The sequence below is a fragment of the Jaculus jaculus genome, chromosome 10 (genome assembly GCF_020740685.1).
Source record: "Jaculus jaculus isolate mJacJac1 chromosome 10, mJacJac1.mat.Y.cur, whole genome shotgun sequence".
Lineage (NCBI taxonomy): Eukaryota > Metazoa > Chordata > Mammalia > Rodentia > Dipodidae > Jaculus > Jaculus jaculus.
In genome coordinates, this window is record NC_059111.1 from 30,519,262 (window position 1) to 30,663,440 (window position 144,179).

Consider the following 144,179-nt stretch of genomic DNA (forward strand, 5'->3'; position numbering starts at 1 on the left):
GCCTGCTTGTGAAGCCTAAGAACTCAGATCCAATTCCTCAGTACCCACTTAAGCCAAATTCTCAAGGTGGTACATGCATCCATAGTTCTTTTGCAGTGGCTGGAGGTTCTGGTGCACCCATTCTCTGTCTCTATCTGCCTCTCTTTCTCCTCTCTCTCCAATAAATAAATGAGTAAAAATTTTAAGTTTTGTTCCCTTATTCCCTTTCTCTTTCATCCCAACCTCCTACCATAGGATCCTTTCAAATTTCATGCTGCATGTTTCCTCCCTCATTCCCCTTCTCAACATCTCTTGTTCACCTTTCATTGCCCCTTATCCAGTTTCATATCCCATGCTGGATCTTGATCATTTTATTTACATACACATCAACATTGAAGGTTAGGCTCCAGGGCTTAAGATATGGCTTAGCAGTTAAGGCGCTTGCCTACAAAACCTAAGGGCCCAGGTTTGATTTCCCAGAACCCACATAAGCCAGATACAGCCAGGTGAATATGATGGTGCATGTGTATGGCGTTCATTTGGAGTGGTCAGAGGCCCTGGAGTACCCATCCTGTCTGTCTGTCTGTCTCTCTCTCTAGTAAATAAATAAATAAATAATATTTCTTAAAAAGCTATGACAGAACATGCAACTTTTGTCTCCCTGGGCCGGGGTTACCTCACTTAGTATATTTTTCCAGTTTCATCCATTTCCTCACAAATTTCATAACTTATTTTTCTGTACAGATGAGTAAACCTTCACTGTGTATATATACCACACTTTCACTACCCAGTCATCAGCTGGCAGACGTCAAGGCTGATGCCATTTCCTAGCTATGAACATGGATGTGCAAGGATCTCTGTGGTAGGACACTGAGTACTCTGCGTATATGCCCAGGACTAGTATAGCTGAGCTGTATCGTAGTTCTAGTTTTAGCTTTTTGAGAAACCACCACAGTTGTTAACACAGTGACTGCACCAGTTCACATTTCCAATAGCAGTGAATAAGGGGTTCCCTTCCATCACATCCTTGTCATCATTTTATATTTTTTTCTTGATGACTGCCATTCCGTCTAGAGTAATATGTAATTTAAAAATGATTTCAATTTGCACTTCCATATGCTGAAGTTCAAAAAATATGTGTTGGTCATTTGTAGTTCTTCTTTTAAGCATTATCTGTTCATTTCATTAGCCCACTAATTAACTGGCAGTTTGGGTTTTTGGTGTTTGATTTTTAAGTTTTTAACATTTTCTAAATATCTACCCCCTTTTAGAGGTAGAACCACCAGATTTTCTCCCATTTTATAGGTTTGCTCTTTGTTCTGCTAGTGGTTTGTTTTACTGTGCAGAAACTGTGATTTTATGTGATCATGCTTTTTGATTGTCAGACCATTTCCTGTGCTTATGAAGTCATATGCAGAAGTTCTTGACTATACCTGTAACTTCAAGTGTATTTATTATGTTTTTCTCTAGTAGTTTCAGCATTTGTGATTTTTACTAAGACCTCAGATCCATTTCAATTGATCTTTGTTCAGAGTAAGACATGTGGTTCTAATTTCTTTCTTCTGCAGTGAATATCCAGTTTGTCTAGCACCACGGTTTTTTAATCAACGGCTTTCTGTTTTTGCAGTGTATGTTTTTGATGCCTTTGTCAAAAATTGGGTGATTGAGCCAGCCGGATGTGGTGGTGCACACCTTTAATCCCAGCACTCGGGAGGCAGAGGTAGGAGGAATTATCGTGAGTTTGAGGCCACCCTGAGTCTGTATAGTTAATTCCAGGCCAGCCTGGACCAGAGTGAGACTCTACCTCAACCCCCCCCCCCAAAAATGGGTGATCATAGCTATGTGGATTTATTTCCTGCATGATCCGTTTTATTCTGTTGACCTGTATGTCTGTTTTTGTGCCACTCTGGCTGCGTGGTGTACCTGTAGGTCAGGGATTGTGATTCCTCTAGCAGGGTTCTTTCTGCTTAGGTTTGAGACAGCCATGCATTGTCTTATGTGCTATCATTTGAATTGTTGCATGGTCAAAACCAGGGCTGGAGAGATGGTTCCGTGGTTAAAGGTGCTTGCGTGCAAAGCTTGGCAGCTTGCGTTCAATTGCCCAGTACCCACACAGAGCCAGATGCACAAAGTGGCACATGTCCTTCTGCTAGAGGTAATAGAACAATTCCTGTGCCAGGCAAACCCAAAGCCACTTGACATATATGGCCTTGGGTCCTATCTGGTGGCTGCTAGCACATGGGCTGAGTCATATGAAACATAACTTTATCCTTCACTGGAAACTTACAAAAAACAGAGGTTCCGGTTGCTCTTCGGAAGTTGAAGCCCATCTCTGGCCTCAGGGACCCGCTCATGCTCTTACATGACATGCAGACTCTAACAGAACACCGCCACCCAAGAAGAAATCCATCTCAGCTTTTTTGCTCTACCAAACTAAACTCCCTAGTCAATCTTTTGTTTATTGCTTTTACAAGTCAGGTAATCTCTCTCCCCTACTCAAAACTCTTGAAAACCTCCCACATGGCTCAGGATAAAGGTCAAGTCCTTACAGTCAGTGCTAGGATGTTAGCATTCAGGGCCTAGTCTGTCTTTTTGGCCTTGTCTTCTAACTCTCAGAATGTTCACTTACTGTGGCCCTCTTGTCTCCTTTCTCTTTGCAAACACTTCTAGCATGTGTGCTTTTGGGAATGTTCTCCTCCTAGCAGACACAAAACTCACATCCCTAGCTTCTTCTCTATACAGATGTCACCTCCTCAGAGATCACATTGGCCATCTCATCTAAAATTGCCTCCAGCTGCCTGTGGTGATGCACCCCTATGGTCCCAGCACTGGAGAGACTGGAGAGCAATTTGTGAACTAGACGTCATACAAGCAAGTTCCAGGTTATCCTGAGTTAGCTAACCCTACCTAAATAGACAATTAAAAACAATAAATTAGGGCTGGAGAGATGGCTTACTGATCCAGGCGCTTGCCTGCATAGCCCAAAGACCTCGGTTCTATTCCCCAGGACCCACGTAAGCCAGATGGACAAGGTGGTACATGCATCTGGAGTTCGTTTTCAGTGGCAAGAGGCTCTGGTGTGCCCACTCTTTCTCTCTCCTCTGCCTCATTTTCTCTCTCAAATAAATAAATAAAGATAAAATATATTAAAAACCAATAAATTAATTGATAAAATATAATAAAATCCTGATCCCCCTTTGCATTGCTGGCATAAAACACCTGACCAAAAGCAGATGATGGGAGGAAAGAGTATGTTTCAGCTTTCAGTCTCAAAGGAAAGTTTCAGCAAGGCAGGAAAACAACGGTAGAGCAGAGGCTTGGCATCGCATCCTCCATAGAAGGTGACAGAAAGCAGGAAGAGTGAGCTATGCTTTGGCAAGGGGGGGCTGGCTATAGCACCCCAAAGCCCACCCCTAGCAATACATTTCTTCTAGCAAGCCTCCACCTCCCAAATTGACCAGTAGGGATTAAGCATTCAGAACCAGTGTGTGTATGGAGAACAGCTGATTCAAATTACCATACTCTCCTATTTCTCTCCTCCATTCCACTCCTGGCTGGTTTATTTTTAATTTAATTGTGATATTTTATTTCCTGTTATATCCACAACATTGAGAGAAGTGTCTTGAAAATAGTAAATGTTCAATAAGCAGGTGAATTATTAAATACAGTTTCATAGTTTTTAGGAAATTTTTTCTCCACGTTCCGAAATTTTATCACTTTACCATTGAGTCTTTATTTTAACTAAAATCCATAAACAGATTCTACCATACACATTATGAATAACACTCATAGGTACAGTTACATACCTTACTTCAAGTATAAAACACTATCCTTGATTAACTGTGTGGTTATTTTATATGCTACTAGGAAAAAAGGCTGTCATTTAAATTATGACATGGTATTCATCAGGAAACGTTTTTGTATCTAAGAATTAGTAAAATATGAAAAGAATGTGTGCCTCAGAATTAAGAAAATAGGGTAGTAAGCATCTTCCATATGACAGACATTACCTTGTCTGGTTCCAATGTCAAAAGACACAGAAGTTGGTAAGGAGAGATACAGGAGAGAGAGAGAGAGAGATTGAGAGAGAGAGAGAGAGAGAAAGAGAGAGAGAGAGAGAGAGAGAGGGAGGAAGGGAGGGAGAGGGAGAGGAAGGGAGGGAGAGGGAGAGGGATACAGGAGAGAGAGAGAGAGAGAGAGAGATAGAGAGAGAGAGGAACTGACTGACTCATGATAGCATGAGTCACGGGAGCAGAATTAAAGAAAAGAGGTAAGTGTATGTATGGGAGGCGGGGAGAGAGAAGAGCATGAGTCAGGGGAGCATAAGAATTAAAGAAAACAAGGAAATAGCCAACAAGATTATTTGAGTGCCTGTACGCTGGAGGGTAGAGTGAAAACTGATTTTACCTAATGAGTCATTCTCATTTTGTGCTTTTTCTTTTAAAAGCTCATTTTGTAAGTGTTGAAGGATGGTTACTTCTTAAGAGATAAACACAGGTGATAAAAATAGCACACATACACAAAAAAGACCAATTCAGATAACTTCCCAATTAACCCAACCAATTTCTTTTTAAACAAATAAACTTTGGTTTTGTCTTTTGCAAAAGAAGCAATTTAGTTTGCTTTCATATCAAACACATTTATAGCATTCCTAAAAGGGTATTTCTGGTGAATAAAATGGAAATCCAAGATGAGAACCTGCCAGGTCTGTTATCAGAGAGTTTGACTTACTGTGGAGGAGCAGTTGACGTAAACTCTGTATGTCTGCAAGTCCCCATACCAGCAGCCACTATTCTCCCCAAACGACTCTCCCCTAGACACTGCATCACTTTCCATGCTACTGGTTGTAAAGGGTTTGGAGTTTCAAAACACATGCAATATGAGATCAGCAATAGTGTTTCACAGGGACATTATCTAGGAAACAACAAAGACATCAAGGCCAAAAAAAAAAAAAAAAAAACCCCAAAAAATCCACCCCAAGCTAAACACTAGATTCTTGCTCAATAATTGTTTTTACTCTTTTTGGAGAAAATAAAATGTCATTCCTCATAAGGCCTATGTCATTTAAGCTTAGCTTTCGCCTCACACACTATTATCACCATTCCTGAAAGTCTTATATTACATATGCTGAAAACTTGTGAGGAAGCAAATAAGGAAGGTTAACTGCAACATCTGAACAACTGAAATATGGACAAACCTCTCCTGCCTCCCTGTTCCATCTGGGGCTCTCTGCCCACTAAGCTATGCCTTTGGCCTATCCACTATGGTTTTAAAGGCAGGCAAGGTGATGATCGAGTTCTGTATTGGGAATGGGCTTAAGCTGTCAGGAATGTCCAGATGAGAGAAGGTATGTAGACACCAGAGGACCCTGGCAGCCAGAAGCCAAGGGCTCAGTGGAACTAAGGGAGGGGGCTGGGCGCTGTCATGCTCATGCGCAGTGCGAGCCACAGTACTGATGCCATGTGCTCTGTGTACCCCTTCATGTTGCCTTCCTGAAACTTCAGAAGAAAGGTGCTGATATTCTAGTACGTTAATGCTTGGTGGAGGGAAGAGGGTCATAACGCTTGTGCTGCCTTATGGAGAACAATCTAATACACTGCAATTGGCCTTTGGGTAAATTCAAGGCAGCCTCAACAGTCTTGCTGATTTGACCTCCTCATAGATGCCTTCTCTATATCTAACAGGATAGCAGACTGATCGTGGAAGACATGCAAAATGCACTCATGGCTTGGGTTTATCCAAGGATCTCCTGATCCTCTGTCTCAACATCACCAGCCATGTGCTCTGGGTCCTGAGCTTCCTCACTGGGTGGCCCATATCCTCACGTCTTCCCTTCTGTTCCTTAGAAGTTCCAGAGTCAGAGTCTTCTCTTGGAGACCCTGTAAGCAACCAGGGAACAGAGGAGTGAGTGACAAGAGTGTGATAGCTAGAAATCAGAAGACTGGAATCTAGTAAACCCACATGTGGCTTTGTGGCCCTTAGCACTTATGGAAATTGGACCAGCTGCAGAGCCTCAGTGAACATTGGGTTTGTTTATTTGCTCAAATGCGGAGGCATTCTGTCTTGATGGCAGTATAATGATTCATGAGCGCAGGTTTTCATAGCACATACTATCCTTCCTCTCTTTCCTTTTCCCAGAACCTGGACAGATTCCGTCCTTGACTCAATGCTCTCCCATATGCAAAGATTTCATCAGAGCACGTCCCTGGATGGCTCTCAGACAGGAAGTAGGGGGGTCGCCCTTCCAGGCACTTGTGTTTCAGGCCTGCTGGCAGACATGACCCTGCTCTGTGGAAAGGCTAGGTTTAAGGGAAAAGGTTGTGGGTTCCCAGTGAGATTATTTGTATTAATTCTCCCATACAGACACAAATATAAAAATTGGAATATATTTTATTTATTTATTTGAGCAAGAAAGACAGAAAGAAAGTGGTTATGGGCATGCCAGGGCCTCCTGGCACTGAAAATGAACTTTTAGATCCATGCACCACTCTGTGCATTTGGCTTTATGTGGGTCCTAGAGGATCAAACCCACTCCATTAGGTTTTCTAAGAAAGCACTTTTAACTGTTGAAACATCTCTCAACCCCAAGAATATATATTTTTATTTTGCTAAAAACATTAAAAAGCGAAGGTCTTGATCAATTGAAACCTATCAAAGCAGAAGTCCAAAGGCTACAGAGAACCCATCACTAAATTAGACTGCCAGGAAGTCTACCATGGCTTAAGGAAGCATTACAGAAGATGGGGTAGAAACATCATAAGAGCCACAGGGTGGGTAGGAATATCCTAAGGCATGGTCCCCAGCTACCCCACAGGGCCTGCCTGAGGCCCTCATGACCCCAGAGTAAATACCATAACCCCACTGAGGAGGGCCTCCAGGGTAAAGGGAGTTTGGGTGAGGGACAAAAGAGAATAACCCATTATAATTAATATAAAGTAAAAATTAATATTAATAAAATAAGGTCTTAAAGTTACACTATGACCGAAAATGTGTGGAAATTCAGAGCTGCTTGAACAGGACTTGCATAATTTTGGATTTGAGCTTCTGTTTTCATTAAGTCAAACGTTCCAGGAACAAAACCTAGTGCTTGGGCCCATTAGGCAGAGGAGTTGAGTACGAACTCCTCCTCCTCATCAAGCTGTGGCCCCATGATGACACTCTCAGTGAAAGAGTGAATGGACCTGGCCCACCATCTCAGCATCATGACCATCACAAGACCCTACAGAGTAAGTGCCCTTTGCACGGTGTGGAACAGAAAAGGCAGAACCTCCGGGACCTCATGACAATAAGCTAGTGTTCTGGTAGCTTGTGGGACTATAGCCCAGATTCATATCACAGGAATAGTTCAAAGTACCTCAAGCTCAAATCTACTTTAAGATGGCATTGGGCTGATGAAACATGTGATGAAACAGAAGAAATCCTTCACTAAAGAAATGCTTTACTATAGGCTCTATGGGCTTCCCAGGAAGGAAAAAAAAAAGGGAAGGTCACAATAAAAAATAATGAAGCACGCAAGGAAAGAAAATGGTACGACAAAAAAAAAATCTACCATGTACTGGACAGAAGAATCCAGACCAGAGAGACCCCACATGTTAGAATCAACAGATGGAATTATTTCTAAAAATATGTGTAACACTTAAACAAATAAAAGGCTGCTTTGTACACATTCAAAGGCAGGTTTTGAAATATTTATTTATTTATGGTTTATAAACGACACATTCACATGCATGGCATGTTCTGGGACCACACTGCAAGTAAGCTGGCAATAAACTTGAAAGACAACATCCCACATGTTTGAAAACCAAGAAACATATTTGGAAACTGAATAGAAAGCAATGACTGAAATTAAAAAAATATTTTAAACTAAATGTCATTGATATACTACATCTTAAAATTAGTAGCATACAGATAAGGTAAATCTTAGAGAGATGTTTTTTCTATTATTAAAGTCCATATAGTCATTTTTAAAAGGCTGAAAAAATTGATGAGGCAGGCAAGCATTCACTAAAGAAATTAGAAAAGGCATAACACAACAAAATTAAGCAATACAGAAGAAAAAAAATAAAACTGAGAACAGAAGCAAAATATAATACAAACATGTAGCAGAGAGAATTCAGCAAAGCCAAAAGATGGTCCTGTGAAAAAGAAGAGCAATGTTATTTACACACTTCTTGTACATTTTATGAAGAAAACATGTCTGAATCCAGGACTGAAGAGATAATGGGATAGTGTGTGGAATCTATATTGTTAAAGAGGTTCCATAAAACAGTATGATGTAAAGTCATGTTTGGAATCACTGGCCTGAATGACATCTTCACTCTGAATAAGAAATGGACATTTACTATAACAAACTTCACATCTTCAAATGACCAATATGGTTATGCAGAACACCTTCATCATTTGTGTTACCATGCACCATGAAATACTATAACTCCCACAACTTAAGTGAAAATGGGCTCAATATCCCATCCCATTGTGGATTTTTCTTTCCAATTACCGTTAGGCTTTTCCATTGTCCTTGTTTAAGTGAATATGCACTTAATGAGGTTAAATGCACAACCTCTTATTGATGTGTGGACACGGTGATATGATTAGATATGTTAGGAGAGAGAATGAAAGAAAAAAAAAAAAACTCCTGAAAGAGAAGAAAAAGGAACTTTTGATTGGGAAAAGCCCAGACATGACATGTTTTAAGTTTCTGTGCACCCTGCACTTTCCAAATATCACAGATATATTTTGAAAGCTGAATACCTTGCAGTGAGGAGGAAGCCACAAATCCCAGGCAGCAGTGGCCTTCCATGAGCACCTACTCCCCAATGTGAATCCAGTGACATCAGGTAGTCCATTTCACGGACCTTTGCTGTCACTTGTACCACCAGAAGCCATATGTTAAGTCTCTGGAAGTCAAATATCACCTCAGCAGTAGAAAAACTGAGGCAATGTGGGTGCTGCAGTCTTACAATAGTAGTCCTTATCCTGCTATGTTAAAGGTCTGCACAGTATCTACAAGTTAACATGGCATAAGAGCAAAGCATATTGGTGAATGGCTAAGGGTAGTCTTAGAAAGTCAGAAGTAGAGATATAACACTGACCTGGGAGGGTCATTGTAACACAGAAGAGTCAGGATTTGGGTTATAACATAGAACAGTACAAGCTAACATTTTGGGTAACACCCAATGCTTAATAAAAGTTGGAAAAGACCTTGAGTAGAAAATAATTCCCAATCCTGGGTTACTAAGAAGTCAGAATTAAATTTATTTGTTAAAAATATAGGTTATAAAATCTCCCTGCATTGAGTGTGTAAAAAAGATGCCTTTCTTCACACCCATACCTAAAACTATCTAATTTTGGTTTAACAATCTTATGGCACTACAAAGACCAAACCAGATGTCTTGGCCACGATAAAGCCTAAAAATTGTTATGTTTTATCAACTCTAAGAAAGGCTATCATTGCACATTCTTTAATACTTAAAACTAGTGAGTTGATGTCTTTAAATTTTGGGATTGTTTCTTTAAATACATGGAATGGAATGATCAAGGTAGGTGTTGATTTTCTGTTCTTTCGGGGCCTTGTTTTCTCTTCTTCTCTTACTCAGGCTATTATTCTCAGGACTTCATATCTTTGAAAGTGCATAAACTAGCATGATTGGGCCATTCTTATATATTTTTTAAAAATCTCGCCAAAGAAAAGTGTCTAACTTTCTTAGGTGCCCTGGTTGTAAGACCTTCCTGTGGGTCTTCTAAACTATTGTTTGCAGAAGTAGTAATAATTGACAGTAAAGAGAATTCCTGAATGTCTTTGGTTCTATTTATCTTTTATTATCATTATTATTAATTATTATTTTTTGTTTCTTAAGGTGGGGTCCCACTCTAGCCCAGGATGACCTGGAATTCATTACTGTAGTCTCAATGTGGCCTTGAACTCACAGTAACCCTCCTACCTCTTCCTCCCTAGTGCTGGGATTAAAGGCGTGCACCACCATGCCCAGAACCATTTCTCTTTCTTAAAGTAACTATTCTCAGTATTCTTTTCATGGGTCCAGACCTCCATATACCTCCACCTGCCACTAACTCTTTTTATAACACCCAATCTAGTGATATTCACAATTTCTGAGGTTTTGGATTTTTTTGTTAATGTTTCATTTCTGGCAGGAGTCTCATCCTAGCTAGCTGATCCTGTGAGTCAGTCTCCATAAATGTTAATTACTAGAATGATCCAAGTGTTACCTCCTTAGGCTTCCAGTTACTCAACTTCTAGAGAAAGGAGGTCAGCTTGGAAATGTCTAAAGCTTTATTTGGATCTTGAAGAAAAGAATAGCATTAAGTGAGATTTTCATATTTTAAAACACTCATGGATATCAGCTATTCAAGTAATTAAGGCTAGAAATGGTGTATATGCTATAATCAAGTATGACATTACAAACAAAAAGACATCATCTCAGTGGTGTTAAGTATTGGGAATGAATAATGAATTTTCTTGTTTAAAATAAGTATTTGGGGGTTACATTTCTACAGCTGAAAATTATCTTAGTCGATAAAAGTCTTAGTTTGATATGCAAAATGATCACAACTTTAATCCTCATTGAGAATGGGAAATATATACAAATATGACAAAAAATTATTACCCTAAGCAATGTTTGAAGTTTGTTAGTGTAAATGGCACTGAATGAAAAAGGATAATTTTTAAAGTGTTTTGCATGACTGGCTGTTTGTGGTAACAATGGATTTACTCTTGGAAAAATTCCTAGTGTTGGCTCCAGATATCTAGGTTAACGAAAATGACCATCGATAGTCAAAGATAATACATGTTCACAAGACCATTCTTTAGATTCTGGGTAGGGGCTGTGGGCACTTAGGACAATTAGCTTACACTTTTAAGCATTTATTTTCTAAATGAATAAGAAGACAAACAGGAATTATTTTAATTCATGAATGAGAAAATGGGGTCTCAGAAGGGCAAAATAGCAAACAAAGGAAATAGAAGTTGCCTTTTTTATTGGCAACATCCATCATTATAGAAGATAAATCATGGTAACTTGCTCCCCCACACCACTTTCCCCTTTGTAACTCCACTTACATTTGACATAATCAGCAGCAATCCTGGTGGTTAGATCGCCCTGACCAAAGCAAAACAAGATTTTCTCAGGAAAGCTGCATCTCTGAAGTTTTTGATCTGATAGATCTTAGTATATTCTCATAGAATGAAATAAATCACAACAGAAATTTGAAGTAACCATTTCCCTTTCCCATTCTATCAGTTACATGAACAACAAAATCATCAATTGTAGGTGCCAAATTATCAAGATAGTGTGGCACCTTATGATAGATATTCTGTGTGATTAAAATGAAAATTTAAATATAAACCCCCTTTTTTTTTATCCACCATGGCTGTGTGCCACTATTGCACTTGTGTGAGCATCATGCCAGGTTGTTTGCTGCTGAGTAGTTTAGACCTAAAGTTGCTCCAACAAATGTTGGCCATTTTCCCCCAGTAGCTTATGCAACACCTTCTGACACTAGGTGAGCTAACTGTCTGGGGACTGGTTCTCTTCCAGATTCTAGCAAGGTCTCTCCATGTTCTGTATTTGGCAGTAGGGTCTTACCATTAATCTTTGGTGTATACTCAAGTGCTCTGACAGAAGTCTGTCTTCTTTTGGGAAACCTTGTAGGTCTCTCTGATCAACAGCTCATTGTGGATTTTAACTGTATCATGATACTGGGAGTTATAGGCCAGTGCCAAGGGAAAAGAGGGAAGAAAAACATAGGTAATTAAAAAAAGACAAAAATGTAAGATGGTACAACCACTATGTAAAGCAATATGGAGAGTCCTAAAAAGGTTGACTATAGAGTTATTAATAGGCAAAATTATTGCTGTTGATCAGAGACACCCACAACTTTTTCCAAGAGACAACAGACTTCTGTCAGAGCACTTGAGAACTCACCAAAAGTTAATGGTAAGACCTTACTGCTGAAGACACCATATGCTGTTGATCAGAGAGAACTACCAGGTTTCCCAAAAGAAGACAGACTTCTGTCAGAGCACGTGATTACCCACAAAAGGTTAATCGTAAGACCCTACTGCTGAAGACACCATATGCTGTTGGTACAGAACATGGAAAGACTTGGCTGGAATCTGGAAGAGAGCCAGTCCCCAGACAGTTAGCTCGTCTAGTGCCAGAAGGTGCTACATGAGCTATTGGGGGAAAATGGCTAACATCTTTCTGAGCAACTCAAGGTCTAAGCTACTCAGCTGCAAACAACCGGACAGGATGCTCACCCAAGTGCAATAGTGTTAGACAGCCATGATGGGTAACCAACTGCTCTTGGATTGGTTAACAGATCTGCTCAGTGGAACAGAGCCCATCGCTGGAACTTGGAAACAAGTCAGAATCATATCCAAATAATGAGTTCACTCTCCAATATCAAGCTCCCACAAGTCTTGAGCTACAAGAGATCCTATACCTATTAAATTCTCTCTAAACTAATAATGGGTATCCCATTTATCTGGTGCTGACCTTACTCTCTGTTGGAGAATCTGCTTCTCTTTTTCAGATGGTTGCAGATCCTGAGCAGAGAATCTGCCCATTGCACCTCACCAGGGCCTCAACTAAAGCCATAGAATAACTGGGAAAATGAGCAAGAGTGTTGCTTTCTTGGTGAACCTGTATAAGCACAAGAGTGAAGGAGAGAGACACAGAGAACACTCAACTCCTACCAAACCAAAAATCCAGAGACACAGAAGTTCCCAAGAGCCCACCACTGATGTAGACCTAAAGCAAACCCAACATGGCTCAGGGAAGTTTGTGGAAGAGGGGGAAGAAAGATTGCTAGAGCCACAAATTGGGACATTATGCACAGAGACATTGCCTGTTCCCCATAACTGATGTTTACCCCCATTATCCACATGGGGATAACTGGCATCTCCAATGAGGAGGGTCCCTTCCAAGGGAGAGGACAGAGATGAGGGTAAGGATGGCACCAACATGTGCTGTTTACACATTGAGTATGCACATAACTAATAAAAAGGGATATTTTCCAACTATACTTTAAAATGTTCAAAATACTTATTAACAAGCAGTATGCATAAATAATGCAAATGGGGCTGGAGGGATGGCCTATAAGTTACAGTATTTGCCTGCAAAGCCAGAGGACCAAGGTTCGATTCCCCAGGACCCATGTTAGCCAGATGCACAAGGTGGCACACACATCTGGAGTTTGTTTGTAGTGGTTGGATGCCCTGGCATGCCCATTTTCTCTCTCTCTCTCCATCTTTCTCTGTCAAATAAATAAATAAATATAAATAACTAATAATGCAAGCATTCGGGATGCAGAGGTAGGAGGATTGCCATGAATTCGAGGCCACCCTGAGACTACAGAGTTTATTCCAGGTCAGCCTGGGCCTGAGTGAGACCCTACCTCAAAAAAACTAAAATAAAATAAAATGAATAACTAATAATGCAAATATAAGAGGTACAGAAGTGTACACAGAGCAAGTCTGCCTCATTACTTTCTTATATCTTCTTTCCTTTCAACCCTTCCATAAATAAGTGCTATTATGTTTTCATGTGGTAATGGGTTTTTAAACAAATTGAAGTGATATATGGCAGCTATGTGTCCATAGGAAATTATTATTTATTTTATTGATTTATTTTGAGGGGTGAGGGAGAATGAACTAGAACCTCCTGCTGCTGCAAATGAACTCCAGATGCATGCACCACTTAGTGTATCTGGCTTTATTATATGAGTGCTAGAGAACCTAGGATGTCAGGCTTTGCATGCAAGTGCCTTTAACCACTGAGCAATCTTTCCAGCTCCATAGTAAATTATTTATTAGGACATTTATTTAACGACATTTTTGGATAAGTCAGAACATATGAAGTATTATGCATTTCAAGATGGACAAGACCCATTTACTTCCACAGCTAAGCCAATCATCCAGTAGTTAAATTAACAATTCTATCCGTAATGAAACTCCAATAGCATCAGTGTTTAGTTCATCCTAGTGTCATAGTTCGTGACAGGTCACAAGTTGGTTCTAAAAGCAGTCACAATAACTACAGCAAAAAGCTGTATGAAGGTGCTGAAGAGGTACATCGCTCAGCAGTTAAGGTACTTGCTTGCAAAGTTTAATGACCCCTACCAGGCTTCAATTCCCCATTACCCATGTAAAGCCAGATGTACAAAGTGGCAAATGCATCTAGAGTTTGTTTGCAGTCGTTGGAGGCCTTGGCATGTCTATTCCTTCTCTCTCTCTATATATATCTCCCTCTCAAATAAATACATAAAATATTTTTAAAAGTTGTATTAAGAAAAGAAGGGGCACTTGACGAGTGGAAATGAGATGAGGGGGTAACAGAAACAATCTTGTGAAAGAACCACTTTAGGATTTTTAGTTTCTAGAAATAAAATATGAAAATTAGAAGAAAATGAGCAAATTTAGAGGCAGTGGAAGAAATATTGTTGGTCCAAGTTTCTCATCACCACCACTTCTTTCTTTTGTGGGAGAGACTCTAAAGAGATCTGTAACTCTATTTAGTTACAGACCTCATTTTGCCAAACTCAATTTTTAGGGGAAAGGAGATATTAGTCTAAAATAATCATGATAAGTCTTTACTCATTGCTGGTGATTGCCTAAGAAGGATCACTTGGCCTAGTTATAGCAAAACTGATAAGAGAGAGTGACTAATTAGAGAGGATATATCTGGGAAAGATTTATAGTCATGCCCATGTCACAGCCTCTATATATTATGGTAGTCCCATGGGATTACACTGTCTAGTGATATTGTAGCTGTCAGTTGGTGTAAGTCCACTGTATGATGTTTGCACAACAATAAATTCACCTGATGACACATTTCTCAGACTGTGTTTCTATGGATGATGGAGTAGTTCTTAATATGAAATAAGGGAAAGAGTCTTTGGTCCTTTCTTGTTAATATGAAAAATAAAAGTTGCAAGCCTGATGTTCCTGGAATGACTGTGAAGCCATGAGGACTTAGCAATGATGTGTTCAGAAAGGCAGAATGACCAAGGAGTGCCAAGGATGCCAGGACACTGAGTTAATTACTTCTAGAAGTTCCTTACATCAGGATTTGTTCTATGGAATAACAAATACCCTCACTGTTCAGAACATTTTTAATTGTGCATATGACTTGTATGTCCCAAATTCTCTAAAGTGATATAAAAGTACAAGGATAGAGGAGGAGGAGGAAAGAACTCATGAAATTGACTTTGGTTACTATCTCAGGATGAAGTGCTCTGGCGTCTAAACGTCCATAGCTTTGCCCCTGTTCTTCTTGTCTGTCTCTTTCCCCTTATTAACCAATAATAAAGCTACCAAGACGAAGCTGTGCATCCCCCCCTCCCCCACGAGACTACAATCCCTTCAAGATTAAATTTAGGTTTAGATCCAGGTTGTGCTTTCTCAGCATAAATACTTACATAATGGAAGACCTGAACAAGTCAGTATTTCTTCAATTAATGAATACACTGGGCAAAATTAAGTGAGGTCTTTGGTCCCAAACATCAGAGCTAGATATACAAACTAGGCAGTGTTAGAGACATGTAAGTAAAGGCTATCTCTAATATTTTGTAGTCAGAGCTATCGAAATTACTTTTTAATTTCAGGGTAATGGATCAAAATGTGTAAAAGTGTTTAAATAGTTAGATATACTCTTTGGAGAAGTACGAGAATCATGAGATTTAATTTTAGTAGGACTGGTATTTTGAGCTTTAAAATTTACTTCATTATGGTAATGCTGAGGAGAAATTACCTAATGCATGTGAAACTTGAGCACCTTAGAAACTACTGTATATCCCAAATCCATTATAAACACAGATAAGCACATCTGAAGTCTGCCAGACTTTGGGCAGTGTTTAGATTGATGCCTAATGTTTCAAAAATATAATTTCCTTATCTCAGAAAGTAAAAAAAAATCAATACATAGAATTCCATATTATGGTTATTGCTTTTCATAACTGTTTTTGCCTTGTTGTCCTAACAGTTCATATCATTTGACCTTGGAGGTAATTTCATATTTTTTTTATTTAGTTATTTTAGCACTTTGAAGCTACTACCTAACAGTTGCAAGAGAACTTTGTGTTTGTCAGATTATAAGTATGAAGAGAGGTGAATTTCCAGAGGAAATGGTTCATTAGTAGCTTCCTGAAGAAGGGACTGATTTTCCGAGGGTGGAGAGAAAGGGAGGTGAATCATAAGATGACCAGGATCAAATACGAAGTCATGGATAAAATAATTTCTTGTCTAAATGAAGGATGTGTTTTGCATTTAAAAAGGCCCATACAGCAGCTGGGGAGATGGCTCAGTGAGGAAAAGGTTTGGTACACAAGCAGGATATGAGACCACATACCAAATACACACAATAAGTACAGAGCATGGCACCTATAATATCAGTGCTGGGGAGGCAGAGACAGGTGGATCACTAGGGCTTACTGATTACAGATACACCAAAAAATTCCCATACAAATAATTAAATCTATATCATCTTTGTAATATTCACCTACTATTCTATAATTAGTTTTATTATGGAGGTAAACATACAAAATAGTTATAGTTTGAAAAATTTGAAATAAATATGCACCCATAAAATATATTAGATATATATATATATATATATACATATATTATATATAAAATGTTTAACAATGTAATAAGTTTATGATGTAAATTAATATTTGTTATAGCTTAAATTTCATTAAATTTTGTTTATCATGCTAATAAGTTAACATATAAATTAAATAAATTCTCTTGAGCAATGATTTCTCTTATAGCATATATTTCAATGATTCCCATTTAAAAAATCTGGGTTTTTGTTTTGTTTTTTGTTTTTTCTGATTTTTCAAGGTAGGGGCTCACTCTAGCTCAGGCTGACCTGGATTCACTATGTAGTCTGAGGGTGGCCCAAACTCACCACAATCCTCCTACCTCTGTCTCCCAAGTGCTGGGATTAAGGGCATGTGCCACCACACCTGGCTCTTTTTTAAAGTTTTAAATATTTATTTATTTATTTGAGAGAGAGAGAATGGGAATGCCAGAGTCTCCAGCTACTGCTAACAGACTCTAGAGACATGCACCACCTTGTGCATATGGCTTAAGTGGGTCCTGGGGAATTGGATCTGGGTCCTTTGGCTTTGTTGGCAAGTGCTTTAACTGCTAAGCCATCTCTCCAGCCCCTATTTACAAATCTTACTGTTAAATACATTATCCTAAAAAGTGAAATTGAATTCACCTAAACTGCTGATTATATAGATTTGCCATGTAAAATTTCATGTATTCGGTCATCATCTTCAAGAAGAGTATTTCTAAAGTGCTACTAAATTTTAGGTAAATACTTCATCTTGTTTCTATCTTACAGTTTCTAAATAACTAATGATGTCACTCTGCTCCTAACAGTGGGTAGTTAATACCAGTAAGTGTGTTATATAAACTACACATTCATCATATTCATGAACTTCTTTAATGGTCATTGCTTCTTAAAGGACAACAAAATAAAAGGAAATTATATAAAATAAAATGACATAAAATGGTATATTTACATAACATGGTACTTCTAGTTTTTTGTTTTTTTTTTTTTGTCTCATCAGAGCTCACACTTAGCACATGGATAAACCTGAAAGATGGCAAAGACAGGTCATCTTTTATTTGTTGGCCCTTTCTGGGTGAAGTGTAATTAACACCTCTGTACTTGCTGCTTTCATTGCATACTAAACCATCCAAAATGAGAAAATTGCTACCCCCAGATGAAAAAGATACGCAAGCTTCTATTTGCCATACATATTTCATGCTTACCAGTAAAACAAAAAATTTACTACTGCCCAGTGCAGCGTGCTGCTCAGTAATGGGTTGATAATTGCACTCTACAGGATATGGACCTGGAAGCGTTGCCGCTACCTCATGCCTCCTTCCAAGGCACAACATTGAGTATAGCAAGTGGTTACTAGAGCTAACATACCAGCACACCTCCCTCATAAGAGACTAGATAGATGTGTCAGGCCATTTTACAGCTTTCTACCTGGGACCCTAAGACCATCATGCTGTGAAGAACTCCAGATCAGAGGCCATATGAGCTAGATCAAGATATGCCAGCTGAAAGCCAGCATGCATGCGTGACGCTGTCTCGGCCCCTCCATCGGTGCTGACTAAATGCAGCCATGGGAGTGAATCCAGATGAGCTCAGTGGAAGAACCTCCCAGTCAATCCAGAGAATTGTGAGAAATAACTGTTACTTCAACAAGTCTGGGTGGTTTAATATGCAGCCATAGATAGCTGACTCGGAGATGCGAATGACACTTCATTTGGTGTCAGACAAGCAAGTTTGGCTACCAATGGCCATCCTTCATATGCATCCACAGTTTCAAGGTAAATTCTGACACTGCACAAGTTTTTTAATTTTTTTTAAGTGGAAATTGTCTGTGGATAAACCATGTGTTTGTGTCATTTCCTTCCTCCTTGCCCCCATTCCACAGAGGGCTCTCCTCAGTGGGATTGCTGGTATTCGCCATGGACTTGTGGGTTACGAGTTGTGAAAGTAGCAGTCAGACATTGAAAGGAGTGGGCAATGCCTCTTGATATTCCCTCCGACCCTGTGGCTCTTACCATATTTCCACCGCCTCTTCTACAAAATTCTTCACAGGGTTTTGAAATTGGATTTTCACTTGTATTTCACATTACTATATGACATCATTAAGAGCCGGAACTATAAAACAAAAGTTTACCAAAATCTTCCTGGGGTATTTTAAAGTAACTTTTGATAATATTTCATTAAGGTTTTTTGCCTATTCATTTTTTAATGTTGTGATGTTTTGATTCAGGTGTCCCCCATAAACTTAGGTGTGCTGAATGCTAGGTTCCCAGCTGATGGAGGTTTGGTAATTAACACCTCCGAGAGGCAGTGCGATGTGAGGGGTGGGCTTATGGGTATTATATCCAGTGTTTGGCACACTCTCCTGTTGCTATTGTCCACCTGATGTTGGTGAGGGGGTGATGTCCACCCTCTGCTCATGCCATTGTCTTCTCTGCCATCATGGATCTTCCTCTTGAGTCTGTAAGCCAAAATAAACCCTTTTTTCCCCCAAAAGCTGCTCTTGGTCAGGTGATTTCTGCCTGCAATGCAAACCTGACTGAAACAAATGTGTTATATATTTATGAGAGAGAGAGAGAGTGATTCTGACTGTGTGGGCATGCCTACTGCCACAGCAAGCAAGCTACAGATGCATGCACCACTTTGTACATCTGGCTTTATGTGGGTACTGGGGAGTCAAACCAGGACTTTCAGGCCTTGCACCCAAGCACCTTTAACCACTGAGAAATCTCTCCAGACCCATTAGTTTCTTTTTAAAGCAATTTTGACCAGTGCTAAATCAATGGGGTGACAAAGTATCAAGGAGAAGCCATGACTGTGCCAAGAAGACGAGATGCCCGTTCGCGTTATCATAGTACAAGGTGAATTTCGGATCGTGAAGCACTGTAGTTCTAAGCCAGACCTGGTGGCACAAGCCTGTCATGCTAGCACTTAGGAGGCTGAGGCAGGACAGTCGTGAGTTGAAGGCCAGCCTCGGCCTCAGACTAAGCGCCTGTCTCAAAACAAAGACAAACACACCATACACACACAAAACAGTCACCTGAATGCCACAATGAAACCTGATGTTTTGTACAACAATGATGTGCTAATTGAAAAGATCAGAGCACCACCAATCCTAGGCCAAGTTCAAGCAGTAAGTTCTTGGAATTACTCAAAATTCTACTACTCCCAGTCTAGGCACACAGGAAATTAGTTCTTCCTTAGTCTTTCCTCACAAACTAACAGTTGAAATATGTCTCGGTAAGTTGTTACCGACATAGAAGGTATGTAAAATATCAGACTAGGGATAGGTGCTAGAATGCTTGCTTAGCATGCTAAGGTCTTCATTCAATAATGCCAGCACACCAAAAACTTAAAGGTAAATATCAGTTCTAATAGAAAATATATTAGATTGTATTCTTCAAGAGATTAATGGATTTCAAAATGCTGTCCTCTCCCAGTGAACCCCTGAGAGCCCCAGAACACCTGTGAGCCAGAGCCCTCAGGCCCCATGCTGAGCTCTGCTGCAGCATTTAGCTGCACGCCAAGCCACAGTTCTGAACTCTTGCTGTCTTTGATGCATTCATTCCATGTCCTAGAGCACTGTACACAATGGAAAGTTAAGGATTACAATTGATTTTTCAAGAATGAAAGGGAAAGAGCAATATCCTAACAACATTTATTATTCCATTTCCTTAAAGTGTGTGATTTAGCATCTGTGCAGTAGCTGGCATTGTCACTGACTGAGTTTCAAAATTGCCTTTGCCTAGAAATAGCTATTAAGAACCTCCCTTTTTACATCAGACTGGTTAAATACACAAAAAATAACATGCACGTAAATGCACGCTCTTCCATTTCAATTAGAATTATTGTATAGATTATTAAATTTAAGTTTTACCTGTTTAATATAGGACAATGGTAACAAAAAAAAAAAATCCAAAAGTTGACCTTGGTCTGAAAAATCCCATAGTTAAAGTGGAAGAATGCTGCTTAGAAAAGAATCCCCAGGAGGAGAGAGAGAGAGAGAGAGAGGTCAGAGGATGGCCTTGGATGTGGCCCTACTTTGTACCATGTGTGTGGCAGTGTCTTATCCCCACTGCATTTTCCAGGCTAGCTGGCCCACAAGCTCCCAAGGGATTCTACTGTTTCTGCCTCCCATCTTGCCATACATGTCTGGGATTAAAGATGCCCATTACAGTGTCCATCTTTTTACATGGATTCTGGAATTATGAGCTCAGATACTCATGCTTGCATGACAAATGCTTTATCCATCTTTCTGGTCCCCTCTGAAATATTTTCACACACATTTGACATTTTACCCACACAGACATTAGAATTAAAACGGAAATGTATCTTTTGATATTTCGCATTGATAACATCACTGACTGCGTGCCAATCCATGTCCCTCCCTGAACAAACCTGCCCTGTCCGCTGCCCCTGATGCACTGGCCCAGGGTGCGCAGCTTGCATTCCTGTCCTCTTTCCCCCTTCCCAACCCGGATTGCCCAACTGCTTGTTTTAAGTCAATTAACCAAGGGACTGCCAAAGAATAGGCCAGCTACCAGTGACATTTCCTGGGATGAAATGCTTTCTTAACCAATAAGATTCTTGTTCTTACTGATCAGAATTGGGAAGTACAGAGTCAGTTGTAGGAACAGCAGAAGGTGAAGAGTCCCAACCAAGTCTAGCTTTGGGGCAGAAGATCTTGTCACCATGCTTAGCAAGGTTTGCCTTTGTTGGAGAGCTCCTGGCTCTCATCACTTTGAAGTTCTTAGAAATTTAAAAAATATTTTATTAGGACTGGAGAGATGGCTTAGCAGTCAAGTGCTTGCCTGTGAAGCCTAAGGACCCCAGTTTGAGGCTCGATTACTCAGGACCCCCTTTAGCTAGATGCATAAGAGGGTGAACGCGTCTGGAGTTTGTTTGCAGTGGCTGGATGCCCTGGCACACCCATACTCTCTCTCTCTCTCTCTCTCTCTTTATCTCTCTCTCTCCCTGCCTCTTCCTCTCTTTGTCTGTCGCTTTCAAATAAATAAACACAAAAATTAAAAAACTATTTTAGTAATTTACTTGTTTGAGAGAGAAAGAGGCAGAGAGAGAGTGAGGATGTGTGCACCAGGACCTCTACCCACTGCAAACTCCAGATGCATATGCCACCGTCTGCATCTGACTTATATGGGTACTGGAGAATCGAACCCTGATCCTTAGTTTTTGCAGGCAAGCACCTTAACCGCTAAGCTATCTTTCCAGCCCTGAAATTCTTAGTAATTTTTGAGCACTGCATTTTTACTTTGTACTTGTTCCCCCAAAGGATGTGACCTCAATTGTACTGATAAGGATTAGGAGTAAGGTAGCCCTATGTTTTAGGCAGTGAGCCAGGGTTACAGGTACAAAAAGAATAAACAGATACCTGTATGGTCTGACAGAGTCAAGGAGCCCAGAGGTATATGATTGGTCCAGAAAGCAGATTCTGGGAGCTAAAATTCACAGACCTAACTTCCAGAAGGTGAAAAGCCCTGACTTAGGCTGACTCTTCAGGATATTGGCTGGCCTGTACAAAGTAACCAATCCTTGGGGCTGAAGAGATAGCTCAGCAGTTAAGGCACTTGCCTGCAAAGCATAAATACCTGGGTTTGATTCCCCAATATCCACGTGAAGCCAGATGCACAAAGTGGCGCATGCATCTGGAATCCAGATGCAGTGACTGAAAGCCCTTGTGGACCCATCCATTCTGTCTCTCATCTATCTCTTTCTGCTTGAAAATAATCAAATAAAAATACTTTTAAAAAAAGTAACCAATCCTCTAACTAATTCACACTCAAAATCACCAATCCAAATTCACCTAGCTTGACACCTAATTTATATCCCCAAGGGTATCAAAGAAATATAGAAGCCCCCATAAACACTCCAAATAACCAACCCACCTAGACTTGATACTTAATTTACAACTCCAAGGGTACAAATCCCCCCTAATCTAAGTCTGTTCAGGACCCCTCCCAGCTCAGGAGCCCCACTGACATGACTACTTGGTCCCCTGTTCATGCCATTGGGCCTGCCCACCATCATAGCAAGCATCCCCTGGAACTGCAAGCAAAATAAACCCTTCCCTCCTATTTGAGCTTTCTCTCTTTCTCTCTGTCTCTCTCTCTCTCTCTCTCTCACACACACACACACACACACAAACACAAACACACACAAGTGAAGTAACTTGTAGAAGAGGTCTTGTGAATCTTATAAATTTCAGGAATTTCCTGAGACTTGAAGGGTTATTTACTTCCAGAGCCTTAACATTGTCTCTCATTCATTTTTAAGGAGCAGAGGTTTCAATTTGGCACTTTTTGGCTAGCTTCCTCTCCAGCATAGAGGACGTTTCCATTCAGAGAATATTGTTCCATAAGAGAAAAGTGGAAGAATATGAGACAATACATTAATTTCACTATTTCTGTTTCATTTTATTTTTTTAAATATTTTTTTTGTTCATTTTTTATTTATTTATTTGAGAGCGACAGACACAGGGAGAAAGACAGAGAGAGGGAGAGAGAGAGAATGGGCGCGCCAGGGCTTCCAGCCTCTGCAAACGAACTCCAGACGCGTGCGCCCCCTTGTGCATCTGGCTAATGTGGGACCTGGGGAACCGAGCCTTGAACCGGGGTCCTCACGCTTCACAGGCAAGTGCTTAACCGCTAAGCCATCTCTCCAGCCCTCTGTTTCATTTTATAAAAAACATAATAGAATTATTATCTTTATGATATCAACTTTAGAAAACAAAACACAATCACCTTTTTTTTTTTTTTTTTTTTTTTTTTGCTGCTGGGTTATAAAGAAAATAAAGAAATTCCTAAGGGGAAGAGGTTTTTGCCCCCTAATCCACCTAATCCAGTGGGATGTACTATAATCCCAAGAGGGAAATAGGAATGTGAAGTGAATATTTATTGAACCCAGCCTGGCATTTATAAGCAAGTGCCTTTAACCACTGAGTAATCTCTCCAGCCCTGAACTTAATATTTATGAAAAGTTGGCACAGGTTAGAGGTGAGAACAGTGAGCAGGAAAGACTGGACAGCTAGAATGAACTCCGGGAGAGCTGGTTACAGCCATTCAGAAACATGAGCTGACTACTCACCTCTGAAGCCAGGCCTTGCCTTGGGCTTCATTTAATCAGCACACATCAGTCCTCTGATAGGTGAAGTCTTCTCTATGCCCTCTGCTGCTCATTTATAGAGAAGAGAGTGAATCTGGCATTAAGTTACCATGTGGCTCTCCTTCCTCGCGTACTCACAATTGGCAAGGGCTTTTTATTTTTTTGAAAATGGAGTAATTTTCATTAGAACCTAATTGATGCAATTATACTGTTAATATCTTCACTTTCTTTCTACCTAGAAGTCCAGCAACCTTTTCACCTCTGCACGCAATCCCCTCTCCTCAGCTTTAGGAATAACTTTAAGAGAAAAAGCATTTTTCATTGATTTGAGAAAGGTATGTTTTGCCAAAAAATGCCAAGAATCCACTTCTAGCTTGTCTGGGTGGTGGCACCTTTCACATTAATTGAATCAGATTCATAGGACATCAGCTTTTCACATGTAAGTATAAAAACAGGGACTGAAAGAGATAAAATCATCAGGGCTTTCATCCATTTTGGATAATCTGTTAATGAAATAATTGTGAATTTCCAGAAAAAGAGATTTATTTTGTTTTCATTTCAAAACATGTGGTATGTTTTATGTTTGATTTAGATGCCAAGACTTTGAGGCATAGAGCACCAACTGCTTTTCAATTCACTTGGGAACCAGAATGAAATGTAAGCTTAAATACCTCACTAGCAATTTCCAGCTATTTTGTTTATTTCAATTCTAAACACTCCTTCAACACTCTGGAAAATTTCTGTATTGCAAATGTGTACTTTTGCAATTGAATTGATTTAAAATGTTATTTTGAGGAACTTTTCAGAATTGTGTGACATCTCTTGAAATAGATAAAGACCCCTAAGGTGCTGTAAAAGTCAAATAATAAAAGCATTTAAGGGCTGGGGAGATGGGTCTATGGTTAAAGGCATTTGCTTTCAAAGCTTGTCAGCCAGGGTTCAATTTCCCACTACCCATGTAAAACCAGATACACAAAGTAGTGTATGTGCCTGGAGTTTGTTTGCAGTGGCAAAAGGCCCTGGTATTCCATATTTATATTCCCCCTGCCTCTTTTTCTTTCTTTCTCTCTTACAAATAAACAAATTAAAAAAAAAAAAACTACGTAAGGGCTATAGAGATTGCTTAGTGGTTAAGGTGCTTGTCTGCAAAGCCAAAGGACTCAGGTTCCATTTCCCAGTACCACATAAGCCAGATGCACAAGTTGGCACATGAATCTGGAGTTGGAGTTAAACAGCAGTTGGAGACCCTGGCATGCTCTCTCTCTCTTAAATAAATAAAAATAAAATATTTAAAAATACTATTTAAAATAGCAAAGAAGTCACCTGAAGTAACAAGGGATGAAACTTAGATAATTTTTCCAATATAATTTCCTTTATCCTTAGATTCTAGATGTCAGAAATTGTACAAAGAAGATTAGAGGCCAAGAGAGAGAAACTTGTGTTTTTTTTTCTTCTCTGTCTCTAGAACCAACATCATTTTAAGAAAAATCTCTAGAACCAACATCATTTTAAGAAAAATAAGGGCAAATGAGTGACTTAAATGGTTAAACTAATTGATATTTTTCAGCGACATATATTTTTTAAAAAACAAATTTCTGTTTGAAGATCTTGCTCCAGGGGAACGGGATAATTACCAATACTTAGAAACTCAGAATGAGAATGAAAGTTGAAAAGAATCTTTTAACTTTCAAAGAATCTTTGAGACCTGTGGTTCTCAAAGTGTGGTCTGTGAACCAGTAACTTTGCAACATTGTTCAAAGCACACATTCTTGTGTTCCCTCCAGTCCTCCTAAGCATGGGAGTGGGACTGAGCACTCTTACCCTACACATGCATCACAGCATTCTGACAGGAGCTCATCATGCAGACATGAGAAAAATAATGCAATAACTTAATAAAATAACAGCTAATAAAATAAGCATTAAAATAGCAGAAAGAAATAACAAGTAATGGAAAACTAACATGGGATGAAACTTTCTCTTCCTGTGCAGTATATGTGCACACACACACACACATGCTACCCAGGCTTTGAAAAAAACTCAAAGCCTGGTGTTATATAAATACTTTGTATAGTGTAATGATAATTACAGCAAATAAAAATATAATTGTCATCCAGCTACTGGCTATCAACATTTTGTGGTTTATAGTTTATTTAATAGAACATTTGTTCATGTTTAGCTATAAACTTGTTAAATCTGTCATAGCTATTCATTAGCTCATTCTGTCTTCTATGATAAGAGGGCTAGATATTCTCCAGCCCTTGACCTTGCCTTTTCAAATGTTCAGAGAGAAGCAGCATATCACTTGAGAGGTAAGAATCATTGAGACCTAGCTACCTTCAAGCCACTTCATTTTTTCCAGAAAACTCCAAGGCCCTAAATAGCTGAATAACCAGAAAGACAGTCTACATGGTCAGTGTGGCCTTCTCCAGATTAATCCTGCAAGCCCTCACCTTTGTCTGATTGACCTGACATACAAGGTCTTTACTCAGTCTTCCTTTTCTGAACATGCTCCTGTCTATCAAGATTCTTTTAAATATGTGGTGTTGGGGATGGAGAGATTTCTCAGTGGTTAAGGCACTTGTGTGCAAAGCCTAACAACCTGAGTTCAATTCCCTAGTACCCACGTAAAGCCAGGTACACAAAGAGGTGCATACATCTGGAGTTTGTTTGCAGTGGCTAGAGGCCCTGGCATGCCCATTCTCTCTCCCCCTCTCTCTCTCTCTCTCTCTCTCTCTCTCTCTCTCTCTCCTTATAAATTAAGCTAACTAAATAAACAAATATGTGATATTGGAACCTCAGAGAAATTCAAAATGTGGTTTGATTATTGGGGATATTTCTCCCTACAATTAGGGTATTTTTCTTATTCTAATGCTACTTAGATATTGTTTTAATTTTTTCAGAAGGTGGTCAATTCCCTGTTCAGTACAACTGATGTCTCAAGCACTTTGGCTGTACAACCATGCATTTTCCTTTACATCATGTCAAGCATACCATGATGATTTTTCTGAAATACCCATACACTGTATCTGGGATCTTTCTTGATAAACATAGGAATTGACTTACATTAAATGTTAATAAGTGAATTTGAAGCAACTTGCATTTTTATTAACTAGTTGCACATTAACTGCAGTTTTTTCATTATACTGTCTCATAAACCTGTTTTATAAGTTTCTGGGCGGTTAATGTCAAGACTGTTGGCTATAATTTCTGAGGTTTTGTTATTTCTTTGTAGTTTTGAACAATTGGGACATTTCCTTATTTCTTATCTTCTGGTGACATTTTTTTTTTTTTCAGCTTGTGATTTCTCAATTATGACAGGTGGTGGCTCCTCGGTGGTTACCTTAGCTGTTTAATCAGGCTATAACAACATTTTTTTCTAGCCATGAAGATTTGATTTTACTCAAAGAATTCATAGAGCTTTTAATTTCCTTCCTTGTCTTGATTTCTAATTTTTTCTTAATCATGTTTTGTCATTTCTAATTTCAAAACATTATTTGATTTTCAGGAAAAGCTCATCACACCATAATGTAGCAATTTGCTCTGTCATCTGGAAGCCTCATGACAGTATATGCAAAACACCAGCACAGTGGTATTGCTACTTGGCATAGTGGACAGGAACTCTGGCCTAAGGGCATATAAAAGAGCTCTATTGAGGTCTTTGAGGAACCTGTATTCAGAAAAAGATAAAAAAGGAGAGCAAAATAATTGAGAGTGATGGAGATGAAGCATTTGCTAAGTTGAGAGAGTCAGTACTGGAGAATTTGACACTGCTGGGAGCTAGTAAGTTTAGAACTGTGTGGGGTACATTTGAGAGAAAATCGCAGATGGTCACAGCAGCCTTAGTCCACTGCAGATCTTCTCTGACAGGACAAGGCCTTCACTAGTGAGGTATTTGAGGACTCATGCTTGTAGAGACAGCTCTGCCCAAGGAGACAGAGAACTGGGTTGGCTAGCAAAAGTTCTTCCAGGCTTACCAATCAGCTATTTGTTCCTGTACCAGCAGAGTGGAGAGGTGAGAAAGATGGAGAAGGCCAGCATAAAAGGACATTCCTCCTCAGGGAGCGGACATGAGTAGTGAGTGTATATACTTAACGGGCTTGAAATCCCTTCTCAAAGATTTACATAGAAGAATCTACATTATCTCTTAGCATCTTAGTTTTTTTCCTGTATAAAGTAAATAAATAACATACTTAATGGCTTATAATACATGACAAATATGTTATTATTTTATGAAATTACCATTTTGTTCTGTTTCTGAATTCAGACAGCTTTAAACCACTACTTTTGTATGACCTTAATAAATTTTTTGTCCCCAAGTGTTTGAGTGCTCAGTCTTTGACTTCTGCCATTATTTATAAGTATTGTGCTGTATACACTTGCCTTCGTTTCTCCCTTATGCTCACCCCCCTAATAGGACCTGGTCCTTTAAAGGCCTGGACTTGTCAATGCTCCTTACACAGTAGGCTGCTTTCTCCTGATGTCCAACTCCTCACCTCAGCCCGTCTCGTAGTTGCATTGCTGGAAGGATTCATTGCTCAAGATCTTTCATCATCATGCTTCGCTTTTCCTTTGTGTCTGTGGCTGTTGGCATATAGCTATTCTTCCTGGAGCTTTTGAAGTCAGCCTGGAATGTATGTCCAGAAATGTTCAGCACTTCATTTTCTTCCTTTTGTGAACTCCAAGATGACACGGGCACTTTCTCCTGCTTCTGTCATTCTCATGTTGTCACCAGGTTCTTCTTTGTGGATCAAATTAAGTCCAGAGAGGTACTTCATATCTCCTCTTCGTACATGTCATTTTGCTTGAGGGCCTGAAGTTAAATTAAAATTTCTGGATGCAAGTACTTCATATGGCCTTGAGCTGAGTCAATGTCAAACAGTCTCTCATTATTTAGATTTTTATCATGTTTCTGCTCTATTCTGTCTGACACCATAATTCCTTAAAAAACATTCTATAGGTAACACATAATTCATCTCAACACTCATCTGTCACTTTAATAGCCTATTTTTCAAATAAATAAGCACTTTATGTATAAGATGATCTGAGTTTCCTAGCAATGGGCTTAGAAATCCCCAACTATAGGATGATTGATTAAAAGTTAGAAAGTTAAAAATCACTTTATGTTCATATTTGTGACTATACTTTTTTTAAAAAAGTGAATTTCACTAGAAGGAAACACCATTAATAAAACTATTTACTGTTAAGAAAATTTGATTTTTTTCAGTAAAATGATAGTAATCAAGGATATTGTTAATGATTTAATATCTTATGTTGGTTGCTTTAAATGATCAAAAATGATGGCAGAGCTGGGAGTGTAACTTAATGGTAAAGTGCCTGCTTAGCATGCAACAAGCCCTGTGTTCAATCCCTGGCACCTCAAAAATTAGGTTTGGACACTAGGGAGGTGGAGGCGGGAGGATCAGATTCAAGGTCATCCCCAGCTACATAGTGAGTTTGAGGCCAGCTTGTGCTACATGAAAGTTTGCCTCAAAAAACGTGGGCCATTTTCTTTAATTTATATATAATATTCAATAAAGATTGAAAGTTAAGCTTAATTTTCACTTTATGATTGCAAACATTTTATAGCACAATGGCTTATTATAAATGATCATGCAGGACTGCAGAGATGACTTAGTGGTTAAGGCATTTGCTTGAAAAGCCTAACAACTTGGGTTTGATTGCCCAATACTCACCTAAAGCCAGATGCACAAAGTGGTGCATGTATCTGGAGTTTGTTTGCAACTGCTAGAGGCCCTGGCATTCCCATTCTCTCTTTTTTCCCCTCTTTCTGTTTGCAAATAAATAAATAATAATAATAAATTAAAAAAAGAAAAAATAATCATGCATATGGAACTATGCATAAAGGTTTCATAAAATTCTAAAAGATTAGCTTCCTCAAATCATTTGCATGGCTTCTATGTGCCAGATATTTAGTTTATGTATGTTGGCTTTACACTATTTGAGAAGTTGGACCACTTGTCTCTGTTATTTTAAATGTACAGAAAGAATTAGATGATTAGTTTTATGTTTTAAATTTGCACAATTATTTTATATATACCATACACAGCTAGCAAGAATACATGTAGGAATGATTAAAATGCCTAAATAAACTTCTCAATTTTGTCATTAGTTTTATTATTTTTTGCTAAATATCATAGGTAGCAAGAATTTGAATGGTATAAATTTGTCAGTATCTATGAACTGGATATTCAACTTACCAAGCAACAAAGAGCTACTCAAAATTGGAATAGACTAGGTATGTTGCCTCTGTGCTGGCATACTAGTGTATATAGAAAGTTACATTCTGTAAACCTGCCTTCTTTATTTTTTTCTGTAAACTTCCTTGCCCCTCTCCTCCACTATTTTATCAACAAGACAGGCCCTATGAAACTACAAACTTTACAAGTAAGGGAGTCCATTCTGGAATTGTCTGTTCATAGAAATAAGTGCTCTTCTGATCCCTCAACCTCTACTGAGAGTGGGGAATGGGATCTCGGGGCATGAGAGAGTTTTCATGGGCATCTGTAGCAGGCTGAACATGGCTAGGGGAACAAAGGCTGTGCCATCCTAGTAGGAGGGAAGAGCATTCCTGATTCTTCATCAGATATAATACCAGGAAAATTGGATTACCTTTTGGAAAAAAGTGTAAAAGTATATGTTAATCATAAAATTCATAGGAACAAACTCTAAATGGATCATAAGGCTAGGTATAAAAATATGAAACAATATCAACACTAAGAAGAGTGGGAACATTGCTTTGTAACTTACAGAAAGAAAAAATGTTCTATGACTTAAAAATCCAGTTGCAATAAAAGTAAAGATAAATGATTTTGATTTAAATTTTAAAAATTACAAACTGTACAAAGAAAATAAGTACTCATAAACAAAGGCAAAGGGATATGATCAACCAGGAGAATATTTGCAATGTAGCTCAAGGAGCTATTATTGATAATTATATAATGAGTTGTTCAAAATTGAGCTAGAAATAAGACAGGTAATTTAAGAAGACAGTTAAAATACATAGTCAATTTACACATACACCATTCATATATATATATAATACATATATATACATTCTCCTTTATATGAAAAGATACAAACTTTATGTATAGTATAATAAAAAGAAAATTTAAAAGTCACATGAAGATATCATCATAATCTATCAGATTGATAGCATTCTGTGGGCTGACTGTAAAACCAGTGTTTTCATATATTTTTGGTGGGAATATAGTTGATAAATCATTTTGGGAGGAAATGTGGAAACACATAATGAATCTGCACACAAAGTTATGTTTTCATTCTGTAATCCCAGTTTTAGGAAATTATCTTCAGGATTCACCTTATATAATATAGAAACACATGGAATCATTGTTTATAATTTCAAAGTATTTAAATGAAATGCTTATACATAGGAGGATGACTATATTTGTTATACCCACAAAATGGAAAAGAAAGAGATCTTTATGTAAAGACATGGAGTAATTTCTAGAATATATTGGCAAGTCAAAGAATAAAAAAAGAGAAATAATATAATATGCTACTTTTGTGTAATGAAAAAGGAGAAATAGTAGCTGAAGATATGGCTTAGCAGTTAAGGTGCTTGCTGGCAAAGCCAAAGGACCCAGGTTCCAGTCCCCAGTACCCAGAAGCAAAAGGTAGCACATGCATCTGGAGTTTATTTGCAGTGGCTAGAAACCCTAGTGTGCTCATCTCCCTCTCTCGCTCTATCTGCCTCTCTCTGTGTGTGTCTCTCAAATAAATAAATAAAATACCTTTTTTTAAAAAAACAAAAAGGAGAAATAAAAGTTACAAGAGGATACAAGGCGAGGAGTGGAGCAAAATGTGTAAAGGAAGGGATAGTATGCATCTGACATTGAGAAATATGCTCATACTTAAAGTACTCAAGAAAACTCCCATGTACATACAGAAATTGGGAATAGGTGACTCTAAGTACACTAGAAACAGAAACAAATGGCCCCACAATATTCAAAGGAATAACATGGAACTGTGGGTGAAAGGTGGCTGGAGAGCAATCTGAGTACCTTTTGAAAAAGTAGTACAGGGTTGGAGAGATGGCTTAGTGGTTAATGCACTTGCCTGTAAAGCCAAAGGACCTCGTTTCAATTTCCCAGTACCCACATAAGCCAGATGCACAAGGTGGTGCATGCATCTGGAGTTCATTTGCAGTGGCTGGAAGCCCTGGTGTGCCCATTCTCTCTCTCTCTCTCTCTCTCTCTCTCTCTCTCTCTCTCTCTCTCTCTCTCTCTGTTTCCCTCTCTCAAATAAATAAAATAAATAAATAAATAAAATATTTTTTAAAAAGGAAAAGAAAAAGTAGCACAAAACAACTTACTGTAAAAGATAAAGGAATAGGGCTGGAGAGATGGCTTAGTGGTTAAAGTGCTTATGTACAAAGCCAAAGGAGCCAGGTTCAATTGCCCAGGACTCACATAAGCCAGATGCACAAGTTGGTACATGTGTCTAACTTCATCTAGAGTTCATTTGCAGTAGCTTGGTGCACCATTCTCTCTCTCTCTGAAATAAATTTTAAAAAGTAAATTATTTTTTAAAAGATCTCTTAAAAAAGACATAGGAATAAATAGAAAGCCATAACTATACTTGGATACATAAAAATTATATCTCCAAGAAATAAACAGACTCAAATTGCTTCCCTAGGGCAAATTTTCAAAATATTTGAGGTAGAATGACATTAATTTTGCCAATCTTTTTCAGCAAATTGAACAAAATTGAACTCATACTAACTTTCCCTATAGATAAACATGAACAACTAACAAAGACTGACAAAGGTATTAAAAGAAAGAGTAATAACAAAACAGTAGTTTTGTTTCAAGGATGCAAATATCATTTAACATTCAAAATTTAATTAATATAATTCATCATATCCGCCGGCTAGCAAGTTAAATACAATAGTTTTCCCAATAGATATAAGTAGAGAATCTGATGAAATATAACACCTAGTCACAAGAGAGAAAAATATAGAAACTCATCTAAAAGCCTATGAACATATTTTATGTGAAATAAGAAAATAGTAAGACAAAATAATATATAAAGTTCAGAAGTTTTAAAATTGTCTTCATACATGTATTAGCTTTACAAGGCTATTTTAATCCAGTATTTAAAAAAAACACACACGAGGGCTGGGGAGATGTCTCAATGGTTAAAAGGGCTGGCTTGCAAAACCTGATTGCCAGGATTTGATTCCTCGGTACTCATGTAAAGCCAGATGTACAAAGTGGTGTATGCATCTAGAGTTTGTTTCAGCTTCAAGAAGCCTGGCTGAGCCCATTTATTCACCCCCTCCTTTCAAATAAATAAAATATATTAAAAACACATAGAAAAATTATATATAAGTAAATTGGGAAGTTTTTTTTTTCCTTATTGTCTAGTGTTTTGAATCTAGAAAGTATCTTCTGAGCGGAATGTTAAGTATTCATTTCTTTTTCATAGGCACAGAACATTTAAGTGTTAACATGATGTTATATGTGTAGTATAAAGTGAGACTCTGTTATTAATTGCCTCAACTATGCATATCCTTTACTGGTTAATCCATTAATAATTACTGAAGAAGCTACAGCTTCTTTATATTGAAACTCTAGAAAAATCACCCAGTAAAGCCTAACCAAGCCATATTATATATATATATTTTATTGACAACTTCTATAATTACAGACAACAAACCATGGTATTTCCTTCCCCTACCCTGCTTTCCCCTTCATAACTCTGCTCTCTGTCATGTCCCCTCCCCCTCTCCATTAGTCTCTCTTTTAATTTGATTTCAACATTTTTTTTTTCTCCTACTATGAGGGTTGTGTGTAGGCATTGCTAGGCACTACGAGGTCTTGGATATAGAGGCCAATTTTTTTCTGGACAGTTATGTATAAGAAGTGGTACCCTTCCTTTGGTTCTTACATTCTTTCCCGTCACCTCTTCCACAATGTACCCTGAGGCTTGGAGGGGGTGAGATGTTTCAGTACTGGACACTCCTCTGTCCCTTCTTTTCAGCACTATGTTGCCTTTTGGGTCATCTCAGTGGTTATCACCATCTGAAAAGAGTAGCTCCTCTAACCATAAGTGAGAGTAGCATTAATATTAAATATGAACATTAAGTGTAGTGCTTTCAGGCAATTTGGTGAGAGTAATATATGCATTTATCAAGACAAGAGCAGGGTTTATACCCCTAAGGCTCATGACCTCCCCTGCCATATAGGCTTTTGATTAGGTTTTCAGTACCAAGCATGTATTCCCTCCCATAGAGTGGGCCTTCAGTCCAATTAAAGAGCAGCTGGTTTCTCTCAGAGCAGATATGCCACTATTGCACCCATTCAGTCATTTGGCCTGTCTGGCCAAACTTGAGACTTTCCGAGTCCACTGTTTTCACCACTGATGACTTCTGTCTCCCATAGGGCTGCATACAGTGCAGCTTTTTCCAACTTTCAGTTGGCTGGGCTACAGGGAGAAAGTTTTCTGCTCACCACCAGCTTGACTTCTCAGTGACTTTGCCGCTCAGGCATGTGACATCTTCAGCAATAGGGTTTTACCATCTTTTTCTCATGGGAAACCAAGGGCCTTAGCAACAGCCTATAATGTTTTGGAGGTAACAGGGACCTCCCTGACCAACAACTCACTGGAAAGTATCTCATCCCTGGCACTGATAATTTTCTAGTGACAATCTATGGCTTCTGTATGTGCCATTATTCAAAAACGTAGATTTTCATATGTCTTATTCAGAATATCTTGAACTTTGATTGACCGTCCTCCCTTCCCTTCTTTTATACAATCTCTGCCTCTCATCTCACACTGCTGTACCATCTCTACCTGGCTTCTTGGGTATTCGAACAGTTGTCCTAATGCTTGCTTGTAAAGCATTTTATCCACTGAGTCATGGCCTCAGCTTCTTTTTATTAGATTTATCCCTAATTGTAACTTCCTTAGTCTGTTTAAATAATCATTCAGTAAAGTTTTAGTACTGACACTTTTTGCTTAGGTAAACAATGGAATGCTAAAAAGAATATATATATGTGTGTGTGTGTGTGTGTGTGTGTGTGTGTGTGTGTGTATAAAGTATGGTCCTTATCATCTAGGAACCTACTGCATAGCTGAGAAGTATAAGACATCCATGAAGATTTAGCTGAGGGCTGAGGAGATTGTTCAGTGGTTAAAAGTGCTTAGTTGGAAAGCCTGCCAGCCCAGGTTCAATTTCCCAATACCCATGTAAAGCCAGATACACAAATTAACACATCTCTCTGGAGGTCATTTGAAAAAGCAAGAGGCCCTTACACCCATTCTCTCTCTCTCTTCCTCACTCCCCTATGCTCACAAATCAATCAAAGAAATAAATATTTTTTTAAAAAAAGAGCTGAGCACGAGAGCCGTGTCTACAGTGTGCGGCAGTGCAGAACAGAAAACTGGCAACTGGGGCTGCAGACCAGGAAGATGGGGGTTGTGTGAGGAGAAGCAGCAGGAGGAATTGGGCAGCTGAGGGTAAAGGGCTGTGGCTTCTGAGCTAGGAAGACAGAACGAGTTCACATCTGAGGTAGTCATGTGCAGGTCATGAGGAAATGGAGAGCAATGGGATAAAGAGCAAAGAAATAGCCCTGCAACACAGTCCCACAAGAAGGAATCCCTTAGACGCACAGCAGACATGCAGGAATAGCCCACAGCCAGAAGGACAGAGCTGTCTACCAAAGCAACTTTGACTATAAATCAGTGGACCAGAAGTCTGTGATGTGGTGCTGCCTGCTTAATAATGGGGCTGCTGGTCCCCCAGCCTTCAGACTTACCCCACCTTCTAGCTCCTCTCCATGACTGTTGAATTATGTTCAGAGAAGGTTTCACCAATTCGGAACATTCTTCCATTAACAGTGGCCTTTCCAAGATGAAGACTTTTGAAGAGTGAAATGACTTTGAGGCGTGTCTATTTATGCATCCATTTTGCCTCTGCCTGAGCTCAGTTTCCCACTTGTGGGGTTAGGATTGGTTTTTGTGGGTAGGTGAGAAAACAGAGTGGTGTAGACAGAGAGAAGGGTATGAGCTAGAAAGAGATTTATTTTTAAAAATTTGACTCACAGTTTGTGCATGCTCAGCAAGTCTGAAATCTGGATGTAGCAGCAGGCTCAACACCCAGGCAAAAGTAGTAAGTTCAAGCTCCAAGGTGTCCGATTCAGAAAAGGTCAGTCTTCTTGGCTAAGCCTTCTCCTCATGAGTTGAGACTCGCTCACATTATGGGATAATCTGGTAACTCAAAGTCCGCTGACTTAAATGTGAATCATCTTAAGCATACTAACATCTAGGGTTGAAGAGATAGATCAGCAGTTAAGGCACTTGTTTGCAAATCCTGATGGTCCAGGTTCAATTCCCCAGTACCCCACATAAAACCAGATACACAGCTAGGTATGGTGTCACACACCTTTAATACCATCACTCTGGAGGCAGAGATAGGAGGATTGCCATGAGTTTGAAGCCAGCCTGCAGTAAGGTCAGGGGAAGAGATTAAGTAAAGGAAAGGTGGAGGGATAATCGAAATCTAAGAGGGTATGAATAAATCGTATGGAAACCTACGTTTTTGGATAATGGAACACCAAGGAGCCATAGATTGTTACTAGAAAATTTTCAGTGCTAGGGATGGGATGCCTTCAAGTGAGTTATTGGCCAGGCAGGACACTGGTACCCTCCAAACATCACAGGCCATTGCCAAGACTTTTGGTTTCCCACTGGGAATAGATGGTAAGACCCTATTGCTGAAGACACCGCATAGCTGGGCTGCAAAGTCACTGAGAAATCCTGCTGGAGCTGAGCTGAAAGCCTCCTCCATGTAGACCAGCTGGCAGAAAGCTGGAAAAAGCTACACTGCATGCAGTTCAATGGGAGAGAGAGAAATCACCAGTGGAGATACTCAACAGTGGACACTGCAAGCCTTAAATTTGGCCAGATAGGACAAATGAGCCAATGGGTGCAACAGTGTCATGTCTTTTAGGGAGGAAACCAACTGCTTTCTAATTGGACTGGAGGCCCTCTCCATGGGAAGGAATACATCCCTGATACTGAAAACCTACAACAGGGGTGTCATGAACTCTAGGGGTATAACATCTGCTGTTGTTTGGATAAATGTATATACTATGCTCACCAAACTGTCCAGTAAGCACTTCTCTTAATGTTCATACCTATATATTAATACTACTCTCACTTTTGGGTAAAGAACTTTTTCTTTTCAGATGTCAGTGACCTTGCAATGACTCAGAAAGCACTATCGTGCTGAGAAGTGATAGAGGAGTGCTCAGCACTGAAATATCTCTATCATACCTTCCAGGGCTCAGGGTCCATTGCAGGAGAGGTGGTAGAAAGAATGTAAGAGCCAAAGGAAGGGTAGGAGTCCTTACGATGTGCTCCTCCAGACACAAAATGGTCTGGATATCTATGACCTCACAGTGCCTGACACTACCTACAGAAGACCATCATGATAGGAGGAAAAGATCATGACATCAAAATAAAAGAGAGACTGATTGAGAGGGGGAGGGCATATGGTGGAGACTGTAGTTTCTAAGGGGAAAGTGGGAGGAGAGAGGGAATTACCATGGGTTATTTTCTACAATTATGGAAGCTGTCAATAAAAAATTAATTAAATAAAAAAGGGGGAAAAAATAACTGGTTTCACCAAGTGATACATGCATCTGGAGTTTGTTTGCAAATGCCATGACATGCACATTATCTATCTATCTATCTATCTATCTATCTATCTATCTATCTATCTATCTATCTATCTATCATCTACCTACCTGCTTACAAAAAAATAAAATGTTTAAAAATTAAAAACATGCTAACATCTAAAAAACATGTTGTGTCAGATATCCGGGTAATCTGGGCCAACCAAACTGGCACAGAGTATTAACCATCTCAATGTCCTGATGGTAACAGGAGCTCAGTATCCATACATGTAACTGGGTCCTGTGATATACATGAAGAATCAGCCCAAAAGTAGTCCATTTCCAAGGTCTCTCATGACCAACACTGTATCCAGGAGCAGGGCAGATATATGTCTCTCACTTTCTCTTAGCCCAGTTACCACCTAGCTCCTGAGAGACTTTGAGAATTTAGACCAGTACTGTCTTGACTATACTTAGGGACATTCCTTGGGTTGAACAGCTATTGGGTGGCCTTATCCATACACCCACAATTTTTGGTTTCTAGAAACAAAGCACTCCAGGTTTAAAATAATTGCCTGCTAATGAAAGTTTTGGCTTTAAGTTGGGAACTTCCTATGTCATTGTGAAGACAGTTTGATGAAACACCTAGACAAATAGCCCAGAAAGTATCTCCACACAATTATACATACAGATATGGACCTCAGAGAACCTTCTAAACTTGTTTCCTTAGTTTAAAAAGCAATACTAAGATCACAGGACCTTTTCAATAAGTAACTGAGGAAATGAAGCTTACAGAACAGCAATATGACCAGTCTAGAATTTAGGAACTCACAATTCACAAGTATTTATGGCATTTGTCTGTAAGATAGAAAGTGCTGTTGAATGGTTTGTGAAGCACTGACAAGAATGATATTCTGATGCCCAAAATAACCATTACATTCTAATATTTGTCTGGAAATCAATCCGGAGCCTCAACCCTCTGTATCAGAATCCATTTCTATTATGTGTAATAGTAACAATCTGAAAAAAAATTACTGATTTTTATAGGGAAAAAAATCACAGTAAACAATTAATAAAATAATTTTAATGCCATGTTTCTCTCAAAATGTCATTGGTATTCATTAAGGGGTTGTAATGGAATTTCGCTTCTCTACTTATAAAATGGTCCTTTTCAAGGGGGAAAAACTATTTGCCACAGAAATAACCCTTGTAGAAAGCAAAGGTGAAGGCTGCTGAGATACTTTAGCTGTGTCTGAGTCTCCTTAGAGTACTTCAACTCATACTCAGCCTTTCTCCATCCTTATACCCACAGGAATGAACTTACCCTGTCATATGTCTGGCTTAGACTTGGTCCAGGCTCCAGTCTTGCCTAGCCCAGACGTTAAATACCCATCTGTACTTTCATAAGTTTTATTTATCTCAATTGGGCTAATTTCTACTTTCTAGGATTGGCTGTCCTTTGCACGTCTTTTAAAGGTGTTATTATTTGAGAATTTGAGCTTATTTTTTTTTCTTTTTTTGCTACCAATATTTGTTAGATGTGAAATGACCCAGCCTCCTGCTGCTTGGACTGACTTGTGTATACTTGTCTCAACACAGTTGCCAATAGCCCCCTCTCCCATTTTCACTATTTAGTAGCTCTAGAAACAATCATGGGTCAACAGATTTGTAGGTTTGAATCCATCCTCTAAGGAGTCAATTTTAATATTTTCTAAGAATTCTGTTTTTCTTTTCCTCAGGTAAAATCATATTTCTGTTTTTTATCTATTCAAACATTGTAATTTAACTGTATCAAACTTAATTATCATAAGTTTGACATGAAGGAAGTGATGTTATAAGTTAGAATTAATTTATCTATCATCTATCTATCTTCATCATCTATCTCTTATTTATCTATCTCCTATCAATCTCTACCAAATAATGTACAGTAATTAAAATAATAAATAGCTCCTATGATGGCCTTGCTTATGAAATGTTTCTAGTCCAATGAAGAGTCATGAAATAAGCACACCTTCTTGGGTATAATAATGAGGATATACTAATAATTAGTGATATGATAATGCATAATGGAATAAAAGTAATCACTCGTCATTACAAAGTTTTGGGTAGTTGAACGTCTTTCAGATTTAGAGGGATGGCCTTGGCTATTGCTATGGTTTGAATATGGCTTTCCCACTCCAAAACTCATACTGACTTAAAAAAATATTTTATTTTTATTTATTTGAGAGAGAGAAAGACACAGAGAGAGAGAGAAGAAAATGACCTCCAGCCACTGCAAATGAACTCCAAACACATGTGCCACCTTATGCATCTGACTTACGTGGTTTCTGGGGAATCGAACCAAGGTCCTTTGGCTTTGCAGGAAAGTGCCTTAACCATTAAGCCATCTCTCCAGCCCTTGTACTGACAATTTATTGCCATCACAAGTGATGAGAAGTAATAGGGCTCGAAGGCTGAGTGATCCCTTTTACATCTGTTGCTCATGTTTCTCAAGCACCCAAGACCCTTCTATTTCTCAACATGATTTGAAATAGCAAGAGATTCTTGGCAGAAGCCTCACAGATGTCAAATTTCATGATCTTGGACTTCCTAGCTAAAGCAAATCTCTGTTATTTATAAATTACTCAATTTAAGGTATTCTATTACTGCAACAGAAAGTGGCTATTATGTATAAAAATAGTGGGACAATTATCTGTGAAATTTGTGTAAGTTACCAACACATCACATTGAAATCAAATAGTAATGGCAGATGTGACATTTCTGAAGAAATTCTGTACTTTACAAATAACTATACAATAAGATTTAGACACTATTTATATAGAAATTAGAGAAGTATAAATGGTCATGATCATGGGAATTTTTAAAATTTGTTCAGTGCAGTACAATAACATATGGTTATTATTTTCCATGTAAAAAAGCTAGCAGCACTTGAGGAGGGATGAATGGTTCTTTGACAACTTAAGGGCCAAACAGTGTTTAAAAGAAATGGTTACATCAGAAGAGGTTTATCAAGGCACCTTACCTTTGAATATTTCTGCAAATGAATGAGACTTTGTCCTTTCAGCTTTTTAAACATTAGTGTTTTCACTCTTGCTGTCTTAGAACATAGATGCCTATTTCTGCTTTTCTCTAATAGGCAATTGCAGCACAGTTTATTACAGGTAGTAGGACTGTTACATCACTCAAAGCATTTGCATCCGTTGGTGCATATGGTTGTGCTGATGTAGACATGTGTCCTCAGTGTATCTTATCTGGAGCCAGGTGGTTAGTTAGTCAGTGGAAACCTTGTTTATTGGAAGTTTTAATCCCATAACTATATTGCCAAATATGAGATGCATAATGCAAAGGAAAAAACAGAGTTCTAACACATTAATCTGAATACTATTGGCTCATAATCTTGAGTCTTATCATATTTAATTTGTCATCATGCTAATGGTCACACAATTTAGTTAACTTTTTTATGTTGAACTTTAAATATTAAATACTCTGAAATAAAATAGGTAATCAATCATTGTGTCTTTGAGGATGTTCAAAAATGTTCACCAGTTCAGAAACAAAGATTGAATACTTTATAACAAATAATGTTAATAGATGTGGTAGTGAAGTCCAGTGAGATCATAAGCTCCTTGAAGCAGACATCACCATCTGTCACTGCTGACACCTGAAGGAGGCATCCAGATCTCCTCCAGTGGCTTGTGCAAGTCCCAAGCTAGGCTGAGAGTCACATGCTTGTCCATTTCTGGACATGTGAGTGAAAAATTCCCAAGATATACAGTAACTTGCTAGCATCTCTATGACTAGCTAAGTATGTGAAAGAGAAGAGAGAGTTGAGTTCCAACTTCCTATTGTCACCAGGTATTATTTCTCCTTTTTAGTAACTAGAATATTTGTCCTCTTATGGAATCTGAAATCAGATGATCTTAGAAGCCAGTACAAAGATTCCTTTAAGAAGGTTTGAGGAGACACCTGATGTTTTCCTCTGGCCTTTGCTTGTGCATGGAGTGCACACATCAGCACCCACATGTATGTACATGGGTATATATACACCCAAGCCACACATATATGTGCAAAATAATACAAAAGGGAAAAATGAGAAGGGAAAAAGAAAGAGAAAAAGGAAGAGAGGAAAGGACTATAGGAGGGAGGGAGGAAAAGAGGAAGCAAGGAAGGAAACAAGTGAGTGAAGGAAGGAAGGAAGGAAGGAAGAAAGAAAGGAAGAAAAAGAGGTAGAGGAAAAAGGAAGTGAAGAGAGCTAAATATGACCAAATTATGTAGCCTCTAATTTTGAGAAATCCTTAAGACAGGTTTGTTTGTTTGTAACTTGCTGTCTCACTGTGTAACTGACACTGATCGGGAACTCCCTATGCATGGCTCAGGCTTATCTTGAATTTAGAGCTTTCTGCCTCTGCCACTCAAAAAAGCAGTATTTATGTAGAGGAAAGAATGTAGGGCCTGGGCTCATACATAAGCACAGAGGAGGAATCTGAGTAGGTGTTGCTTAGGAATTCTTCACTATTCCAAACCAAGAAGGTGTGAAATGGCCGAGGCAAAATGATTTACTGCAAGCTTACCTACTAGTTGTGATTACAAATAGGTTTTCATGATTTTACTTTTGAGAACAGGAAGGTGGGAGGCTTTGAAATCCCTTATCAATTGTAATGTAATCCATGTGTCAAGGAAAAGGTTAATCTCCTGCATATTTGCTACATAAATCTAGGTAATATTAGCTTTGGATATTTTTTCCTGATTAGCACATCTTTCCATGCCAATTGTTTTATCCACTTTGCACTATTTGTAAACTAGCTCAGTTATATAAACATTCTGGAAAAAGTGAATCAAATAGTATTACATGGATAATCTGAGCCTGTTTTAAAAATCTTCTCAACATAATTTGATACTATTCCTTTTTTTTGGCTTTTTGAGGCAGGGTTTCACTCTAGCCCAGGCTGACCTGGAATTCACTATGCAGTCTCAGGATGGCCTCAAACTCACAACAGTCCTCTTACGTCTGCCTCCCAAGTGCTAGGATTAAATTCCTATCATGCTCAGTGATATACTTTTTAAATAGAGTATTTCATGGAATTCTTCATTTGCCTTGTGACATGACATTTTTAGCATGGAATTATCTTCCAAAGATTATATTTGAACAAATGAAGTCTACTTTCCCCTCATTTTTGGAATCTATCTGGTAGAGATGTTTATCTATCTAAATTTGAAGTTCATAAGTAAAATGCATATGAGTGAAGTAATCAAAAATAGCCTATATTATAAAGGGGCAGAAACATTAATATGAATGTGAATTGTTTAATCACAGAAGATAAATGTTATAGAAATAGCTACAAGCCTTCCTTTTAACAGAAAGTTTAAGTGTCGCCAGCATTGGTCAATAGCAGAACTGATATTTTTAGACCATCTTAGGTTAGTAGAAAGAATATTAGTAAAGGGTTTTGGTCTCCAGGAGGAAAACAATGAACTGACATAAAGTTATTGAAGGAACAGATTCACAGGAAGACATGATATAAGGCCTGAGGAGGTGGCTCAGTAGCTGAGGCACTAACCACCCAGGTTCAATTCTCCAGTAAAGCCAGATGCACAAAGGGGTGTGTCCAACTGGAGTTCCTTTGCAGTGGCTGGGGCCCCTGTTGGTTGCGCCCATTCTCTCTGTCTCTCTTCTCTCTCTCTCCCTCATTATAAATAAATAACTAAGTAAAAACTATTTACAAAGATATGATGCAAAATTGAACACTTCAAAGTCACATTTTCAGTCTTTGAAGCTATAGTAGCTGTTTGATGCAAGTACATGGGAAACATAAATGCAGTGTCTGATAAAACAACCCACGCCACTAATGTAAAACACTATACTGAGTATCACTCATAATAATACTTGCTTGTACTTTTTAAGCATCTAACCTAATGGATGTGAAAAATTCTTGCCACTTTATAATTGGCATCTACCTTATTAGAATTGCTTGCTAACTGGAGCTTACAGACCCTGATATATTTTGCTGATCTAATCTGTGAAGCTTGAATAAAGGTTATTCATTCATTCATATTATGTATGTGTCCTTTAATTTAACATTTATGGAATTCTACATGCTAAACAATACAAAGAACAAAGCCAGGAGATACATGCTCCTTAAGGGCTTACATTCTATGAAGGTACACAAAGCTCCTGAGTGACTTTCTTATGGGGTTTAAAAATAGTTGCAATCAGAAAGGTGCGATAGCTCTACAGGGAGAGGTCCAAGGAAAGGTGCGGTTCAACTCATGCTGCTAGAGGCACTGTGAGAAGAGGAACATTGGAGCAGAAGGGTCAAGAATGGGTTTGGCTTGGTATTGCAGAAACAGAAATTCCAGGTGAAGAAAACAGCAAGAGTAGAAGTAAGAAACTGCAATTGTTTGATTAAGCAGCTCCATCTGTATCCAGAAAATACTGGGCAGTGGGGAAGAACTTATTAGAGAGATTTGATTCATTGCTCAGATTGGCTAAAACAAATTATTTATAAAAATTAATTTTATAAATAAGTATGAGCAATACTCTCCTTTACCTTATGTGATAACATAAAGAACATTGTCTTAGGGGTTGGGTCCATGTAGACAGGTCTCATTGCTCTTGTCAATGGCATGTGTCTGGGCACAATTTTCCAGCAATTTGAGTTTCAGCTGTTTCATCTGTAATTATTATTTGAGAGAGAGGCCCTTTCTTGAATATTCTTGGTTACTGTCATTTTAGGTGTCCTCATTCTCACTCAGGGCCTTCTGAGATGACAAAGGGTCCTTGTCAGATCAAAGATTATAACCTTTCTGGCTAAGATCTCTCTAGCAAGGCCCCTCTTCTGACAGTTAAAGAGAAGCGCCAGGCCATGCTGCTCTGGCCTACCTGGGGTCTGGAACACATGCTGCAGCCAGTCACACAGCCAGCATTGGTGGGGGAACGGGGACTCATGACCAAGTTCTGAGTCTATGGAGGCAGAGGTAGGGGTCATTTCCCCAAAGCGCATGAAATAACAGTGGAACGGAAGGCACACCAGAAAAGCTTATAAGAAAAAAACCTGTTACAGACAGTGGCTCAGCTAGTACTAGATTTTCAGTTTCACCCTTGTCTTTTACATCAGAACTCAAGAAGACTGTGGCAGTTTGATTATTTACAAGTGAAACTCACATAAAATTTTTGCCTGAATAATAAGGAAATGTATTACTTATTAGTATCAAGTTTGACTCATTGGCTTCAAGGTGTCATTGGCGCCTGAGTTCTTCCATTCCTCCTCTGATATTTTGGCGAGGCTGTCTTCCTCAGGTGACAAGACGGTGGCAGCTCTCACCTCGCACCACAGACATCTCAGACACTGCTGAGAGGCTGAAGAGACACTGTCTCTTCCTATGGTTCTCATTAGAGGAGAGGGCAGTTTCTTATAGGTGTCCTCTGTCTGCAACCCCAGAAAGATTCTCTTGCATCTCATTGGCCAGGACTGGGTTCTATGCTCATGTTCCTTGACCTAGTTTAGTATTATCATAAAAACATAGAGCGAACAGGTTGGAGAGATGGCTTAGTGGTTAAGGCTCTTGCCTGCAAAGCCTGAGGACCCAGTTTTGATTCCCCAGTACCCACGTAAGCCAGATGCACAAGGTGGTGCATGTGTCTGGAGTTCATTAGCAGTGGCTAGAGGCCCTGGCACGCCCATTTTCTCTCCCTCTCCCTTTCTCCCTCTCTCTCAAATAAATAAATAATTTTTTTTTAAGTGGAGTGAACACCAACAGGCATACTGAGGAGAGTCCTTAGGGAGAGTGGGATCAGAGGAAAGGGGATAAAAAGACTACGTTTGTAAAAATTTTTAAATAATTATAAAAAAGAAAACTGGGTCTGGAGAGAGTGCTCAGTGATTAAAGCTCTTGACTGAGAAGCCTAATGACCAGAGTTCTTTCTATTCCTCAGTTCTCATGTAGGGCCAGATGCACAGGGTGGCGCATGCATCTGGAGTTCATGACAGCCACTGGAAACTGTGGTATGCCCACTCATTCTCTTTCTCTGTCTCTCTCTCCTCTCTTTTGTCTCTCTCTGCTTGCAAATAAAGAAATAAATGAATAGAAATTTATAAAGAAAATTGAATGACAATTAGAAAGCAACCCAGTCAGTTCACCACATTTTTGCAATGTAATATTTCACCTACATGTAAACAAGTTTCAGGAGCTTCCACTTATAAGGGAAGAAGGATTCTCAGAGACTGTCATCTTGGTCTTGAAGTTGGAGATGGTTTCAGTGTAATACACACACACACACACACACACACACACACACACACACACACACACAAACTCTGCCTGCCCAAGTACCATAGTGACATAGGTTGAAATGTTGAAAATGTGTATTCATGCCATTTAATGTGTTGATAAGACTGTTGACCTAGTATCTACCACTTGAGCCCAGCAAACAATTTCTGTCGCTTCCCTGAAGAACAATAATATTCTAATATAAAGCAGCCTTCACAGAACAGAGAGCTAATATCCCTATGTCATCAGAAGATCTGTTTCTTTACTTGGAAAAATAAAAATATGCCCTAAATTTATAACAGGTATCTCAAAATGGCATAGCAGAAGCTAATACATCCTTGGGGGTTTTAAAGAGAGCCCCCCTTCCCCCAAGAGAAGCAAACCTAATGTGAGAGAGAATTGGACAGGAGGCACACGACTCCATTTATCCTGGCTGAAAGTTAGGATTAGTGGACTTTCCATTAGCTCTCCTGATGGCCGCTTCTAATTTCCCCCATGAATCTGCCTGCCTCAAGTGGCTCATGTGCTATTTATCTTCACATGCATTTGTACTGCATTTCTGAATTCATGAATTACAATTACTTTATTTGACTTTGAAGGGATTTTATGGAATGCTAAATTCATAAAAATCAACCCAATAACTCTCCCCCCCCCTCAAATTTTTTTAATATTCAAAAGATATTTTACTTATTTTAACCAGGGCTGGGGGCATCTAAGTAGAAGTGGTTTGTTCAATAATCTGGTTCCTATTTTCTCCCTGTAGCATATGTTAATATAGATGCAGAAATCCAGCAACATGGGTTTAATTTGTACCATACTTGCAGATCTTACATTCTTGAGATGTAAATATTTTTATCCAAGAAGATTGTCAATTTAATACATCTGGAAATTATCCTCATGTTACTTTAATGAGTACTTCCTGAAATTTCTACTACAGGTTGGTCACTGGAATCATAGAAGTAAAGACAGTTTCTGGGCCCTTGAAACCTGTGCAATGCAGAGACAGAAGAACATACACTTAAAGAACAGTGTCATCCTTGCTGTGGTGGTAAGATGGTGGTGATAAGTGTGTGTGTGTTGGTGCAGAGAAGGGACTCAACACAGGGTTTGATTGTTATATGTAAAGAAGTCTGCAAGCAGTGAACCTGAGCATGGCACCTGTGTTCATTTACTGTGGCCACTTTAGTAAGGTCCACTTAAAATCACAACCTTTTTCTCCCACTATTCTGCAGGTTAGCAATCCAAAGTCAAGATGTTGGCAGGGCCAGTGGCCACTGAACATACCATGAGGAAGTCCTTCCTCATCTCTAAAGGGACTGGTAATACTTGTGGTCACTAATCTCCACTTCAGTTGTCACATAGACATCTCTGTTTCTGTCCCCAAATCTCCTTCTCTTTTAAAGACTTCAATTCATTGACTTTATGGACTACTTTAATCAGATATGATCTTATTTTAACTTGACCACATCTGAAAACATGCTATTTCCAGTTCAGGTTACCTATGTGGGTACCTGGAGTTAGGACTTCAACAGTTCATTGAGAGGATACAATTCAGCTGCAACAGCACTGTGGAGAGAATAAGGCACTAACAAGATAACATGAGGGGGACTTGTCCATGGGCCAGAGAACAGGTTTAGGGCAAGTTTGGGCCTGTAAGGAGATATAAAAGGGCAGGTTTCATGGTACCCAGCCAGGAAATAGCATGATAGGTCAATGTTGCAAGTATCATTTATATACTTTCACTTCTTCCCAGAAAAGAACCCTGTTTATTGTTAAAATGAAATATAACTTTAATGGCCCAAACCCCATGACTTTTGAGTAAATTATCAGCCTATACCTCCCTTAAGTGAAACTTGCAAGATTAATTGCTACCTTGAATTGAAACATACTCACTTAGCTTTGGCCTTGTAGAAAAATGACATGAGTTGTATCCTACCAACTTACATCTAAAAGGAAACATGGGGAAATGACAAATGCCCAGCATCTCCAAAAGAAGTAATTTATAAAGAAATTCAGTCATGGTTATTGAGGCTTCTCCCCCAGGACAAGAGCCTTTTCACAATGTAAAAGACAAATTGGGTTGAACTGGTAGTGTTGGCTCAAAACTGCCTCAAAACTGTAGAGTGGTTAAAATGAATTACAGTGAAAATTTATCTGACAAAACTACACTTTATGCTGAGATGTCAATGTGATTAAATTGTCATCCTGTGGAGAAGAGTTCGTGTCCAAAATATCTGCTAATTTGAATCATGTTGCCTGCTTTCAGGTTCCTTTTGTCTCTTACATGTCCTCTGATTTTGAAGCTCAGACAACTCACTTTTTGTTCTGTTTTTAAAATTCAGTTTTGTACATGTATATAAGTTATTTTGATTGTAACTCTCTCCTGCTATCATCTCCTGCCTTCCCTCCCTCAGCTCCCTTCCACTTAACCCCTTCTTCATTCCAATGATCCCTCTTCTACTTTGTTATCCCATTCCCATCTATGACTGGGTGTTGATGGGCCCAATGTTGCACAGGTCTCAAGCAAGTGATGACAGTTCAGTTGCTGTGAGGTCACAAATGCATCAGCTGCTTCAAGTCTAGAAGACAGTGTTCCAAAGCATACTTTCTCATCCTTTGGCTCCTGCATTCTTTCCACTCTGTCTTCTATAATTCTCCCTGAGCCTTGGAAGGGGTGATAAAGATGTCTCATTTATCACAGAGCTTGCAACAATCATTTGTTCTCAGCCCTCTGATGAGTTTTGAGTCTCCCCAGTGGTCACCACCATCTGCAAAAAGAAGCTTCTCTGAATGAAAGTGAGAGTAGCACTAATCCATGGGCATACACAAAAATATTTAGAAGGTAGTTTGATGGACACAACACATCCATTTGCAGACCAACAATAGTAGGATTCCCTCCTAGAACCTATGGCCTTCCCAGCCATAGGCTTTTATTGAGGTTTTCAGTACCAGGCATGAAGTTCTCCTTGTGGAGTTGGTCTCAAATCCAGTGAAAGAGGAACTGAACTGGTTACTCACATAACAGTGAAGTCCTGTTTTGATTCATCACAGACTGGCCCCTTGAGGGGATCTAGCATAACTTAGAATGTATCCAACTGGACCATTCGTTCATGGACCCTCTGTTACTGTGCTTCCTTAGTCCAAGCCTCACATCGTTAGACATGTTCTCTAAGGAAGCAAGAGAAGACATGTTAGTTGACCCCACAGCAAGTTTTCTTTCTGCATAACCTAGCCAGCAGAGGGACCAAGCCAGACAATTCTAAGCCTGCCCAGCTGCTTTAGGAAGCGTTTGGGTTGGCTTCTAGATCTGAAATTGGACCATGCCTAAGATACGGATAAACAGAAACCCCTCATCAGAAAAAGTAATTATAACTCTAATGACATTCATTCTCTTTTTGCTTCTCAAGAATTAGCACATGGGAGACACTCAGCAGTGCTTATTAAATTTATGGATCATTTATAGACTATTGCAACTACGCTCATTCTCTGCTTCCCTGACCTCCCTCCCTGTCTTCCTTCCTTTGTTAAGTTCTTTCTGTGCTTTCCATCTTTTTTGTTCAGTACAGAATCTTGCTACAAAGCTCAGGCTGGTTTTGGACTCACTACGTTGCTCAGGCTGTGGTAAGGCTCATAATCCCCCTGCCCCAGTCTACTGAGTGCTGGGATCACGGGAGGGCACCACTGTGCCCACCTCTCCCCTGTCTGTTCTCAGCCGCCTTGCAGGAGGTACTCACAGCATTCTGAGCTTGACCAGCCCTGCATGACTTCTAGCTCTGTGCTGTCCATAGTCGTGACTCCTCCCCACTGTAGCTTGTGCCTTCACAGAATCCCTACTGAGCTAAAAGGGACACCCACAGCTGGTTGCTCAAAAGCCTTTGACTTACAGCAGGCTTAGTTCAGTAATATTGGTGACTTTGGTTTAAGATAAAATTAGATCAGCCCTCAGGCTCAGGGATGGGGAATATGAACATATGGCTATTCTATTTTATCCATTTCCATGCTGTTCTTTCATTCTGAATTGATTAGAGGAATGTAGTAATCAAGAACAGAAACCAACCACATAATAGAAAAGCACACAAATCAACTTAATCTTTTTAAGTCCTTCTTTTGAAATGTATCCATGTGGGAGAGATCATAATAGGAGTTAATGTACATGGAGGGCTTACTAAACTAGAGCTCCATGCTGAATACTTTACTATGACACACTCCCCTGTAATTCGCACAACACGCCAGTGGGTTAAGTACTGTTACCACTCTCCAAATTTGGAATTTAGAAGCAAAAGATTAGAGATTAAATGACTTGCCTCACAGTTTGGGCAGCTGTTTTGTTCAGCCTCAGGAGGTAAGTGGCTCTCAATTTCTGCTAAGTGACGTGACGGTGGGCTCTCATCCAAGAGGTGCCATTCACGAGTTTCTGGAGTGAACAGGGCAGCTGTCTTGTCCACAGCAGCAAGGAGTAAAATGGGAGCCGAGTCCGAATCTGTTTGACTTCAAACCCCAGGCTGAGCACCACCAAGCCACACTGAGGTAAACATTTGGGCTTTAGAAATATGATCTGCCCTTTCATCAAGGATTAGAAGGATAAGTGGGCATGTATTATGTTACACTTACAGGTGTTTGCCTTTTTGTGTGTGTCACACTTGATGCAAAGGATCCCAGGCCTCTTGGAGGCTAGCCGTCTCAAGCTTAACGGCACTCAGTGGTGGAAAAGTGACCCATAGTAGAACAGGAGATCAATGTCTGCATCCAAAACTTCATCCGTTAAGTGAATTTGGAATGATATTCATGAAGCATTTATAAGAATGATACCTTTTCCCTCTGGGAATGGACTATCACATCATGCATTTTAAGAGCCCGTGTTTATTATGGAAATAAAAAATTTAAATGCAAAGCAAGAAACAATTTAAGAAACTTTACCATATCTAACTGAATAGACTTAAATGTTATCACTATGGAAAATATATGCATATAAAAAAAGACTGGAGTGGAATACACACCCACAAATGATAATGGTTGCTATGTTAGAGAGTTTGATTTATTTTGTTAGCTATTCTTTCTATTAGCTCTGTAATGTTATTCTGGTGTTTATAATTTTTAAAAGTGAAGCAGAAATAATATAAAATGAATTTTGTATATGATAAAATATAGTTTAACTTTATTTAGTATTTATTTAGTAGTCTAATTTTCTTCTACAAACAAGAGAAAGCAATATAATCAGAACTGTTCATTACATAGCCTCATGCCAAACTGAAGTTTTAAATAATCTAAGCAGTGTAATGGCCATTTCTTCTAAAGATCACTGTTTTCATAAGGACAGTATAAGCCATAAGTTATTTTAATTCATGAAATGCAGTAGAAGAGTAAGATTTTGTTTATTTCCTAAATATCCATCAGTGGAAATATTGATAATTAATTTGTACTCAAATTGTAAATGGATTTTTTTAACTGGTGCTTCATACATTTGAGTTTTATTAAACTACTACTTAGCAAATGTTGTTTTCTAGAATCACAGCTCACCATACTCTAAAACAAATTTAGCTGCCAAGAAATATATCTCATGTTCAGTCCATTTGGGATGCTACAACAAAATACCACATAGTGTGTTTTGTGATGGTTCATGTTTTCAACTTGACAGGCTCTAATATCACCTGTGAGAGATTATCTAGAGCAGATTAAATGAGGCGAGAAGACCCACCTTAACTGTGAATGGTACAATTTAATGGGCCAGGATCCTGAACTGTATAAAAAGGAGACAGATAAGTAAACACCAGAATTCATTACTCTCTGCTTCCTCACTGTGGACTGAATGTGTGACCAGCTGCCGTGCCTTTCCTTCTGTGATGGACTGTGACCTGGAACTGTCATCTGAAATAAACCCTTCCTTCCTTAGGCTGCATATTGCCAGCCATTTCTTCACAGCAACTAGAAGGTAACTAATACACATATAAATAACAAAAAGTCATTTTTTAAGATTATTTATTTATTTTAAGAGAGAGAAAGAGGGAGAGAGGGAGAGAGACAGAGGAAGAGAGAGAGAGAGAATTGGCACACCAGGGCCTCTAGCCACTGCAAACAAAACTCCAGACATATATGCCCCCTTGTGCACCTGATTGAATCTTGGTCTTGTGGCATTGCCAACAAGCACCTTACCCACTAAGCCATCTCTCCACCCCAACAGAAGATTATTTTTAACAGGTCTAAAGTTTGAAAAGTTTAGGATCAGAGTAACCACACAGATCCGACGTGTAGTTCATAGGTGGCGCATTTCCCTGAGTCCTCACGTGGTGGAAGGGCAGAGCGGCACTCTGGGGCTTCCTTTACATGGACACGAATCCCATGTTATGGAAAGTGGTGAGAATTTCAGCGAGTGAATTTTGTAGAGACAAAAACACACAAACTGCAGCACCATAGTAATTTTTCTTTTCTTTTCTTTTTCTCTTTCTTTCTTTCTTTTTCTTTTTCTTTTTCTTTTTTTTTTTGTGTGTTTCGAGGTAGGGTCTCTTTATTTGACTGTCTTAAATATGGTAGAAGTCTGAGAGCACAACTTGTTTAGGCTCTATGTTCCATGGCCTGATTTAGATACCAGGCTTTCTGCTTTCTGTGTAACATGGGATGCATTGCTTAGTATTTCATCTGGCAGGGGAGTTTTATTTCTCAAAATAAATGAAAGCAGGGAAGCACTTTGTGAAACACTGACTGACCTTCCCTACCTGAACACTATTATAGCTCACAGTTATCTGTCTCCATTCACTGTACCTTTTTCAAACAATTTTCCCCAACTTCCTTTCCTGAGTTTGTCCTCAGACACTTAGATTCCTGGCTATGTCTCTGCTTGTTCTTCTGACCAATCAGCTTCTCTCCTGCTTCACAGCATTCATTTCCTACTGGCTTTTAGCTATGCACACATCCCTGATTTAGATGTCTATGTTAACACATACACACTTTCAAGGGTCTGGTCCTGTAAGACCCTTTTCTCTTGCTTGCAGCCATGTTAATCTTACTGTGAGAGGAACATGTGAACGGTACCAAACTAGGGAAGTCAAGAAAAGCAAGTTTATAGAAATAAAAGACTGAAAAATAGGTAAATATCTAAATATGAGTAAGCCATGTTGAATTGGAGATTCCTGTGGGACACACATATGAATGTACTTAGGAGGGTATCAGAACTAGAATTGCCAATCCAGAAATTACAAACCTGGTAATGAGATATGAAGCCAAGGGTGTGGCTGAGAATGCCCAGGATCACATTGAGAGAAGAGTGTAAGGGAGATGCCAAATAAGTGAGGACCAGGATGATCACTGGATCAATACTTCCTAGTCAGGAATACCATCTACAAGAGCAATGTCCAAGAAGAGGTGAGAGTTGATTCAACCACCTCTCTCCTCCATCCTTACATGTTTTCCCTTAAAAATAATGATGCTGGTTGAGCTTCTTGCCAGTTGCTTCCTATATATACCAGAAGCACGTGTAAAGGCAAAATATGTGATTTCCTCTTTCAAAACTCTGGGTAGCAAATGCTGTGGTGCTGGTTTGGTAAGAGTAACTACTGAAAATTTTCTTCTAAGAAAGGGACAGTAAAGAAGCTGTCAGCTTTTGCAGAGAGATGCCTGATCTAATTTGTTAAGCAATTTAGGCTCATTTACAAAGGACCAAAGAAGGTTCCCAAATAAGTTTTGTGATAGATACATCATTGACTGGTGTCCTCAGTTCAAAGGACTTGAAGTTGCTCCACACAAATGCTTTTTTCTTTATTTTTTGAGAGAAAGAGAGAGAGAGAGAGAGAGGGAAAGAGAATTGACACACCAGGGCCTCAGCTTCTATAATTTAAGTCCAGACACTTGTGCCACCTAGTGGGCATGTGAAACCGTGCACTTCCCTCACTTTCATGCATCTGGATTACATGGGATCTGGAGGGTCAAGCCTGAGTCCTTAGGCTTGGCAGGCAAGTGCCCCAACTGCTAAGCCCTTTGTTGTTTTGTTGTTGTATGGACTTTCTGAGATATAGGAGGCAAGCTGCCCCTCAGGTAAGTTCTTGTCAAGTCCAGGAACACAGGCAAGCAACCTTCTTAGAAGATCCAAAGATGATGCTCCTCCTCCCCTGCCACACCCATACGCATTTGAACACTGTCCCTCTGGTGTGCTTTGTTGCTTCTGAGTGGAATGCAGGAGGCCTTGAGCAACATGTTCTTTGAAGCCCTTTTTTCTTTGGTCATTACAGCTGTCTACTTTTCTCCCTCTTGACCCTAGCCCCAGGGAGAAGCCTCTCTCTTTCCTGTCTGCTTTGAAAATAACTTTTTTTTTCTATAGATACAAATCTGTTCTTCTTTTAAGTTCTCTACTTAAAAAAAAAAAAATCCTCTCCTGCCCTGATCCCATCAAACCATTGCTTTAATCAGTCAAAAGCCAGTTCTTTTGTGGAGGGCAGACAGCTTAAACTTTAAACCCTTCAGGAGCAATTGGGAAAGAAAAAGAAGAAAAAACAAAACAAAACAGCAAATTGACACATTAAAGGAGCTTGTTACTATCTTGACAAAGTAGAAAAAATTTAGTTCTTTTTCCAGTGTTTCAACTTATGGAATATGGAAGCAAATATAATATTTCAGGGGAGCAGACATAACTAAAGAGCATACTTACATTGGTTTTGTTCAGACAGGGGTGTGAATTGCAGACTCAACCTCCCCCTTGTAACTCCCAGAGAGGCACTGTAATAGCTTTCTTGTTTTAGTGGATTTGAGTGAAACGTCCCTGTTTGATTCACTCCTGTTGTTTTTAATACCTTGAGAGGTTAAATGCCAGGTTTGGTTCTCAAAGCACTGGCACACCCATATCATTTACTAAAGGAATATAAAGGTTTTCCAGGAATGATCAAATACTATTTAAACAAAACTGTGAAATGTAAGTGCTTAGCAGAAGAAACCTCCTCTTGGTGTCCCACCTGCTTTCATATTGATTCAAAGCAATGCTCATTGTTACTTTTTAAAAGTCAACCTGGGGCTGGAGAGATGGCTTAGCGGTTAAGCACTTGCCTGTGAAGCCTAAGGACCCCGGTTCGAGGCTCGGTTCCCCAGGTCCCACGTTAGCCAGATGCACAAGGGGGCGCACGCGTCTGGAGTTCGTTTGCTGAGGCTGGAAGCCTTGGCGCGCCCATTCTCTCTCTCTCCCTTTATCTGTCTTTCTCTCTGTTTCTGTCGCTCTCAAAAAATAAATAAATAATTAATTAAAAGTCAACCTGTAGCTTTTATAGTGGAGCAACAAGGACCCAGTACACACCGGAGGTGTGCTCTGCCTGCAACTGACATGCTTTCCTTTCACAGGTCAGCGCGCATGATCTATCTTGGACAGGTATCAAGGAGAAAAAGAAATCACACATTTTATATTTGTGTCACAACTTCTTATCAAGAGTATTTTTGCGTTGTTGAGAATAGGGGGAATAGCATTTGCAAAACACAGAGAAACATATTTTCTTCCTGAAATCACTTGCTGTCTGGTAGTGTTCTTCTGCCTTTCCCTATCTCACCAAAACATTCTTCCAGGTATATCCATGATTAGCTCAAATACCAGTTTATGAGTAAGGACTTCTTTGCCTCTTCTCAGGCCAAGCTAATAAATAATTTAGGTAACTTTTGAGCTAGTCTTAACAGGTCAACCAGGATAAGCTGACTAGGATGGTACCAAGGAAGCAGAGAAGAGGAAAAATCGAGATATATACATACATACATACATATATATATATATTATATATATGTCTCTGTGTGTATTTAAATCAATGAATGGGTTGCATGTTCTACTGGTCGAGTATTTATTACATGTGAGACATGTGGTGTATGCATAAAATCATCTATTCTTAAATTTAACTTAGGATATAGATATGTGAACTTTCTGTGGTACAAGTGAAGATAAAGAACCTAACAGAGATCCTATTAGAGTCCATAAGGCACACTCAGTTCCTGGGCCAGAGATTGGGATTCAGGTCTGTTGGGCAAGGCAAGAGAAAAGGAGAAAGGGCAAATGTATGCATATCTATATCCTGACACTTATGCAGGTATGTCTCTCAGTGGCTGTGATGGTGAATTTTATGGTCAGTTTGATGTCAGTTTTGGATGAGGTTAACATTTAGATTGCTAAAACACAGCAGATTGCCTTCCTTGCCTCATTTCATCAGCTAAAGACCTTTGATAGAGCAGACAGACCAGCTTCCCCGAGAAAGAGAAATCCTCCAGGAAGACTATTTTGGACTTTATCAATTCACCAAGCTCCAGCTTCTGCTACACACACACACACACACACACACACACACACACACACACACACTTCACAGGGCTGTGACAAAGAGATGGTTATTACACTGGGATTACAAAACACTAGCCTTAGGAGTAACTACTGTCATAAAATATGGAAGAAAATGACTAATTAAAATATTTATATTTTGGACTGGAGGATTGCTTAGTGGTTAAGGCACTTTCCTGCAAAGCCAGAAGACCCAGGTTCAATTCCCGAGGACCCATGTAAGTGAGATGTACAAGGTAGTGCATGCATCTGGAGTTTATTTACAGCAGCTGGAGGCCCTGGAGCACCCATTCCCCCCCGCCAAATAAATAAAAAGAAAATATTTAACATATTCATATTTTGTTGCCTGAACACAGATGACTATCAATGTTGAGCACAGTTCTCTACATGATCAGTTAGATGCATTATATATATGCATTTTTTAGACAAATTCCACACATGGCCGCACACACAAAATTTTGACTGAGAATTACCATATGAGTTTATAGGAGGGATATAGACATAGGCACATTGCCACCTTCTGTTACATCTAGGGTGACATGAAATGAGAGCTTGGCACTTCCACTGAGAACTATCTATAAATAACAAAAATCCCTTTATTGCAGACACCATGGCCCAGGGAACATTTCCTTAATGCATAGCAAGCTCCACCTCTCTTCTAGAGGCAGGGACAGCACAAGGCCTCCCTCTGAGAACCCGGGCGGCTGACGGCCAGGCCAGAGAGCATGAGACAGTGAGCAGCAGCTCTACCTAGCTCAAGGGGCTCTGGCTCTAGGATGGTGCCACAGGGACTCAATAAAAGGATATTAAAAGACTGAAAATGTCATGGTGACATTATCTTTTGGAAATGCTAGCCCATCAGTTAAAGTGCTGTTTCCCAAAGGTACAGTTTACAGGATTTGTTGCTGGAATTTGCGGGTTGTCTATGGCAGTTCTCAGAAGATATTTTACCATGATTTCTGTGGGTAAAACTTCATCTCCCCTCCAACTCAGTAGGAATCACAGCAAACTGCATATCTCATGCACGTCCTGGCAAAATGCTTTATGTTGGTAAATGGTGATAAATCAGGAGCATGTGACAACTAATGGCATTTACAGAAAGCGGCTTTTGAGGGAGAACACATGTGCCCGGGGTGCCATATTTCCTGTGAAGAATGTCATTGGTTTTTATAGGTCTATAGAGCATACTTGAAGCAGCAAAGATTTTTATTTCTTTTTTTTGGAGGTTTATAAGAACTCTGTCAATAGCACAGATCCCTTAGCCACACTGAGAGTGTGGGAACACAGGTACATTTTTTGCTAAATAGTATAGATGCCTTCCAGAAAATTCAGCTTTAAAGCTCATCTATTTCCCTTTGATGTCCTTTGAAAGTTAGAGAGGATGTCCCAAGGGAACAAAACCTTCTAACAATGTAACCTGAACAGTTCTTCTGACACAACAGATGGCTCAATGGGATTGAGTACATTCAATATTTTACTGGTAGATAATTAATTCAGATGCAGACCTTCAGTTTTTCCCTACATATCTTTTTTAACTTTTTACCAAATGTCAATTTCCTTCTATTTAATATGTTTGCTCCAATACCACAGATATTTCCCCTAATTACCAGCATTATCCTTATTGGTATTGATTTCATATCATTGTTATTTGACATAATATTATTGCCATATGAACATGAGCTAAATCCTTCTGGAAAGTGGAGAAATATAGACAAACAGTATCCTACTTCTGTCAGCTTTCAGTCTGTACTAATACCTAACTCCCATTGATACTGAACTCTATGTATCCCTTATCAGTTTACCAAACATATTCATATGAGCCTTTTCTTTTACATTTTCAACAATTTCTGCCACAGTGCATAGGCTTAATATTTTTTATGCCTCTCAAATTCAGAGAAGTGAAGTGATTTGCCTAGTCCTTGCTTTGGCATGTCCTGGATGGAGCATACTATTTCAAACCCTATGCTCTTTTCACTGTTCTATGTCATATTCAGAAAACATTCCTTTTAAAAACAAGACATTACATTTCACATGTGGTCTAGTCTGTGTCTAGCAGAGCAGCCATGCATGCCATATATAGTGGCGAGGTGCTACTAGACCCAAGATACGGAGTTTCTCAGCCATATGCCACAGCTTCTGTTATAGGAAAGTGCAGTGACAGTGGTGAAATTGATTCTAGGTTTTCTCCATAATTCATTGCAAAACTCCATAATGAAAAAAAAGACAGAGTTATTGCTGAAGTATATAAACCTGACCTAGGAATGGAGGAAGATGAGTAATGTTTTCTCTAAATGGAGTGTAGCAAAATGAGGGCTGAGCTCCATCACGTCACAGGACCACTCACCCGAACCGCTCTCAGAACTTAGGATGCAAACAATATGCAATGAATTAGTTCCTCCTTTCTTAGTGCAAAGAAAATTGAGGTTGTGTTGACACCATCTAATCTACCTTTCTTTACTTTGAGGCCAAGGTAGTTTTAGGTGCCATTGGTCTCTCCACATATCCCTCCAAACATGGATTCTGATAGCCTTATCCAGTCAGAGAAAAACATGCCCTGAGCCAATGTGATTCATAAAGAATGGCTAAGCTATCTACTGTTCTTTGACTAAAAGGAGAGGTTATGACCATCATAAAGTCTTCTAAATGTCTATGCTTATTCCATGTTTATCCCCTTTGATCCATGCTGCTCTCACTCTTGGCTATGGAATCTGCATTTTATAGGTAGAAGCTAATACCAGGGAGACCCAAACTGGATCAGTATGACAAGTAAAGAAAGATGACATCCTGGCAGGAGACAGGTTATGTCTACCACATCTACCAGGGCCCAGGAATTTATATTATAGAGAAAGTGACAGATTAAATATGAATGCTTCTCTCACTGTTAGCCTGAGACCTCCAGGAAGATGTTGGCAGACACTGAAGAGATTCAAAACCCTTCAAAGAAGAGGCTACTACAGGACACTTAGATGCTCCAAATCTTGGAGAACATTGCAGATGAGGGAGTAGAAGGAGTGTAAGAGCCACAGGTGGGAAGGAGTATGTCCTGAGGTACTGTCTTCCTTCCCCACAGAGACTGACTGGTGCATTCATGTCCCCACAGTGAATACCAAAACCTCACTGAGGAGGGTGCTCATTGGAATGGAAACAGAAGAAATGGAACATAAGAGTATAAACTGATGGTAATATGATGAATATATAATATGTTCATACAATAAAGTTCTTCATTAAAAAAGAATGGCTCAGCTAAACCAAAGTCCGGGACTTATATCTTATTCCTTATAAACAAAATATTCCTAAATTGGGCATGGTGAAAAATGCCTTTAACCCCAGCTCTCGGGAGACAGAGGTAGGAGGATCACATGAGTTTGAGGCCACCCTGAGACTACAGAGTGAATTCCAGGTCAGCCTGGACTAGAGTTAGACCCTACCTCGAAAAACCAAAAAAAAAAAAAAAAAAAAAAAAAAAGAAAGAAAGAAAGAAAAGAAAAGGAAAGAAAAGAAAATATTCCTATTTCTCCAGTGTCTTCCCCCTTATTTCCCTTCCCACCCAACCCACAGGTGATATGAATAAGGGAACATAAAAACATGAGTGTTGAAAACCATAATAAAATCAAGACAGTATCCAACCTCCAAATGATGCCACTATGAAGCACAGTGGGTCTGATGGGTCTGATAAAACTACACAAAATTGAAGCCCAGAGTCTTAGTTGACCTGTGACAGAAATCTGCCTCTTGATAGTTTTTTTCTATGTCAATAAATCACCCTAATCATCCAAACCCTTATTATTATTTTGTGACTATGTGTGTGTTTGTATGTGTGTGCATAACTAATAACATTTGCCTGAAACAATCCATTTGGAATATACAGTTAGGGCTGAAAAATGTCAGAGCTGAATAGCACCTATAATTTTAACTCAAGAAGGACAAGATAAAATCTTCTTGGGCATTCACTTTAAAGAAACAAATAAAGAGGAAAGAGAAATTATTTATGGAACTTCAAAAATGAAAAATTCAAGGGAATTTTAATGAGGTTCAGCTTCCTTAAAAACTGAATAGAAGATTACATCTACGATAACAAGATTTTACTCAGTAGGAGGCTTTATTGCTCAGTGTTAGTACATCAATCTCGCTGAAAAATGAATGCTTAAGTCCATCTCAGTGGCCTCATCACCATACAAATTGGCATACTTAACAAAGTAATTGATTTCGTGGCACCTTTGGGATAGTATTCTGCAATAGCTACTCATAAACTAATGCCCTTTCACAGTATTTAGCTTTCTTATGAAGACAGTCACTCATTATGTTGAGTAACAATTACGATTTAAAAAAAATTTTTTTTGGTTTATTTTTATTTATTTATTTGAGAGCGACAGACAGAGAACGAGGCAGAGAGAGAGACAGAATGGGCGCACCAGGGCTTCCAGCCACTGCAGACAAATTCCAGATGCTTGCGCCCCCTTGTGCATCTGGATAAGGTGGGCCATGGAGAATCGAGCCTCGAACCGGGGTCCTTAGGCTTCACAGGCAAGTGCTTAACCACTAAGCCATCTCTCCAGCCCACAATTACTATTTTTATACTTACCTGGCAAGGCTAAAACCAAGATCAATAATTACTATTTTCCTAAAAACCTACTATTCTATAAATATTTTATTTTATTTTTTTATAAATTTATATATTTGAGAGCGACAGACACAGAGAGAAAGACAGATAGAGGGAGAGAGAGAATGGGCGCGCCAGGGCTTCCAGCCTCTGCAAATGAACTCCAGACGCGTGCGCCCCCTTGTGCATCTGGCTAACGCGGGACCTGGGGAACCGAGCCTCGAACCGGGGTCCTTAGGCTTCACAGGCAAGCGCTTAACCGCTAAGCCATCTCTCCATCCAGCTCATCTATAAATATTTTAATCATGGATATATCCTTAATTAAACATTCAAGAAACATACAAATCACAAAAGTTCATACTATTCAAGCTTAATCTATTGCTAACGTGGAAAAGGTTCTAATGTAATCTCAGACCATCTTTGGACTCAATAGAAGGATGAACAGTGGCCCTATTGGTGAAGATATGGACAAATGTGCTGTGATGATGTCCCAAATCATGATTGCATGATTCAGTCAGCTTTGTGTAGCCAAGCCCCTTGACAGGCTAAGATGATGCAAATATAAGTAAAATACAATTCACATCACATCCTTTTCCCAGTACTCCACCCAACTCAGATACTGGCTTTCTTAATGTGCCATTGACACCTCTGTATCTCAAATCATGGAGACATGCAAAGTGACATCATCTGCAGAAGAAGGTGTTCCACTCTGTATTCATCATAGTCCCTGGAAATTAAAAATCCATCTTAGGGCTGGAGAGATTGTTCAGCAATTAAGGCACTTGCCTGCAAAGCCTAACAGCCAGGATTTGATTCCCTAGTATCCACCTAATGCCAGATGCAAAAACTTGTTTAGTGGTTAAGGTGCTAGCTTATGAAGCCTAAGGACCCAGGTTCAAAGATGACTAAAGACCCAGGTTTGATTCCCCAGTACTCATGAAAGCCAGATGCACAAGGTGGCACATGCATCTGGGGTTCATTTTCAGTGGCTACAGGCCCTGGCTCACCCATTCTCTCTCTTTTTGCCTCTTTCTCTCTCTCTCGAGTAACTAAATAAAACATTTTGCAAAAATTATGATTATTATCAAGATTACATTCAATTAAAACTACAATGATAATAACAAAGGCATCAACAAAATCCTGAGCCTCAATGATTCTTTAAACACAGTGGTGGAATGTATAAAGACTGCCCTTCATTCCTGCTCTAACTACATTCAGCAGCTGTCTGGTTACTTAATAGAGTTTGGTTGATCCTCCAAGATTTTACATATTCTTAAGATTTTTAGTTAGCTCAGGGATGAACAGAATCTTTCCAGAGATGAGAGTTGCCAAAGGATACCAGAATTTCTCATTATCACTGTGACAGAAACTGCCCGGGAAAATCCAGTAAGTAAATTAGGCAGGCAGGCTATAGTCCTAACAGATCTTGGTATAGCGCCACAGTTCCCTCGTTGACAATGACAGCTCTATCCAAGTGGTGAGGTTAAGGCAGAAAGCATTCCAAAAGGAGAAATACAAACACATTTATTGGGTTAGAAGTGATCTATTCATAGCCTAGCATATTGCCACCAAATTGAAACCACATAGCAACTTCCTTTTGTTAACTGAGGAATTATTTAGACTTCAGAGCAATTAAGAAACTTTGAAGCAGCAATGAAATCAAAGCCAGCACTAATTTTGGAGTGATTTATTGCCTTTCCTTGAACTACAAAACCTCAGGACTCAATCAAAGATGGGAGGAGAGAAGAGAGATCATTGATTTCTTTAACTGGATTTGATTTTCATACAGGATCCCATTTGTTGGTAGTACCATAAGAAAAGGAGCCTTGCAGTCTCCCAGAAAAAAAAAAAAATTAAAAACTTAAAGTATACAATACAATTTGTATTTTAAAAAATAACTTCGGGCTGGAGAGATGGCTTAGCAGTTAAGCGCTTGCCTGTGAAGCCTAAGGACCCTGGTTCGAAGCTCGGTTCCCCAGGTCCCACGTTAGCCAGGTGCACAAGGGGGCGCCCGCGACTAGAGTTCGTTTGCAGTGGCTGGAGGCCCTGGCGCGCCCATTCTCTCTCTCCCTCTATCTGTCTTTCTCTCTGTGTCTGTCACTCTCAAATAAATAAATTAAAAAAAAAATAACTTCTTGTATAGCCAGCTTTAAAGATGTGAGCTGACCACAAACAGCTCTGATCTCTCTCTCCATAAATTATACAACAAATATTATTAAAGGAGGAAATGTCGCTAGCAAGTAGAGTGATTAAAAAGAATGGAAGAAGCTGAGGAGATTGGTCAGTGGTTAAGGACACTTGCTTGCAAAACCTATTGGCCCAGGTTTAATTAACCAGTATCCACATAAACTCAGGCACATACACAAAGTGGTGGGTGCATGTGTCTGGAGTTTGGTTTGTAGTGGCAAGAGGCCCTGCAATGCCCAGGTTCTCTTTTTGTTTTAATGTATATGTGCTGCACATGTGTGTGCATGCAGATAGAGGCCAGAGATTAATGTTGGATGTCTTCTTCAATCACTCTCCACCATATTTTATTTTTTAATATTATTTTTTATTTATTCATTTGAGAGAGGGAAAGAGGTAGAGAGAGAGAAAGAGAGAATGGGAGCACCAGGGCTTCCAGCCACTGCAAACGAACTCCAGATGCATGTGCCACCTTATGCATCTGGCTTACATGGGTCCTGGAGAGTCAAACCGAGGTCCTTTGGCTTTGTAGGTAAATGCCTTAACTGCTAAGCCATCTCTCCAGCCCTCTCCACCTTTTTTCTGAAAAAGGGTCTCGCACTGAACCTGGAATTTATACTTGGCTAATACTAAGCATGCTTCTGTCTCACCTCCTCAGCACAGGAATTATCCACACACTTGCCAGGGCAAGTTTTTGTTAAGTGCTGGGGATCTGAACTCAGGTCCTCATGCAAGCTCTTTATGCCCTGAGCCATATCCCCAGCATGTCATTGATTACTTCTAACTAGGAGGAATCACCAGGAACAAACAGTGGGGAAGCATGCAAACAAAGTGGGAGGGAGGAAGAAAGAGATCCGGGAGAAAGTAGACAGTTCATACGTAGAACAGAAAGTAAATTTTGTCAGAGAGAAGGTAGGCCCTGGTTGTAGCTCAGTGGTAGAGCTCTTGTCAAGGATGTGGTTGTGTGGGTTGATCCCCAGCCTACAAAAAGTTGAAGTTTTAAAAATAAGCAATAAAGAAGGTGAGGAAAGTATGGGAGGAAGACAAATGGTGGGAGAGGGAAGGAGTGACAGAGAAAAGATGAAAGAGTGAGTACACACACTGCACTGACAAATTTTGAGGAAAGAGAAGAAATTACATCTGTAAAACACAGTCATCTGGTTTAATAATGATGCCGGGAATGTCCTTCCCTGTAAGCATGAACACTCGTCTACTCACCCCAAATAGGGCTCAGATGAGAGAGCAAAAGATGATTGCACCAAAACTAGTTTTTGGGGGTTTCAGGTTGCAGAGCAGGGTGAGGGGTACAGGAGAAATGGGTGACTCAAAGGCAGCTACATTGCTGAAAAGCCCACCCTGCATAAGTAGCGACTGGCAGAGTTTGTGTCTCTGGAGCTCACAGCAGCAGGTGGAGGCGTGCAGGCAGGACAGGTGGGAAAGTATCTTCCTAAGCAGTTGTTCAACCTTTATATATTTTTAAGAAGGGGTCTTGCAACCTTTGTCCCAGACTTGGCCTTCTGAGACTCGAGCTTCCCTTTTACCTTCAGGAGGGAATGTATCATTGTAGAGAATAATGCTATGCAACACTTTTCAGTCTACCCCCCAACAGCTGCTTACTGCTCCTATAACCTTCAGGAGAGGCCACATGACCTTTGAAGTTTGCTCTCCCAGACTTGACCTCATGATTCCCTTCTTCCTCCAGAAGGGAATATTTCAATACAGAGGCATTTTCTATACAACAAATAAGGAAGGCAATAGATAATGTCTAAGATTGATAAATCAAGAACATCCAAAGAGTACATTATTTGGAGACTTGGAAATAGCGATAAGTAGTTGCCCTATGAATGTAGAGTGGAGAGTAATGCGGACATGGGACCTAAAATTATCCTGCCATTCTAAACACTTGATGTTGCTTGATTTTTTTTTTTTGAAAAGGTTATAAAAAGTTAAGCTAAGCCGGGCGTGGTGGCGTACGCCTTTAATCCCAGCACTCGGGAGGCAGAGGTAGGAGGATTGCCGTGAGTTCAAGGCTACCCTGAGACTACAGAGTTAATTCCAGGTCAGCCTGGACCAGAGTGAGACCCTACCTCGAAAAGGAAAAAAAAAAAAAAAAAAAAGTTAAGCTATTACATGTTAAGCCATCTGTTAAGGGATCAACATAGGTTCTGTTTAAATTTGCTAATTATCCTTGGTCATCTGATTGCCAACACTATTCTTAAAGATCCAAGAAGTTCTTTTATTTTCAACTTAATTTAAATATAAAGGAGAGGTCTTCCAGTTAAGATGATTGCTTAGGTGCCACACCAAAGCAGCCTTGGGGGGAAGAAGCCACACACACACACACAAAAAAAAAAAACCAGCAAAATGCACACTTTTACTAAAAAGTGAGGTGTATAGGAAATTGAAACAGCAGTGGAGAAATAGGAGAGATCCAGAGCCCTCACTGGCTGGCATAAGCGCCTCCAGCCGCAATGGCGGCAGTGCACTAGCCAGCTGCCAGGCTGGGCTTGAGCTGCAGGAAAAGCCAGGTGAGGGGATTTTCTACTCACACCAGAGCTCTCCACAAACTCAAGAAACGTGAAGGGAGAGCGGCAGTGAACAACAGAGGAGCAGATCATAAGGTAGAAGAACACGTGGAACAGCGAGAAAACTAGAGCAACATCGGCAGCCGCCCCTCCCCACTGCCAGTGGCTGGCTTCCTCCCCCACTGCCAGTGCCTAGCTCCAGTGAACAGAATAGTGATCCAGGGACCACAGTGGACCCAAGCATAACTGAGGCCAAAATCATCCCAAAAGGTAACTGGGATTACACCAGGTCAGTACCTGCCTAATAAACCTGGTATATAGGCCTGAAATAGAAGTGCTAATTGCACCTTCCATATCAAGATAATTATATGTTAAATCTGATGGATGGTCAGATTTACCATTAGTAAATGAGCTGTATTTTGGGCTTGTTATTTGTTGCTTCTTGATTTATAGTGGCTTTGTTTCCTCTCCTATTATACTTTAGGAAACGGACTCAGCTGGTCACAAGCTGACTTGGAACCCTCTACAGACCAGAATCTTAACCTCCTTGTTGTCAGGACTAAGGGAGTGGGTGAGGCACTACACAGCCTAAGAGACAGACAGAGGATCTGGTTGTCATAATACCTACTCTTGGATAAATATTCTGTTCTGTTTTTCATTGAAAGTGTATGTAGTTTAGTTAAATTTTAGAAATGATCCATATTTGGTGGCACTCAGCCTACTTGAATACTCTCATAATAGGCAAACCCAACACCTAGAGTCATTCTTGTAGATACTCTGGGAGTCTTGAGAGCCACACCTAGTGCCTTAAGCTCCTACGCTGAAGACATATAACATCAGATTGATTGATACATCTAATAAAACCCAGATAACTAGAAAATCTAAACATTAAATAATCCACTATGCAAATATATATAATTATAACACAAGAAACACCAAAAATCAAGACAATATATATCCACCAAAAAGTATTAATGCATCAGAAATGACCTCAAGTGAGAATGAGTTAGAGGAAATGCCTGAGAAATATTTCAAAAGAATGATTATAAATATGTTCAAAGAACTCAAAGAAGAAATCAAAGGAAGCAAAGATGACATAGGATGCCAATTTAATGAAACAAAGAGTTCAATACTAGACATAAATAAGGAAATAGAAATAATGATGAGAAAACAGAATTACTAGAAATAAAGAACACAGTCAATGAAAAAAAAAAAAAAACTCTGGAAAATCTCACCAGTAGAATGGATGAAGAGGACAGAATATCTAAGCTAGAAGACCATGTGGCAGATCTAATACAGTCCAATAAAGAGAAAGACAAACTAATAGAAAAGTATGAGTGGGAATTTCAAGGTATTCAGGACACTAGATCAAACATAAGAATTCAGGGCATAGTAGAAGAAGAAGAATTTCACTCCAAAGGCATAGTAGGCATCTTCAACAAAATCATAGAAGAAAACTTCCCTCAAATTGGAAAAGAAGTACTAATGCAGATACAGGAATCCTTCAGAACACCAGCCAGACAAAACCTGGAAAGAACCTCTTCCTGCCATATTATAATCAAACTACCAAAGATACAAACCAAAGAAAAAATAATGAGGGCTGGGGAGATGGCTTAGTGGTTAAGCACTTGCCTGTGAAGCCTAAGGACACTGGTTCAAGGCTCAATTTCCCAGGACCCACATTAGCCAGATTCACAAGGGGGCGCACTCATCTGGAGTTCATTTGCAGTGGCTGGCACACCCATTCTCTCTCTCATTCTCTGGCCCCCCTCTGTGTCACTCTCAAACAAATAAAAATAAACAAACAAAAAACTAAAAAAAAAAAAATATTGAAAGCAGTCAGTGAGAAAAATCAAGTTAGATACAAAGGCAAGCCTATCAGGATTACAGCAGATTGCTCAACACAAACTTTAAAAGCCAGTAGGGCTTGGAGCAATATATTCCAAGTTCTGAAAGATTACAACTGTCAACCAAGGTTACTTCAACCTGCAAAGCTATCCATTCAAATACACAGATAAATAAGAACATTCATGACAAAAACAAGCTAAGGAGTATTTGAAGACAAAACCAGCTCTACAGAAAATACCTGAAAGAATCCTCCATGATGAAGAAAAAGAAAATCACACACATAAGGAACTGGGAAAAAACAAACAATACTCAAATACTAGATAACACAAGAGAGCAAAGGTAAAACTGGAAGAACTACAAAAGATAGAAAAAATGAACACACCTTTCAATAATATCTCTTAATATCAATGGTCTCATTGCCCCAACCAAAAGACATAGGTTTCCAGACTGGGTTAAAAAGCAGGATCCTTCAATTTGTTGCCTCCAAGAAACCCACCTTTCTACAAAGGATGGACACTATCTTAGGATGAAGGGTTGGAAAATGGTGTTTCAAGCAAATGGACCTAGAAAACAAGCAGGGGTTGCTATCCTAATATCTGACAAGGTAGACTTCAGTCCAACATTAGTTAAGAAAGATAAGGAAGGTCACTTTATATTGATTAAAGGCACACTCCAACAGGAGGACATTACAGTCCTAAACATACATGCACCTAATATGGGGGCCCCCAAATTCATCAAACAAACACTATTAGAACTAAGGTCACAGATAACACCAAACACAGTGGCAATGGGTGACTTCAGCACCTTAAAGCCTTAAAAAAAGAAGAACAAGGCAAACCAAAAATCAGTAGACACGAAGAAATAATAAAGATTATGGCAGAAATTAATGAAATAGAAACCAAAAAAAAAAAAAAAATCCAAAGAATCAATGAAACAAAGAGTTGGTTCTTTGAAAGGATAAACAAGATTAATAAACCCTTAGCAAATCTGACCAAAAGAAAGAGAGAAGAGACACAAATTAATAAAATTAGACATGAAAAAGGTAACATTGCAACACATGCCAGAGAAATTCATAAAATCATAGGGAGATACTACAAAAGCATATGCTCCACAAAGTATGAAAATCTGAAAGAAATAGATGATTTTGTTGATTAATATGGCCTACCTAAATTAAATCAGATGAGATTACTCACTTAAATAGACCTATTACTAGCATGGAGATCCAAGAAGTTATCAAAATACTCCCAACTAAAAAAAGCCCAGGCCCAGATGGATTCACTGCTGAATTTTACCAGACCATTAAGGAAGAGCTAACACCATTGCTTCTTAAGGTTTTCCAGGAAATAGATAAAGAAGGAATTCTACAAATCTCCTTCTATGAGGCCGGCATCACCCTGATACCAAAACCAGGCAAAGATAGAACAAAAAAAGAAAATTACAGACCAATCTCCCTCATGAACATAGATGCAAAAATTCTCAACAAAATATTGGCAAACAGAATACAAGAATATGTCAGAAAGATCATTCACTCTGACCAAGTAGGCTTTATCCCAGAAATGCAAGGATGGTTCAATATACTCAAATCTATAAATGTAATACACTATATAAATGGACTGAAGGACAAAAATCACATGATCATCTCATTAGATGCAGAGAAGGCATTTGACAAAAATCCAACATCCCTTCATGATAAAAGTCCTACAGGGACTGGGAATAGAAGGAACATCTCTCAATATAATAAAGGCTATTTATGACAAGCCTACAGCAAACATATTATTAAATGGGGAAAAACTGGAAGCTTTTCCACTAAAATCAGGAACAAGAAAAGTGTGTCCACTGTCCCTACTTTTATTTAATATAGTACTGGAAGTCTCAGCCATAGTAATAAGGGAAGAGACACCCATAAAAGGGATACAAATTGGACAGGAAGAGATCAGTTGTCATTTGCAAATGACATGATTCTATATTTAAAGGACCCTAAAGACTCTACCAGAAAACTGTTAGAGCTGATAAACACCTACAGCTATGTAGCAGGATACAAAATAAATACACAGAAATCAGTAGCCTTCATATATGCTAAGAAACACACAGAGGATAAAATCAGAATCACTCCCATTCACAATTGCATCAAAGAAAATCGAGTACCTTAGAATAAACCTAACCAAGGAAGTAAAATATGTCTACAATGAAAACTTTAAAACACTAAAGCTAGGCACCGGAAAGCCACCAGGCTCGGCTCCAGCCACAGGAAAAGCCAGATGTGGGGAGCTTCCACTCACACCGGCGCTCTCTGCAACTCAAGAAACGTGAAGGGACAGTGGCAGTGAACAACGGAGGAGCAGACTACAAGGTAAAGGACATGTGGAACAGCCAGAGAACCAGAGCATCTGCGGCTCCCTCCCCTCCCACACTGCCTGTGCCCAGCTCCAGCAAACAGAGCAGCGGTCCTGGGACCTGGCCATGCCAACTTAAGCGAACAGCAGGAGCAGGGTCCCACAGCAAAATCAGTGTCTCTGGCACCAGCAGCAGCAGCCCCAGCAGTGGCAGATCTAGCAGCAGCAGCAGCTTCAGTGGCAGCAGTTGCAGATCCAGTAGCTGCAGCAGAGGATCCAGCCGTGGCAGCTAAAGCAGCAGCAGCAGTGGCAGCAGCAGCAGTAGAGCCAACAGAAATGACAGACCCAGCAGCGGCAGCATTAGCAGCAGTGCCGACAGATCCAGCAGCGGCAGCTTCAGGAGCAGCACTGGCAGTTCCAGCAGCGGGGGTGCCGTTCTGCTGGGCCACAGTTGCCAGACTCGGTTTTCCCCGCAGGAAAAGCCAGTTCCCAGCTCCAGAAATCAGAACAGCAGCCCAACAACCCAGCCAGCAACTTGACTGAGACCAAAATCATCCAAAAAGGTAACTGAGATTGATTGCACCAGGGAAGGGTCTTACTTGGTCACAAGCTGACTTGGATCCCTTAACAGACCAAAAATCTTAACCTCTTTGTTGCTAGAGGATCTGGTTGTTATAATACATACTCTTGCATACATATTCAGTGCTGATTTTGATTGAATGTGTACAGTGTTTAGTTAAATTTTAGAATCTACCTGTATTTTATTCCACTCAGCCTACTTGAATACTCCCATAGCAGGGAAATTCAACCACTAGGAACACCTTTGTAGATACTCTGAGAACCTTAAGAGCCCCACCGAACACCTTAAGCTCCTACCCTGAAAATATATTACATCAAATCAATTGATACAGCTAAGAATACCCTGCTAGCTAGAAAATCCAAGCATTAACTTAATCCAAGATGCCAAAATATATACATTATAACACAAGAAACACTAAAAAGCAAGACGATATAAATCCATGTAACAGTATTAATGCATCAGAAATGACCTCCAGTGAGAAAGAGTTAAAGGAAATGCCTGAGAAAGATTTCAAATGTGATTGTAAATATGTTCAAAGAAGTCAGAGAACAAATCAAAGGAGTCAAAGGGGAACTCAAAGAGGAAATCAGTGGAATCAAAGAAGACGCAGGACACCAATTTAATGAAATAAAAAAGGCAATACAAGACATAAATAAGGAAATAGAAATAATAAAGAAAAACCAGTCAGAATTACTAGCAATGAAGAACACAGTTAATGAAAGAAAAAACTCTGTAGAAAATCTCCCAGTAGAATGGATGAAGGAGAGGACAGAATATCTAAGCTAGAAGACCAGGTGGCAGATCTAATACAGTCCAAAAAAGAGAAAGACAAACTTATAGAAAAGTATGAGTGGGAAGTCCAAGATATTCGGGACACTACGAAAAGATCAAATATTAGAATTCAGGGCATAGTAGAAGGAGAAGAACTACACGACAGAGGCATAATAGGTGTCTTCAACAAAATCATAGAAGAAAATTTCCCCCAAATTGGGAAAGAGGTGCCAATGCAGATACAGGAAGCCTTTAGAACCCCAGCCAGACAAAACCTGGAAAAAACATATTATATTATAATCAAACTACCAAACACAAACCAAGGAAAAAATATTGAAAGCACTTAGAGAGAAAAATCAAGTTACCTACAAAGCAAGCCCATCAGGATTACAGCAGATTATTCAACACAAACTTTAAAAGTCAGAAGGGCTTGGAGTGATGTATTCCAAATTCTGAAAGATAACAACTGCCAACCAAGGTTACTTCAACCTGCAAAGCTATCCATTCAAATACACAGAGAAATAAGAACATTCATGACAAAAGCAGGTTAAAGGAGTATTTGAAAACAAAACCAGCTCTACAGAAAATACTTGATAGGATCCTCCATGCTGAAGAAAAGGAAAAGCACACATATAAGGAACCTGGAAAAAAACAAGCAATACTCAAATACTACACACAAGAGAGCAAAGGTAGAACTGGAACCACAAAAAAAAAAAAAAAAAAAGGGAAACATAAATACACACCTTTCAATAATATCCCTTAATATCAATGGCCTCAATGCCCCAACCAAAAGACATAGGTTTGCAGACTGTGTTAAAAAGCAAAATCCAACATCCCTTCATGATAAAAGTCCTACAGAGATTGGGAATAGAAAGAACATCTCTCAATATAATAAAGGCAGTTTATGACAAGCTTATAGCCAACATATTACTAAATGAAGAAAAACTGGAAGCTTTTCCACTAAAATTAGAAACAAGACAAGGGTGTCCACTGTCCCCATGTTATTTCATATAGTATTGGAAGTCTTAGCCATAGCAATAAGGCAAGAGACACCCATAAAAGGGATACAAATTGGACAGGAAGAAATCAAGTTATCATTATTTGCAGATGACATGATTCTATATATAAAGGACCCTAAAGAGTCTACCAGAAAGCTGTTAGAGCTGATAAACACCTATAGCCATGTAGCAGGATACAAAATAAATACACAGAAATTCTTTTCTCTCACCATGCACAAGAATTAAGTCCAAATGGATTAAAGACTTTAACATCAGACTTGAAACTCTGAAACTGCTAGAGGAAAAAGTAGGGGAAACCCTTCAACATATTGGTCTTGGCAAAGCCTTTCTGAATACAACCCCAATTGTTCAGGCAGTAAAACCACAGATTAATCCCTGGGACCTCATGAAATTACAAAGATTTTGCACTGCAAAGGACACAGTGAAAAAAGCACAGAGACAACCTACAGAATGGGAAAAAAATCTTCGCCAGCTAAATATCTGATAGAGGATTAATATCTAGGATATACAAAGAACTCAAAAAGTTAAATAATATGGAATCAAACAAGCCAATCAAAAAATGCGCTACGGAGCTAAATTGAGCATTCTCAAAGGAAGAAATACAAATGGCATATAAGCATCTAAAAAAATGTTCTACGTCACTAGTCATCAGGGAAATAAATGCACATTAAAATGACATTGAAATTCCATCTCCTGTCAGATTGAACAACGTCATGAAAACAAATGATCATAAATGTTGGTGGCGATGTGGAAAAAGAGGAACCCTTCTACACTGCTGGTGGGAATGAAGTCTGGTCCAGCCATTGAGGAAATCAGTGTGGAGGTTCCTAAAACAGCTAAAGATTGATCTACCATATGACCCAGCTATAGCACTCCTAGGCATATATCTGAAGGAATCATCTCATTTCCTTAGAAGTATGTGCTTAACCATATTTATTGCTGCTCAATTTATAATAGCTGGGAAATGGAACCAGCCTAGATGTCCCTCAACTGATGAGTGGATAATGAAGGTATGGCACATTTATACAATGGAGTTCTACACAGCAGTAAAGAAAGATGAAGTTACGAAATTTGCAGAAAAATGGATGGATCTGGAAAGGATTATACTAAGTGAGGTAACCCAGGCCCAGAAAGCCAAGAGCCACAAGTTTTCTCTCATCTGTGGATCCTAGCTACAGATTGGGCTTCTGCGTGAGAAGGAAAATACTTAGTAGCAGAGGCCAGTAAGTTAAAAAGGAGATATAAAGGGAAGAGAAGGAAGGGAGGAGGTTACTTAATAGGTTGGTATTGTATATGTGAAAGTACAATGATTGAGATGGGGAGGTAATATGATGGAGAATGGAATTTCAAAGGGGAAAGTTGGGGCGGGGAGGGAGGATATTACCATGGGATATTTTTTATAACCATGGAAAATGTTAATAAAAATTAAATAAATAAATTTTTTTTTAAATTTTATTTATTTATTTGAGAGCTACAGACAGAGAGAGAAAGACAGAGGGAGACAGAGAGAATAGGCGCGCCAGGGCTTCCAGCCTCTGCAAACGAACTCCAGATGCGTGTGCCCCCTTGTGCATCTGGCTAACGTGGGACCTGGGGAACCGAGCCTCAAACCGGGGTCCTTAGGCTTCACAGGCAAGCACTTAACCGCTAAGCCATCTCTCCAGCCCAAATAAATAAATTTTTTAAAAATAGAAAATAATAAAATAAAACACTCAAGCTAGATATTGCAGAAGACACAGGAAATAGAAAAACATCCCTTGTTCCTTCATTGGAAGAATCAATATTGTGAAAATGGCAATCTTACTGAAAGCAATCTATACATTTAATGAAGTCCCCATCAAAATTCCAATGATATTCTTCATGGAAATAGAAAAAATAATCCAAAAATTCATTTGGCATCACAAAAAACCTCGAATATCTAAAAAAATACTGAGCAACACAATAATGCTGGTGGTATCACCATACCTGATTTTAACCTATACTACAGAGCCACAGTAACAAAAACAGCATGGTACTGGCACAAAAGAAGACATGTAGAACAATGGAACAGAATAGAGGACCCAGATGTAAATCCAAGTAGCTATAGCCACCTGATATTCGATAAAAATGCCAAAAATACTCACTGGAGAAAAGACAGCCTCTTCAGCAAATGGTTTTGAGAAAACTGGATATGTATCTGTAGAAAGATGAGAATAGATTCTTCTGTCTCTCCATGCACAAGAATTAAGTCCAAATGTACTGAGTCCCCCAGAGACTCCGGTGATCTATAAAGCTTGTAACTTGGGCCACCAGCCTCATGGCTGGTGAAGGTATCACTGGGGCAGATACTGGGATCCAGCCCTAAGGTTTGTTTGAGGCTGGATCTGATCCCAGCCCGCATGTGTGGAGAGAGCTGTGTGAGCTCTGGTGAGTGTCTATTGCTTGCTGCCACTTGATGTTTGCTGCCTGCTGGTCGTTTCTCTCTCTGCTTGCATTTATGAATGGGAACCAGCTTCTTCCACCATTGATGGAACTTTTCCTGGTTCTATAAGCTTGAAATAAATCCCTTCCTTCCATAAAACTATGTTTGGTTGGATGTTCATCCTAGCATTGTGGAAAAGTCTCTACAGCGACTAAAAGGGTTGACACAGTCCCGAGTAGACATGATCAGGCTTTCTGCTAAGGTGCTTACATGGGAGTATCAATTGTGATATTTAGGAGTGACACTAGTAGTTAAGTACCATGAGTTAAGAAAACCCTCTACTCCTTTCTTCTATTGGCAGTGCAAATTCCTCAAACACTGTCTGATAAGGATTTTGTCACCTTGCTAAATACCTTCAAACTGACTCTAAATCATTTGAGTTTAGGAGATAAATTCAATCTTTATCTCGGAAAGTGAGAGAAACATAAGGAGATTTACTTTCTTAGAACAGTGCTGTCAAGTAAGTTTTTGTGATGGTAGACACATTCAATACCTTTGTAACTACTTGCTATATTTGGATATTGAGCACTTGAAATGTAATTAGTGTAACTAAAAAAAATGAGTTTTCATTTAGCTTAACTAATTTTGAAGCCCTAGAAATTCACTGTGCATGTGCAAAAATATACAATGGATGTTATTGTAAAAAGATATTTGGTTCTAAGAGTAAAGGACCTGGACTTACCTATAGGATTTATTTTGGAAATTGTATTACTATAACTAGTGATTCACTGATGGCCACCAGTTTATACACAAAGGAAAAATAGTAGTCATAAGAAGGACCTCAATTACATGTAATAAATTGTTCAGTTTGAGTTAATATGTGGCTTATACACAAAAAAGTGGCATTTATGAAATGGACTTTTAAAATCTAAAAATAGTTATTCTGTTACCTCCTTGGACCCTAGGGGCCAGTACAGTTGGTGTTATATGATCCAGTGACACCACTTCTGGGTATTTATAAAAGGAATTGAAAATGAGATTTCAAAGCGATATTTGTACATGTGGTCATAGTAGCACTATCCAGAACAGATAGCATGTGGTAGTAATGAAGTAACTCACTGTCTATGGACCCATAGACAGATAAGCAAACTATACTGTGTGCCTTGTAAAGAGAGGAAATTCTGGAACAGATCACAAATGAGTGAACCTTGATGATACTATGCCACATGAAATAAGCACACAAAGTCATACAAATACAAACACAAATTCTGCTTACATGAGGTATTTAAAATTATCACAATCATACAGACAGTAGAATGGTGGGTGCTAGTAGGCATTGGAGATGGCAGGGGGAAGTAAAGAACGATAGTTGAAATACATAGTTTCTGTTTTCCGACTTGAAATGTGTTATACAAATGGATAATGGTGATAATTGCATATTAAGAATATATTGAATATCTTTGAACTCTATACTTAAAATAGTTAAAGTTGCAAATTTTATGTTATATATATTTTAATGGAATAAAAATTGGACAAAAACAATACAATTTGACCCACTAAAGTTTTTCTTTCTTTGTTTTTTATTTGACTTAGAATTTAGGAGATTAGAACTGGAAGGAAACAGTTTTCTAGTTATATTCCCTCTGTCATTAAAACATATTTTTCCACTGTATATCCCGTTCCCTATCTCATCCTTGTTCCTATTAATGTCCTGTTATGAACTATGAAACATCTCCCACAGGATGAGAATGGTTTCTTTGTTGTTGTTCTCTGGCTGGCTCGCATGCTCTGTGCCTACAACAACGTCTGACATATGGTAGGCATCCCATGAATACTTGTTGAAGAAGGAGGCAAATGAAAGACTGTCTTCTTTTAAGGCAGTATTGGGCTCTGGTAGCCCATTGTTCCTTTGATGTTTCTAGGTTGGCAGGGAGCAAGCAATGCGCTTGGCTGGACAACTGAAAACCGATTACGTGTCCGCAACTGGGTTCAGCCTAGGGTATTCCTCAGGCATCTGAAGCCTGGCTGCTGTCTTCTCAGAAGTGTTTGTACTCACTGTGCACAGAGGGATTTCTATCTACAGTCATAAACCGTCAAAGTGCAGCTCCACTTTTAGTTTAGGACTTAGAGCCAAAGTATGTTACAGCCCAGAAGAAATCAGCAACAGTTTAACATCTGAAAGCCAAGGAGTTCAGATTTTGGGGAAATAAAAAATGAGTTCCAGGGTCACCTTTTCCCCTTTATCTTCCCTGGTCACTGCTGGAAGGGCTTTGGTCTGCTAACAAGTGGAATTTATCAAGTTAGACCTGACACAGTACATGCTTTCCACTGTGTACAACTCAACAAAGAGGGAGTGTGATTGATATCTTTTCCATTTAGCTTAAGAGAAGTTTCCATTTGCCACTTGCAATGCTTTTGGTGGATTTCCTCTGCAGGTGCATTCTGCAGGTGGAGTAATGTGATGTATGAGAGGCTTGAGAAGTGTTGCCAACAAGAATTGCCCCTATTGCATTCGCAGGGACCAAACATAAGCCCATGTCTCCCAAAAATAAATGCAGAGATGATTAAGCCTACCAAAGAGTTCCATGGATCATAGGAGGTGATTAAGTAAAGTAACAGTTGGTATGAAAACACACATTTCTGTCCTAAGTCTGATTCTTTAAGGGAGAATGTTAGTAGGCTTTAAAAAAGGTGGGTGGACATGAGAGGAAAGGTAACTCTAATGGGCCAGCTCTCAAGCATGATAACTATACAGTTGTAAGAATTATAAGTTAACCCAGTTATTGCCATGTTATTCTACTAAGGCAAAGCACTCTGGGTTCACTAATGTGGATGCCTTCTGGAGAGAAGTTTCTGAGAAGCCTAAAAGGAAGCTCCAGCAGAGATTATGCTGGCTACAAAAACAGAAATGGGGGCAAGTTCTCAAAGTCATTAGGGCCACACTTAAAATCTGCCTACTGCTCTTTTGTTGTTTTGTTTTGTTCTCATACCTGTCATTTGAGACAGCTTCCAGCCTGATGACAATGGGCCCAGCATTTAAGGCACTTCCATTTGTCCCTCAAGCATAGCTTATACATTTTATTTATTCATTACATATTTATTTATTAGATAGAGAGAAATGGGGGAGAGAATGGGTACACAAGCCACTGCCATGTTGTGCATCCGGCTTAATGTGGGTGCTGGGGAGTTGAATCAAGGCTGTCAGGCTTTGCAAACAAGCACATTTAACCACCAAGCCATCTCTCGAGCCCCAAGGGAATCTTATGTTTATTGAAGGTAAGAAATACTGATCTGAAATCCTGAAAAGGCAAAACAGAAATCTCTGATTCAGTTCCTTGAAATAAGATGCACAAAATTTATATGTATAGGATGGGGAGATGGCTCAGCAATTAAAGGCACTTGCTTGCAAAGCCTAGTGGCTCAGGTTTCACTCCCCAGTCCCCATGTAAAGCCAGATCCACAAAGTGGTGCATGTGTCTGGAATTTGTTTGCAGTGGCAAGAAGCCCTGGAGCACTTATTTTCTCTCTCCCCTCCATCATCAAATAAGTAACTAAAAGAAAAATTTAATCCATATGTATGTATTCATCTATAGTGTGGTGATTACAAGTCAATGCTTTAGATTTCATGATGAAACTCTTGCAGGAAAAAAAATAGACCTTGTTGCCTGGACAAATATGGATGCTAAATGTTAGAAGCTCAGATGAAGCCAGACACTTAGGAATCCTGTTACCATAAACAGACTGTGGCGCTTCCTGGGCTCACAGTGCACCTTCATTTGCATGGGCAAGAAATTCACATTCAACTCATTTTTTTTTTTTTTTTTTTTTTTGTCAGCTGTGGGTATATTTTCCTTACAAACTCTAAATCTGTCATTGTAACCCTCGTGGGTAAACTTCCTGGTTTACTGTGCTGTCATTTTAACACCGAATGCAATCCAGGTTCTACGGGTTGGTAACTTTCAGTGATTACAAATAAAGCTATAAATATTAAAAAAGAACTTTCCATATCCATTTGTGCTTTAATTTTTTTTATTCCTGGTTGAATAAGACAGTGCTATTTGGGTCTACCTTGACCATCTTTCTCTGTCCCTTTGGCAATACCTTGTAATATCATGATTCTTCTCAATCATTGTCAATAGTTATTTTGACCTCCTGGATCAAATGAAAGATCTATTTACTGAGTAATCTATTCATCTTTTTTCAATTATCAGTGACTACTTAAAACTTTGAAGTCTAGCCAGGCGTGGTGGTGCACGCCTTTAATCACAGCCCTTGGGAGGCAGAGGTAGGAGGATAGCTGTGAGTTCAAGGCCACCCTGTGACTACACAATGAATTCCAGGTCAGCCTAGGCTAGAGTGAGACCCTACCTTGAAAAACAAAAACAAAAACAAAAAAAAATAGAAGTCTAACTAAAACTTGAGAGCAGTTATCTAAACCAACATTTTTTTTTCTAAATAAATGGAGTTTGAACAGGGTCATTTTCATTTTCTTCCACCTCGCACTGTGAGTTGTAATGCATGCAAGGCACGCCCACACATGACAGTCTTTGAGGTATTTGTCAAGACTGTAAACTATCATCCAAATACTTTAATTAGGTGGGCTTCCCATCACCATGTTTCTACAAAGAAAGCGAGCCTTCAGATATCAATGGTCAGAGTGAAGAATCTTGCAGTCATCACCAACAATAATTTACTCCTTCTCTCACTGATTCCAATAGAGTCCTTGTGAAGGAGGCAGGTACTACATGTGCAGCCACAGGATCTGGGCATTATCGTGCCAAAGATTTAAAATGTCACAATAATTTATATTTCATTTTCCCTATTAAAACTTACAAACTATCACTTAGAATGGGATTGATAATGCTAAGACCCATATTACAAAATGTACAAAGCACCCACAAATCTATATAAATATTTCTATACACTTCTGGAAAGCACAGCTTACCTTTTGATATGAGAAGAGAATTTGTTTTGCTATCAATTATACCACCTTTGTGTGGTAGCATAAAACTAAGAGGAAGAAAGTTAATAGCAACAACTTTCTCAGAAACTAAAACTGATTATATTTTTAAGTATGAAAATAATATAAGTACATGATAAAAATATAGATATTATTTTTAAATATATATTTTATTTATTTATTTTTTTGATACAGAGAAAGAAAGAGAGAGGAAGAGAATGGGCACGCCTGGACCTTTAGCCACTGTAAGTGAATTCCAAATGCACGTATCCCATTGTGCATCTGGCATACGTGGGTCCTGGAGAATCAAACTGGGATCCTTTGGTTTTGCAGGCAAATGCCTTAACCACTAGGCCATCTCTCCAGCCCCTAGTTATTATTTTCAATATCAGAATAAGGTTCTCAATTCATACATGCATGGACAGCTACCATCACCATTGTAATATATTTCTTTTTAGATTTTTCCTCCTTGAAGCTGTGACATGATTGCTACTGCATGCCAAACTGTTGACTTCTGTCATTAAAAAAAAACTCCGTGGGCTGTAGAGATGGATTAGTGATTAAGTGCTTGCCTGTGAAGCCTAAGGTCCCTGGTTTGAGGCTTGATTCCCCAGAACAGCATGTCAGCCAGATGCACAAGGGGGCGCACTTGTCTGGAGTTCATTTGCAGTGGCTGGAGGCCCTGGCGCATTCATTCTCTCTCTCTCTCTCTCTCTCTATCTGCCTCTTCCTCTCTCTGTCTGTCACTCTCAAATAAATAAAAATAACAAAAAAAAATTTTAAAACTGTTTCACTAAAACACTTCATAAACACACTTTTTTAATAATTACATATTTTGTTGTGTTAATATAACCATGGAATTTACCACTTTAACTTTGAGCAGTAATACTATTTCAAAATTTTTACTGCTATAAATAAAACTGGGGAGAAAAAATATCTTTGTTCATAAGATATTTTAAAATGATTATTTTGTTAGGTAGATATCATGCAGAATAAATATAGGCCAAAGGGAATTATCATTTTTAAAGTACATTCTACTACTTTTAGTCAAAAACAGGGTTACAACAGTGAGCAGTGCATCCTTTATAAAGGTGTTCAACACTGGAAACCCAACGTTAGCAAGCTCCTGCCTAGCATTCAAATTAGGTAAGGCCTTCCTCACTTCCTGACATCCAACCAAGGAAAGAGTTAGCGTAAACCAAAACAAGGAAGACAAAATAAAAGAGTGTGTATGAAAGGATGGAGAGAGGTAGTGAGAGACAGCATAGAGGAAGAAAGAATGATAAAGACGGGAGGGGAGGAGGGAGGACGGCATGTAGGAAGGCAGGAAGAATGAACTTTTATAAAATACTGAGTCTGCAAAGTTTCCACTATCCAAAAGATAGGGTTTAAAGAAGGTAGTTCTTGCCAACATCCTCTGTCCTGTTCAGGACCGGGAACATTTTGTGTGTGTGTGTGTCTGTCATAAAACAGATCCCAAATACTCTCCTTCCTAAACAGCAGTCTTCCCTCAGCCCTAAGCTAGAGAAAACAGAAACAGATCTAGAATTAGCCTAGTTCTCACTTTGCCAGCCCACTAGAGTTTTACACATGTTGACACATTTGATTCTCCTGTCATTGATCATGACGTTACCATAGTTTGAAAAATGAAAAGAACAAACTTGAAGAAACTCTAGGTGACCTCTCCATGAGCAAGCAGATGAGCGAGCCTTGTGTCTAGGTTTGTGGTCAATTCAAAGACTGCTTCAAGGCCTCTGTGGCTTCTTGATGGGGAGGGATTTGTCTGATGTCTCATAGGTATTGCCTGAACATTCTTGGGAGTTTGCCAGGACTTTGCTTTCCAGGTCTGGGCTACTTGCCTAGCTCTTGCCCACTGATACTTCCCACATCTCAGCCTGCCAACATGCCAGCTTTGTGATATTAAGTGGCATGTTACCATTAGTATCTTTTAGACAGTGAACAACTAGAATTTCTAATGCAGACATTTCCACTTATAACTCACTAGATTCCTGTTCATTTGCAGGTCTGAGCTATTCTTTCTTATTTTTTAATGTTTTTACTTATTTGTAAGCAGAGAGAGACAGAAGAGAGACAGACATAGATGAATGAGCATGCTGGGGCCTCCAGCTGCTTCAAATGAACTCCAGATGCATGCACCCTTTTTGTGCACCTGGCTTTGCATGGGTATTGGGTAACAGAATCCGGGTCATTAGGCTTTACAGGCACATGCTTTAACCACTGGGCAATCACTGCAGCCCCAGTTCAGAGCTGTTCTTCTGTCAATCATCTCTTATATACTTACATCATTATGCTGGGCACAGAGGGCAGCTCTTCCGCGATGCCTGGTAGGTTCCTCCACATGGTTTAGTTGTGACACTACAGTAGAAAAGGTTGTAATTTGCTCACTAACCTCATGACCAGGACAGTTGATGAATAAAAGTAATATTTGTTACTGCTAGGCCTATAAAACTCTCATATGCAATCAATCCTTTCTATTCATTTTCTGTTCACTAGTTTGAAGCAGCCCTTAGATGTCATATCTTAGAGAAAGCAGAATCCCACGCAGGAAGAACCTGGATGCCTTTAAACCTCTCTTTGGACTTGATATGAGCAGGAAATGGACTTCCTCTTGATTGTTTCATGACGTGTTTGGGAGTTTATGTGCTTTACCAGTTAGTATACCCTAATGATATAACCATGAAGAAATATCTCTGTATAAAATCACTGAAGCTAATTCAGAGCTTGGAATTGTATAAAAGCAGAATAAAAGGCACTTTTTTGTAATGCTAAGGATTAAACCCAAAACTTTTTGCATACCAGGCAAGCATCCAACCACATAGCAACATCCAGCTTTTAAAAAACAAATAATATTTGTATTTATTTATTTATGAAAGAGAGAGAGGCAGAAAGAAAAAGAGGCAGATGAGAGAGAGAGATGGGGAAAAAGAATGGGCATGGCAGGGCCTCTAGCCACTGCAAATGAAACGCAGATTCATTTCAACCTTGTGTATCTGGCTTTACGTGGGTACTGGTGAATCAAACTCGGGTCCTTAGGCTTTTCAGGAAAGCACCTTAATCACTCAGCAATCTCTCCGGCCCTAACATCTTCTCTTAAATTTTATTCAAGACACTGTCTCATATGAATTTCAGGCTAGCCTTCAACTTATCTAGCTCAGACTGGCTCGAAACTTTTGATCCTCCTGATGCTGTCTCCCAAGGGCTGGAATTATAGGCACACACTATCACACTTGTCTATTGTGTAAATGTGAAGTGTGCTTGTGTGTGTGCATACATGCTTGTGTGTGCGGGACTTTTTAGGCACTAGAACAAAAAAAAATTCCTGCAATCTTTTAAATCTTAAAACAAATCTCCGTATTTCTGGTTTTCTTTTTTTTAAATGACATGTGCTTCTGTGGCATTTCACACAAACACATCCTGGGGCTTCTAGGGAACAGATCCTTGTGACTAGAAAGGCTCCTAACACAAATTGAGAAAGCCCTCCTTGTGGTCTGCAAGGAAACTGGTGTCCTCCCATCAGGTAGGAGCTCAAGGTAGGATGGTAACCCTTGTCTTTGTAACCTGTGGCAGCTGAGTACCACAGGCCCAACAAGTCATTTTCAACATGTTAGAGATGGGTTGAGGATTAATTAATAGGCCTTGGTGACCACCAAGATGTGTGCCTAACTTGGGATGTCAGGAACATAAAAAGAAATCACTTGTGGTATCTACATCCTGTGGACTATAAGATCTGAGGTCCACCAGCAGCAACAGAAGGAGTTTGTTCTGAGACCACAGTGGTGCTGTTGATCTTGGGGTGAGCAGCTCCTCTATCTCAGTAAGTGCTCTCTTCTCTCCTCTGCTGTGCCATCTGCTCTTACCATCCTTACTCAAAATTGCCCTATCACCACTTCTGAAATTTGTTAAGCACATCACCAAGTGATCCTGCATTTCTCAGCATGAACATCTTTCGTAGATTTCTTGCTAGAAACTGAAATATTAATAAAATGAGGGAAAGCAGCAAAATGTAAGTATCCACGTTTTATTGAATTATTGAAATCTGGCCTAGAAAGATGGTTTGGTGGTTAAGATGCTTGCCTGAGAAACACACACATTTGACTCTCCAGATCCCACGTAAGGCCGATGCACAAAGGTGAGGCAAGCACAAGGTCACACAGGCCCACTCGGTGGCACAAGCATCTGGAGCTCGATTTCAATGACTGAAGCGCTGGTGTGCCGATTCTCTCTCTTTCTCTCCCTCTAAAATAAATCATCTAGTCAAATACCTACCTGGCACTAGGGCTGCAGGGAAATCCAGACCATGTCTTCTATCTTGTTTGGACCAAAACACATTTTTCTGTTCTTCCAGTTAGTCTACCAAACTAAGAACAGTATGAATATTACCACACACCAACACTACTGATTAAAGAACTCCTAACCAGTCAGAGCAACTCAAGACATGGCTACCAAAGTAATTCCCATAAGTGTTTCAGCTAAGTGTGAAAAGAAGCCCTCATGACTCTGAATCCATGAAAATCCACTTTAAAAAGTAGTTGGGGATCATTCAGTTACAAATAAATATTCCTGCGTTGAGCTGCTTCTCTTTGCAATCCTTTGCATCACAGTCCTTTCATCATCCAACCCCCTGGATCACACTGAGTCTCCTCTACCTTCAGTATGCCAGTGGGGTTCAGCTCTAGTAGCCCACTCTGACCACAGCTCTCATTCTTCCGTAATTACCATGCCACTGATCCTGATTGTCTGGACTCACTGAAGTTTCCAGTGCCATGACCACCTTTGTTTTCCCAAAAGCCATTGTCAACTTCCTCAGAGGGCCCTGGTACCCCTCTGTCCGAGTACCTTGTAATTGAGCTTATAACTAACGGTATGTTATTTCAACAAATTTCTTATGAGAATCAATTTTCTTGCCACTACTCCATCCCTGATGGAAGACCTTTCCTAGATTTATCATCGAGCCTTGCATGTATTTATGCCCAGACTCCTGAAGGCTCATGCAAAAAGTTGCCTTGCATACAGAAGGTCTCTCACCCCACCTGAGCTCTCTGGCACTGATACACCCTTTGGTTAGCTGTCTTCACACTACCTTCTATGGCTGTTCCTAATCTCCACTGCATCTCCTCTCTCAGCAGATAAGACTTTGCCATTCTTCACAGAAAGATTAGAGAGTGACTTTCAGGAAAGATGTACTGCATTCACCCCATAGACAGATTTATCTCTAACTGTGCCATCTGTCTTACAGGAAGAAACTGCTATCCAAGACCGGTCTCTCTTGCTCCTTAGGTTCTATCTGCTCTCAATGACTTAGCAGCTTATACTGTCCATGAGCTCTTCTCCTTCCTACATTATCATTTTCCTTTTTCTCTGCTCCAAGCCAACACTTTCAAATTTCTTCCAGTTTTTTTTAAAACATTAATTTCTTTTTAATTAATTAACTAATTTTTATTTGTGACAGAGAGGAGAAAGGGAGATAAAGAGCAAGGGGGTGGGGGAGAATGGGTGTGTCATGACGTCCAGCCACTGCAAATGAATGCAGACACATGTGCCACTTTGTGCATCTGGCTTACGTGGGACCTGTAGAATTGAACCTGGGTCCTTAGGCCTCACAGGCAAGTGCCTTAATCATTAAGCTATCTCTCCAGTACTTCTTCCAATTAAAAAGAAATTATTACCCATGTGTAAGACAGGGGGGAGAGGGAGAGAGAATATGGGCATACCAGGGCTTCTTGCTACTGCAAATGAACTCCAGATGCATGTGCTACTTTGTGCAGCTGACTTCACATGGGTACTGGGGACTTGGTACCTGGGCCATCAGAGTTTGCAATCTAGCGTCTTTAATTACTTAGCCATCTCTCCAGCCCCCAAATTTCGTCCATTTTTTGAAATAGAAACTTACCCTTGACCTGTGCTCACTCCTCTGCTTCTCAGTCACATCCCTTGTGAAGTTGGGTGTGAATCCCAACCCTGTATCCTCCTGTTCAACCACCCAGTCTTCGCTCTCGGCTTCTACTTCAGTTATACTGCTGAAAGAGATAATTTCAGTGTTCTGATTTTCATCCTGTTGTGTCATCTCCCTTGAGTGTGAGATGCTCCTGGACACTCCTTCCCTCTTCAAGTGTCCTGTCCTAGATTCTAGAAAAACATTCTTCCTCATTTGTATCTCACTTCTCTGGCCACTCTTTCCCAGACTGGACCCTTCTTTCTAGCCATGTTAGCAAATGCTTCCAAACTAAACAATGCAAATGAGATGAGCCAGGCACAGAAAGACAAATGCCATAAGAGCTATCGTTTGTGGAATCTAAACAAGCTGATCTCATGGACATAGAGCATGGGAAGGTGGCTGGAGTTGGCAAGTTGGGCAGCGCAGAATTTGGTCAGTGTGCACAAAGCTCCAGGTAGACAGGAGGAATAGGCTTTGATGTCCTATCTCATACAGGGTGACTATCATCAACAAAATTCTATTGAATGGCTTAAAGTAGAAGAAAAGTGGAGGCCAAAGAAGGAAGATTATAAATTCAAGGTCAGACAGGGCTACCAAGTGAGTTCAAGGCCAGCCTGGTTTTGGGTTTCCTTAGCACAGAGAAATAATAAGTGTATGATATGCAAAATACCTTGACTTGACAATACACCATGTGTACATCTATAGTAACATCACCCTGCGCCACATAAACATGTTTAACTATTATATGTCAACTAAAACCAAAAGATTCCATAGGGGGAAAGATAGGAGAAACAAGAAAGTCGGTTCGACTTTTATTCTTCTTCCCCTCCCTCTATGAACAATCTGTCATTTAGCCACAGATCTGACTCCCATCGCCTATGCTCGCAAGGGATGCTAATATAATGCTGGATTTGGGAGACTGTCACCTGCAAGATGAAGCACTCTCTTTCTTCATCCACAGCTTATCCTCTGACCTCTCCCCTCACTGATTCAGAGGGAAAAAGATGAGCAAGAGCAGGAACTGTTTATTCAACATTTACCATGTACAGCACTGGAGAGTTTAGGACCTGGTCTTAAAGCCAGAAACCCCAAGTTCTAGTCCTGTATCTGGTCCTTAGTAGCTCTAGGATCAGGAGCTCTTTAAATGTATCTCTGTGCTTCTTTGCTTGCAAAGAAGAAATGGCTACCTCAATGTAGAGTGGCTACCTCATACAGTAAGAGGAACATCTGTGAAGCAAAAAGAATTATAGATGGATGTAGTAAGCATTCAAAAACTGTTAATGTCTACCTGATTGTTATCAGGTAGATTGCAAGCAATGGCTCATCCTCAGAATTGAGTGGCACTAATGACTATCTCTTCTCTAAGGGAGGAGTTAGAACCTTGCTTCTTCTGGCCTCCCTTGAAGATGGTATGTGATAAAGGCAGGGTGCCAGACTGGCTCCAAAGAGAGCAGAGGCAGGACGTAGGCTCCATGCCCAGTCTGTTCTGATGGGGATGGGTATTGTAAGGCAGTGGGATTTAAATAGTCACGGAGCAGCTGGTACCAAACCTAGTGTCATCGGTGCGCAATATGGTGTCTATAACTACAAGTGCCAATTGGGACTTTGGTGTTGTGACGGTAATCTTGAGGCCTATCTCCCCAGCCCTCTGAGAAACTCTAAGGATGACCCAGAACACAGGTGACTGTCTTGCTTTCCTAATTAAATTTAATATGGTAAGATCTGTTTGGAAAGTAGTAACACTGGCTTTTGTCTTATTATGTAGTAATAGGTACAACGATATCGGTTCATTTTTAAATGTTGCCTTTTAAGAACTATTCCAGCAGGGAGTTGGCTCTAACCTTCTCTGCATTGCTTGTGGGGCTGGAATTCTGCCACTTTCTCTTCTCAGATCCCATCACCAGGTGGCTTCTGGTAGGAGGTAGCATGAAGGGCTAAGACACTCTTCTCCTTTCCTATTTCAACAGTGTTCTGAACAATAGTAACAGCAGGATGTACGGGTGAGCCAGCTCAGAGGTGATGAGGGCAGTGCAGACTCCTATCCAAAGGAAGCTTCTGGGCCATTGGTTTCCTGCAGAGAAGTAGCTTCTGTGGTCCTAATGGCCCCACATCATTAGAGGCTGTTTCATTCACCCTAGCTACAGTGAATGTGGACTCTGGGTGTGGTGGTTAACCTGGCTTCAGCTTGAGTTAAATTCATCATGGAAACAAATCTCTGAGATGACTATAAGGGATTTTTCTAGATTAGGCTAACTGAGGTGGAAAGATCCATTCTAACTGTGGGCAGTACCATTCCCTGGGTTGGAGTTCTAGACTGATTAATAAAGGAGAAAGCAAGCCAAAAGTACTCATGACTCTGCTTCCTGGCTGAAGTGTGACTAGCCCCTGAATGATCCTGCCACCATTATTCCCCACCAGGATGGACTGTAACCTCAAACTGTAAGTAAAACTAACTCTTCCTCCTTAAATAGCTTTTGCCGGGACTTTTGATGGAGCAATGACAAAAGCATCCAATACACGGGGGAACGGCGTCTTCCACTTTACTCCCTGACTTACATGGTAGTGACTTCACAGTCACCCACCTCTCGTAGCTGCACCACACTCTTGATGCATTTCTAGCATTTTGATGTCAATTTGCTGAATTGAGTACTATCTGTTTAAAATACCTAATGTTTTCTTCTGTTTCCATGACTGACATAAGAACCAAAGTATGTAACATTCTGTCTTGAATTCTTGGCAACATTAAGTGTGACTATACTTCCCCAGGGGAGAACTTTTTAAGTGGCCTTTGAATAATCATTAATTGAATTACAGTGCTAATCCTGTACCATGTATAGGACTCATACATAATTTATAACGTGATTTATAAAGTTTAAAGGCTTTGGTTTCATCAGATAATGAGGGCTGAAGACAGCCTGCGTGGGCTCACAACTTGGCTTTGGCACTTACTGGTAAGAACCCGAGCGAGTCATCTATATTCTCTACCCATTTCCTAATCTGCAATATAGATAGCTTCCTGGTGTTCTGACAGCGGAACACGTCGGTGTACGCGAAGTGCGCGGGACAGTCATCCCATGTCAGGAATGCGGTTGTTACTGTTTATGTTACTGCTTTGATTTTTCTCCCAAAGCAAAAGGAAACAAGCCAAAAATCTTAATAAAATCCAAATTGTAACTGGATCATCTTAAATATGAGATGAAATTCATGTTGGTAAAAGGTTCAGGGGTTGGCTAGATTGGGAAAAGGAGAACCAAAGACTGAGCTCAAAGGGTTTTCAGCTCAGCCTCACCATTCTGTGACGTCGTCACCAGGCACACAGTTGTGCAATGAAAAGAATGAATTCTAGTACAAGCTATGAACTTCCAGGGACAACAGTATTAATAGTTTATCACTTGTAACTAATGTACTACTCTTACTAGTCATGGTAGCACAGGTCTGTAATCCCAGCTACTTAAGTAGAGGCCAAAAAAGGAAGATTATAAATTCAAGGTCAGACAGGGCTACCAAGTGAGTTCAAGGCCAGCCTGGTAAATTGAATAAGACTCTGTCTTGAAAAAAAAAAAAAAAGTGAGGGAGGATGGGAAGAGGACTGGGAATACAGCTCAGTGGTAGAATGATTGCTTAGCTTGTGTAAGGCCCTACATTCAATTCACAGCACACAACAAAACAAAGCAACAGCAAATAAATCTATCATCCTGGAATGATGTTATTAATCAGGAAGGCTGTGCATGTATGAAGGCAAGGTGTGTACACAAAACCTATATGGCTCCAGTTTTTCTATGCACATAAACTACTCTAAAAAATAAAGTCCACTGTTTTTTTACAATAGTCCTTTAAAATATATGAAAAGCTTACCTTTGAACTACAAATTTGCTATTCATTGTGTATATTTAGAGGTGTATATTGCTCCCTATCACTTATCTCTGACTGGTCTGAATGCTGAAAACTCAAATATACAGAAAAAAATGCAAGGAATAAAAAAAAAAAAAAACTGTCTACATTTAATGCAGCCATTGCCCTCTGAAAAAAAATATGCTACTAAAAAGATGAGAAAGGAAAGAAAACAAAATACGAAATGTATTCTTTTTGTTAGTGAAAATTGAGTTATTTTCTTTCATTCTTTATTTTGTGTGCTGCCAAATGCTTACTTTTAGCCCAGTTCTACAGGAAGATCACCCCATGAACTTGCTTTTTTTTTTTTTTTTAACCTACCTGTCACCACCTCTCCAGTTGAACTTGCTTTTCACACACAACGTGCCAACCCTGCTCAGGGAACCTAGAGAACAGTGGGAAGACAGACAGCTTCTGCTTATAAAGCTTAATTAAGATCTTTCTAAAAGTATTTTAGTTTTATTTATTTGAGGCATGCCAGGGCCTCCAGCCATTGCAAACAAACTTTAGATAAATGTGTCACCATGTGCATCTGCTTTTCGTGGGTCCTGGGGAATCAAACCTGGGTCCTTTGACTTTGTAGGCAAGCACCTTAACTGCTAAGCCATCTCTCCAGCCCAAGGCTTAAGAGCAGCTTTTGAAAAAAAGGATCCAATACTTTCTTGTTATTGCTCACCCATTAACATTACATATAATTTTTATTTAAAGCCCTAACTTCTACAACATATATGTTAAACAGGAACCAAGACAAATTAGATCTCTGTATATACATTTTCATTTATTTAAAAAAAGTATCAACTGACTATTTAGATAGAAAATGCTACTACAAATAGCTAATATTTTAATTAGAAAACAAAATGTAATTATCATTATAAATCTTACTGAGCAGTTTTAATGAGTAAGGTTTTTATTTTGTTTTGTTAAAACTAATGTATTACTCTCAGATTTGGGGTCAATAGAGGACAAAAAAGACTTAAACAATTTACATTGAAAATTATTCTGGGCAAAACCTTTTCATATTGTATTTTGCACATGTGTATGTGGTGTGTGTATGTATGTGCACGCACATGTATTGGTGTGCATACACATGGGTCCACATGCATGTAGAAATTACAGACTGGTATGTCTTCCAATATATCTTTCTACCTTATTATTTTTTAACTTACTTATTACTTATTTGCAAGCAAGGAGAAAGAGAATAGGTGTGCCAAGGCCTCTGGCCACTGTAAACTCCAGATGCAAGAGTCATATTATGTATCTATCTTTATGTAGATACTGGGAATCAAACCTGGGCCATCAGACTTTACAAGCAAGCACTTTTACCACTAAGCCATCTCTCCAGCCTCATGCCCACCTTTTAGATAGGGTGTCTCGCAGAACCAAGAACTCACTCATTGACTAGATTAACTAGCCAGTATGTATCAGGCATCAGCCTCGCCAGCACTGAAATCACAGATGTGCACCACCATGCTCACCATTTTATGTGGGTGCTGGGGATCTGAATTCAGGTCCTCATGCGTGTACAGCAAGCACCGGATCCACTAAGCCATCTCCACACATTCCTCTCCCGCATATTATTTTGCACATTTCATTATGCAGACTTGTGTGGTTTTATACTGAACTATAATAAATGAAGTGTTGGCATTCATCTCAGACAATCAGTTACAAATAAAATTAAGACCACTCTGCCACTTCTCACATGTCTACACCATGGCATCTCATGTAACACTCAGTGAGCCAGAATGTCGGCATCAGTCCACATCCACATAATGTTACAATCATCTGAATGGCTCTCATCTCCATTAGATTGTCAAATATCTGTTTATTTCTTATAATGGTTCCCTGTGAATTACATACCTTTCATTCTATACTACTGGCCAGGAAGGAGGTCAACATGGGATATTGTACAGTAACAGCCATAGGCACTTATTTTAATTCATTTGATCTTAATAAAGCTTGATGGGGGCTGGAGAGATGGCTAAGTGGTTAAGGTACTGGCAGGCAAAGTCTAAGGACCCAGATTTGTCCAGTACCCATTTAAGCCAGATGCACAAGGTTGTGCATGTGTCTGGAATTCACTTGCAGTGAGTGAAGGCCCCGAGGCACCCATTCTCTCTCTCTCTCTCTCAAATAAATAAAGAAATAATATATTTTTAAAATACTCAATAGATGTAGTATTATCCACATTTTAAAGATGAGGAAAGTGAGGCAGAGTTTGAGGCAATTCTCCCAGGTGATGGAGACCCAATAAAAAGAGGAGGGCCAACTGGAGACTCAAAGGAAGTGTAGTTGGTAGAAGGTCCTGTTACCAGCTACCTGCGCACTCTCATATGCAAGTGTCCTCAGGATGATTTGCTTTCACCTCTTATTTGCTCAAACTAGAGTTCTACTTTCATTTCAAACAAAAAAACAAATGATAAACACAACAACCTGCCTCTCTTTCATACTAAGTGATGATGGCTTTGGACATTGATATAAATGTTACCTTGTATCCCTTTGGAAATCTCTATCAGTATAATGCTTATGCACTTAGACAAATATGTATGAGACATGCTGAATAAGAGGGTGATATATTTTCCCCTGGTCTCTATTACACTTTAATAGTGTGAAGAATGTTGCAGAGCTAAGATAATAGACTAAGATAAGGACCTGTGGGAAGAAGCTCCTTGGATATTTTATGGCTCAATCACTGGGCAGTTACTTAGGGCCTGGTGATCCTGTCCAAGGTTTATACATCATGGACCCAAAGGTCAGAGAAGCAATGGTAGAACTGTGATGCAAGAGCAAAGACCAGATGATCAACATACAGTACATCTAATCCATGGCAAATTGACAGACAATGGGAAACTTTGTCCAACTGTTAGTGTTTTAATTAGCTTTTCTTTACTTCCAGTAATAACTGTCCTAGGATAGATACACAACAAGTCTGCCTTGTAAAAAATTCCATAGTATAGAATAATTAGAGTACTTATTGCTTGAAGCAACAAGCTAAGTTGTTTATATATTAGATGTTATTAGAATAAATTATCATTAAAATAATGCCATGCATATATTAGAAACACATTAAGACAAAAGAAAAGGATAAACTCTAATTCTCTGTTCCAATATTTTTACCTTATTTGGACCATGAGTGTCTTACTTTCCTAGCTTTTTAATTGTGTATCATTTAATCAGAAAATTTTTAGCTTTATTAGATCATGTTTCCTTCAAGTGGGGAGTGTGATGGCATTCCACTCCTTGTTCCTCATACATTTACTTATATGGGAGATCTCTAGTCTGTGGGGTCATAGATAATGGCCATTGGTCACCATCACTTATCTTCATCAAGCTGCTAGTCGCCAGACAGAGAGGTGGTGAGACAAGTGACAAGTGTTCATGGCAGTGGTAATGAGGGAACGAGCTGCTGGTGCCCTGGGGCCGGGGGTTGGCAGAGAGCTTCCTCCTCCTCAGAGTCAACGCAGGATCCCCAAAGCCACCTTCCCCCTCATACTTCCATGAACAGTGTGACCAAGACAGAAGGAAACATGTTTAAATTTCATCTTTGTTCCACATGCCACTCTGGAGGAAGAACTTTCATTCTGATTCTCTGATGGGAGTTTGCTAACTTAGGGAGAAGACAGGATATTATAAACATGTCAGTCACTTACACTGACAAAACACCTCCTGCATCCTATTGACCAAACAAGGGGACATATTTGTAGCATATCAGTCCTGGGCTTTTTACTATGAATCAAACTAAATGGAAGGCATAGAAATGATTTGTAAAATTCTTAAACATGTATGTAAGCATAGTATTCTAACATTTACCTAGAACATTTATGTGCATAGATGTGTCCAGAATTCATTTGCAAATAGTATTTATACAGAAGTTCCCATGAGCCTTATTTTTCCTAGAAAACATTTAGAAATCATTTGAATGATCTTCTTGCAACAAGACTTACTACAAAGGTAGATCTTTCCATTTTAAATCCACTTTTATCATTCTTACAAAGTAAATTGATTATACTTAGAATCTTTTATTTTTATTTACTATCTTTGCTCTTTGGCAGTACTTGCATGACATCTTTTGTGTGATATTATCACATTTACACTCCCTGGTGGTCTACTGGCTGGGATATTATTACATTAATATTCAAAGTAATTGAGGTAAACCTGTCAGTAATAATGGAGTTAACCCAACTAGAGTTGACTTCTTTTTATTGTTGGTGTCCAACTAAAAGCAACACGTAGCTTCAAAAAAAAATATTTTTTTCCTCATTTTTATTTATTTATTTAAAAGTGATATACAGAAAGAGGCAAAGAGAGAGCAGCTGAACTCCAGACACATGCGTCCCCTTGTGCATCTGGCTAACGTGGGTCCTGGGGAAGCAAGCCTCGAACAGGGGTCCTTAGGCTCTATAGGCAAGCACTTAAGCACTAAGCCATCTCTCCAGCCCCCCACACAACTTTTTTTAAAGTTATGTTATTAATCTCAAATTAATTTTTCCCTACTTCATTTTCATGGTGTGTGTGTCCAGATATGAGCATGTACGTGCCATGGTGTGTGTGCAGAGGCCAGAGGATAATTTCATGTGTTGCCTCCATTGCCTTCCACCTTGTTTGAGGTACGGGTTCTTGTTAGGTACTGTTATATCCACCCGGCTAGCTGGCCCGTGAGCTTGCAGGTGTTCTGGGATTTCAGACTTTATATCACTCAGCTTTACGTGGGTTCTGGGAATCAGAACCAAGTACTAATGCTTATGCAACAAGGGCCTTATGCACTGAGCCGTCTTTGCAGCCCTTTTTTGTGGAAAATCTGTTCCTTCTGTCTTATCTTTGTGTGCAGTCATTGGTCCTAAGAGCATTGACTTCTCGAAAAGTGATTAATTCATTTCCTTAGTTTTATGTTCTCTACTCATCACTGTATCTCACTATCCAATATCCAATAGTATGTTAAGATTGCTGGGGGCTGAAGAGATGGCTTAGCAGGTAAGGTGAAGCCTAAGGACCTAGATTTGATCACCCAGTACCCATGTAAGCCAGATGCACAAGGTAGCGCATATGTTTGGAGTTCATTTGCAGTGGCAAGAAGCCCTGGTGCTCCCATTCTCTTTGTCTGTATTAGCCAATCTCTCTGTCAAATAAATAAATAAAATATGAAGATATCTTTAAAAAAGAATTCAAATATTATCAACCCTATGACATAGCTCTCTTTTAGAAGAATATTGTTCCTGCCTCATTTTTTATCTTAGGTAATCTTTTAAATTTTTTTAAAATTAAAAGCAGAATCTTAATTTTTAAAATTTAATCAATATATCAGTTTGCATAACAGTTTTAAATCCATAGTCATGTCAACAACTAAAAAATTTGTGGTAGAGTCTGCAGCCATGTCTGATACTGTCTGAGCTGATTAGCCTAGTGTACTACCACAGGTCACAAGAAAGTGGCAAGGCAGGAGGTGTTGGTATAAGTAAAGTAAGGGTCTGGAGAGCCAGGGACTTAAATTCTGGTACTCACTTTGGCACTTAATAGCATTTAATATTTGAAAACTTCTGGTTTACTGGAATACACCTTCTTGTCTTACTGAGTTGTTCTGAAGGTTCTACAAGTTACAATTTATTGTCTAACATTTTACACAGCCTCAAGTAGGCAGTTTAATAAGTGTTCATTTCTTCCCCTCTTTAAGTCTCCACCTTATTATCTCTTCTCATCCTCACATTACTGTGATAATTCAGGAATAATCATATATTTATAGTGCAGCGGTACATTGGAACAAGATGAATCAGCTCATAGGAATTTACTGTTAGAGTTTTAGTAACTCTGTGAGCCTATTTCAAGACATACTTGGTAATGAAAATTAAATTACATAAATGTAAAATGAATAAATTAACTTAAGAACATTGTCAATAAATATTCAAAGCTCATCAATTCCTAATTGGATTACTGCATATTACTATTATCACAGGACTTTCACATTATTTACACATATTTTATCTGTGTCATATAAATGGCATGGAAACAATGAGAAAAAAAAAAAACATGCTGGAAGCTTGGAATTTGCCACAATGAGTCTTTCCACCATAGAAATAGTCAAATGCTTGAAAGGAATTAGGGCATGAAGAGTGGCTGCTAAACCTTTATCCGTGTTCTGTACATCTAACTGATTTTGAAGTGGGAAAGCACTCTGCACATATAGATAATTTTAGAATTTCCATCTAAGTTTAAAATCCAAATATTACTGTAATTTCATGTTAAAATTTTACACAATAAGAGGAATAGATAGCATTAGTATTATAAAACCAATAATAGCTAATAGCATGCTGGCTGTAGCTTGGGGGCAGGTAGTCATGACAAATAGGTATAAAAAGTGATTGGGGTGCAGATTTAAGTAAGTACTGAGGGCAGAGGAAATGACTCAGTAAATAAAATCCTTGCAGCACAAGCTTCACTAACTGAGCTCATATCCTCAGACTTTATGTAAAAGCTGAAACCATGGCAGGCTTCAGTAATCCCAACCTGCCTGGCTCCCGCCACCAATTTTCAGTGATTAAAGGGAAGCCTCTGCTCTGCACTAGGACAATAGCAAAGATGCCTCAAGGGCAAAACCCTCACCCTTCAAGAGCTCTAACTTGTGAGGATGCAAATTTTGAAAGGACAAGGCCTGAAGGGAGAACGCTGCTTCAAGAGTCTTCTGCCACTGAATAGGGAAGTGTTTCCCCAGGGTCTGTGCACAGAGGCTGCTACAGCTCAAGGTCCAAGGGACCAGGCTCCTTCTTGAGCTGGCCATAGAGCCTGCTGACCTTGTCCATGTAGTGTTTGTTTTATAAGCATGAAAGTTGAAAGATGGAGGGAGTCATGGTGTCTTGCTCCATGGGTTCAGTCTGATAGCCTCTGAAGGCTGGGCAACGTGAAGCAGGATCAGAGTCCCGGTGAGGAGGCCCAGAAATGCCACAATGGGGAAAGAATGCTTTTGTCTTCTAAGTGGCAGTGGAGACCCCAGGATGTTGGAGATGTCAGGACCATGAAGCTGGGACATCTTCCAGGGAAAGTAATCAGCTCAGAGTGGAACCAACTCTAAAAATGTTATGTGTATTACAGGGAGCAGAAATAGAGGGGTGGGTCTACCTAAGTCCTTTGGAGTTTCAGGATTTGGTGCCTTTCTGCTGCATTTCAGTTCTGTTGACATTTCCGCCCCATGCCCTAGTGTCTCATATTCTCATTGGGAATGTTTACTCTGTGTCATTTGATCTTAGAAGTATGTAATTTGGTTTTGGTTTTATAAATGACACATGTAAGAGATTGGCTTGAGTGTCAAAAGCGACTGGACTTTTAAATAGTGTCTCAAATGTTAAAAGATTTTGTGGACTTTTGAAATTGGACTAAGTGCATTTTGCATCATGAGATAGCCATGAGCCAATAGGGCCAGCAAAGGAATGTTGTGGTTTGAATATGAAACATTCTTCCTGTATTCCTATGTTTGAACACTTGGTGCCCAGCTGGTGGTGCTGTCTGGAAAAGTTAGAACCTGTAGGACGTAGAGCCTCATTAGAGGAAGTGGATCACTTGGGGTGGGCATTTCATACCCTGGTACCACTTCCTGTTTGCCCTCTGCTTCCTAACTGTGGTTACAATGTTACCAGTTGGCCTCCTGCTCCTGCTGCTACATACCTTCCCTGCCATAATGGAATGTATCACTTAAAAACTATAAACCAGGGCTGGAAAGACGGCTTAGTGGTTAAGCGCTTGCCTGTGATGCCTAAGGACCACGGGTCAAAGCTCAATTCCCCAGGACCCACGTAAGCCAGATGCACAAGTGTGCACATGCATCTGGAGTTTGTTTGCAGTGGCTGGAAGCCCTGGTGTATGCATTCTCTCTCTCTCTTTCTCTCTCTCTCTCTGTTGCTCTCAAATAAATAAAAATAAACAAAATTTTTTTAAAAACTATAAACCAGGATAAATCCTTTCCTTCTTTTTTTGTTTTTTGTTTTTTTGAGGTAGGGTCTCACTCTGGACCAGACTGACCTAGAATTAACTATGTAGTCTCAGGGTGGCCTCAAACTTACAGCAATCACCTACCTCTGCCTCCCGAGTGCTGGAATAAAAGGCATGCGCCACCACGCCCAGCCCTTTCCTTCTTTAAACAGCTTCCTCTCATGTATTTGGACACAGCAATGAGTATATAGGAGATACACTATTAATTAAAAATGTGTTAAGATACAATCTCAAAAAGGTAATTAATAAATAACATGTGAACATTCATTTGTTATTTTGAGCAATTAATGATTTATCTCTCTTACTAATTACTTTATTTTTTTTAAAAAAATTACTTATACTTGATTATGTTATTTGAGAGAAAGCTATGTGAAAAATCAGATTTTGTAGGGCTGGATAGATGGCTTATGGGTTCAGGTGCTTGCCTATGAAGCCTAAGGACCCAGGTTCAACTCCCCAGAACCCATGTAAGCCAGAGAGAAAAGGTGATGCATGAACACAGGGTCATGCACACAAGGTGCTGCACATGTCTAAAGTTCAACTGCAATGGATAGAGGCACTGCTGCACCAATTCTCTCTCATAATACATCACATTTTGCTGATTATCTTACTGTTAAATTTTATAGTTTGCTTTATAATTATTAAATCATTTTCTAGCTACATGTTCCTTGTATTTGTGAATAATGTGCTTTTTAACTCTGTAATTATAAAACTTACTTTGGTCTCTTTTGTTTACTTATCATTGATGAATTAATATAATTCTTATGATTAGTTTTTTATAAAAATAAGTAAAACAGAACCTAAGAAGCAGTTCTAAAATATGCGCTTATTAAGAAAAAGTGAAAAAAAAAAGAAAAAGTGAATTTCTATGCATGTTCCTATTGGAAAGGATATATTGTTTCTTTCCTGCTATTTTCTTTTTTTCTTTTCTATCTTTCTTTCTCTTTTTGCTTTTGTCATAGTAGGGCCTCATTCTATCCCAGGCTGACCTGGAATTCACTATATATCTCAGGCTGGTCTTGAACTCACAGCAATCCTACCTCTGCCTCTCAAATGCTGGGTTTAAAGGCACGCATCAGTGAAATCGGCAGAATCATCAGGACTTATTTCAAAAACCTCTACTCCACAAAACTGGAAAATGTGGAGGAGATGGATAAATTCCTGGATGCATATCATCTACCAAAGCTAAACTCAGAGCAGATCAACCACCTCAATGAACCCATCACGCTCATGGAGATTGAAAAAGTAATAAAAAACCTCCCAAAAAAGAAGAGTCCAGGACCAGATGGATTCCCAGCCGAATTTTATCAAACCTTCATGGAAGAACTCAAACCAATCTTCCTAAAACTGTGCCACACAATTGAAGAACAGGGAAAACTACCCAACTCCTTCTATGAAGCTAGTATCACCCTAATCCCAAAACCAGGCAGAGACACCACAAGAAAAGAAAACTATCGGCCTATTTCCCTAATGAACATAGATGCAAAGATCCTCAACAAAATTCTCGCAAACCGAATCCAACAACACATCAAAAGCATTATCCACCTTGACCAAGTGGGATTTATCCCAGGAACACAAGGGTGGTTCAACATACGGAAATCTGTCAATGTAATACACCACATAAACAAGCTTAAACATAAAAATCACATGATCATTGCGATAGATGCAGAAAAGGCCTTTGACAAGATACAACATCACTTCATGATCAAAACATTGGAGAGAATCGGCATGGCCGGTTCACATCTTAATATAATAAAGGCAATATACAAAGCTCCAAAGGCCCAAATAATTCTTAATGGAGAGAGACTGGAGGAATTCCCATTGAGATCAGGAACAAGACAGGGATGTCCTCTCTCACCTCTACTTTTCAATATAGTTCTGGAAGTCCTAGCCCAAGCAATAAGGCAGGAGAAGGAAATAAAAGGGATACAATTTGGAAAGGAAGAAGTTAAGTTAGCTCTATTCGCTGATGACATGATTGTATATGTAAGAGACCCGAGAGACTCCATCCCAAAACTCCTGAAGGTGATTAACTCCTATAGCAAAGTAGCAGGATACAAAATCAATGCACAAAAATCGGAAGCATTTCTGTATGCAAATGACAAAGATACAGAAAAAGAAATAAAGGACATAGTCCCATTTTCAATAGCAAAAAATAAAATAAAATACCTTGGAATAACGTTAACCAAGGAAGTAAAAGATCTATACAACGAAAATATAAAAACTCTCAAAAAAGAAATTGAGGAGGACTTGAAACGATGGAAAGACCTCCCATGCTCCTGGATAGGCAGAATTAACATTGTGAAGATGACAATCCTACCAAAGGCAATATATAGATTTAACGCAATTCCAATTAAAATCCCTACAATGTTCTTCACAGACATAGAAAAAATGATCTCAAATTTCATATGGAAAGGCAGAAGGCCTCGCATATCCAAACATATCCTCAGCAAAAGAAATACCTCTGGTGGCATCACCATACCCGATATAAAGTTATACTACAAAGCCATAGTAATAAAAACAGCATGGTACTGGCATAAAAACAGGAGTATAGACCAATGGAATAGACTTGAGGACCCAGATTTTGGGCCATGCAACTATAGCTACTTGATATTCGACAAAGGCCCAAACAATATAGACTGGAAAAAAGATAGCATCTTCAACAAATGGTGCTGGACAAACTGGATAACCACATGCAGGAAACTAAAACTTGATCCACACATTTCACCATGCACTATACTCAAATCCAAATGGATCAAAGACCTCAACATAAGACCAGAAACTCGAAAACTACTGGAAGAAAATTTAGGAAGTACTTTCCATGATATAGGAATGGAAAAAGACTTCCTGAATAAAACCCCAGTGGCTCAAGTTCTTAAACAGTCACTCAACCATTGGGATCATATGAAGCTGAAGAGTTTCTTTACAGATAAGCATATAATAAACAAAGCCAATAGAATACCCACAGAGTGGGAGAAAATAGTTGCAGGTTATCCAACTGATAGAGGCCTTATCTCTAGAATTTACAAAGAACTCAAAAGTCTAAACAATAAGAAGACAAATACCCCACTCACAAAATGGGGCACAGAGTTAAACAGGCAATTCACAGAGGAAGAGATACAAATGGCAAACACACACCTAAGAAAATGCTCATCATCCCTAATCATCAGAGAAATGCAAATTAAAACAACTATGAGATTCCACCTTACCCCAATAAGGATAGCCAACATCAAAAGGTCAAATGAAAATAAATGCTGGCGAGGATGTGGAGAAGCAGGGACACTCATTCACTGTTGGTGGGAATGCAGGATGGTACAACCACTTTGGAAAGCAATATGGAGACTCCTGAAAAAGCTGACTATAGAAATACCAACAGACCCAGTTATACCATTACTGGGCATGTACCCTAAAACCTTCAAACCAAAAGCCAGAGAGATTTGCTCAACCATGTTTGTAGCAGCTCAATTCGTAATAGCTAAAAGCTGGAATCAACCCAGATGTCCATCATTAGAAGAATGGATAACAAAGATGTGGTATATCTACACAATGGAATTCTATACAGCAGTAAGAAAAAACGACATAAAGAAATTTGAGGAAAAATGGTTGAACCTGGAACAGATCATTCTCAGCGAACTTACCCAATCACAGAAAAAAATTCGACACATAGTCTCACTCATCTGCAACACCTAACCTGAATTTGCCCAAGATGCCTTTAATTAAAAAATAAAAAAAATAAAAATAAAAAAATAAAGGCACGCATCACTACTCCTGGCCTTTGCCACTACTAAGTGTAGTAAATTGTCCAAGGATTCACAATTCAGAGAGCAGTTCCAAGGAAGACATCTTTACCTTTCAACTAAACCAGAAATATGTGAAGAAGTGAACATTACAATAGAAATGACTGAGATTAAATGTATTCCTATGTCAAACAGTGGAAAGAATCTATTCAAATTTAAGAAACAATGAGCATAGTTGAGGAAAACTTAGGCAGGTCTTAGCTTTCACATGAACTGAAGGACTCCTAGGAAATGGCACCAGAAATGTAAAAGCCCAACTCCACTCCATTGGGCATGGGCTAGAAAATCAAGGATATTCATCCATTGAACAATCAGGCAGTCAGTTTTCCATGGTCCTTACACTACAGCTTTCTCCCTCACACCCACATACCCATGTATTCCAGTTAGCTAAGGAGTCTGTGGATAAGTGTTCTACCATTTATTCTTGGGAGAGTCATTCAGCAGCTTGTCTTAAAGGAGCCCAGTAGAATAAATCCCCCGCTGTCCACAGTTGTCCTGAGGTCAGTGACACAACTCTCTTTTCTTTACTTCACTCTCCAGCTTCCACATCTGCATCCTTACCCCAGTCTCTACTTCCATATGACATTAAAATTAATGATTAACTGGAGTCTCCCCATAATTATACCTTAAATATTAGGCCACTCTCCAAATGCATTTTGCAGTTTTACCCCAGTAGATGATTAGCTCCCAATAAGTGTGTTAAAATAGGTAGTAAAATGAATTCAGAAGAGGGTAAAAGGAAAGGAAAAAGGAGATTAAAAAAATTCCCTTGCTCTCATGCATCATGAATTTGATTCTGGTCATCTTAAATGCAGTTCCCCATAAGCCAAACTCCATTTCTTATTTTATTTACATATTTATACTGTAAAAATAACCCTGAAATAAGCCTCCATATCTTAATTCCTGAATGAAACACAAAATAGTAAATGAAAGTAAATGAGATTGTTCCAGCAGCAGCAGGAAAATTCTGTTCTCAGCAAAATTTCACCCACCCCCCCCCAAAAAAAAATCACTCATAAATCCCTCTTGATTGCTAAGATTAGGAACAAAAAGACAAGTCACATGCTCATGCATGGACAATCATTCATCCCTATGACAGGAATGGGAGCCAGCTTGAGCAGTGGGGCCAACCCAGGATAAAGACTGAATAAATCCTGTGCTGTGCTTGAGGTTATCTGAGGGCTACAGCCTGCAGGAGCTGAAAAGTAGGATGGGCTTACTAATGGAGCACAGAGGTTAGCTGCCTATGATTGGCTAATATTTAATGGACTGCTAAGACAAGGTGGACATTACAAGTTAAACGGAGCTGCAACTCAATGGTTGAGTACTTGCCAAAAAGTCCTTTATCCCTTTACTTTCTGGAGCAGATTCATTCTTGCCTAGAATGGTGAAGCTAGCCAGCCTAAGTGTGCAGAACGACAGGTAATTTTGTGTCACTGGCACGGAAACTTTTAAATCAAGAAGAAAGAACACAGGCGGAGCAAGGATTAATTTTCTATATCAATATTTTATACACTGCATGTTGTGACCCATCAGTGGAACAAGAAATCAATAAGTGAATCCCAACCAGTATTTCTAAAAGATAGAACAGACTAGATTAGATCATAGATGGAAAATTGTTAAAATGCTCATGTGTACATAAAAGTATTTTCTTAACTCTTGGTTGTGGTTTAAACTTCTGTTTGGTGTTGCTTTTTCTCCAAAGTGCCCCAACATCAAAATCATAGCTCACAGAAAGCTATAGCTTTCTGACCCTATCATCATGGACTTTGAATGGGTCTGAGATGAGGCCCAGGAATCTGCATTTTAGAAGAACTGAAAATTGCCCCGATTACTACTGAAGTTTGAAAAGTTTGCTGTCTATAAAGAGGGTGAGCTTGAGATGTGTGAATTGGCCATCTATCAGTAGAAAAAAAAAATATCCAAGGCAATTTACTTATAAAGAATAAAAGCTCATAATTCTGGAGCTCCAGTCTGGCATTTAGTGGTCCTACTTTCTTTGATAATCTGGCAAGTACAAATTCATCCTAGGAAGGAAGAGCACAGGGCAGAGCAAACTGCTTATCCCACAAGCTGGAAAGCAAAGAGAGAGGAAGAGGAATAAGAGACTGAACCCAATAACGTCCTAGGACTTGTTCCCTATGACTGCAGACTTCCCCCAGGCCCCACTTCTTCTCAATAGTGCCAGCCTTGAACACAGGGTCCTCGAGGGGCATTCTACATCTAAGGCACGGAACATGACAGCCCTTCTACAGGTGTGAACAGACATAAAGGCCTGTTTGCTGTTTAACCTTCTAGCATGGCTCTGATGGTTTGAATGTCATGTCCCCATAGCCTGAGGTATTTTTGATTAATATTAAGCTTCTTGGGCTGGAGAGATGGCTTAGTGGTTAGGCGTTTGCCTGTGAAGCATAAGGATCCCGGTTTGAGGCTCGATTCCCCAGGACCCACGTTAGCCAGATGCACAAGTGTGCACAAGTGTCTGGAGTTCGTTTGCAGAGGCTGGAAGCCCTGGCGTGCCCATTCTCTCTCTCTCTCTCTCTCTCTCTCTCTCTCTCTCTCTCTCTCTGCCTCTTTCTCTCTGCCTCTTTCTCTCTGTGTCTGTTGCTCTCAAATAAATAAATAAAAATAAATGAAAAAAATTAAAAAAAATATTAAGCTTCTTATTTAGTCCTCAGCAGGGAAAGACCCCTGTTGTAGTAGATGTGTCATGGGGGGTGGATCTTCAGTTAGGTCTCTAGGTGTGTGGACAGCCAGCTTGAGCTCCGACTATTCCTTCCTTCCTTCCATCCCTTCTCCTTCTTCCTCTCTCTCTCTCTTCTCCCTCTCCTCCCACATCCCCCCCCCCGCCACCCCATGGATGGTGGATGCCTGTAGTGAGCCACATTGTTCTACCATGTTGAAGTTTCTCCTGGAATTTGTAAGCCTGAAACAAACCCTTTCCCCCATAAGCTGTTTCTGGTAGGTGTCTGTCCCAGTGATGAAAGATAGCTGCAACAATGGAAGAGGCCTTCCTCACGATCAACACTGCAGGGAAGAGCTTCGCTCTTCATAAGAAGAAATGTGGCATCGTGACTAACAGGGTCTCTGTAAAGTAAATAAGATTCAAATTCTAATCTGCGTGCCATTTGCCAGGTGAGTAGAGTAAAAATTTTCCCTACTACATAATTAAATATGATAAACCAACTACTGGATAACAATTCAATATCTATTAGCTACTGCCATCTTTAAGGATCCACTTTGAGAAAAAATATTATCCTAATTTGACAGACATTAGTTGAGTACATGAAGATCTGAGTGGTTTTGGAAACACAAAAATGAAAACCAGTCCTTATTGAAATTTCATGGAGTCTATAAGGTGATACAGTTAAAATACCCACATAGAAAATAACCATCCAGGTTATTCAATCCATCTCTCAACACACGGGGAAACTAAGATGTTCAGAGTGAAGCAGGTCACCCAGAGTTATCCAAAGAGTAGAAGCAGAAGATGGGCACCTGCATCCAAGCTAACTTCTTGTGCTAGTGGATCACAGCTAGGATGAGAAAGACCAGTCCCGAAGGCAAGCTCCTGTGTGTATTTATGTATGTGCATATTTGTACGGGTGCTTATTTGACTGCAACCTAGAGGACATATAACACATGGATTACAGATGATGAAGTACACAGTATTTTTCTATTTTAGAACCCATATCACTAGCTAATTTCCATAGAATGCTTAGTTGATTTTTGGGCCATTCATATAACCACAACCAACCTATGGTTGCACTTAGATTGTAAGTTGACAAATGGACTTTGTATATCAACCCAGTAACTCTTTTTTATCATGATAAAATGCATATAGCATCTACCATCTTAACCAGTTAATTGTACAGCCCATAGTAGTTGGCTAAGTGTATTCCAACTATGGTGTAACCAATCTTCAGAACTTTGTCATCTTGTTTAACTAAAACTCCTACCTATTAAACAATAATTCTTTATTCTATTCTTGTCTCAGCTCCTCTCCGGATACTTCATATGAGTGAAGCCACCGAGCATTTGTGCTTGTGACTAGCTTATTTTATTTCAGGGATACCCACAGGACTCATCCCTGGGTAAGACGCCTGGGATTTCATTCCTTCTTAAGAACACGGGTGCTAGTCATTGTATGTGTATGCCACACTTGTGGCTCCATTCTCCTGTTCACAGAAATGGGCACTTCTGTCTCTGGGCTACTGTGAATATGAGAAGTGAAAAGACTCAGTTCCTTCAAATGTATACTAACAAGAGGAATTGGTAGATAATCAGGATGAACTGATATCTCTATTTAGAATGATAGCTTTATTTTTATTTTTAACACTGTTTTCCACATTAGTGGTGCCACTTTATATTCCTACCAACAGTGTTCCAATTTCCATACAGCAAAAAAAAAAAAAAAAAAAAAAAACAACTGTCTTTGGGCCTGATATGCTATCTACTATTCAACTACTGTTCTTCTACATAATCAACATTGTGAAGATGACAATCCTACCAAAGTCAATATATAGATTTAATGAAATTCCAATTAAAATCCCTACAGTGTTCTTCACAGACATAGAAAAAATGATCTCAAATTTCATATGGAAAGGCAGAAGGCCTCGCATATCCAAACATATCCTCAGCAAAAGAAATACCTCTGGTGGCATCACCATACCTGATATAAAGCTATACTACAAAGCCATAGTAATAAAAACAGCATGGTACTGGCATAAAAACAGGAGTATAGACCAATGGAATAGACTTGAGGACCAGGACTTTGGGTCAAGCAACTATAGCTACTTGATATTTGACAAAGGCCCAAACAATATAGGCTGGTAAAAAGACAGCATCTTCAACAAATGGTGCTGCACAAACTGGATAACCATATGCAGGAAACTGAAACTTGATCCACACATTTCACCATGCACAACACTTAAATCCAAATGGATCAAAGACCTCAATATAGGACCAGAAACTTGAATACTACTGGAAAAAAATTAGGAAGTACTTTCCATGATATAGGAATGGAAAAAGACTTCCTGAACAAAAGCCCAGTAGCTCACGATCTTAAGCAGTCACTCAACCAATGGGATCATATGAAACTGAAGAGTTTCTTTACAGACAAGCATACCATAAGCAAAGCCAGTAGATTACACATAGAATGGGAGAAAATATTTGTGGGTTATCCAACTGATAGAGGCCTAATCTCTAGAATCTACAAATAACTCTAAACAGTAGGAAGTCAAACACCCCACTCACAAAATAGTGCAAAGAGATGAACAGGCAGTTCACAGAGGAAGAAATACAAATGGCAAACACACACTTAAGAAAATGTGCATCATCCCTAATCATCAGAGAAATGCAAATTAAAACAACTATGAGATTCCACCTTACCCCAATAAGGATAGCAAACATCAAAAAATCAAACGAAAATAAATGCTGGCGAGGATGTGGAGAAGCAGGAACATTCATCCACTGTTGGTGGGAATGTAGGATGGTACAACCACTTTGGAAAGCAATATGAAGACTCCTGAAAAAGCTGACTATAGAGATACCAACAGACCCAGTTATTCCATTACTGGGCATCTACCCTAAAACCTTCAAACCACAGGCCAGAGAGATTTGCTCAGCCATGTTTGTAGCGGCTCAATTCGTAATAGCTAAGAGCTGGAATCAACCCAGATGTCCATCACTAGAAGAATGGATAACTAAGATGTGGTATTCCACATCCCTGGAATTCTATACAGCAGTAAGAAAAAATGACACAAAGAAATTTGAGGAAAAATGGTTGAATCTGAAACAGATCATACTGAGTGAACTTACCCAATCACAGAAAAAAATCACCACATAGTCTCACTCATCTACAGCACCTAACCTGAATCTACCCAAGATACCTTACATACCCAGCAATCATTTCATGGACTAGACAATAGGCGGGATGGGGAGGCGGGGGAGGGCATCGAAGGGGTGGGAAACACTTAATCTAGACCCAAATGGCAAGGGTACCATAAAATTCTACTTCCTAAAAGGTAGACCAAATGGCTGAACCTTCACCAGGCCCTTACAGGAAACACCTGAACCACAAGACACTGGAGAAGGTAGGATCAAGTCTAACCTAAATTCTCTACATCTTCCCTCCCTCTCTCTCACCTCTCTAACTCCTATATATTAGTTACCTTTTACCCTTATTTTCTTAGGGGGCACTGACCTGTAACTCCCAGTACCAGCATGGGGCTATCACCCACAATAAGCTTTTAATCAGAGAAACCTACAAGGTTTCTAAAAGAATGACAGATTTCTGTCAGAGTACTTGATGACCCACCAAAGGTTAGTGGTAAGACCCTATTGCGGAAGACATCATATGCAGCTAACACATAAAATGGAATGGCATGGCTGGAAGCCAGGAGAGAGCCAGTTTCCAGACAGTCAGCATGTCTAGCGCCAGAAGGTGCTACATGGGCGACTGGGGGAAATGACCAAAATCTGTCCAAGCAACTCATGGTCCAACCTACATAGCAGCAAATAACCTGTTGTGATGCCCACACAAATGCAATAGTGGAACACAGCCATGGTGGGGAACCAGCTGCTCTTGTTTCGGCTAATTGATCCCCTCAGTGGTACAAGACCCATAGCTGGAGCTGGGAATCAAGTCAGAACCATATCCAAACATAAGCCCACTCTCCAATATCAAGTTACCATCAATAATGGGGTACAAGAGGGCCTATACCTATTAAACTCTCTATAAAAAAAGTAAGGGTTATCTCATTTGACCTGGTGCTAACTTACTCTCCGTTGGAGAATCTGCTTCTCTTTTTCAGATAGATGCAGATCCTAAGGAGAGAGCCACCTCATCATACCTCAAAATGGCCCTGACTGAAACTAAGGAAAATTGGTGAAACAAGCAAGAGTGCTGTTTTCCTGATGAACTGGATACCAGCACAAGGAGGAAGGAGACCAACACAGAGAAAAATCAACACCTACCAAATCAGAGAGCCAGAGCCCCTGAAGCCCCCAACACCTCATCACTGAAGCAGACCAAAAATGAACCCAACATGGCTCAGAGAAATTTTGTGGAAGAGGGGGCAGAAAGAATGTCAGAGCCACATGTTGGGTCATGATATACAGAGACATTTATCATACCAATAACTGTGGGCTAACCCCACAATGCACAACCCATATACCTCAACAAGGAGGGGCCAATGGGGAGGGGGTAGGTCATGGATGAGCCTAATAATGGTACCAAACTGCCTGTACTTGCACAATAGAAAACTAATAAAAAAAAAAATTAAAAAAATAGATTGTGGTAGGCCCATAAAGACTCACTCAAAATTAATCAGAACATGAAATCAGAAGCTACAGAGAGCTCAACACTAAAGGAGACTTATAATGTGCCCCAAAAGGTTCAGGGAACATTGTGAAAGAGGGGGCAAAAAAAATGTAAGTGTCTCAGGGTGGGAAAGTGTACTTTGAGGCATTGGGTCCCTAACAGGCACTGACTAGGACATTCATGACCCTACAGTGTTATGGGCACCCCACTGAGGAGGGCCCTCAGTGGAATGGGATGAAGGGAGAGGGGATATTAGTGTAATCTGATGGGAATATGAGTAATTTGTAATTTGTTCACATATTAAAGTTCTCAAGAAAAAGTAATATATTATTATTATTATTTTAAAAAGAAGTCAGAAATCTGGTTTCTTGGTATCCTACTTCCTCACAACTTAATTTCTCTAAAACACATCTCCTCTCCCAGGTACTACTTCGACAATCTGACCCTAACACAATTAAGTTTCTGACAAAACCTGCATGGACCTGGAACTCACAGAGTTAAACAACTATTCACATGTTTGTACTGTGAATCACATTTAGTCTAAATGAATTTATATACTCTTTAGAAGTTCCTAAAATGATAGCATTTTCCAGCTTGGGAACCAAGAACATAGGTAGAAATTAAGCTGCATATAAAGAAGACCTGTGTGCAGAATGAAGCGATCTATGTTTTAACTCAGCCCAGCATGTACAATGAAACCCCGGACAGCTGAGTTCACTCCTGTAAAGCCTCAGTCTTCTCCCTTTTCCAAACTAGGGGTGGTGATGACATTATGTACTCCTGAAGTTGGTGAGGACTGATACTGTTACAGTGATTTTGAGAATATTGGCCAACAGGGTGTTACAAATGTAGGTCATCATTTATCATCTGGACATGAATTCGGGCCATTGAAGATTGTAATTCCATGAACTTGACATAAACACTTGAAGCTCTGAAAAATGTACTGAGGTTAAGGCAAACCGAAACTACCAGCTGAAATTAGCTTTTCAGTTTTCATCTGCATTCCCTTTAGCCATGGTATCCTTTCCATGTCCTGAGTAGCTGAGAGGCATGGCTTTGTTTATTCAGACATATTTGGGGGAGGGGAAGTTAGGGGGTCTTCTTTGGATCTGGAATATCTGGTCTACCACATTAATGCCTCTATTTCCATGGATTTTCTTTCTGTGCTCTTCTTTTCCCTTCTATGCTTCCCACTCTCTTTTCTTTTTACTTGTTTTCACTCTTGCATGCCACAGTATTTACTGAGCACTTCATCCTGTAATAGCCCTTGAATCAGTTTGAGTTAGAGTTATATAAAATGTATATGATTCTCCTTCATATAGGAGGTAACTTTGATTCTAATGATCCTTGTACCTACTACATTCAGTAGTATGTTCTATTACACCGTTCTTGCCAGTGCAGAGCTTTTGCATGACTAATCTCACTCACGTAGTCTCCAGAGGTCCTTCAGGTTCATGATGCTCTCCTGGGCATGCCACCTTACCTAATGTCACTTCTGGTGGCTTTTCTAGCTTATTTCCCTGTTGTAAAGATCTAGTACAGGATCTGTGTATGTAACAAGAGAACTAATTATTCTTTATGAGCATTGTATGTGAAAGTAAATTTACAGGGGACATGTCTGATAAGCCTGAGGGCCTGAGTTTAATCCCCAGAACCCACATAAAAAAGCCAGGCACAGTGGCACATGCCTGAAATCCTATGCTAGGAAGGAGGAGATGGGCAGATCCCTGGAGCTTGCTGGGCAGCCAGGTTAGCTTGCCTGGTGTGTTCCAGGCCAGTGAGAAACCCTGTATCAAAACTAGGTGAATGATGTTGAGTAACGACACCCACAGTTTTTCTATGGCATTTACATGCATACACACACAACCCTGGACACCTGTGCACGTGTGAACCCTCACATATGACATGTAGACATACATACACCAAAATAGAAAATTTATAAAGATGTGCCAAGTTAAGAAATATATTTTGCATCTTTAGTAGGATACCATACTTACACTGAAAAGCCTTGTTGCTAAGAACTTTGGTAAGGAGAGTGGCTGTGAAAGGGTTATCCAATGCAAGGTTTATTTGTCCTTTGTACATACATTTGGAAGAGACAACGCATGCTTTTCTATCTAAGTTTACCACTAGTAATTGTGGTTAGCTCTGCTGAATCTCATGCTAACGATGCACACGAAAAGCAGCACAAAGCGAGCATTCAGTTCCAGAGGTGACTCACGGGGTCTAGCCATCCATCTCCAAAGACTTAGCAGGCCTATTTTGGGCTGTTCTCCACACGTGGCAAAGCTGCAGAATCCCAGGTGTTCCTGCTGAGCACAAAGGGAGAGGGTGAGGATTGCCCCAAGAAGCAAGAACACGCTCATTAAAGCAGGATTCTGAGAGCCGATCTGACTGGTAGTTCAGCATTTCTCCTTGCGGTGACCCCCTCGGCTTGCTAGGGAGGGGGCCGATGTCCCAGTATATGTTTAATGAGCTGCATTTCACTGGGGACCTGAGGAGGGCAAAGAAGTTCTTGGTTGCTGAACAAGAACAGGGCACTCTTGCATTGACAGTGCACCTTTTAAACAATGCAGCAGTTTTGTTTTTCTTTTCTGAGACTCTTTCTGCAACTTAGGTGTCTGAAATAGCATACATTGGTATCAGAAACTTAGGGCTTTGGCAATACATACAGGCTAATCAAGTTGGATGGATTAATAGTCTTATAATAAAAATCCCTAAATTTTAAAAATGATTTGGTAAGAGCACCAGAAATTTGCTTCTTTATTTTAAGTGGATACAGCAGAAAATTTGAGAAACCCTTTTTCATTTTGCAGATACAGGATGGTTAATCAGTTGAAAAGATCTTTGAATACACCAAGGAATGAGGCCATCATATTGATTCTTTTAATCTGTCCAATCCTTATTAACACCATGAACAGTTTGTCTTACATGGTGTATTTAAATTTTTTTTTTTTGTTTTTATTTATTTATTTGAGAGCGACAGACAGAGAGAAAGAGGCAGAGAGAGACAGAGAGAATGGGTGTGCTAGGGCCTCCAGCCACTGAAAACAAACTACAGACGCATATGCCCCTTGTGCATCTGGCTTATGTGGGTCCTGGGGAATTGAGCCTTGAATGGGGGTCCTTAGGCTTCACAGGCAAGTGCTTAACCACTAAGCCATCTCTCCAGCACTTGCAGGATGTATTTTAATGAAATGATAAGTACATACTTTAGTGAAAACAAAACTGAGGAATCCTATATATAACACATCAAGTAGAGGATAATCATAACAATGGAAGCATTGAAGTGGTAAGTCATATACAGACAAAAAATACTTTTCTACAGCTGATAAAGGTGTGTTGTCAGCAGAAGAAAAAGCATGACATCTAAAGCAGTGTGAACGTCCCCTAGAGAAACACCGAATGCATATCGTCCGCTAAGCATTAACCTGGCACAGTGTCCGGGAAAGAATTTCCCCCATCGTTGGCATTTGATTTTGAAAGCCCTTCATCATTCACAAGGAAGTTGCAGAGGTCCTTTAAAAGTATATTGTTTTGGGGCTGGAGAGATGGCTTAGTGGTTAAGCGCTTGCCTGTGAAGCCTAAGGACCCCGGTTCGAGGCTCGGTTCCCCAGATCCCACGTTAGCCAGATGCACAAGGGGGTGCATGCGTCTGGAGTTCGTTTGCAGAGGCTGGAGGCCCTGGCACGCCCATTCTCTCTCTCTCCCTGTATCTGTCTTTCTCTCTGTGTCTGTTGCTCTCAAATAAATAAATTTTTTTTAAAGTATATTGTTTTTCTTTTGTCTTTCTGCCAGTACTCTACAAGTGCAAATTCAAAGTGTATGGAAAAGTTTCTTTTCACCATTATTGGAAGAAAAAACTCAACTGCAAAGGAAAACAGTTCTTTTCAAGTCAATGTCTTAATTGCCTCATAGAATCATTTATGCCAATTGCTTCATGATAGGAATTTTTCTGTTACATGAAGGTTATCAATCCTTGGAATTTCATGTTTCTTCAAGGTCTCCATGTCATAAAGAAATAAAAACAATTTTTAAAAAGACATAAAATATAATTAAAGTTTAAGTGGTTAACTTCCTCATGTTAAATATACTGTAGAACTCTGTTTTAGTACATTAGTTTTTCATTAATTTGGTCTCCCAACTGAAAAAATTGGAGTCATGATACAGTTCTACATTCTATTACACTTTGCTGGGTTTAGTTAAAAGGAGCATAAGTAAACTATGTTGGTATGATATAATAAAAGTACTAAATACAGTGAAGGTATTAGTGCTTATATAAAAATTTGAATATTCAACTAAAAGTATCATGTTTTATGAGTAAATGAAACATAAGTATATATAATAAGTAATCCCCGAGATTATGATATGGGCAGGGCAAGACACATACAGCAACAGACGCAAATATTGAATAATTTCTATATACCAACCACTTGACATACATCCTGAACTAGCATGACACTTTACCATAACTACAGACCTATTTTATAGATGTTTTGGAACCCTGGGATTCACAGAAATTGTATATCTTGCCTAAATTCATGTACATGAGATGTAGAAGAGAGCAAGACTTGTACCACATATTCTGTGGCTCTATAGTCCAAGTTCTTGGTTGCACAACTGTGACCACATTTCTAAACCCCAGCTTCCTTGTTCACCCACTCCAAGACTTCAAAATGCTGTATAAAGTCCTATCTCAAAATACAAATGAGAGGTACAACAGTTAAACTATTACATATGTAATTTACAAGATCTTACTCCAATCATACGTTCCCACTAAAATGCATGTTTCTTATGCATCCAAATGAAAATAAATGTCTTGTGAGCTGATAGGAAGGAAACATGAAAACAGTGTGACTCCTGCTTTGCTGATTGTGTGAGTCTGGGAAGTAAATGCATTTCTTTGGAGATGAGCAAGTACTTCAAACAAGTGTCAAACAAAACATTTATGCAAATATTGATTTCACATTTGGAAAAATCATAGCCATTCATTATTTGGAAGTTTTTCATCTACAGAATTATATTTGTTTTTACTACTTCCATGTAGAAAAATAAAATAGTCCAGGACAATTATCTATTAGATGATAATGATTACAAAGATCTGTGTGAGAAGTAAAATGAAGATGCTGCTCAATGACCTCTCTGCTATGTAATACATGTTATCTATCTTTACAAATTTTAATATTTATATATTTGCAAGCAGAGAGAGAGGGAGACAGAAATACAGAGAAGAGAGACAGACAGAGAGAATGAGCACAGCAGAGCCTCTAGCCACTGCAAACAAACTCCAGAAGCATGCACCACTTTGTGCATCTGGCTTACATGGGTACTGGGGAATCGAACCTGAGTCCTAAGGCATTGCAGGCAAGCACCTTAACAGCTAAGCCATCTCTCTATTCACATTTTTACCTATCGTAATTGTGTTAGTTTATCTATAGTTACTTTAAAGAGAAATACACATACTATATTTTCAGAAAGATTATATAAATATGTAGAAATATACTCTACATAGATATAAAAATGATAAATGGTCAGTTTTTAATATTTCTTTTCATAAAGGAAGACTGCATATTATGGTTATTGAACATGGTTAGAAAATTAGAATTTCAAAAATTTGCAACAATATAAATTACTATCCTTTCAGCTAGAAAAAAAAAATAGTATTTCCCTCAGATACAATTATGTTTAAATGTCTGAACTTCTTGGAAAAGGCTAGTTCAATTTGCCTTTCTGAAATATGCATATTTTACATGCATATTTTTGTAAACAACAAATATCTTAGTGGGTTCAACTCACTTTTGAAACTGTTAGAGGAATATAAGTTAGAGAGTTTTTTTTTAATTTTTTGGTTTATTTTTATTTATTTATTTGAGAGCGACAGACAGAGAAAGAGGCAGAGAGAGAGAGAGAGAATGGGCGCGCCAGGGCTTCCAGCCACTGCAAATGAACTCCAGATGCTGTGCCCCCTTGTGCATCTGACTAACGTGGGTCCTGGGGAATTGAACCTTGAACCGGGGTCCTTAGGCTTCATAGGCAAGCGCTTAACCGCTAAGCCATCTCTCCAGCCCAATTGGAGAGCTTTTTAAACATGAGAGAAGGAATCAAAATAACCTGAAAACAGCCCAGTTGACAGAAGTGTCATGGGAAAGAAGATTTTTACTTAATGCAAATGAACTTTTACTAAAAGACACTTACCGTTGTTATGAATGCTTCATCCCTAAGAGGTACAATTTCCCCAGCTGCAAAGACACAAAAAGGCACAACTACTTGTCCTAGACAAAGATTGCTAGTCAATTTCCATGTATTCTATTATTTTGCAAAACACTGAAACATAAGAAAATAATATATTCTATCTTTGTACTCTACATACAAGTAGGCTTCAGGAAAAAAAAAAAAAAAAATCCAGCCTGCAATACATCTTCCTCCCTTACTGTGAGTTAACACTAGTGCTACGTCAAGGGTGTTGTGGAATTTAAGTGTGCTAAGTCTACTGCCCTGTTTTTAACCATCTGATTCTGTTGTGAAAAAAAATGTACGTTTGTATTTGGCATCTTCTAACTGAAAAGATACTTTGAAGGATTCAGAGACTGTTTTCCAATACTCTAATTTCTGTATTCTGTTCTAATTTGACCTGCAATTGACAGCCAAGAAAAGTCACTTAGGATTATTTTGTTAATATTAAAAGATTCCTAAAGTTGCTCAGGTCTTTATAAACGACTGCTGAAGGAGTTTCTCAAGTTGACATTGGTGGCTCAGGAAGGAACTATCTATCCAGCCTGATCATCAGTCTCAGGGCTGCTTGTGGCTTAAGAGTTAGAGACTTAGGGATGAAAGCAGGCAGGCCAGGATCATATACACACAGGTGCACATCCATGACACTGGTACGCTTTTGCACATGTGGACGTATGTAGCATGCACTGTGAAGCAGTTAGAGGAATTAACATTAGTACCCTGATGTTATTTGCAATGGCTGTAGAGACACCATGCCACAATAGAGGCCAGTATCCTTTCCTGGAAAAAGCCCAGGTCTGGAGTTGGCTACAGTCCTGGTGTCAGATCGACTAATGGCCACACCAGAGATTCTGCTGCCCACTCCCTCTATCACTAGGCCTTTGGAATCTAGGAATCTGTTTTTCCTCACAAAATGGATTTAATAACAGTTCCAAGGCTTCAGTTTAATTTGACACAGTGTGTGCTTGAACTATGCCTCTGACTGCTTTACAGTCACCACACAAAGGCCATTAACACAGGCTGTCACTAGATTTGAAAAGCTCAGGAAACCAGAGAGGGGAGAAGACGACAGTACCATACTCTACCCAATCCTGATCTCTTCATCCATTCTATAAAGAATGTAAGCCAAATTAAAGTTAAATTAAGTTAAATTTAGGATAAGCCCTCTCCATATCTTCTTTATGAAATAAGTTAAAACTTATAAGGAGGGGGACAAAAGGAATGAGACAACAGAACTATTGGGAAAGAGGAGAATCCTCAGTAGAATGGAAGTGAGGGAGAGGGGTAAAAAAGATGACAGGATGAAAATATGATCAAATTAAAGTATGTTCATATATTATACTTCTAACCAAAAAAATACATTTCAATATCCCCAATTACTTTAGCTTACTCTAGCTTAGGTGATTTCAATGCTGCCTTTATTACTCTTGTTTAGTATATTTTAATTAATGTTTTAAGTTTTGTACTTTTATCTAGAGGCAATTTTGTAAACAATTTCAAACAAATTAAAATGTTGCTTAACTTCTTCTGCTCAGCCAGCTGCACGGGCGTTATGAACCCTCAGCACAGGTCTACTAGCCCGGGGCTTTCCGACTATTTATTATGCAGGGTAGTCTGGACAGGCACCTTAAAGGATGGAGCCCCCTGGCTGGGGAGCATCCTTTCACACCCATGCGGCACCGTCACTAAAAGCTTGCTGAAGACTTGTGTGGCACAAAGCCGCAGCTGTGCTCTGGAACAGGCTGGAGGGACAGCTTGGTGGGATGCTGGTTTGGATTTTAAATGCTGAGTATTTTCCAGTCTATCTGAAAAACAGTGTTCCAGCTTTGACGAGACCCTGTCTCAAGGAAATAAGGTGGAAGAGAGATGGAGGAGGACATATGGCGTCATCCTCCTATGGCCTCTACATGTGTACATATGGGGCATGTGCATCTGCACCCACACTCACACAATAAAAAATGCTGAGTACTAAACCATTCTGGCTCAGTTATTACTTAACAAAGTCTCCACTGTCTCTCTGATCTGCACAACCAAAATCTAGCCTCACTGGTTAAGCAACACAGCTAGCTCATTGCAAATACGCATTTCATTCTTTTTTGGAAGTTCAATCATTTTGTTGCTAGTTCTTTTCTTTTCCCTTACCATAGAAACAGGTCTACACACTAATATGGCAACAAGGGAAATGAGAATTTGAGATAAAAAGGCAAATCTCTTCAGGTCAGTGGAAGACAGGCCCAAATTTGGCATCAATTTAGCTTATAATAATCTCTCTTAGATAAGATGCATGACCTCAGACATGCTCTTTAAGGAACTTGAATATGACAATGGTTGACAGAAATACCTTTAATAACTAGTTTGCTGACATCCACAGGGAAGGTCGTGAAAGACGTCTTCAGGGTGAGAGAGGCCTGCTGTGGTGAGGCCTGGAAGTAAGGCCTTAGGACAGGGGCCATTTCACTGGAGCCACACAATGGATGGGAGGAGTCTGCTCCTGACTTGAAATATGCTATTTGTAACCACTGAGATAAATATTTACTTCCCTTAACCTTTACTTATGTTAGATGATTTTACACAAGGGATGGGGGGAACATCTGCCCCAAAGAACTATTCTGGTTTTCTGTTACATGCCTAACATCCAACATTATCAAAAGAAAAGACAACAGGCAATAAGCAATCAGCAACCCCACATAAGGAGCACCTCGCCTCTATGGGTGACAGGGTTGGAACTAACCCTTAGATCTCTCCCCTTCTCACTTCAGTGTCTGTGAAAAGCCAGCAAGTAACAAGCCTTAATATATCTGAAAAATGGTCTCAAGCCCTTTGAATGATGAGTTCCTATGAAACTCCAAAGAAGTATTTACTGGCTTCGAGCAGCTAATGAAAATGACTGCACTGAAATATCTTCAAAGACTTGGAAATGATCCATTCCAAGTTTCCTTCCAACCCCAGAGCCACAATCTGAGCTTGTATTCGATGCTGTAGTCTAGACTCTAGTTAGAACTTGTGTCAGGCCCACAGGGCTAGGCAGTTAAGCACACAAACGAAAAATAGTTTGAAAAATGTAAGTTTAAGTTTCATATAGTAGTTTAGCATTTCCTCCATTAATTTACATGTAATTAAATTGATCTATTTGGCAGTTTCTGGAACATGTTTTCTTATTTTGTCAGGAAAGTGATTGCTTTCCTATTGTCCTCTAAACCTTGTTATCCAGAGCAGAGGCTCCGGACCAGTAGTTTCGGTGCTCACTCTTTTAGAAACTTCCAGGATCCCAGGATCTGGCCCAGACCATCTCAATCAGGACAGAATTTTAACAAGGACTCTGGGGAATATGTGGGCACATGGCTGCTTGAGGCTCACTATTGGAAAATATAGCTACACATAATTGTTATGAAGGAGAAATCATTTTTACTATATCCACAATTATTAAAGTGAAGCCAAGATTTTTTTTTTTTTTTTAAATTTTAAAACCTAGCTGGGTATGCTAGCACACACCTTTAATCCCAGTCTTCATGAGGCAGGGATAGGAGGATCTCCATGAGTTCAAGGCCACCCTAAGACTACATAGTGAATTCCAGGTCAGCCTGGGCTAGACTGAGTCCCTACCTCAAAAAGTAAGCCAGGCATGGTGGTGCATGTTTTAATCCCAGCACTCAGGAGGAAGAGGAAGGAGGATTGCTGTGAGTTCGAAGCCACCCTGAGATTACATAGTGAATTCCAGGTCAGCCTGGGCTAGAGTGAGACCCTACCTTGAAAAACCAAAAAAAAAAAAATAAAAATAAAAATAAAAAATAAATAAATTAATAAATAAATAAAAACAAAAAATTCCACAACTTTTTTTATATTTAGATCAGTTCAATAAAATTAAACAGACTTTTAACATGATTCTAATTACATTTTTCTAGTAACCCCTATTTAGTTGGAAGTTAATTATAATAGTTGTAACCAATGTGTAATAAACAAATCAAAATCTGCAAACAAAAGAATAATAGTCCATGACAATATAAGAGCTATGTCTAGTCTTCTCAAATATGATAATTTTAAGTCAATAAGGGAGTTGGGCATGGGGGTACGCACCTTTAATCCCAGCACTCAGGAGGCCAAAATGGGAGGATCACCATGAGTTTGAGACTACCATGGGATTACATAGTGAATTCCAGGCCAGCCAGGGCTAGAGTGAGACCCTACCTCAAAAAAAAAAAAAAAAATAGATGAGGGTACTTCTTCCATTCTCCATTTCTCAGATCTTTGGTGTCTCAAATGCAGTATTTTCCTGAATGTGTGATGAAAGAATTATGCTGTGACTCTTCAGGAAAATGGTATAAAGTTGTGCTCAGAACAAGAGTAACCTCTGGTGTATTGTGCTTATCTTTCTGAAAATCTGAAGTGAGACTGGAGGTTGGACCTGATGTTACTGAGAAAGCCCGTGCTAAGTTTACTCTGGGGTGATTACCCAGTCTTCAGTTTCTGAAGTGAACTGCAGCTCAACAACCGCCTGCCTGCAAGGCCTGGGAGCTGCTCACAGGACGACTGAGGAGTGGAGACGGGTAAAATACTTTTACCTTTCACCTCGGGAAATCGGACTCATTTAATTGAATTGTATTACCAATAACATATTTCTACTTACATTTAAGTATTGCAATCCTTTTAGTATAATTATTATTGTTGTTGTTATCCTTTTAAAGTATTTATTTATTTCAGAGAGTATGATAGAGAGAATGGGCACACCAGGGATTCTAGCCAAACACACAATGCCACCTTGCGCATCTGGCTTTATGTGGGTACTGAGAAATTGAACCCAGGTCATTAGGCTTTGCAGGCAAGCACCTTAACCACTGAGCCATCTCTACAGCTCTATTATTGCTATCTTTTAAGCCTTTAACTTACTTATTTGTAGGGAGAGGCATATAAGGGTCTCTTGCTGCTGCAAACAGAATTCCAGGCACACATGCCACTTTTGTACCAACTTTACATGGGACTTGAACTGGGTCCAGTGGGCTATCTTTGATCCTTTAAAGTTAATTAGCTGAAGGGGAAAAAAAGTCTTAAAGGATGATAGAAATCTGAAGATAGAGGAACTAGGTAATTAACTTCTTATTCCTATTCTGTTGAATTTCTCAAATGTTTCACAATGAATAATTTATTGTTTTGTAATAAAAAGCCTTTACTTTAAAAAGAACAAAAAAAGGCTTTTGCTCTTGATAAAGTACAAACTAACAGCATGTGAAAACAATGTGAGCCCTCTGGAGTTCATTTTTCTTGTCTGTATACTATCAGTCACTTGATTCTTTAGATGCTCAACACATAGAGGTGATTATGGGAAAACTACTTCAAGCAATAAAGATCATTAAGCAGTAACCTAATATTTGACCAGCAGTAGTAGAAAACTCATACATAGCATTCTGCCCCTCTTCACAGCTTTGTAAATTATATGCCCTTCTTGATTGAGTGGAGCAAGTCCAAAACAGGTAAGTATATCCATGAGAAAAAAAAAAAAAAAATATATATATATATATATATATATATATATATATATATATATATAGAGAGAGAGAGAGAGAGAGAGAGAGAGAGAGAGAGTAAGATCCTCTTTAAAAAGAACATCTAGCACTGGAGAGAAGGTGAAAAATACAAAAAAAAAATACAAAGCTTGATGGCCCAGGTTCACTTTCCCAGTACCTATGTAAAGCCAGATGCACAAAATGGCCCATGCATCTGGAGTTTGTTTACAGTGGCAGGAGGCCCTGCTGCACCCATACTCTTTCTACTTCTCTGTCACTCAAATAAATAAATAAATAAATATTAAAAACGAAAATAAAAGTAAATATAGTTTGGATCATACTCTTTACTAAGCCTTCAATGTTCAATGACCCTGATTGAATAAATGTTACACTCTTAAGCATGGTATAAACCTTCCCAGGACCTCATCTCCAGTCTTCTCAGTGACATCCACTACTTGTCATCTGCTCTTTTCTTGGCTCCCGGCAGATCAAACCATCATTTATTTAACACGTAATTACATTCCACACTTTTGTCATTGGTGCCGCTCTTCTCTCGCCAGTACTACCTCACATTGCTCTACTCCCCGCCCTCACCTCAAACTGTGTGCGTGTGGGGGGGAATAACCCTACTGTGTAAGTTGGTGGGTTTATGGCTTCCTGTAATAGAACATACTCAGCTAATTGTGCCTTAAACAATATTATTTTAGCACAAAGTTCTGAGTTAGAAGGAGTCATACCACTTCCATCACTCCAATTTGCTGCTTCATCATATAGGTCATTGTTTTCAGTTTTGTTTCATTTAGTCATGAAATGGGTATCCCTGTGCCATGCAGGCCATCCTCACATATCTATACCCAAAAGGAAGGAGAGGGAAGTGCCTCTCATACACCTTTATTGTAGAGAAAGAATTGTCCATGATCATGCATTAGCCTCAAAGGATACAGAAAATGTTAGCACTTCGTGCTCTTGGTCTTTGAAATAGACTACCTTCATACCATCAGGGCTAGCGAAGGGGAGAGATGGCTATTTTGAATGCAATCAAGAGTTATCTTTAGAAATGTGGTTATCCATGTCCAATGGCGGTGACTCCATGAAGTCTCCTCAGACTTTACCTCAGTAAAATCAGTCTCTCCTTTGGGTTTTCCCAGCACTAGGTTTTCTACACAGTCTGCTTTGAACTATAATTTTCTGAATATTTGCCCATTTCTTCTATGAGAATGCATCCACTTTCTCTTGTTTGTCTCTTATTCCCCATATGCCCAGCATGCTCACTGACACTTGGAAAATCATGAATAAATATATCCTCAACTGAAAACCTCATTAATTTAAACCAGTTACATGATTCATTTTAGCTATGTGGGTGGAAAGATACCTTGCCACCAAGAAAATTTAGGGGTTGCACATTCTGAAGCACTTGGGAGGCAGAAGTAGGGGGATCATTGTAAGTTCAAGGCTAGCCTGGGCTACAGAGTGATACCCTGTCTCACCTCCCATCACCAAAATGTATTCTGCTATTCGATACCTAACTCCATGACTAAAATATAAATGAGCTGGAGAAATTTCTCAGTGGTTAAGGCACTTGCCTGCAAAGCCTAAGGACCCCAGTGTGATTCCCCAGTACCCAGGTAAAGCCAGATACACAAGGTAGCACGTGTCTAGAGTTCGTTTGCAGTGGCTAGAGGCCCTGGCATATCCAATCTCTCCCTCTCTCTCATTCTCTCACAAATACATAAATACAATATTTTTTTAAATTAACGGAATAGAAAATTCAGAAAAGCCGAGTTTCATCACACACACACATGCGCGCACATGCACACACACACACACACACACACACACACACACACACACACACACACGTCTTGGCAATTCTAAGCCAGTTTAGGTCAAAAGCATTCCCACTGCCAACTAGGCATGGAGAAACACTCAGTGAGAAACACCCTCAGTTCCTGAAAAATTGTTGGTGCAAAGTTGTACTATTCCTGGACTCCAAACCTCCTTTCTTCACAAGAGAGAGAGACACATTTATCTCAATGCTGGGATTTCTGCCACTCACTGTAGAAGCAATCCAAAGTAAGGTGTCCTGAGACTGTGGCACTGCATTCCCCCCATGTCACTGCTATTAAGAAAGCATTTGAGTCAGACTCAGTCCAGCTTGGAACTCAGCTCCACTCCAAAATCTGGCCAAGTCCACTTTCCTCTATGAAGTGCCACTAATTCTCTGTACAAGGCTCTGTTGTGGCTGCATGCTGAGTGCATCAGGCCAGACAAAGGACAATGATGACATGAAAACACCCTAAGCATCATTACTGCTGACTGTGTTCAGATAAATGCCTTTTTTATTTTATTTTTTCTGGTACAGATTCTTAGACTTTGAGTCAGGTCTTTCCCAAAGCCAACCAAGCGGGAGATGAAACACACACACACAAAATCTGACTCTATTGTTCTTGAATTGTCACTTACATTGCTAAATTTTTATCAAAGATCCTCAGACTGACACCATGGCAACCTACATAAGCAAAACAGTCCAGTCAGTGTAGGGGAAGAAAAGCCAGATGAATCTAAAGAATGCTTTTTGCATTTGATTCTAAAGGTTGTGTTAATCAAAAACAGTTCTTTCTTCGGACTGAACCAATATTTTGCTGATATGGCCAATAAAGTCAATTGAAGTGACAAGGAACTGGTACGTACTTGAAGTGGCAGTTGATTTCAAAACACCTTGATTTTGGTGTAGACTGGTGACAGATTACATCAGCAGCAGAGGAATCCTGAAGCCAGGCCTTGGTGAGGACACAGGGTTAGCACTCTTATGTCTAGTACACATGCTAGGGGGACAGAAAGATTGTCCCCATTCTCCATCCAGGTGACACCGCAAAGACGTGGGAAAGTCTGCGCACACCGCTGCTTTTAAAAGCCATCACAGAGGCTGGAGACATGGTTCAGCAGGTAAGTCGCTTACCTGCAAAGCCTAACAACTCAGGATCGATTCCTCAGTGCCCATGTAAAGACAGGTGCACAAAGTGGCCCATGCATCTGGAGTTGGTTTGCAGCAGCTAGAGGCCCTGGTGTGCCCATTCTCTCTATCTGTCTCTCTTCTATCTCTCTCTGCTTGAAAATAAATAAATAAAAATATATTTTAAAAAAGCTATTATAGTGTTCTTGGTTTTTCTTTTCTTCTTCTTTTTTTTTTTTTTTTGATTTCCAAGTGGTTTTCTTGGGTCATTTTTTCTATGTGCAATACATTATTCAGGGCCTTTCAGTGTGCTCATTGCTCCCAGAGGTTAAAAACCATTAAATGTAGTGTTTCATTGTTGTTGTTTGTAGTTTAACATAAATTTAACAGAAAAAAAGCTTCTAGGGGCATGGTGATGGCTCAGTGGAGAAAATGATTGTCCTGCAAATATGAGAAACCGAGCTTGCATTCCCAGAGCCCACGTAAAATGCCAGGCAGGGTGACACGTGCCGGTAATTCTGGCACAGAAGAGGCTAAAACGGAATTCCTGGGCTCATTGGCCAGCTAGTCTAAATGAATGGGTGAGTTCTAGGTTCAGTGAGAGACTCCGCCTCAGAAATTAAGATGGGAGCCTCTTTTCTTCTGCTCTTGCCCTTCATGATCTTGCTGACAATGGGTTTACCTCACCTAACACCAGAACTACATCATCACAGTGCCTGTTTAACCTAAAATATCCCACAACAGTGGGAGAAACTTTTTTAAAAAATACTTTATTTTTATTTCTTTATTTCAGAGAGATATACAGAAATAGGCAGGTAGACAGAGGTAATGGGTGTGCTAGGGCTTCCAGCCACTGAAAACGAACTCCAGACGCGTGCGCCCCTTTGTGCATCTGGCTAACGTGGGTCCTGGGGAATTGAGCCTCAAACCGGGGTCCTTAGGCTTCACAGGCAAGCGCTTAACCGCTAAGCCATCTCTCCAGCCCTTCAGCCGGAGAAACTTTGACTCAGCTAGTCATAAATTATGTCTTTGGCACTTAAAATGGGCAGAACAAGATGGGACCAATTGGACTTTCCCCCACAGGCAAAACAGCAAGTTCCAAAACAAGGGCTATAGGAGTGAAGGTGCCATTCCGAACATGGGCTGTTTGTTTGGGTGTGGTAGGCTCTCATGCTAGGTCAGGCTCACAGCTCACTCTGTAGCCCAGGCTACCTTCAAGCTTATAAACATCTTCTAGTTTAGCCACCTGAATGATGGCATTAAAGGTGTGTACTGCCATATCTGGCTTATAAACTATTTTAAAATTATTTAATTTAATTAATTTATTTATTTGAGAGAGGGGTGCAGAAAGAATGGGTACACCATGGCCTCTAGCCACTGAAAACAAATGCCAGACACATGTACTATCTTGTGCATCTTTACATGGGTACTGGGGAATCAAACCTGGGTCCTTTGGTTTTGCTGGCAAACTCCTTAGCTGATAAAACATGTCTCCAACCCTAACCTACTCTTTTAAACATTTTTGAAATTTTTATTTGAGAGAGAAAGAAGGAAAGGAGGGAGGAAGGGCAATATTGGGCACACTAGGACCTGTAGGCACTGCAAACAAACTCAGAGACATGCACCAACTTGTGCAACTGGCTTTACATGGGTTTTGGGGAATCAAACCTGCAACATTTGGATTAGCAACCACCTTAACCACTAAGCCGTGTCTATAGCCCTAACCTATTTTGTAAAGATACAATCAGGATAGGAAGATGGTTCAGCAGTTAAAGGTGCTTGCTTGTAAAGCCTTCTGGTCAAAGTTCAACTCCCCAGTAGCCTTAGTTAAACTCCCTAAAATTATTTTCAGTCAAAGCTGATCCATTTTGACTTGATGCTATTCAAAACAATGATCTCTCTCTCTCAGCACCTACCATGCTAAAACAAACTCAACACACCTTTTAAGACTTTTGGGGGTTGTAAATTTTACCTAACTTCACTTATGCAGTTTTGTGCAAATTGTGCCCCTTCGGTGGGGTCTCCTCCAACAGGACACTATCCAAAATGCACCATATCTGGACTGCAGAGATGGCTTAGCAGTTAAAGGCACTTGTTTACAAAACTTAATGACCTGGGTTTGAGTTCCTAGTACCCACGTAAAACCAGATGCGCAAAGTGGTGCACGTGTGTGGAGCTGTTTGCAGTGGCAACTAAGTACTGGTGTGCCCATTCTCATTCTCTCCCTCCCTCTGTCTCTCTACTTGCAAATAAATAAATAAAATTATTTTTAAAAGGATATGAAATACACCACACCTGACATTCTTTGTAATGCCCCTCAAAGGCTCCTTGACTTAAGCTTTCGCCACTTCCTGTCATACCTCCGACAGTCTTGAGGCTGTTCACGGTGGCCACAAGTTGCCCATTTGCTTCTTTCTGATACAAGTTCAGTGCTTCATGCTACGCAACAGTAAGCACCAACGGTCTGCCACACTGGGCCACTCTGGAGACAAAGTCTCCCCACAGCCAGCTGCCCATGCGCCACTGCAACAGAACCCGGATGACTCAGCAGTTATGGAGACTTCTTCCATATGCAAATGGTACTTACATAACAAAATCAAACCCAGACCTTCTGGCACATCTGACTTCTAAGAGCCTGTCTTCTGTCCCTTGCCAGATGAAGTGTTGGTGTAGAATGTCACCCTTCTCCCATATCCACTGGCTAGTGACAGAGCCCCTTGAGATGAGGGAGTCTGACCACAGTGCCAATGTCAGAGTCACCAGATCACATGCTAAAGTACTTGAGTGAGCTGCTGCCATCTAATCCTAGCCAGGTCATTCCTGATCAAGGTAGGTCACCATGACTGCCAAACCTCATGCACTCATCTTAGCCAAGAAGATGGTTAGCCAGTAATTGGTTCAGTGTACATATATATACAAACTCTTGGATCTGACCAGTCACCAACAAAAATAGTAATTCATTTATTCTAGCTTATCCTCTCTGAGGTGAAAACTGGAATTTCTTGCCTCAAGGATACTCACCATATAATCCAGGGCCATATATGCACATGTATTTATGAAAGCTAAAATAAAAGTCCTCACCAAGGCATTTGTTATCTTTTTCTAAGTTCTTGACATGACAAAGGGTGACCAGGGCATGCATTCACATGTGGCATGGCTTTTAAAGGCAGCCAAGGGGCTTCTGCTCCCTCACTGGCCTCCTGCTGCAAATCTCATAGTTACAACATGGCTTACACACAAATTCTTACTCAATTAAATGAGATGTGATATATTTCTGTCATGAGGCAAGCATCACTGTGAATGCAGTAGCTCAGACCCATTTATAATGTCTATATACTTAACAGTTTCTAAGCCCTCCTCCCACACAATGAGCAAACATTAGGCTTCAAACGTTACTGCTCCTGGAAGACACTTGGCCTTCAACAGTGTCCTTGCTTTTTGCCTACACTGTTCTCTGTCCTGAGTTTTTCTCTTCCGTCCCCATCTGAAGTTGCCTGTGCTTTAAAATTACCTTAAAAGTTAACCTCTCAAGAACTTTTCTTATGTTCTCCCAGACAGACAAGGTCTCTCCCTGCTTTGAATCCATGTCACAGTCTGAACCTCTGGTGATGCTTCATCATCTCCCACCCTATAACATAAGTGTTTATAGGACACGGTTCCTAAAGCTCAGGGTTTGAGAGGCTATGTCCTAGAGACAGAACCTTTCTCCCAATAAAAAGCCCAGCTGTTCAAACCCCACAGCTGATTTTTACTGCGTAGTGATAACTCATCCATTCTCTCAAAGACTCAATTTGCTCTTCAAATGAGAAGCAGGAAGGGCTTGGCCTAGTGTGTGGCTCACAAGGAGCATTCAATAAGATGTCAGTTATTGTCATGACTTATCCTCAGGCCTAGGTCCCGAAGCAACTGAATGTATGAAACTCTTTAAAAAAAAAAAAAAAACAAAAAAAACTCCAGTGTAACAACAGTGCCTGATCCACAGAAAGCACTTAGTAAGTATCTACTGAATAACCTGAACAAACAGTTCCTAGAGCCTCACTGAAATTTTTAAAGCAAATGAACAGAAGGATTAGCACAGCTCTCCTTTAAACAATTTAAACAACAATCCATACACAAGCACATAGTCTATAATAAAAGCAGAATGCAGGCCAGTTTGAAGCAGATTGCCCCCTTACTATAAAACTGGGGAGAATGCCTCAAAGAGGCATCTGTGTTTATAAACTGACCTGTCCAAGTTTCAGAGAGTCCGCTTCCTTCTCCCGTTCATGGGTAATCAATCACCTTGAAGTGGCATGCTTCACAGATGTCTCTGGGGGTAGAAAACAAAATGGGAAAGTCAGTCCCAAGTGGGGAAAAGTCTCCAAACTTCCAATTAACAAACCCTATCCTTAGATTCTTTAAAACATTATTACATACATTATTTTCATATAGTTAATATCTTTTTAAGCTTTTGCATCCCTGAAAATAAATGTCTCCTGGCATTAACCAAATTAAACTGAATCACAAGTAAATCCTGTTATAATAAAGTGTTAACTAAATATCAAAAGCATGTCTTTTAACAAAAACATGTAAGTTTATAATGCTGTAACATTACTTAAAGCACATTTTCATTTTAAATAGAAGCAAACCTGACTTCCTGTGGGATACATTTAAAAGTACCCATAAAAGATTCTTCCCAAAATTCGTGTGACAAACCTTTTGCCATCTGAGGCATGTATACCAGGATGGGAATTAACTGGGGTTGTTCCCTTGTTCCCTGTGGTGCTGCAAGGGCAGAGCAACAACAGGGCTGGCTGCATACAGGAGGCTAGGGCCTGACTACAGGGTGAGAATGCATTTGCATTGACTGAACTCTGGTCCTAAGGCCCTGGGAAGCTCGTAGAACATGCCTGCCGGAGCATTGACCAGGAAAGCAGACCACAGTAAGCAAAACTCTTACCTGGTGACAAACTTCATAACTATGAACTTGAGCTCATTTGTTTTGGTTCTCATCAGTTGAGCATAATTCATCTTTAAGATGCAATTGTGCTAGCTAGCACAGCATCACGGAGGTCAATCAAAGTATCACCATTACATTTCTGAAATATTTCCCATCATGACAGTGAATATGCATATATAGAAATGTCACAACAGGGCTGGAGAGATGGCTTAGCGGTTAAGCGCTTGCCTGGGAAGCCTAAGGACCCTGGTTCGAGGCTCGGTTCTCCAGGTCCCACGTTAGCCAGATGCACAAGGGGGCGCACGCGTCTGGAGTACGTTTGCAGAGGCTGGAAGCCCTGGCGCGCCCATTCTCTCTCTCTCCCTCTATCTGTCTTTCTCTCTATGTCTGTCGCTCTCAAATAAATAAATAAAAAATTTAAAAAAAAAAAAAGAAATGTCACAACAAAGCCCATAGTTTGTAAAACTAATGTATGCTAATATAAAGGGAAAAAAATCTTTCTTTTTTTTTAAACTTACATGGGCTTTGTTGTAATAACTGGCAGGAATTATTTATTTCAAAAATGTAAAAGTATGTTCAGGGGTCTGAAACATGGTACCTTTTAATATCAAGAAACAAACTGCAACAAACTAAAATAGTCACTCAATAAAACAAACAAACTCACCAGAGATACTGTCTTTTTGAAAATTAGACATTGGGAATAGCAAAGGTACACAGGTGGGAGGTCAGCAATTCCATCATCTGTCAACAAGGGTGCTGGAAGAGCATGCTGGAGTCCTGAGGTCTGTCGGGGATGGCGTTATGCAACAGGTTAAGTTGCAACCATCAGTTGTTTTCTTTCTAGAAGGGGAAACTGAGTGAGCCAGCACATCAAGAGTCCTTCTGATTTTGAAATACTGAGAATTCCTACTCCTGTAAATATATAAGCCATCTATTTAACATTTTTAAGTCTAGATTTTTTTTAACCCATGACAAAGATAGAGCTGCTAAAATGTTCTAAAACATAAAATTTAAAAGCCTGTCTTTCTGAATCAAACATCTCTAAAGATGAGAGTGAAAAAGATAATTGTGCAAAACAACTCAAGGAGCTGTTTTTCTCAGAAAGGAAACCAGAGCCCCTGCATAGTGAAGAACACAGGTTCTAAAACTCCTGATACCTAGTGTAGCACCAAAGTGTTACAGAAACATTTTAACAATATTAAGGTATTTTTATGTGTTATCTGGAAATGGAATTTCCTCCCTTTCCTCTGCTTTACTGTTAAAATTATTAAACGACTGTATAAGCAGAGCCTGAATTTTATCTACTGTCTGCCTCTATTTTACAGTGCAACTCTGGAGGCTGGCAGACTGCAGGGATTTGGGAGCAGGAGGAATGCGTGTGTCAAAGCACTGCAAACCTTGCAAATCCTCATGGTGTCTGTGAGCAAGTCTGGAAATGGGAAGCAGGAATTAAATGAGAAATGAACTCTGGTAAACATGGGTTTAAAAGCTTCTAATGTCCTCAACAAAGTAAGATGGGTATTAAAACCTCAAGTCAAAAGGGACTTTGAAACCACTTAAGGAAACAATCATAGTTCACTTGGCCTTTGCGTGATCACTTTAAGAAGACAGAAAGCCAAGATATAAGTTATTAATATCATTTGTATAGCATTATTATATAATTACATATTGAGATGAGCATAATTCATTCACTCAATACGTTTGAAAAAAATTACTAATTGTGATGCTCATTTCTTTCAACCCAGCATTCCCTTTTATTATAGTGTTTCTCATCTTTAAAAAAATAAGAACACATGCCGTATCAAATGTATTGACAAATGTGCCTTGTCACGACCAAACCAACATTATAGAAACTAACACTGCTGACTAAGTAGTTACAAGAGAAGGGAGCTACAATTCAGGGTCAAACAGCTGCATTGTCCTAAAGTCTTTTCTCCATTAAATAGGGATTTGACGTTTTAAGGGCTTTTTAAATTCAGAGACAATTTTTGACAATACTTCTCGAAGTTTCTTCAAATGAAATTTGCAAAGAATAGAGGATGTTTTCGGCTGAACACTTAGGCTCTGTAAGGAAGCATAATAACCCACTAAAGTTAATTTCTCAAAATGCATTTCTTGTAGATTTCCAGGAACAATGCATAATGGTAAAGGACAGTGTTTAAAGCAAGTAGTATTGCTTTACTTTAAAATAGTCACAATATCTTTTCACTTAACATTTCCTATATATTCTCATAAACAGAGAGATGGATGAATAGATATATACAGTATTCATCTTCCATGGAACTTACAATGATATGGGCTTATAGATTTTAGACTATTGTGACTTTATAAGTATCAATTCGCCATGGAACAATATATTTTATCTTAAGAACTTTCTTTTATAAAGAAAGAAAGCCCTATTTTGGTGAAGAATAAGGAGTGATGTGATAGAAATAGTGATGGCATACTGGGAAGTTCATGCAGAGGAGGAAGAAGATAAAAAGAGTCACATCAAAAGCCACTCACCTGACAGGTGAGGTCTCAACTCCACTTCATCACACCCATCCCTACTATGAGAACTGACAAGGAAAAAAAAAAAAAGACCCACAGACCTACATATTTCTTGAATCTTAGATAAAACTCAGGTTTTAACTGTTTGCTTATTGGCTGATAAAGAAATGATCCTTCTGAACACAGGCTCTATGCATATTATATAATGTGCTGTTTACTAGAAAACCCATATACTTACCAACCAAATCCATCAACAAGTTATTCCTATTAGCATATGGTTTTCACTATTCGGCGGGGGGGGGGGGGGGGGAGCATACTGGTATGTCTTCGTTGTTTTTAAGAAATAGAACCCAGTTCACAAATTCTAGGTAAACACTTAAAATGTTTCATGAAACATTAGATGTCATGTATTTAACTTCTTTTCTGATAAGTATAGGATTAGAAATATAGCACATAAATAAAATAAATATGCCATGCAAAACTTAAAACTCCATTTCCTGACTATACTACATCATGTTGTCTAGACAAGGAATAGAATCATGTACTTTTAGTCCTATTTTGAATTCAATTCAAAGAAGTCATCTGCAAAGACTTAGAAGAACCTAACGTATGATCTACTTTATTTAAAATTTGGAAATGTAAATGTTATTTCAAGCATAAAGCATTAAGCACATGACGAACTTAAAAGGAAAACGTACCCCGAAACTTCTGATGCAAGTTTCCTCACTTCTTTAAGCTAAATTTAGGTCACTTGATGGCTTGGAGACTGATTAATGAAATTTTACTGTTCAACTTAAATGGCTGATGAGGAGGAGGAAAGGAAAGAAAGGGGAAAAGGGAGAGAATATGAATATCAATAGTATCAATTAAAACTGCCTTTTTTTTTTTTTACAACTATGCATGACTTATTTCTTAAAAGTATATATAAACTTACATAAAGCTTAGCTTTAAAAAAACAATACCTCAGCCGGGCGTGGTGACGCACGCCTTTAATCCCAGCACTCGGGAAGCAGAGGTAGGAGGATCGCCGTGAGTTCAAGGCCACTCTGAGACTACAGAGTTAATTCCAGGTCAGCCTGGACAAGTGAGACCCTACCTCGAAAAACCAAAAAAAAAAAAAAAACAAAAAAAAAAACCTCAAATCCTTAATCACTGAATATGAGAACCTAATATGATTAGTTGAGACACTGCTTTCAGACACAGATATTTATTATTGGTATTTTCTTAAGCTTAAATTCAGACATGGCAATCTTAAAAGCATATTAAATGGGTCCCTAATTAACCACGTATGTTCCAATTGAAATGTTTCATTAAAATAATCTCAAAAAAATTAAATTCCAATTTATGACTTCTGGAGATATTTTTAAAATTCATGTTTTATAATCTTCTATTTCAGAATATTTCTTTTTAGGATATGTTATTTTCATATATATTGGCACTATGTTGCACACTTTGCTATAAAACTTCATTGAACCATTTCATTCAGTTTTAATTTTACTAATATTATTCAGTCATAATAACAGATTTCAATCTAGGGGGGAAAAGCTCCAACTATGAACTGTTTATCATTGAGAGCTGTTTGCTCCTACCAACTTCATAATGCTCTTTAAAAACTATTTCATGAATAGCATTAACCTCAGGACTATTATTAGTCCAGTCGTTTAAATATTTGAACTCCATTCAAATCCTGAAAGAATCCACCATATCAGAACTATCACCAAAGTCTATTTATACAAGGCACTGCTTCAGTTTAATTCTCAGCTATGCTAACTGATAACTTAATTGTCACCTGAATCAAGACCATACAACATAATTGCCCTTGATCATTTTTTCAAATACCAAACTTGAACACACTGTGCTTCTTTTAAGAATCTTTATTGATTTTTTTTAACAATTCAGTCAATTGGATCTCAATGCAGTTTATATATAAAAAAAAGGGAAAAAAAACACTTCAGGACAGTCTCATGTAAACTGCAATCAAAAATTCATTCACTTTGTCAAGGAAGTTGCAAGTTATTTTCTGGACTATGCAGAACAGTAAACTGTAAGCATGCTCTTGGATGCAGGTACTCCTGCGCACTAAGGAGTTGATATTAAGAGCTTGCTAAGTAAGGTCTGCAGGCAGTTTGGGGATGCAATTATTTTCTTCATCATTTAGGTACATGAAAAGAAAACTGATATTTGTGAAGCACTTTTCTCAAAAAGAAAGAAAGAAAACTTGAGGCCACTTCTGTTGAATGCTACCTGGCAGGTACATTTGCTACACCTTGATCTGCACTAAGAGAGTTCATGTTCATGCTGAAACTTGAAAAATCCCTCCACAGGCGTCGAGGAGTTCCAAGCAAAGGATGAGAGCAAAACACTACAGGCACAGCTTTTCATCGTCTGACATGAACAGCACACACCAAGAACTTTACACAACAAGGAAGCAAATCCCCTTCACTGGGTCAAAGTCAACGGTGTCTACAGTGAAGGCGAAAGTGGAGCAAGCCTAGGGGAAAACGTCTACACCTCATGCACAGCGGTCCTTTTCCAGTCCCCTGGTTCTCAGACATCAGAATTGGAGCTGAGGTTTGTGAGCCTGGGGTCCGCATTGATTTCATATCTGTAATGATACCCTTCCATGTGGTCCCTGCAGGCGTCTCTGATGTTATGCATCCACTTTTTTATCCCTTTGCGGTTCAAATACAAAACGAGAAGGAAAATCGCGCCTATCAGGGCTAAAACAATACCCAGGAAGACATAGGAAGTCTGCAGGGATGGGGGGAGGATGGGGTCACAGTCCAGATCGGAGCTGTTGAGATCCAAGAGGCCACGATTCCTCATTTTTTCCGGGAACGCACAGGTGAGTCTGGCTTTGTCCTGTACCAACTCTGTCTCCTTGAGCCAGGCTACCATATCTACCATGTGGCAGTCGCAAACCCAGGGATTGTTGTCCAGAAACACCCTAACACGGGCCAGGCCTTGCCACTCAGCCAGAGTGCCATTGTGCAGGACCTTGAGGGCATTGTCCTCCAAGTGGAGGCTTTCGAGGTGTGTCAGGTTGCGGAAGGACACGTAGGTCAGGCTCACCAGCGAATTGTTATGCAGATCCAGGTGCCTGAGGCTGGGCAGTTGGGTCAGTAGGTCCCTAGGCAGGTAAAGGAAGTGATTGCTGGCCAGCTCCAGACGCTGGAGCCCTCGGAGCGCGTGGCCCGAGCGCAGGGCTGCGGCGACCATGCCCTCGAAACTTCGGTTCTGACGCTGGTCTCCAGGGGGCACGATGTGGTTCAGGATCAGCTCCGCCAGGGGGCTGGGGTCCGGGGCGCTGGCGTTGCTCCCGGAGAAAGCCAAGAGGCTGAGGTTGACCAGGGGGTTGTGGCTGAGGTCGAGCTGGCGCAGGCCTGGCAGATGCTCGAAGGCTCCGGCGCGCACGTCCTGCAGGAGGTTGCCGCTGAGGTTGAGCGCGGCGAGCTCGGCGAGCGGCGGCCGGCGGGCGAAGGCGCCGGCGGGGAGCACGGCCAGCCGGTTGCCGGTGAGGAAGAGGTTGCGCACGTAGGGCGGCAGGTCGGCGGGCACCTCGGTCAGGTCTCGGTTCACGCACTTGACGGTGCGCGCCGCCTCCGAGCACTCGCAAGCCGCGGGACATCGGTCGGACAGCGGAGGCTGCGCCGATCCCAGGAACGGAGCCTCCGGCGACGCGGACGAGGGTAACGAGGAGCTGGGCGCCGACGCCGAGACCCAGCCCAGGAGGACCAGCGCCAGCCTCGCCAACCGCAGCCGCCCGTCCCCGGCCGCGGGGCCCCGGGAGCCCCCTCCTGGCATCGCGGCTCGCTGCTCCCCGGAGCTGGGCTGGGACGGGCGCCCGCTCCGAAGGCTCGGGGAGAGGGGGCGGGCAGGGGAAGAGGCTGGGCCCGGCCGGAAGCGTCGGGAGAAAACTTTTCCTCTCGTGGAAGCGGAGGAGGGACGCCCAAGCCGGAACTTGGTTTAACCCCTCGCCACCAACGGGCGTCCCCACCCGGAGCGGCTCCCCGCCCTTCCCTCCAGCAAGTACGCACGGCCGGTGGCGACGCCGGGCTCCGCGCTCCTCCTCCCGCGCCGCCGGAGGGGTGGCACCACCTCGCCTCTATTGTTGGCGCCTCGGCACGGATCCGGAGAGTGACCTGGGACATACAGATGGAAGCGTGAGAAGCGGGGCGTCCCGAGCGCAGGGACCGGTCTCCGCGACACCCGAGCGCAAGCGCCGACCCCGGCCTCGCCCCCCAGCCTCCCCGTGCATCCTTTACCCGCCACCCCACCCCCCGGCGGGACGCGCGCTCCCACTCCTGCGCGCCGAACCCTCCTTCTCCCCGAGCCTGTGCTGGGGATACCCCGCCGGCCTCCCGCCCTCCTCCGGGCTCGATCGCGCTCCTCTCCCGCCTCGAACTTCTCGCAGAACCCCCTGCGTCTGCCGAGCAAACTTCTCCCTCCTCCAGTTCCCTTCTTCTTCCACCGCCTCCGCGGACCACCTGCCTTCCGGGGTCTCCGCCCCCGCCCGCACCGCTCCGCCCGACCCAGGTTGGGATGAGAGGGAAGTTTCGGGTTACAGGCGTCTTTTGATCTCTTTTGGTACCTTCTTGGATTAGTGGGAAAAGGAGGGCCGTACAGCTGTCAGTCCTCCCTTCCCGCTCCCAACCTTTCAGATCCCAGAGGGGGTCCAATCACCTCCAAAAAGGAGGGAGGGTGGAAGATCTCCAACAAAGCATCCGTGAGACCTAAGGCCAGGAGGCCACCCAGCTACTCCTCAGACCCAGGATGGGGAGGGGCACCGGCGCCACCTCCAGGTTCTAGCCCGGGCCCAGGCCGCTGGTTCCACCAGGCTCACCTCCGCTCTCTCCTCCCCAGCCAACTCCGAGGGCAACCCGGCGACTTCCAAGCTCCGCGCTGCAGGCGCCGACTCTCTTCGCACCCCAGCCCCTGGTCCAACCTCCACAGCTGGGAAAAACCAACCCGGGGGCGGGGGAGGGCCAAGTCGGCCGGGGAGATTTCGGCAGCACAGCCTACCTCGGCAGCCTTTGGTGGGGGGCTTTGAAGAGGGAGGCTAGGGCGATCCGGAATGCGCGCCTCCTCCCGGAGGAAATTAACAAGCAACACGCCAGAAAAGGTTCGGGATTCCCTTTCTCTTCCCCCTCTCGGGCATCCTTTGGTGGTTCCACATTTTGCATACTGTATTTACCTCGGACAGGATTAAAACCACTGATGAATCTCTTGGAATTCACACTGCTTCAGGCACCTTTGGCAGCGAATGCATGGATTTAGGCGTGAAGTACCGAGCAGCGCAAAGCGACAGAGAGAAACGAGTTGCAAATGTTGCAGCCAGCCGTGACGGCGGCAGACGCCCAGCAAGTTGTAAGGGAGACTCGGGAACTCTTACCCTCCTCCAGTGGTTACCTTAGGCTGTCAACTTCATGTTAGGGATAGTTAATGCGACCCCACCTGGACCGCCCCCGCGCTTGTTTTGGGCAGTAATGGAACTTATGGAGAGTCAACTTTAAAGGAAGGGGGAAAATTGATTAAGGGAGAGGAGACTCATACTTGATTCATTAGGTTTTCTACTCCCCAAATTAAAAGCAGAGGGAAGAAAACCACAGTTGAAACATCCTAGAAACAAATGGCAAATAGCAAGGACGTGAGTCACCGGTAGTGCGCCCTCCACCAGATGTGAGGTCGTGTGCTAACACAAGTCACTCCGCAGGGAGCGCGCTCAGGGCAGGGGAGGGCTGCGCAGAAGTTCGTCCCCTAGTCACTTATCCTGGCAAGCAGGGAAGGATGAGTGAGGGAAGGAGTACCTGGATCAGTCGATCTGAGGGATTCCGGGTTATGAATGCCTGGCCATTGCCCTCTCTACAACTCTGTACTTCCTGTTTTCCCTAATCAAATAAATTTCTCCCAGGGTAAGAAGGTGTGACTTACTCCAGGCTTGTTAGTTTTAGACAGAAAATAACAGGGGAACACGACTGGGGATGAAGAGCTGGGATAATAAAAAGGATCAGATCGGCAATGCTGAAGATGATTTCTGTGACATTAGGCTTGAGTGTGAAGGCCCGCTTCTGCATCTAGGTCTGATGACGCTTTGTGGAAGGACTACACAAATACTAGCGAAAATGGTGCCGCAGGGGCTGGGTGGGTGGTAAAAGGCTGCAGAGACTGGAGACTGCAGTGATTTGTGACAAGAAAAAGAGATACTTTCATTCATTTACATTTTTCAGAACATTTATCAAAATCCCTTTTCTTATTTTTAAAGGTGTTTTGAAATATAAATGTGAAGCACTTTGGAAAAAGTCTCAAAAGCTGGAGTCATGTTCTGTATGCTTGACAACTGTGGGGAGGTTAAATAAAACTATGTAAGTCCATGCGTTAAAAGTCATGGGACTTTGGGGCTGGAGAGATGGCTTAGTGGTTAAGCGCTTGCCAAGGACCCACGTTAGCCATGCACAAGGGGGCGCACGCATCTCGAGTTCATTGGCAGTGGCTAGAAGCCCTGGCGTGCCTACTCTCTCTCTCTTTCTCTCTCTCCCTCTTTCTCTCTCTGTTGTTCCCAAATAAATAAATAAAAATGAACAAAATAAGTTTTTTAAGTCATGGGACTTTGTACACCCAAAAGCCAGTTTTGCTATAAAATGTTTTAGATGAATAAAACCTGAGTATAAGATAAGAGATAAAAGAATAAGATGAGTAAGACCTGAGAAGAGTTGTGATGCTCGGTCATGGTCTTAGTAGCAGCTACAGTTAGTTGAAAATGTATTCTTTCATCAGATTCGGGTATGCAAGGTGAAGGTTTGTAGATTTGGAGGGTGGCTGCCTATCTAGGTAGCTGGACGGCAGGGGCCACTGTAGACTAGTGTAGATCAAACACAAGTTTCATTCATGCCTGAGTTCTATTCTTGTGCCAGGGCAAGGTGGCAAGCGGTGTGGCATCTCCTGATTCTCTTTGAGCCTCAATCTCTAACTGAAACTACCTAAAATAAGCTAGCTTTCTCCTATCCTCCTTCAAGGTCAGGTGCACTTTTGAATTTAGAAAACCAAAGCATACTCTCATCTGATTTCACCTCAGAGCAGCTCAGACAACATGGATTATCATTAGTGCCCTTGTCTTTTGGTTGCCGTTATTCTGTTTTACAAACAGAAAAAAGAAAGAAAGAAAAAAGTAGAGCTTTGACCTAATACACCTGGCATGTCTTCTATTTGCCAAACCATGTGCTGATCACATGACAAAATTACAAAAAGCATTTCATTTACTCTTCACATCAGTGCTTCAGTATTATCCATGAGAAAATTGACACACGGTACATTTTTAACTCACTCAAATGAGAGATGGAGGTGGGAACCAGGCTCAGGTCTGCCTGGTCTCACGTATATCCCACATCTCACTTTTAGGCAAGATTGGGAGGCTTGTACAAAGTCCTCTAGGCAGAAGGTAAGCCACACTCCTGGTTGTCTTTGGACACATCCTGCAACTAACAACTAGTTATGACTACTGGATATGGACCCAGAACCTTAGGCTCATTTGTATAGTTCCAAGACTTGCTTGCTAGGCGTCCCTTGTACATTCCTGATACTTAGTCTGTAAAATAGAACCACTAACAAATTGTAAAGGATGTCCACCAGAATCGAAACATATTAAGCAAAGCCACTACCTGCTATTCTTTTCTACTTTATTATTACTTAATTACTCTCCTTCCTGCCATTTATTGTGACCTATCTGATGTAACGGTGTTAGTGATAGAAGTGTAAGAATAACAAAAGCTCTCCTTAGAGTTGCCACATTTACCAAATAAAAATGCAAGACACTGAGTTAACCATGATTTCAACAAAGCATACTTTTCAATGTAAGTACATCCCATGCAATATTTGGAACATACATATTAAGATATTGTTCTTTGAATTTGAAATTCAAATTTAATTGTCATTCTTTTTTTCTTTTTCTTTCTTTTTTTTTTTTTTCTTGAGGTAGTGTTTCACTCTAGCCCAGGCTGACCTGGAATTCACTTTTAGTCTCTGGGTGGCCTCAAATTCATGGTGAGCCTCCTACCTTTGCTTCTCAGTGCTGAGATTAAAGGCATGTACCACCACGCCCGGCTGGGCATTTCTTATTATATCTGACAGCAAGTTAACTCATACTCTCATGAAAGAGGCAGGCACACACACACACACACAAAACCTCAGTGAAGGGCTGAAGAGAGAGCATAGCAGTTAAGGCACAGGCCTGCAAAGTCTAAGGACCCAGGTTCGATTCTCCAGGTTCCATATAAGCCAGATGCTCATAGTGGCGCATGTGTCTGGAGTTTGTTTGCAGTGGCTAGAAGCCCTGGCACTCCCATTCAATCTCTCTCTCTCTCACACGCTGACTGTAATAAATAAACAAAAATATTTTTTAAAATAACCTCAGTGAAGAATCAGGACAGTTTAAGTGTGTATGTATGTCTCTGTGGTCTCATCTCCATTTGTGTATATTTGATTCTGTCTTTACTATAAAAGGGATCATAGCATATGTATTATTCACAAGCTTTCTTTTAAAAACATGTTTATTTCTATGTCAATATATTCAGATATACTTTATTCCTTAAGGTTGTAATATCTCATAATGTGAACTATTAGAGTACACCAAGTTTTGGCTTTTGAAGAGAAGGTCTTACTATGCAGTTCTGGCTGGCCTTAAACTGGGTATTTAGACCAAGCCTTGAACTTGTAGCAATCCCCTTATCTCTGCCTCCTGAGTCCTAAGATTGCATGCATGCACCCTCACATCCAGCTTATATTACATTTTCTTTAAACAACCCTGTTGAAAGATCAGTCAGTAACGACTTTTTAAAGTTTTCAAGTGAGAAAAGCTTACTAGGATCAGTTCTATTTTGATTGTCTCAGGCATTTAATTATACTAAATTACCATATCCTTTACTCCTGACAGCTTGAAATTTTTGTGCACGATGCTATTTACATGCTCTAAAACAGGACAGAGGGTTTGGAGCATGTCTTCCTAAGTGAATTGAAGGAAAGATTTCAATGTCCCAATGAGGAAGAATCAATTTAGTGGATTTCAAATGGTCACTGTGTAGCCCACAGTAAAATATCTCTACATGAATATTTATTTAGAAGATTATTTGTACAGAAATCATTATTCTTCTAATGACCCAAAGGAAAGTCAAAGGAAAACGACTGACATATTACAGTTAAGTCTTGGGGGTGCAAGCAGTGAGGTGTGTATCTTAAAAGAGAAAGAAAAGATGAGTTATTCTGACCATCATCTAGTGAAAGCTAGCAAAGAGAAAACCTGAAATCCAATATAGATAAGCACCAAGACTCCTTACTGCTAGTTAATTCTGGTCCTTGCCTGAAATTAGCAGAAATGTTGATGACATGAACACTCTCAGATCTGAACACTACTAACAAGTCACGTGCTATTGAATACCACCACGCTTATGTACAACAAAACTAAGAGCCAGCACTTAAACCGAGAATAATCAGTTGAAGAAAAGAAACAAAAAATAAATGAGTGAGACAAAGACCAAGAAAGAAGTTACATATGGAAAATAATGTCCTAACTTTGTCAATGATAAGCTGGGCCGGGTGGTGCACACTTTTAATTCCAGGACTCAGGAGGCAGAGGTAGGAAGATCCTGTGAGTTTGAGGCCAGCAAGTGACTACAGACTACAGAGTGAATTGCAGTTCAGCATGGGCAGGAGTGAGACCCTACTTGAAAAAAAAATTGGTAATAATTAGAAAGAATATTTTTATATGCTGCTGTTAAATCACTTTAGAAGGAATGAAGAATGGTCTCTGTTTTCTTGTGACATATAACCTTAAACTATAAACTATAAACTTCTGAGTCAGTCAAAGAAGGACAGGTTTTTCTCCTTATTTAGGACAAATAAGGTTGGAGCCACTCAAAGAAAAATATAACAACCAGGATCCTGAAGAGAAGGCTCAGCAGTTAAGGTGCTTGCCTTCAAAGCCTATTGATCAAGGTTTGATTCCCCAGTACCCACATAAAGCCAAATATACAAGTGATACATTCATCTGAAGTTCATTTGTAGCTGCTAGAGGTTTTGATGTGCCCATTCATATTCTCTCTCTCTTTGCAAACACACACACACACACACTCACACACATACACATATGTTTGGAAAAATATCCAATATAACTTGGATGTATATATCCAAATATATCCAATATAACTTATATGTTTAACAAAGATATTTATAACATATATATGTATATAACAAAGATGTCATATATTATGTATATATATAACAAAGATATTTCCAAGTTCATTGAAGATTGAACAAGTATTAAAGAATGGACTAAGAGGCTGGGATAGGGTGAAACCAATAGACTACTTGGAAATCTGTGATTATCCTGATTATCCTGGATGAGAAAGTAGTGAGCAGCAATGACAAGATGTCATTATATGTAGAACTCTTCAAACTGTGAACACCACTACTCAGCTTTACATCAGTAAATGCCTTTGTAAAGGTTTGTGTGCCCTCCACCTATGTGAGGCACTTGTTGGGTAAATCCCTGTGCTTCTATGATGTGGTCTGATGAAGTGCACACTGAGTGTCACAAAACTTGATGGCAAAGCTCAGGAGGGTGTGGGGAAGATGATGGCAGGTGTCACTAGTTGGATACACTGGAGTTGCATTTTGAAGTATTAGTGAGAATTGGACAAAACAATACAATCAGCAAGTGACTCAAAATAAGATTTCTCACCCACCCGAGTTCTGGAGACCTGTGGAACAGCACAACCCACATAAGAGAGAGGGGGGAGATTCAGTCTGCACACAGTGGGTCAACCTTAGACTGCTACTGTAAGGCTGAAATCCCAGTGACTGGGAGGGGGAGGCAGATGTGTTAGGAGTTCAACGTTACCCTCAGCTACCCAGAAACTACAAGGCAAGCCTTGGTTAAATGAAACTGTTTCTCACATTCCTCTCCCTTGCCCCCACCCCAAATGATACATGCTGTATCAAATGAGTGACCTACAATCTGAAAAGTTTAACTTGAGGTTCCAGGGAATAATGATGAGCACTCTGGATTCTGAAAAGGCTAACTTGCCCTGGAGAGCTGTGGAGCCAAGAAAGATTTTGGGCAGATGATGTGATCACAGTGAATTATGGACAGGGAAGACCAAAGGTAGAGGGGAAATTGGGGTGTGCAAGTGGGAGAAAGCCAGACTAGAGCACAGTCCTACACTTGGCAAGGCAGGGTCAGGTAATACAGACCTGTGGTTCTCAACAGAGTGCTTGTGCCCTAAGTGGGCATCTTGGATATTTCTGGAGCACTTTTTGGTTGTCAACAGTCACTGAGTGTAGTTTATGGATATCAGAGATTCTGTAATTAGGAAATGTAGAGATGCCTCAGTGGTTACGTTGCTTGCCTACAAAGCCCAACAACCTAGGTTCCATTTCCCAGTACCTACATAAAGCCAGATGCACAAAGTGGTACATGCATTTGGAGTTCTGACAAACCCATTTTCTCTCTCTCTACATATACATATATATATATATGTTACTCTATATATGTATATACTCCATATATAGAGTCTTTCTCTTTGCAAGTAAATAAGTTAAATTAAATTAATCTTTTTAATAATCCTGTAATTAGTAGGAGACTGCTGGTCCCTCTAATGGATAGTGGCCAGTGGCCGGAATGACTTGCCCAGATGCATCGCAGTCATCCTTGCACATGAACCCATAAAGTTTCAGCCTAGAAACAAGTCCAGTTTACCTTTAGACCCCAAATGTTTCCAGTACACTTTTTTGTGTAGCAGATTTTCCAGAAATACAGTCATGTTGTTTGCTAAGGGAAGAACAAGACTTTACCTCCAACGGCTTTGCCACTTGTCCTGTTCAAGGCTCCAGCACAGCATCCACCCCACCCACCACCAGTCTGCATCTGGAGTTGTTGCATTGTACTGAGTCTTACTTTAAAATATCTAGTATTGGGCTGGAAAGATGGCTCAGTAGTTAAGGCGCTTGCCTTTGAACCCAACAACCCAAGTTAGTCTCCCCAGTACCCAGATAAACCCAGATGTACATAGTTGCTCATGCATCTATAGTTTGCTTGCAGTGGCTAGAGGTACTGGCAGGCCAATTCTTTCTGTCTGTCTCTGGTTCTGTCTCACTTGCAAATAAATAAGTAAAATTATTTTTAAAAGCATGAAGCTATTTTCAACATTTATCTCAATATTCTTCTAACATCTCTTAAATCACAGCTGATTTATAAGTGGGCAGAAGTATATCACTATTTCATTAGATTTGCTAGTATGTAGTATGCCCAAACATTTCTGTCACACTACATGTTAAACTTTAGTTACTCTTTTATTTATCCTTTACTATTAAGTTATTTAATAGTTTTTTAATAATACTAATGTTATTTAATAGTACTTATTTTTAAAATTATGTGTAAAAGAACATTTTATATAAGGGTCTTTATAAAATATTTGGTATAGAAAGGAAACCTATGTTTTAGAAAATTTGACATCTGTATAGATCTTTGAGAGTCAAAATCTGCAAACCTTGATTATTTATTCACTGTAGATATGAGATACAGACATGGATAGCTTTAAAAATTATAATATAGGACTTTCGGTTAAGATGGCGGCGTAGGTACCATGCCAAAGCAGCCTAGGGGAAAAACCCAAAACAAACCTCAGTAAAATACACACGTTTACTAAAAAGTGAGGAATATAGGAAATTGAAACAGCAGCGGAGAAGTAGGAGAGATCCACAGCATCCAGAGCCCGCACAGGCCAGCAGAAGCTGCTCTGGCAGGCCCTGGTTCTTTGAAAGGATAAACAAGATTGATAAACCCTTAGCAAATCTGACCAAAAGAAAGAGAGAAGTGACACAAATTAATAATATTTGAAATGAAAAAGGTAACATCACAACAGCTGCCAGAGAAATTCAAAAAATCACAGGACATATTATAAAAACATATACTACACAAAGTATGAAAATCTGAAAGAAATGGATGATTTACTTGCTTTATATGACCTACCTAAATTAAATCAAGGTGAGATTAATCACTTAAATAGACCTATAAATAGCATGGAGTTCCGAGCAGTTATCAAAAATCTCCCAACTAAAAAAAAGCCCAGGCCCAGATGGATTCACTGCTGAATTTTACCAGACCTTCAACAAAGACCTAATGCCATTGCTTCTTAAGCTTTTCCATAAAATAGAAAAAGAAGGGATCCTACCAAATTCTTTCTATGAAGCCAGCATCACCCTGATACCAAAACCAGGCAAAGATAGAACAGAAAAAAAAAAATTACAGACCAATCTCCCTCATAAACATAGATGCAAAAATTCTCAACAAAATATTGGCAAACAGAATATAAGAATATATCAAAAAGATCATTCACCCTGACCAAGTAGGCTTTATCCCAGAGATGCAGGGATGGTTCAATATATGCAAATTGATAAATGTAATACATTATATAAATGGACTGAAGGACAAAAATCACATGATCATCTCATTAGATGCAGAGAAAGCATTTGACAAAATCCAACATCCCTTCATGTTAAAAGTCCTACAGAGACTGGGAATAGAAGGGACATATCTCAACATAATAAAGGCTGTTTATGACAAGCCTACAGCCAACATATTACTAAATGAGGAAAAACTGGAAGCTTTTCCACTAAAATTAGGAACAAGACAAGGGTGTCCACTGTCCCCACTTTTATTTCATATAGTACTGGAAGTCTTAGCCATAGCAATAAGGCAAGAGACACCCATGAGAGGGATACAGATAGGACAGGAAGAAATCAAGTTATCATTATTTGCAGATGACATGATTGTATATTTAAAGGACCCTAAAGACTATACCAGCAAAATGTTAGAGCTGATAAACACCTACAGCCATGTAGCAGGATACAAAATAAATACACAGAAATCAGTAGCATTCCTATATGGAACAATAAACATACAGAGGGTGAAATCAGAGAATGTCTCCCATTCACAATTGCATCAAA

General features: G+C 39.9%; 1 protein-coding gene across 4 annotated transcripts; it reads right to left on the bottom strand.

Moving 5' to 3' along the window:
- Positions 1–132,043: 132,043 nt before the first annotated feature.
- On the bottom strand, positions 132,044–135,513 carry Tpbg (trophoblast glycoprotein). Of its 4 annotated transcripts, none has more exons than XM_045161012.1 (2): positions 135,379–135,513; positions 132,044–134,326 (listed from the first exon to the last, which is right to left on the bottom strand). In XM_045161012.1, exon 2 carries the CDS (start codon positions 133,986–133,988, stop codon positions 132,732–132,734), a length of 1,257 nt encoding a protein of 418 aa, XP_045016947.1. In that variant the 5' UTR covers positions 133,989–134,326; positions 135,379–135,513; the 3' UTR covers positions 132,044–132,731. The 4 variants fall into 4 exon arrangements, with proteins under 4 accessions (XP_045016947.1, XP_045016945.1, XP_045016946.1 ...); XM_045161010.1 differs by lacking the exon at positions 135,379–135,513 and adding an exon at positions 135,028–135,178; XM_045161011.1 differs by lacking the exon at positions 135,379–135,513 and adding an exon at positions 134,534–134,655.
- Positions 135,514–144,179: the final 8,666 nt, after the last annotated feature.

Bases quoted from the DNA above. Each gene is read 5' to 3' on its own strand.
- Tpbg (XM_045161012.1), bottom strand. From the start codon at position 133,988: ATGCCAGGAGGGGGCTCCCGGGGCCCCGCGGCCGGGGACGGGCGGCTG.